We start from the raw sequence: 144,179 nt of genomic DNA, 5'->3' as shown, positions 1-144,179 counted from the left end.
CCTCTGCACTGTCTGACACATCACCCCAGCATGTCAAATGCATTTTCCTTTATCACTTGTGTAGGATCACAATGGAAGATGTCACTATAATGGACTCACAATCATGGACAATGTACATATAGCACTACAACACTTTTCAATAAATAGCACCTACACAACCACTTTGTCTCTGTGTAATGTGACACATCAACTGTGCAGTAGAAAACTGAAATGTGCCTCCTGTCAAATGACATAGCTTGTCAATACAACTGTCCTGAAATTATGTAGTCTGATAACTATGCACAGTGGCCTGGATTGCACCATACTCTGCCTTTCATGAGGGTAATATCAGATGAAAAGAGAAACCATACACCATCATGCTGTGTTGGACAGAATAATGCTTCCTCAAGGGATATCTAAGCCATCAAATAATGGCAGCAAAATGTTGCCACCATGCAATACTAACACATATAACAGTGTCCACAAATCTAAGCAAACAGTCAACAAACTGCATGAATGAAGGTGTCTGAGTTTACATACAAGTAAGTAATCATGCTGAACAGTGTCACAAATGATGTCTGTGAGTCATGAACACGACACTACAAGAGTGCTTACGACCACTCAGCTAATAAGGGTTTCCTTGAACATCACACTGCAGTCAGACATAAAACAGTGTCCCCAATACCAAATCTGGAAGCACTGTTTGTGACTTTGAAAACATACGTAATGAAAAAAAGACATTGAGATCCATAGTAACTGTGATTGGTGGTTGCAGTGAATGGTGGAATCTTTGCAAGGTAGCTCTGGGATAGCTGCCAATCTTACAACTCAGTTGGGATTTGTTCGTAGCATAGGACACAAATGTCATAGAACAAAATTCATGTACACTTATGCCAAGGCCCTGATCAACAAGCATTTTACACATACTGTAAAGGGTTCACTACATATTTATTAAATGTTAATAATAGAAGAGGAAACTCGGGGAAATGTCTTACCTACCCTAATCTACCCTAACTACTCATTATCCACAACTGTCCCTAACTAACCTAAGCTAAACTTACTTATCACATGTAACAAAACGTTCTAAACATCAACCCCCCTTATGAGACGGGACACAAGGAGGACAACAGATACCTACCTAAACACATACTATCCTATACTAAACACATATATATGTATATATTTTTCCTTTTTTTTTTCTAAACACACAAGAACCCCAACATAGCCCCCCACCCACCCACCTACACACTCAAAAAGAAAAAAATGAAATAATCAGGACCCCTTACCCACTAACACTAACTAAACTAACAGCCTATACTAACCTAACACAAAGCCTCCTAAGCCCATTAAGTATAAGAACAAGGAAAGAGGAGGGAGGGGAGGGAATCATGTCCATCAACAAAGTCTAGAGGTTGGCCCTCCGGAGGGTCCGCTTAATAGACTGCACACCCCTATTCATGTGGCGAACATCCCAGCTCAGGTGACTAATTTTCAGGAGGACACAGTCCATTTTGCACTGCATGTCCACAAAAGCAGCAGGGTTAATTGTTACAGCTGGGGCGGTCTGGGTACCAGGTGAGGACGTGTGTGGCCGTGTATTGTCAATGCCTGTGGGCTGCCCTGAAGGTGGTCCAATGCTAGGGCCTGGAGCACTTGCGGATGTTGTTGGGACAACAGTCCCAGCTGTGGGTGGTACCACCTGGGTGGATGTGGTAGTCGTGCTGGTGGTGGCTGTGGTGGGCAAATTAGGGCCACCCTGTGGGAAAGCCCTCTAGGCTCCGGAGGCATGTTCGGTCCTGTATCTACAGGCCATCTGTCTGTACCCCGACTCTACCAGCAGGGTATGCTGGTAAGGCATTGCCTGCCTCTGGAACTCACGGACCTGGATGGGTGTCATGTTAGCAGCTGTGAAGACAAAGGCAAAAAATTACATTAGGAACTGCATTGTGTGAAATGGCACAAGAAGTAAATCAGACAGTACATCTACAGTACTTGTAACAGCTCATATCATCATACAGATCATTGAATGTCCCTGAGGAAGTACATGGCAGGCCAGCCTACAAAGGTCATATCACACATAGCACATCCAAGCCCTACAAGATGGGTAAAAACTGGCATGATTTTAGCATCAGAGTTCTGCCAGTTGTCAGCTAACAATCATGCAGCACATCCTCCGCCAATGCCAGGGCTACAAATGTCAGTGTACAGGATGGAAATCTAGGGCCACATGATCTGCCAGTTGTAAATGGGCTTGCTAGTATAGTACTCATGTGCTATACTTGAGTGTGTATACTAAGTTCCGACCAAAGATTCACTGATTTACATGTCTGTGTAACATACTTGTATCATCAGTCCTAGGCACACTATTCACAAACCCATGCCTGTGTTTGAGGGTGGGGGGGGTGGAGAAACAACTAACAATTTCAAACAACATGGACACACAGGAAGCTTAGGAAAGCTGGACGTGTTTGGCTCTACACACACACCACAGGTAAGGTGTATCTACAAATAGGAGACAGCAAACCCTTGACCAATCCCAGCGCCAACCATGTCTGGCAATGCAGACCTTTGTCCACATCATATACTTCCAGTAAGGCATGACTTACAACAGACACAGAGTTGCAAGAACACCCCTTGCCATGATTTGCATGCACACCTAGGCCATTGCACTCAAGTGCCACATACTTGTAGCACTACATGCGGAGCTACATGCAGCTAGGAAGTTCAACCTACAGTTTCATAAGTACATTAGTGAATAGGGAAGCAGAAGTCTGTGGGTAAGCATTTTGCAGCCCCCTTCTGGGAGAATGTGGGTCTGTCAGGCAGACTAAATCTGAGATTAGGTCCAGTGCGACTCTTGTTGATACAAGTGTTATCCACATGACTCACCCCAATTCACATTGCGGGGCCTACAGGAATGACTTAGAATCCCTAGATAAAACAATAGGATAAGCATTCGCAAACTACAAAATGCTGAGATAATGAAATCCCACTCATGGAACAAGACAAATGATGGGCCAACGCATCACACCTTGCTATGTGTTCAACACACAGGAGTCCATCACACATCACCAGTAAACACAACAAATAACAGATGGGTAACAACTGGCATGATTTTGGCATCAGAGTTCTGCCAGTTGTCAGCTAACAATCATGCAGCACATCCTCCGCCAATGCCAGGGCTACAAATGTCAGTGTACAGGATGGAAATCTAGGGCCACATGATCTGCCAGTTGTAAATGGGCTTGCTAGTATAGTACTCATGTGCTATACCTGAGTGTGTATACTAAGTTCCGACCAAAGATTCACTGATTTACATGTCTGTGTAACATACTTGTATCATCAGTCCTAGGCACACTATTCACAAACCCATGCCTGTGTTTGAGGGTGGGGGGGTGGAGAAACAACTAACAATTTCAAACAACATGGACACCCAGGAAGCTTAGGAAAGCTGGACGTGTATTTGGCTCTACACACACACCACAGGTAAGGTGTATCTACAAATAGGAGACAGCAAACCCTTGACCAATCCCAGCGCCAACCATGTCTGGCAATGCAGACCTTTGTCCACATCATATACTTCCAGTAAGGCATGACTTACAACAGACACAGAGTTGCAAGAACACCCCTTGCCATGATTTGCATGCACACCTAGGCCATTGCACTCAAGTGCCACATACTTGTAGCACTACATGTGGAGCTACATGCAGCTAGGAAGTTCAACCTACAGTTTCATAAGTACATTAGTGAATAGGGAAGCAGAAGTCTGTGGGTAAGCATTTTGCAGCCCCCTTCTGGGAGAATGTGGGTCTGTCAGGCAGACTAAATCTGAGATTAGGTCCAGTGCGACTCTTGTTGATACAAGTGTTATCCACATGACTCACCCCAATTCACATTGCGGGGCCTACAGGAATGACCTAGAATCCCTAGATAAAACAATAGGATAAGCATTCGCAAACTACAAAATGCTGAGATAATGAAATCCCACTCATGGAACAAGACAAATGATGGGCCAGCGCATCACACCTTGCTATGTGTTCAACACACAGGAGTCCATCACACATCACCAGTAAACACAACAAATAACAGACATATCAACACTTACTTGAGTTGTCGGGGACCTCTAATGAAGCCACCTCACCCACAGTGTAGGGTATGGGTCCACCTGTAAGGCATGAAAGGAAGAAATGTGCTCAAAATCTGTGCACTGACCAACAATTCCAAAGACAAAAACTATGTGTAAGATTACATAAATAAGTAAAGCCACTCAGATATGATGATACTGCATCTGATATAGCAAGGCTAACATGTGCATAGCATGTGACAATTACACACATATCTGCATACATGCAGTGGCCCTAACTATCATGTGGTGGCAAACATGCTCCTTCATTATTGAGCAGACATAATAATGGAGTGTATTCGTCTCATCATGTGCATCCAAGAGAGACATCCAAAGCCTGTTTACTTGAGGAGTGCATTACTAGTCTAACAGCCATTGTGGCCATGACAAATGTATGACACATAGGTACAATGTACAGAGGGGCAGGGACATTTGTAAGCCCTCATGTTGTTACAGTTTCTTCATTTGATGTGGCCCAGCTATGATGATCTGCACCAAACATAGAGATATGAACCCATGTGCATACCTTTGGCCTGCCAACCCTAAACGAAAGGTGGAACACCACACACAAAATACCAGTGTAAGATGTTAGCTGAGGGCACCTTGCACTTTTTCCCTATGTTTCCAAATCCAGATCTGACATGTATCAAAAATGATCAAGGACCACAATAATCCCTAACATTCATAGAACTTCCGTGAACGCTTTCCTTACACACTCACCAGACACACATGAGACAAATGTCTGGGCCACATTGCTATCATCAATTGTTGTGAAGCCTGCACTCATTTTCTGCATCATGTAGTGTTTTTAAAGTCAGTATAGCTGTTGTGTCAACAAAGGTCAGTAATATTTTGGAAAATCTGCACTTCACTGGCAAATGTGACCTATATAGACATGATTGGCTCCTAATTTGTGTTGCTCTCTGACACAAAGGCGGCACCAACTCACATTAAGCAAAAGTATTCAGTAAGTTTGCAGAGCACTTGCTTCCTGACAGCTAGCAATTGTTGCCCTTAACATAGTACATAAATGACCCTGTATCTTTCTGAAGCATTTCACACACTCAACAACATAGCCGGCAGATATTGTACAAATCATCTGATGTCACTACAGAGCTTTTAATCGTGCACATTTACATGATTTGTACTCATCAACAGGGCCACCAATCACTATTCCCAGGTGGTCCAGCAGATCTGGCTCCCTGAAGATGAGGTCAGGCCAGCGGTGCTCCAGTTGGTGATCATTCCTCTGGCTCCGATATATGCGCTGCAAGTGATGCAGGACCTTTCCCCATCAGATTCAACATGCCTCGGTGTGATACCCCTGTATCACCCGCCCCCTGCCTCAATCATCAGTGGGAGGAAATGGCACACCAGCCATATAAACCCACCAAGCTCCTCTCACCCATCTTGCCAAGACATGGCCTACCCAACATCTTAGCGCCGAAAAAGGGGAATAGGGGATAAAGAAGAACAAAGGAGAAAAGGGGGAAAGTAGAATGACAAAAAAGTAAACTTAACAACTAAAAGAGCCCAACTATCCCCAAACTAGCACTACCCATAACAGACTCCCACAAACAACAAAGACAATACAATACTGGACAATAGTACACAATAAACACTCAGACAGTATACTACAACAATTTTAGATAAGAAACTAACAAGTAATGGAGCACACAGGAGACAAAAGCACAATTTCACTGGACAAAACTCAGAACACAGCCACACAGTCTAGAAGAATCACAGACTGCAAAGTGAAAGTGAAAGTACCACCACTGTACATAATCTGTAAACAGGATATCATATTACATCACTTCCTGGATAAAATGGCCGCCGTTTTTATCGGTATGCGTCATAATTTTTGACGCATACAGTATGCGCATCATTTTTTTCGGCGCACAGGAGTAAAAATTAGGCTGCATCCATATATTTAAAAATAGTCTCAACACTTAAACAATTTTCAGGGCATTATGTGTCGTTTTTCGGACATAAGTGTAATTTTTTGATACTTGTGCGTCATTTTTTGACGCGAATGTGTCAACACTTAAAGCAAGTAACTGGTTTTGGGTAATTTTGCCATTTTAATGCAATGTTACATTTGTGACACAACTGAGATAGGCTGATTGCACCCACTTTGGTGTTGACGGTGTATGGTCACAGTTGAGACATCATACTGCTGCGGACCATGATCCGCTACTTCCTTAACAGGATTCCCACGCTTGGCTGACGCACTAGATGGCCATATGTGTGGCCTACATATATGTATTGCACAAATTGGGCATGTGTGGCATCAGGAAAGGATAGCAAGGTGACGCACCTAAGTACAATACCTCAATGCATATGACTCAATGTGTGTGCATTGCCTACTAATTTAGTTGTCGGGCCAGTGTGTGTGCATCACAAGATGCATCATTGCAAATATGCTTGTATGAATGTGAAGTCAATGTGTCCAAACATTAGATGCAAGTCAGTGTGGAAATGCAAGAGGACATGTGCTAGTCATACATGTAGCAACATCTGTTGTGTGCACTTCCAAGATTTTGGGTAACGTAGACACCACAAATGACAAAGCATGCACCGGATAGATGGCAGATGCTTGTTCATGTCAATGGTCCAAACGTTGCCCATCCCATGTCCTAGAAATTTGGTAACTGCTTCCTAGGCACTTGTTGGTGAACCCACCGTGAGTCAGGCACATGTACAGACTAAGTGGGTACCATGTTATTGGCAGCCAAAGGTGAACCACAAATGTAATATGACGCCACAGTTGTGGTCATATGACTGAGCCACCATTCTCCAGTGGCAGTGGTGGACCAGCAGACGAGGCAGCACATGGCCACATATTTCCAGTGATCAATTGCACAGAGGTGTATGGTTCATGTGTGTGGTCCAATGTTGATCCTGTATATTTTTAGGGGTGTATGTTGACACAGTTACGTCCAGGTCTCATCATGAGTCAGTGGCAGCTATTCCTGTATCTACTGAGTAATCTTCGGAGATCAATGTGAGTAAAGTCTATGAGGACATGAGAACCTACATGGGGATGGTCCCACCCTGTCACTGTAGACGTGTTATGAGACTGTCAACAGGGCAACCTTGGTGTGCTGAGTGAGATCATATCTCAGGAGTCATGTTCCGGCAGGTGTCATTACAACATTTTTACACAGGTTGGCCTGTAAAGTTACCATTGCATCTGGGAACATCATAGCCTCTGTGTTGATTAATGTAGCAGCTATTCACCACACACAGGCCATCAAGATGTTGTGAGCAATGTGATTCAGCGTGTGAACTGTCAGGGTCCTAATATGTGTGGACTTTTCATGCACATTATCAGAGGTAACTGGTTCCGCTGGAGGCACCATACCCAATCCCTGCATACCGCCATGGTACACTGTCACACTTTGTCGTTCATGCATACATAAGACCCAGACAAGGGATGGGCCATGATTTTGGTATTCAAAGACAATTTCACTAATATGGTACAATTAAAAAGCAGATGATGCTCTACAATGTATTTGGGTATGCATTGAGGAAGCTCATGACAAAATACCCTCTGATAAATGTGAGGTTTGGTAACGCAAGTGTGGTACATATGTAGCCACAAGGAACCTTTAGGGTAACCACAGACAGGTGCCAGTCAGGCTGACAGGATGCAGGGTCAATCTGGATCCAGCAATTTCACAAGGTACATACTCAGTGGTCTGACTAAGACTGGTCGGAGGAAGAACAAGACAGTTGACATGGAAGGGCTGTGTTACACGGCTTAATTACTAGCAATGCATAACGGTGTATTTGACAAAATGGCAACTTCTATGCTGTTCCAATCATCAGCAGGGGCAGTGCATGTGCAAATGGGTGGTGTGCATGGAGGTGATCACAGGTGTGGGCTGCATCAGTTTCTCACAAGTTTTGTATGTGAGATTCGAATTCAAATGGCCAAAGGTACCTTTCACACAGGAAGCAATCTACAGGTGATACCAGGGCTTAGAAACTACAAGCCAGTGTATTAATTGACCTGACGTCCATGCAGTCAGATGTACTGTGACAGTGGCATAACATAGGAAAGGGTGTAGCACACAGGATAACTATTGTTAGTCTGTGTGTGTAGAGGGGGGAATATCGGGCTACACATATTACCATTCCAGGGACCTCTTCAGACAGGTGGGTTGAGACCTGGAGCATGAGTGTGTCAGGGGTTAGGAAATGGGCTGACATGTACATGGAATGTCATGTGCACAATGCTTGTCATAGGTGTGGCACGTGTGCTCTCTATGTTCTGCTTATATGGAACTCTAGTCACAGATAGTCCTTGCAAAGATCGGTGCAGTTGGACTTACTTCTGTCAAGGGTCTGGTCATACATTCCTGTTACCAATGCAATAGCACATCCACTGCCTCATGTATGAGGCATTTTTTTCCCTTATAGACTGATTTTGTCTTAGTTGTGTGCCATATGCTGCGATAAACCATTTTGCCAACATGTATGTGTGAAATAGGTGTGGTCCTCTGCTATTGCCCTTCAAAGGTGAAATGTACAGGATATATGTCATTTTTCAGTGTGTGTGTATGTGACTGTTGTATGATACTCATCACAACGGCTCAGGAAATTTCTGTGTCATGATCAGTATATCAGCAATGCTCATTGAGGCTACACTTTTATTCTGATAGTTAGAGATAAAGGTGAGCAAAAATGATTAGCCAGACCATGATATGGTGATTATTATCGGTGTTTATTTACATTAGTTAATACAGTGGTGATGGTGAGTTATTTTAAAAGAAAATGTTCACAATATGTTGGCACCTACGCAATCCAGCAGCTGTGTTTTGTTGTTCCCCCTCATGTTGCAGGCCAGCATCCTCCTCGTCCTCCTCTTCAGGCTTCTGTGGCTTTGGTTCTAAGAGTGGAATGTTCCTTCGTATGCAAATGTTGTGCAGGATGGCACATGTTAGAATGATTTTACAGATCATTTCTGGGGAATATAGGAGGCTGCCACCAGTGATGTCGAGGCACCTGAATCTCGACTTTAGGATGCCAAAGGTCCTCTCGACTATGCAGCGTTTCCTCCTATGTGTGTCATAGTAGGCACACTCTGCTGCAGTGCTTGGGTTGCCAAATGTTGTCATTATCCATGGCTGGATCCCATACCCCTGATCAGCTGAAAAAGAAATGAATGGGATCATGTTGATGTAGCTTGCCCCATTGAAATCACCTTGCATGGCAGTAGTTGTCTTGTGTTGTCTGTGATTCTTTTGTTTTATTGTGTTCCTTCCTAGGCTTGTAGGATGTACCATCTGCATTGGGTTGTTTCCTTGGCTGAACAAGTGTTTGGCTGCTGACTGGTTGTCAGCAGTATGTTTTGGGATTTGCAGTATAGTATGCACTCCCTAGCATTGTGACTTGTGATACAGGTGTCCCTGTGTCTTCACTGGGGGTGAGATGATAGTTCCATACACAGATTCATTTTGACAGTGGTGTTAACACGTTAGCACCTATGTACCCTGGGCATCCCATACCTTTAGACTTATGCAATGGATTAATTTAAACATCAGTGAGATGCTTACATTTTGCAAGGTGACAATTAGGCAAACCTCTCCAAACATTGTGATCATTGACGTCTTAACATTAGACTGGACACTAATTTCAGATGTGTGACAGGTTCAATGCAGACCTGTGAAACATGGCTAGCGATGTCACGACCTCAGTGTGTTCCTGTCCACATGTTGCTGTCGTGGTATATGTTTTGTGTGTCCTAGAGGGTTGCTGTGCAGTGTGTATATACGTAGGTTTTTGTACTTACCAACAAGTAGTCCATTGCTATATCGTCCATCCTGGAAGTGTTGATTGATGGTAGAGTGACGGAAGATGAATGAGTCATGGACACTCCCAGGATATTTGACCACGATGTTGGTGATCAATCCTTGGTGATTGACAATGGCCTGCACATTGATGGAATGTGTGTGGTTCCTGTTGCGGTAGAGGTGTTCAGTTGCAGCAGGTGGCAAAAGGCGTACATGTGTGCAGTCAATGGCACCATGGACGTGTGGGAAGCCACTAATGAGGTAAAAACCCTGTTTTGTCTCCTGCTGCTTCTGCAGTGTGTTTGGGAAGCAGATGTGGTGGGGTGTGAGTCCAATGATGGCATCCAGTACTTTGGGCAAGAAGGCAGAAAATGATGGCTGTGATATTCCGGCAACCAGGGCACCAGTTGTTTGGAAAGAGCCAGTTCCCAACATGTGAAGTACAGCTAGCAGCTTGGTTTCTGTTGGGATGGTGCGGGGTGTCAGCAAGGTGGGTGCCATCTGTGGCTCTATGTTGTGCAGCAGCTGCTGAATGGCCTGCCATTTCAACCTGTACCTCTGGATGATGTCATGTTCCCTGAGGCCATGAAGGGTTGTTCTGGTGCGGAATATTCTCTCCTGCCTTCTGCGCTGCCTTTGGGGTCCCTGCTGGTGTTGTGGTAGCTGCTGTTGTTGTTGCTGGGCTCTGCGTCTGCGTGCACGCTGGATGAGTAGCACCTCCATGTCTCCCTTTTTGCTGCTCAGCTGTTGCTTCTGTGTGTTCTGATTAAATACAGGTGTGTTTGCCCCATTTTAACGCCTGCCCTGACCCAGGCGTTAATTTTTTATGCAAATTGGGCTGTGCGTCATTTTTCTACTCCGCCTCCTGGCCGTGCGGCATTTTTGCCCGGAAGCATAAATACAATGCACGGGCGTTGAAGTAATTTTTTGGATGGAGCGCCTACCTTGCATATGATTAACGCAAGGCAGGTTCCCGCATCCAAAAAATGACGCACACGGTGGGAGTTTGACGTCCGCGAGCTCGGGTGTCAAAGTTTAAATGTGGGGCAAGTTTTGCGTTGAATGTGCGTCAACATTTTTCACGCTCATTCGGCTCAGGTGGAGTATAAATATGCCCCTAAGTTTGCACCGCTTTTGTGTCAAAAAAGTACGCAAATGCGGCGCAAAAAAACTATAAATATGAGCTTAAATTTATCTTATTTTGGTCCTATAAGCTCAGGCCAAATATCGGACCGTGAGGATCCGGTTAATATGTGGCAACTGTAGTTCTTAGAAGGATTACACTGTCAAGTATCGAACCTACTTCATTTCTTCTATTTTTGTTTTTTAGATTACATAGCCTAAACTAGGTTAAAATACACAAAGAATGGCATAGACAGGTCCTAAAGAAATACGTAACTCCTCTAAGGAGTGTAATTCTGGGGCTTATACATGTCCACCAGTAATGAAATATTCCCTTTTTTCCTTTTAGTCACACCAGACGAGGGCGCCAATAATGTCTGTCGTCCATCATTAGGTATGCTGAATATTCTGAATTTCTGTCCTGGGTGTGCCAGGATTAATTCCTCTATGTCAAAATCTACCCAGGTGGGTAAATCCCAGCAAACCAACATAAGATAAGACAAGAACCCCAAAAGGCATTTAGAAAGCTCCTCTGGGTAAGCCCACAATGACGGCAAATGATACCAGGATGAAGGGGTAACCTGTGATGAACCATGGCACAGTTTCGTCTGTCAAGTTTACCATACTGAAAAGAGAGACCTCTCTTCACAAATCCTCTAATAACCTCGAGGCCACCTCTGCTGTCTTTTCATTTTTTTTCCATTGGTACTTTTGGTTCTAACAAACCCTTCTCAGAACACTCTGGGCCAGTTAAGGAACAGAAGGACTGCACTTGATGCACCAGACCTGTAATGAGACTTGAATGCCTGGACCTGCTCCCACTTGTACTCAGGGCTTTGTGTTGTCCTTTTTGTCGTACATGTCAATGCAAAGACAATGTACAAGCTTCAGTAATATTTGGAAAGCCACGGAAGGGGGAATTTACTTCCCCCTTGCATGGATGTGTAAAGAAATATAACGCAACACACCTGCTTGGCCTGCATTACGGTATATTTGAAACAGGGACGGGTTCCAAGGGTGCCTGTCTGCTCTGGGCCATAGCTTCTAAGGGTTGAGCTCAGGTTAAAATGACTGAAACCTTTTAATGGACCTAACAGAATAGTGCATTTATTACTTGTGACGGACTCCAATCTGCCCCAACTAATAAACCGTAGTCTCAAAGGGAGTTAGAGCAATGTGCCAGGTAAAGAGGTGTATAATCTTTTGTCATGAAGTGCAAGTGTGGCTGGTTCATTTGTGGTATCAGTGTTCTGCAATGCCATTTATGGAAAAGTAGTGTCTCAAAGCCACTCGGTCTCTCTAATGAACATTGCTTATCTGTTCACATGTTTTAATCAGGAAACAATATTGAGGCTCAAATTTAAAAAGGGCCTAGCACCAAGTATAGCCACATTAGGGTATTTTTTTTACACTAATGTGGCAATAGTGCAGCAAAAATGCTGCACCCTATTTACAAACTGGTGCAATGTACGCACTGAGCTACTTAGTAAACCCTTGCGCCACATTATGCCTGTGCCAGGCATAAAGTATGCAAGGGGGGCGTTTCCCAGTTAGGATGTCTGCAAAAATGGTGCAGTGGAATCTATGAGATTCCATGGCACCATTTTTAGCGGCATGTTTAGCACCTGCACAAAGCAGGCGTTAAAAGGAGGCACGCCATTATTTTTAATTTCATAATGTGGTGCAAGGGTTTACAAAGTGGAGCAATGCATGCTTGCACCACTTTCTATATATGGCACAGCATTTTTGCAACACTATTGCCACATTAGCATAAATAATTATGCTAATGTGGCAATAGTTGGCACCAGGCCTTTCTTAAATTTGGGCCTATGTACTTTGCAGGATTAGCACCAAAATGTTTGACACTAACCCTGCAAATTGCAACCATAGCATTAAAAGTTATGACGCTATTGTCCCTAACCTGCGCCATGGTGCGACGCATGTTAAATACAACGCAATGGCCCACAAAAAAAGTGGAGCTTCATGACATGAAGGGCACTTTCTTAAATCTGGTCCAATGTGTGGTGTGAAGCCTAGGATTATGCTCTTTACTAACAAACATTGCTTACCTGTTCATGTTCTCATCAGGAAACTATGTAGCGACAATGTGTGGTATGAAACCTAAGATTATGCTTTTTACTAAGAGGAACATAACACATTTTCTTTGCTGATGTGCAAGATTTATAGATTTATTTGTCAGCAGTTTTTTTATTACAAATATGGGTGATAATGTGCTTTAGATTAGACTGCTTTCACTTATAAGAATGGTTTTCTGTCATTTTAATGAGAAGAGTTATATTTTAACACATTTACATAGACACACTTTTGTTTCATTTCATGCTTTGGTGCTTCAAGAAGGAGGGCACACTCCCAAGATGGCACCCGGGCTCCCCTGAGATTTCTTGCAACAGTACATACCATTTAAAGTTTCCTTCTGTTGTCTTTTCCTTGATCTGCTTCCCTATAAAAAATAGCTGCTTCCTATGGTGAGCTGTGGCCTGATTTATAGCATCAGACTTTTCACCCTACTTCTTTTTTCCTCTGAGGATATCCTGCAGGCCATTATGATGCTAGGGTAATGCTAAAATCGTATGTACTGTTTGCAGCTTTCGAGCAACGTATTGATATGTCATGGAGATTATCATCAAAATACAAGTTCAATGACAGCAGGCAAAACTAGTTAGGACTGGAAGTAACCAATTGTAGTTGACTGAGGCATCAGCTCCCAATGGCAATCCTGTTGTATTGAATAGCATGGAAGAGTAAGACTATTTATGGTCTGTCTGGAAGGAAGTTTAAACAGACTGGGTGCTAAACTTCATTAAGTCGTTGAGTGTCGACTGGCACAATTACATAAAAACAACTCTGTTCCTCTAGCTGATGAGCTCATTGATCAGTTGAGAAGTTCCAAGTCCCTGAGTGCATTTGATATGTCATCAGGGTACTAGCAGATTGCCTTAATCGAGGGAGACAAGGGAGGTGTTTTAGGAGGCTGGCCTGGTTTGTAGTGGGTACCTCAGGTGCTTACATCTTATACCAGGTCCAGTTATCCCTTATTAGTGAAATGTAGGCAGTGTTCTAGCAGCTTAGGCTGTCCAGAGGTAGCTGTAGCAGAGCAGCTTAGGCTGAACTAGGAGACATGCAAAGCTCCTGCAATACCACTATAGTTACAAAGTACTTATACACAATAAAAGACAATACTCAGTGTTACCAAAAATAATGGTACTTTATTTTAGTGACACAAGGCAAAACATATCTTAGAGGCAATACTCCTTCTGGAGGTAAGCATTATACACAATATATACACTAGTAACCAAAATCAGGTAAACAAATAGTCATAGAATTGTGCAAACAGTAGAAAATACAATAGATTGCAATGGGCCTAGGGGCAACACAAACCATATACTAAAATAGTGGAATGCAAATATTGAATTACCCACTAGGCAAGTGTAGTGTGTAGAGGGGCGCTGGGAGTGTAGGAAAACACCAAAGGTAAGTAAAGTACCCCACCTCAGAGCCCAGAAAAGCAGGAATAAAGTACAACAAGTTTCCTCAGGACACACTACAAGTCGTGATGAGAGATTTTGAAAGAACCAAGCAAGACTGCAAGCAACAAACAATGGATTCCTGTACCTGAAGACCTGTGGAGAGAGAATACCAAGTCCAGAAGTTGAAGAAGAGTCATTGAAGGACAGGAGCTCCTGCCAACCTAGAACAAGGTGCGAAAGTGGATTCTCCGGTCAGAAGAAAAGTAAAGAAGAGCACCAAAGAAGATGGCTGTGGGTTCCTGCTTGGTGCAGGTGATGTCCCACGTATAATTGTTGGATGCAGGCTATTTGCATCACTGGATTCTGCCAGCAAGTCTTGGTTCAAGCAAGTACGCAATTTGAGTCAGAAAGGAGCTGCCTGGACTCAGAAGGGACATAGAGGTCTCAACTTGGACTTAGGAGACAGAGGGGGCTCTCAGCACTTTAGAGAGCCCTCAGAAGACCAGGTACCACACACTGGAGTCCCAGAACACAGGGACAAAGAAGATGCAAAGTGTGGTCATCGCAGCAATACATTAGAAGGTCCCATGCCCCAGAGAACAACTTAGGGAGCTGTGCATTGCAGGAGGGAATGCTGGGGACCTGGGCTACGCTGTGCATGAAGGATACTTGGAAGAAGTGCACAGAAGCCCAAGGAGCTGCAGAAGATGCGGTGCACAGGGGTACTGTCACAGCACAGGGATTCAAGCTCATACCTCCACTAAATTTGGATAGCTGGACCTTTGGACAGTCTGGGTCACTTCGGTCTAGCACTTGTGTTCCAGGGAGCACACTCGCCATCAGGAGAGGAGTCCCAGAGTACCGGTTGTCATCGTAGAAGGGTGCCTGCAGAAGCAGGGAAGTGACTCCATCACTCACTGGGAGATTGCTATGATTCTTCTGGTGCAGGGTGAAGACAGGCAGTCCTCAGAGCGTGCACACCTTGGAAACTGATGCAAATGCTTGCTGGAGCTGAAATTTCAGGTCACAGGAGTTGTCCTGGATACTTTGTTGCAGTTACAGCAACTCCTGGAGCAGTCTGCAGTTGATCCGACGGACAGAAGCTGAAGCAGAAGAAGCAGAGGAGTCCTGGATGAATCTTGCAAACCAAATCTGAGGAAACGCCCAGAGGAGAGACCCTAAATAGCCCTGAGAGGGGGATTGGCTACCTACCCTGGTGTGTACCTATGAGGAGGGTTCTCTGACGTCACCTGCTGGCACTGGCCTTTCAGAGGTCTCCAGAGGGTTCCCACACCTTGGAATCCAAGATGGCTTACTTTTGAGGCGCTCTGGGCACTACCCCTGGGGTTGTGATGGACAAGGGAGTGGTCACTCCCCTTTCCCTTGTCCATTTTTGTGCCAGAGCAGGGACTGGGGGTCCCTGAACTGGTGTAGACTTGATTATGCAAGGAGGGCACCGTCTGTGCCCTTCTAAGCATTTCCAGAGGCTCTGGGAGGCTACCCCTCCCAAGCCTGTAACACCTATTTCCAAAATGAGAGGGTGTAACACCCTCCTCCCAAAGGAAATACATTATTCTGCCTTCCTGGGATTAAGCTGCTCAGTCCCCAGGAGGGCACAGACCCGTCTGTGAGGTGGCAGCAGCTTGGACTGCAGTGGAAACCTCAGAGAGCTGGTTTGGCAGTACTGATGGTCCATGGTGGAGCCCCCAGGGTGCATGGGATTAACCCCCCAATTCCAGATTGGGGGGACAATTCCATGATTTTAGACACCTTACATGGCCATATTCAGAGTTACCATTGTTGAGTTACAGATATGTATTGACATATATGTAGTACACGCTTATAATGGTGTCCCCGCACTCATGAAGTCCGGGGAATTGGCCCTGGACAATGTGGGGGCACCTTTGCTAGTGCGAGGGTGCCCTCACACATGGTGACTTTGCATCTAGCCTTCAGTAAATGAAGGTGAGACATGTAGGTGACTTATACGATACTTTAGTACAGTGTAAAGGCCAGTGAAATAGCGTGTGAACTATTTCACTCAGGCTGCAGTTGCAGTCTTGATGAAAGGTTTGTATAAGCTCCTTATGGGTGGCAAAAGAAATTCTGCAGCCTATAAGGATCTCCCGGAACCCCAATACCCTGGGTACCTAGGTACCATCCACTAGGGACTTATAAGGGGAGCTCCAGTGTGACAATCAGAATTGGAAAATGGAGTCACTAAAGTGCAGTGACAAATTTGGTAAGTAGAGAGAGCATAAACACTGGAGTTCTGGTTAGCAGAACTTCAGTGACACAGTTAAGCATGCTGACAACATGCCACAAACTATGAGCACTGGGGACCTGGCTAGCAGGATCCCAGTGAGACAGACAAAACACAGGCAGGCAGAATTTGGGGGTAACATGCGAAGAAAGATGGCACTTTTCTACAGGTCTGCATTGTCAACCCTAGAGGGCCACTTCTAATTTAAGGTGATTGTGGGGGTAATTGAAAACAAGGAGTCGAATTGCTCGAGCAACTATCTGAATCCGCTCTCCTACTGTGGAGCCAAAGAGGAGGAGAGGTTTACATCCTCTACTGATCCATCCTGCTCTTAAAAGAAGAGGCAATATGGGAGAGGTTCCCTTTCCTCCTCCTCACCTTCATCTGGCACCAAGAGCATGGTCACTTTGCAAAATGAGGCTTGAGGCAGTTGACTTGCAGGACCATATTTTGGGCTCCAGGGGTTCTGAAGGTCCACCAGGTAGGCATCCTCAACCTTCTGCTTTTTTACCTCTTTAGGCCCGGTCTACTGGTGCTGTAAGCCCTATAGTTCCACTAGATCCATTACACTCCCTTTTACAATAGGTTGAAACTCTATCAGAATGGCTTTCTGGTCATGCCAAAGCTTCATGAGTTTCTGGCTCTCCTCAAGGTTCTTTTAGCAAAAGTATAGGAGGCTGGCCTGGTTTGTAGTGGGTACCTTGGGTACTTACACCTTATACCAGGTCCAGTTATCCCTTATTAGTGAAGTAGTAGTGTTCTAGCAGCTTAGGTTGATAGAGGTAACAATAGGAGAGCAGCTTAGGCTGACCTAGGAGACATGCAAAGCTCCTGTAATACCACTTATAGTTACACAGTTCTTAGGCACAAGTAAAGACAATACTCAGTGTTACCAAAAATAAAGGTATTTATTTGGGTAACACAGTACTAAAAATATCTTAGAGGCAATACTCCTTCTTGAGGTAAGTATTATACACAATGTATACACTAGACACCAAAATAAGGTAAGTAAACAAGCATAGTACAGTGCAAACAAAAGGAAATGCTATAGAATGCAATGGGAGAAAATAGGTCTAGGGGCAACACAAACCATATACTAAGAAAGTGAAATGTGAATCATGTATCACCCCTAGACAAATGTAGTGTGTGCAGAATCACTGGGAGAGTAAGAATATACCAAAGGTAAGTAAAATACCCCACCCCAGAGCCCAGGAAAGTTGGAGTAAAGTACTGCAAGTTTCCTTAGGACACACTGCACATCGTTTTGGGGATTGTGCAGCAGCCAACCAAGTCTGCAAAGAACAACTGCTGGATTATTGGACCTGAAGATCTGCAAAGGAAGAGGACCAAGTCTAGAAGTGGAAAGAAGTTCCAGGAAGGACAGGAGCCCCTGCCAACCCAGAAGAGGGTGCAAAAGAAGAGTCCCTGGTTGGACGAATACTGCAGAAATGCACCTTCGGAAGATGCCAGCAGGTTCCTGCATAATGAAAAGGATGTCCCACAATGTGAAGATCGTTGCAGATGTGATTTCGTGTTGGAAGTCACCAACAAGCCTTGGCTACAACAAAAGTATGTTTTTCCTCAAAATGGTGCTGAATGGACCCAGGAAGGACCTGGGGGCCTCAACTCTGTGTGAGGAGGAAAAGGAGACTCTCAGCACTTTAGATAGCCCTCAGGATTCCAGCCAGCACCCCCAGGAGTTGCAGAATCCAGGGACAAAGGTGGTGAAAAACACAGCACAACAAAGGAAGGTCCCACGCAGCCGGAGAACAACTCAGTGAGTTCAGCCTCACAGGACAGCGTGCTGGGGACCTGGGCCAGGCTGTGCACAAAGGAATTTTGCAAACAATGCACAGAGGCCTCAGTAAGTGAAGAAGCTACAGAACACAGGGATACTGTCCTTCTCAGGAAAGGCAAGGTCTTACCTCCTCCAAATGGCATCAGCAGGACCTCAGGACAGTCTATGTCAATGATGTCTACCCTCTGTGTCCTTAGGAGTATTTTCGTCGCTGTGAGAGGAATTCCAGGGTACAGGTCATCATCTTGTAAGGTGCCTGCTTGGAGCAGGGGAGTGACTTCCTCCCTCCACAGGAGATTTCTTCAGTCCTTCTGGTGCAGGATGAAGACAGGTAGTCCCCAGAGCTTGCACACCATGGAAACTGTTGCAGTTGCTGACGTGGCACTGAGGTTGCTGAAGAAAAGTGTCTCTTGTAGACACTTTGTTGCAGTTACAGCGTTTCTTGGAGCAGGCTGCGGTTGATCCGAGGTCAGAATTGTCTAACGTTGTTGCAGAGGATTCCTAATGGAAACTTGAAAGCAGAATCTGGAGAGAACCCACAGGAGAGACCTTAAATAGCCCTAAGAGGGGGATTGGCTACTTTATTGGGTATGGACTTATAAGGAGGGGTCTCTGACGTCACCTGCTGGCACTGGCCACTCTGTGCTCTCCAGAGTGCCCCCAAGCCTTGCAAAGCAAGATGGCTGAAGTCTGGGACACACTGGAGGAGCTCTGGGCACCACCCCTGGGGTGGTGATGGACAGGGGAGTGGTCACTCCCTCTTCCTTTGTCCAGTTTCCCACCAGAACAGGGGAGAAGGGGTCACTGAACCGGTGTAAACTGGTTTATACAAGGAGGGCACCATCTGTGCCCTTCAAAGCATTTCCAGAGGCTGGGGGAGGCTACCTCTCCCCAGCCTGTAACACCTATTTCCAAAATGAGAGGGTGTAACACCCTCCTTCCAAAGGAAATACATTATTCTGCCTTCCTGGGATTAAGCTGCTCAGTCCCCAGGAGGGCACAGACCCGTCTGTGAGGTGGCAGCAGCTTGGACTGCAGTGGAAACCTCAGAGAGCTGGTTTGGCAGTACTGATGGTCCATGGTGGAGCCCCCAGGGTGCATGGGATTAACCCCCCAATTCCAGATTGGGGGGACAATTCCATGATTTTAGACACCTTACATGGCCATATTCAGAGTTACCATTGTTGAGTTACAGATATGTATTGACATATATGTAGTACACGCTTATAATGGTGTCCCCGCACTCATGAAGTCCGGGGAATTGGCCCTGGACAATGTGGGGGCACCTTTGCTAGTGCGAGGGTGCCCTCACACATGGTGACTTTGCATCTAGCCTTCAGTAAATGAAGGTGAGACATGTAGGTGACTTATACGATACTTTAGTACAGTGTAAAGGCCAGTGAAATAGCGTGTGAACTATTTCACTCAGGCTGCAGTTGCAGTCTTGATGAAAGGTTTGTATAAGCTCCTTATGGGTGGCAAAAGAAATTCTGCAGCCTATAAGGATCTCCCGGAACCCCAATACCCTGGGTACCTAGGTACCATCCACTAGGGACTTATAAGGGGAGCTCCAGTGTGACAATCAGAATTGGAAAATGGAGTCACTAAAGTGCAGTGACAAATTTGGTAAGTAGAGAGAGCATAAATACTGGAGTTCTGGTTAGCAGAACTTCAGTGACACAGTTAAGCATGCTGACAACATGCCACAAACTATGAGCACTGGGGACCTGGCTAGCAGGATCCCAGTGAGACAGACAAAACACAGACAGGCAGAATTTGGGGGTAACATGCGAAGAAAGATGGCACTTTTCTACAGGTCTGCATTGTCAACCCTAGAGGGCCACTTCTAATTTAAGGTGATTGTGGGGGTAATTGAAAACAAGGAGTCGAATTGCTCGAGCAACTATCTGAATCCGCTCTCCTACTGTGGAGCCAAAGAGGAGGAGAGGTTTACATCCTCTACTGATCCATCCTGCTCTTAAAAGAAGAGGCAATATGGGAGAGGTTCCCTTTCCTCCTCCTCACCTTCATCTGGCACCAAGAGCATGGTCACTTTGCAAAATGAGGCTTGAGGCAGTTGACTTGCAGGACCATATTTTGGGCTCCAGGGGTTCTGAAGGTCCACCAGGTAGGCATCCTCAACCTTCTGCTTTTTTACCTCTTTAGGCCCGGTCTACTGGTGCTGTAAGCCCTATAGTTCCACTAGATCCATTACACTCCCTTTTACAATAGGTTGAAACTCTATCAGAATGGCTTTCTGGTCATGCCAAAGCTTCATGAGTTTCTGGCTCTCCTCAAGGTTCTTTTAGCAAAAGTATAGGAGGCTGGCCTGGTTTGTAGTGGGTACCTTGGGTACTTACACCTTATACCAGGTCCAGTTATCCCTTATTAGTGAAGTAGTAGTGTTCTAGCAGCTTAGGTTGATAGAGGTAACAATAGGAGAGCAGCTTAGGCTGACCTAGGAGACATGCAAAGCTCCTGTAATACCACTTATAGTTACACAGTACTTAGGCACAAGTAAAGACAATACTCAGTGTTACCAAAAATAAAGGTATTTATTTGGGTAACACAGTACTAAAAATATCTTAGAGGCAATACTCCTTCTTGAGGTAAGTATTATACACAATGTATACACTAGACACCAAAATAAGGTAAGTAAACAAGCATAGTACAGTGCAAACAAAAGGAAATGCTATAGAATGCAATGGGAGAAAATAGGTCTAGGGGCAACACAAACCATATACTAAGAAAGTGAAATGTGAATCATGTATCACCCCTAGACAAATGTAGTGTGTGCAGAATCACTGGGAGAGTAAGAATATACCAAAGGTAAGTAAAATACCCCACCCCAGAGCCCAGGAAAGTTGGAGTAAAGTACTGCAAGTTTCCTTAGGACACACTGCACATCGTTTTGGGGATTGTGCAGCAGCCAACCAAGTCTGCAAATAACAACTGCTGGATTATTGGACCTGAAGATCTGCAAAGGAAGAGGACCAAGTCTAGAAGTGGAAAGAAGTTCCAGGAAGGACAGGAGCCCCTGCCAACCCAGAAGAGGGTGCAAAAGAAGAGTCCCTGGTTGGACGAATACTGCAGAAATGCACCTTCGGAAGATGCCAGCAGGTTCCTGCATAATGAAAAGGATGTCCCACAATGTGAAGATCGTTGCAGATGTGATTTCGTGTTGGAAGTCACCAACAAGCCTTGGCTACAACAAAAGTATGTTTTTCCTCAAAATGGTGCTGAATGGACCCAGGAAGGACCTGGGGGCCTCAACTCTGTGTGAGGAGGAAAAGGAGACTCTCAGCACTTTAGATAGCCCTCAGGATTCCAGCCAGCACCCCCAGGAGTTGCAGAATCCAGGGACAAAGGTGGTGAAAAACACAGCACAACAAAGGAAGGTCCCACGCAGCCGGAGAACAACTCAGTGAGTTCAGCCTCACAGGACAGCGTGCTGGGGACCTGGGCCAGGCTGTGCACAAAGGAATTTTGCAAACAATGCACAGAGGCCTCAGTAAGTGAAGAAGCTACAGAACACAGGGATACTGTCCTTCTCAGGAAAGGCAAGGTCTTACCTCCTCCAAATGGCATCAGCAGGACCTCAGGACAGTCTATGTCAATGATGTCTACCCTCTGTGTCCTTGGGAGTATTTTCGTCGCTGTGAGAGGAATTCCAGGGTACAGGTCATCATCTTGTAAGGTGCCTGCTTGGAGCAGGGGAGTGACTTCCTCCCTCCACAGGAGATTTCTTCAGTCCTTCTGGTGCAGGATGAAGACAGGTAGTCCCCAGAGCTTGCACACCATGGAAACTGTTGCAGTTGCTGACGTGGCACTGAGGTTGCTGAAGAAAAGTGTCTCTTGTAGACACTTTGTTGCAGTTACAGCGTTTCTTGGAGCAGGCTGCGGTTGATCCGAGGTCAGAATTGTCTAACGTTGTTGCAGAGGATTCCTAAAGGAAACTTGAAAGCAGAATCTGGAGAGAACCCACAGGAGAGACCTTAAATAGCCCTAAGAGGGGGATTGGCTACTTTATTGGGTATGGACTTATAAGGAGGGGTCTCTGACGTCACCTGCTGGCACTGGCCACTCTGTGCTCTCCAGAGTGCCCCCAAGCCTTGCAAAGCAAGATGGCTGAAGTCTGGGACACACTGGAGGAGCTCTGGGCACCACCCCTGGGGTGGTGATGGACAGGGGAGTGGTCACTCCCTCTTCCTTTGTCCAGTTTCCCACCAGAACAGGGGAGAAGGGGTCACTGAACCGGTGTAAACTGGTTTATACAAGGAGGGCACCATCTGTGCCCTTCAAAGCATTTCCAGAGGCTGGGGGAGGCTACCTCTCCCCAGCCTGTAACACCTATTTCCAAAGTGAGATGGTGTAATACACTGCTCTCAGAGGAAATGCTTTGTAATGCCTTCCAGGGACTGGGCTGCCCAGACGCCAGTAGGGCAGAACCCTGTCTGTGAGGTGGCAGCAGCTGTAGCTGCAGTGCAAGCCTCAGAGAGCTGGTTTGGCAGTACTGGGGCTCCATGGTGGAGCCTCCAGGATGCATGGAATTGTCTCCCCATTACCAAATTTGGAATGGGGGGATGATTCTATAATCTTAGACATGTTACATGGCCATATTCGGAGTTACCATTGTGAAGCTACATATAGGTATTTACCTATATGTAGTGCACGCGTGTAATGGTCTCCCCGCACTCACAAAGTCTGGGGAAATGGCCCTGAACTATGTAGGGGCACCTTTGCTAGTGCAAGTGAAGGTTAGTCATAGAGGTGACTTTAAAGTTACTTAATTGCAGCGAAAATGGCTGTGAAATAACATGTTTGTTATTTCCACGCAGGCTGCAATGGAAGTCCTGTGTAAGGGTTTATCTGAGCTCCCTATGGCTGGCAAAAGAAATGCTGCAGCCCATATGGATCTCCTGGAAGCCCAATGCCCTGGGTACCTAGGTACCATATACTAGGGACTTATAAGGGGGGTCCAGTATGCCAATTGAAATTGGTACATAAAGTCACTGGCATACAGTGACAAATTTAAAAGCAGAGAGAGCATGAGCACTGAGGTTCTGGTTAGCAGAGCCTCAGTGACACAGTTAGGCACTACACAGGCATACACATTAGGCCATAAATTATAAGCACTGGGGTCCTGACCAGCAGGATCCCAGTGAGACAGACAAAACACACTGATATATAGGTTTTTATCTATGAGAACTCGGGTCCTGGCTAGCAGGATCCCAGTGACACAATAAAAACACACTGACACACACTCACAAACAGGCCAAAAGTGGGGGTAACCATGCTAGAAAGAGGCTAATTCCTCACAAAAAGCACTACACTTTAGCCCAGAGAACCAACATTCAGCTTCTTACATCTTGGGGGGTTTCTTGGGATCATACTTCCATCGGTCTTTCAAAATACCGAGAGGCCCTCTGACTGAGTGCCAATACAGAAGTTTGAAGGGACTGAGTCCGACCCCCTTCTAAGGCTCTTACCTTTAAGCACACGACAGGCATGGCAAGAGGATGTCCCACTTGTGTTTCTAGGGCTAATAAAGGCCCACAGTCATGCCTTTGCCAGTCTTGTTGAGCCTGCCAACAGGCCCATTGGTCTGGGGATAGTAGGGTGTGGAGAATTTGTAGGTTACCCTTAAGCTCCCTATACAGAAGACCATTCTACCTAAAGATGAGGTGATCTCTATTTGCAAAGGCTGCTGCAGTAGGCCTTCAGGAGTGATACACTCCTTCTGCACCTGCACCTAGCAGAACTCTTCCTCCTTCAAGTTGCCTCTGGCTGGTTCAGGTAGGTCTCCCGTGGCTGCAATCTCCTCCTGTGTAGTTTCTGGGATGGTTCACTCAGAATCCACTTCCTCCTGAACTCTGGGAACATGTGGGGTGGGTATCTCATATTCTCTGCCCTTCTATGTTTTGACAGGTAACTGGGCCATTGTTGCAGTCTGCACATCCTTTGGACACTCCTCTTTGGGTTGTCATGGGCAGTGTGTTCAAGTACACCTTCTCAGGCAATCCTAACACCTCCAAGAGGGACTGGATGCCCACCACTTTCCTGATAATATGCTGTAGGTCATTATCTGGCAGACACTTCAAAGGACTTGCCAGGCTCACAGCTACTTTTAAGAAACCTGATACTCGCCTATTTACGGGAACCAGAGCACTGGATACTTGCTACACTGGTTACGTGCAGTTATAACTTGGTAGTCCACATTAGAGATTACCTGCTCTGAGGCCACCCGGTGACACTTAATAGTAATCAGCGTTGTCTGTAAGAGCCCCCAATCTCTGTTCATTGATGGTGGATCACTGGCTGTACTTGTTAGTATTGTGTGTCATGTGAGCCTTTGGCACCATCTCTCTGTTGCCCAGGGACAGGAGGTTCATTTGTAAGCTTCTGGAGCAAACTCTTTCCCAAGCAATACACTTGCTGTTCCTAATGTAGGCCCACCAGTGTGTGTGGGGGGGTGTTTCCTGTACTGGCCAATACTGGTAGCACACATTGCACTTGGATGTAAAGTGGTCTGGGGTTTATTCTCATAAAAAGTTTGTTTTGTTCAGAGTGGAGCTGGGAATTCTTCCTTCAAGAAGACCTTTGGTGGCTTTCAGAGAATTCTTTAGGTCGCCCCTTTATCCTTATGGGTACTGTGTCCTCTCTTTTGGTTCACCCCAGGTACTTTATTTGATATTGGCACTATTCCAGAGGTCAACCTCCTGTGCCAGGCTCCTTTGTTACCAATGAGCTTGATATCTCACAGGTTAAATCACACTTCTGTAAAGCAATTACTGGGAATGTGAACTCTTAGAATCAGGTTATACCACCTATAAACATGAGTCTCTTTGCTGCCCTTACCCAGACATTCAGGCCCTCATTATGGCATTGGCGGCAAGTCCGACTTACCGCCATGCTGACTGCCGCCAACATACCGCCGCGGCGGCAGTTTACCGCTATCCATATTATAACACACACTTAGCAAGCCGTCACTATAAAGCCACACAAATAAGTCCACTAGCCCAAAAGTCAGTGATAAAATGGCAGTACCAAAACCCACATCATTACGCCAACAGAACTATGCCCACAGAATTATGACCCATGAATCACCGCCGCGGACATTCAATGACGGTAAACCATTGGTGGCACACATCGCTGCGCTCAAAATACACACATTCAAACAAAACTACACCACCTTGGACAATTCAAACTACACACACCTGATACACATACACACACCACTATAAAACACACCCCCACAATACCCACAACCCTTTATGACTAACAAAAATTGCCATTAGAGAGCAACAGATCTCCATCACCCATACACAATCCATGCACCTCACAGCACACACGCCAACACATCACCCAACACACCCTCACACACACCACACACACTACACCCAAGGCACCACAAAGATACCCCAGGTTCTCGGACGAGGAGCTAAGGGTCATGGTGGAGGAAATCATCCTGGTAGAGCCACAGCTATTCGGATCACAGGTGCAGCAGACATCCACTGCTAGGAAGATGGAGCTATGGCGGAGGATCGTGGACAGGGTCAACACGGTAGGACAGCACCACAGAACAAGGGATGACATCAGGAAGAGGTGGAACGACCTACGTGGGAAGGTGTGTTCCGTGGTTGCAAGACACCAGATAGCAGTACAGAGGCCTGGAGGTGGACCCACACCTCCTCCCCCACAACTAACAACATGGGAGGAGAAAGTTTTGGCAATCATGCATCCTGATGGCCTGGCCGGAGTAGCAGGAAGACTGGACTCTGGTAAGTCAATGCTTTACTACTTTCACCCCCTACCTGCATGCCATCACATACCCCCACCCCTACCCTCACCCACCTCACAGACACCCCACCATCACAACCCACCCATCCCAACACCAAGCCCTGCCTGCAGCACCAATTCATAGACACCCATCAAAGACCTGCATAGACACCCATTACCACAGCATTCACACTTGAGACAATCACCTAGCCAACCAAATCACCACACACAGAATCCTAAGTTTCCAGGGCAAACACAATCTAACAGGGCAACACACCCATGCACAATATGTCACACGCAGAAACTATAACACTGCATTTATATCCCCACAGGTCCCCCACACGTCACCGGAGAGGAGGTGCCAGCAACATCCACAGCAGCTCTGCACGCCTGGATCAGGATGACCAACCTGTCCCATTAGGGACCTCCGGACAGTCGATACCCAGGCACAGTCCCATACCACCACAGAGCCTCCCCCTCAGGAAACACCAGCACAGTACCCACCCAGCGGGGCCATATCTCTGTCCCCAGGACACATCAATCAGGAATGTGTCCACCACTACAGGGACCCCAGGACACCCGACAAACACAGGACGATCAGGGACCTGGGGTCAGTGGCAGTGGGCACACAGTTCAGGGGACAGAGGCACCGGACAATAGGGAAGCTGGTAGGACTGCTGTGCGACAGGGGGAGGACAGAACCAGGGAACTGACTCTTCACGAGGCATTCACCAACATCCTGGGAGCATACCACCATTCCCAGGAGATGATGGGCCAGATACTGGCCAAGTTGCAGGACACCCAGCAGCTGCAGGAGGGACAGTACCTAGGGATCAGGGAGGACTTGAAGGACATCCACAGCACCCTGGTCACCATTGCAGGGGTGCTGGCAGACATGGCCAACAACATGAGGGAGGCAGTGGCACACTAACGGGCCCCCGACGCTAGCCACACCGATTAACAGTCCTTCACCTCCGCCGACGCAAGTGGACAGTATGCTCCTCCATAGGAACAACAGGCCAGTAGCACCCCACTGCCTGCAGTAGGAGAACCACCAAGCAAATGGACCCTGCGGTCCAGGGAGAAGCCAGATAACATTGCTAAGACCCCGCCCAGGAAATAAGACTCTCCTGAATGTCACCCTTGTGTCCCACTCTGTCACCCTGTCCACCTTGAACTGACATTGCTCCACTTCCCATGCCCCCTTGGACAATGCACCTGTGAGACAAATGGACTGGAACTCGTACTTGGAATCTCCTCCACCACCCCCCAGCCCATTGCAATACCCCATCCACTTATTAGCAGAAAAATAAACCTCCTTTTAAAGAACACAAGTATTGAGTCTGTCAAGTGATTAAACTATGTATTTGTTTACCAATCTGTAGACATTGCAATTCAACTATATAGTAATGTATACATATGTATGACCTGTAGTTTGCTGCAGTCAATACACAAGGAGCCAGAGTGGGGCACAGATATCTGTAAATAGACATGTCAAAGGGTACAGTAAGTGGCCATAGTAGTGGGAATATCAGCCTGCCAGTGAAAAATTAATAATACAAACTGCAATAGAAGGTGAAATTACAGTGTCTTACCTGTGTGTCACTGGAAGTACTGTCTAATGATTGATGTTCTATTGTCCACATCCTCATCTTCTGCTTCTTCTTCGTCACTGTCCACAGGCTCCACTGTTGCCACACGCCCATCTCCAGCCTCATCCTCCTGCAGAAAGGGCACCTGGCAACGTAAGGCAAGGTTGTGAAACATGCCCCGAGGATCTGGCACACCTCCTTGGGTGAGTAGCACAGGGAACCACCTGTTAGATGGAGGCATCGAAACCTGGCCTTCAGGAGGCCAAATGTTCGCTCTATAATTCTTCTTGTTCACCCATGTGCCTTATTGTAATGTTCATCTGCCCTTGTCCTGGGATTCCTCACTGGGGTCAGTAGCCATGAGAGGTTGGGGTAACCAGAGTCACCTGCAAATACCGAGGGATACCAGTTAGCCAGACACTAACCTTTATGGCCAAACCCATACCCATACACCAACATATACTGGTGGGGACCATGGATTCACCAATTAGCCACACCCTGTGCCTCTGGAGTTGAGCCATCACATATGAAATGCTGCTATTCCTCAGGATGAAGGCATCATGCACAGAACCAGGATACTTTGCATTGACAAGGGAGATGTACTGGTCCGCCAGGCACACTATCTGCACATTCATAGAGGGAAAGCTCTTTCGATTTCTGAACACCTGTTCATTTCTCCGGGGGGGTACAAATGCAATATGTGTTCCATCTATTGCCCCAATGATGTTGGGGATATGTCCCTTTGCATAGAAGTCAGCTTTCACTGTGGCCAAATCCTCCACCTGGGGGAAAACAATGTAGCTGTGCATGTTTTTCATCAGGGCAGACAACACTCTGGTCAGCACTATTGAGAACATTGGCTGAGATATTCCTGCTGCCAAGCCCACTGTCACTTGGAAGGATCCAGTTGCCAGGAAATGAAACACTGATAGGACTTGCACAAGAAGGGGGATCCCAGTGGGGTGAAGGATAGCAGAGATCAGGTCTGGCTCCAATTCGGCACACAGCTCCTGGATTGTGGCCCTGTCAGGTCTGTAGGTGAGGTTAATGTGCCTGTCCTCCATTGTTGCCAAGTCCAGGGGCCTGTACATGGGGGGATGTCTCCATCGCCTATTCATCAGCCGCAGTTGTAATCTAGGGGGCAAAACGATGAGCATCTGGTTGTAGTCAACATTTCCAAAATGTACAGTGCAATGCAAGTTGTGACATAAACAGTATGTTGTTCTATAGGGCAAAATGGTGCCTATGTGTGCTGTGATGCAGTTAGGTGCTATGGTCTGCCCCCCTGAAAGGGTGCCCGCCTGTCCTGTTGGGAGGGACATGTGGAAATGAGGTAATGCTGCTGACTTTGTGCGCCGTTGTAGGAGGGGGTCGAGTACCGCAGCGCAACTCCTCATTGGTTGTCATTGGGCCCTATGGGTTACAGTAGCCAATGGTGATGTATGCTGGCAGTGACGGTATGCACCGCCGCAGACGTGAACGCCATTTCCTATCTGTTCTCTCACTTGCTACCTGACCTCCAACAGGAAAAGACCCACACTGCAAGTGCTGCTGTGACCTGTGTCTGGAAGTGACCAGGGCTCGAGTCACTGGGGAAAGGGCCCCTGCCTTCACCGCTGAGGAGTTGGAGAGACTAGTGGATGGGGTCCTACCCCAGTACTGAATGCTGTTTGGGCCTCCAGACCAATAGGTAAGTACACTGTGAGCATGATGCATGGGGCATGAATGCATGGAGTGCTGCATGTGAGGGCCTAATGTAAGGGGTGGTAGTTGAGGGGTCCTGGGAAGCGTGCTGCATTTATGGTGGGCAATGTATGTGCGTAAGGGGATGGGAGGGATATGGTGGGCCATTAGTATAACAGGCCAGATGGTATGACTGATAGCCTTTTTCTATGTGCATTTCCTCTGCAGGTCAGTGCCCATCAGAAAAAGGGTGTATGGCGTGCCATCACCAAGCATGTGCGGACACTGGGGGTCTATGGCAGGCCGAGCACCCACTGTCGGAAACAGTGGGAGGACCTGAGACGGTGGGCACGGAAGACAGTGGAAGCCCAGCTGGGGATGGCCTCCCAACGAGGAAGGGGTGCCCTTCGAACCCTGACCCCCCTGATGTTCTGCATACTGGTGGTGACCTATCTGGAGCTGGATGGGCGCGTGAGGGCATCACAGCAGCCACAAGGGGGTGAGTACAGTTTCCCAATATACTACTAGCACGTGGTGGGGTGGTATTCAGGTGGGGGATGTGGGCCTGTTGGTGCCCCTAGGCCAGGCCAGATATTGCAGGGTAGGTTTCATGTGGGGCAGGGGCTTGAGGAACTCCACCTCCAACCAAGCTAATTGACATCCACTAAAAGGCATGGCTCTGTGGATCTCAGGTATGCTGCAATTGGGGTTAGGTATTCCTGTCCATGGGCTGGTGACTAGCATTGTGATTAGTAGTGCTTTGCCTAATGAGTAGGGCTGTTCCCTGTGTGTGAGTGTGTTGAGTACGCCAACGGTGGTGTTGTTGCTGCCATTGACCAAGTGTTTCCTTTGTCTCTTCCCCCCCTTTTTGTTGTGTCATCCTGCCCTTATGTGCATTAGCATCATCTGGCAGAGGAGCAGAGGCACCGGTGACAGAGGGAGTTACATCCCACAGGGCTCATGAGGCGAAATCCACCGACGGTGATGGCACCAGTGGGACGGAGGGCGATGGGAGCACTGCGGCGGAGATAGGAGAGGACAGTTCTGAAAGTGATACCTCCTCTGATGGAAGCTCCCTAGTGGTGGCTGACAGCTCTGTGCCCACCCCAACTACAGGTACAGGTGCCACCCCCTTACCAGCACTGCCCTCCCAGCGGCCCCTCAGCGAGTTTTCTGTGCCCGCTCACCCAGGAGGGTGGGTATCTCCTTCACCCCAGGCACCTCAAGCCCTGCCCCAGTGAGCCCTGCTGCCCTGAGTGAGGAGGCTATTGATCTCCTGCGATCCATCTCTGTTGGGCAGTCAACCATTGTGAATGCCATCCAGGGGCTGGCAGGGCATTTTCAAAAAACAAATGCATTCCTGGAGGGCATTCATTCTGGCATCCAGATTCCATTCTTTGGCCTCGTCCCTAGTGGCAGCCATTGTCCCTGTCTCTAGTCTCCCCCCTCCAACTTCCTCTGCCCAGTCCCATTCCCCTGAACCCCAACCTATCCCAAGCACACATTCGGACCAGCATACACCCAAGACAACACACAGGACTGGCTCAGGCAAACACAAGCACCACATATCATCCCACAGGCACTCACACAAACACCATCCAGATGCAGACACACCAACATCCACTGCCTCCACTGTGTCCCCCTCCTCCTCCTCGTCTACCTCCCTCCCAGTAGTGTCTACACTCACACATGCATGCACTACTTCCTCATCCACTACCACCATCACGCCTATCACTACACGCCCCTCACTGGCAGTCACCACCCCAACATCCATGCACACGTCCCCTGCCTCCCACTGTCTCTGTGACCCCTCCTCCCAAAGTACACAAACGCAAACACCCACCCACCCAACAGACATTCACCTCACAACAGCATCCAGCCCATTGCACCTGCACCCAAACTCAGCAGACAAACACCTCCTACAATCACTCCCTCTTCCTCCAGTCCCAAACGCTCTCCCTCTTCCCACCCCAGTGTCCCTAAGAAGCTTTTCCTGGCAAACACTGACCTCTTCCCTGCCCCTCCCCCGTCCTTCTCCTTGGGCCAGGGTGGTCATAACCAAGCCCAGCACCTCAGCCACCAAGTCAACGGTGGCTGTGGTTCCTGCAGCTATCAGAAGTTCAAAGGGGGCACCGGTCAGCCCAGCCAGTGTGCCACCAACCCCTGCCAAGGCCAGAACCATTCTGCCACCTGGCAAGGTGAAGAAGGGGACAGCATCCAGCAAGGGGAAGGAGCCACAACCACCCAGCAAGGCCACCTCAAAGACTCCAGATGCCAGACCCAAGATCACATCACCATATGTCAAGATGAGGAAGGGGCAGAAAACACCAGCAAAGACACTTCAGTGGTCCGAGGCTGCAGGTGAAGACATGGTGGCTACCAGCACAACCGCCAGCATCACGGCCAGCACCGACAGCAGCCCTGCCGCTAGCAGCGCCACAAGCCCCGCCACCTGCACTGCCACAAGCACCACTACTGTCAGCAGCAGCAGCCCCAGTGGGCAGCCGTTTGAGACTGCAGGAGAAGTGCTGGAGCCACCCTCCACCACTGGCAGCACCAGCAGCTGCACCACGGCCAGCACCGCCACCTGCACTGCCGCTAGCACCGCCGCAGGCCCCACCACAATCACCACCACCTGCACAGCTGACAGTAGTACCACTGGCAGCAGAAGCAGCCCCGGTGGGCAGCCGCCCGAGGCTACAGGAGAAGGGCTGGAGCCTCCCTCCACCACTGGCAGGACCCCCACCAGCCCCGGCACTACCACCAGTTTGCAGGCGTAGCAGTCGTCGGGTATAGTCTAGCCCTGCCTCCATGGACTATCATGCAACCTGGTCTCTGAAAATCTCGTGCCTCAGACACCCAGGTGAGGGACTGTGAGCTGCCACACCCCAAGTGTTGCATCACTGGGCAAAGAGCCTCCTCCAGAACCAGTGGAGAAATGCATCCACTCACCCTATCTTTGGCAGGATGAAGCACACTGGGCGCAAAGCCCCCTTCAGAACCAGTGGAGAAAGGCATCCACTCACCCTATCATTGGCAGGATGAAGCACACTGGGCACAAAGCTCCCTCCAGAACCAGTGGAGAAAGGTATCCACTCACCCTATCCTTGGCGGGATGAAGCACACTGGGCACAAAGCCTTCTCCAGACCCAGTGGACAAAGGCATCCACTCACCCTATCCTTGGCAGGATGAAGCACACTGGGCACAAACTCCCCTCCAGAACCAGTGGAGAAAGGCATCCACTCACCCTATCCTTGGCAGAATGAAGCACACTAGGTACAAAGCCCCCTCCAGAACCAGTGGAAGAAGGCATCCACTTGAGAGACTGTGGTTTTGCACTCCCCAGGAGCAAGCAGTGGGCAAAGCACCCACTTGAGAGACTGTGGCTTAGCACTCCCCAGGACCAAGCAGTGGGCAAAGCACTCACTTGAGAGACTGTGGCTTAGCACTCCCGAGGACCAAGCAGTGGGCAAACCACCCACTTGAGAGATTGTGGCTTTGCACTCCCCAGGAGCAAGCAGTGGGCAACCCACCCACATGAGAGACTGTAGCCTTGCACTCCCCAGGACATCGCTGTGGGCATGGAGCCCCGTCCAGGAGCAGTGGCGTTGTCCCATCTTTCGGCTGAGGTGCCCTCCACTTTCCCGTCCCCCTCAGGTGCCTGTGTGTTTTGGACCTGATGCCCCTGCAGTGTTCTCTCCATATTGAGCAGGAGTCAAGTCTGGGCTTGGCGTATGAGTTTTGGCCGAGTGGCTCACGGACATTTTGCGTAGACAATGTACCGCCTTATGTACATATTGTATATTTTTGTAAATACTGTTTTTAAAATTATCACGTATATCTGACTATTTCTAAAATATCACAGATTTGACTCTCTTCCTTTTGTCGTTGCGTTCTTCCAGGGGGTTACAGGATGTAAATGTAAAATTGCTGCATGTGTTTGTGTGTATGGTGTTGTGGGTGAGGGTGATGGTGTGGCATGTTGTGTGTGTGTGTCACTCTCTTTTTCCTCCCCCCTCCCCTGTCTCCAAGGTGCAGTGCTCACTATTGTTGTTGCCGCCGCCATTGGTACTGGTGGATGAGGAGGTAGACCAGCATGGGGAGGACCTGCAGCTTGGGCTCCATGGCGTCCTGGTTCTTCCTTGAGTGTCGAGGGGTGAGTGGTTTCCCTTCCACATACTGTTTCCACTGTGCTTTTGATGGCATTGGTACCGCCCCGGAAAAGATGGCGGATGGGCGGGATGGGATGGGCGGTACATTGTCTTTCCCCTGGCTGTTGTCGGTTACCGCTGCAGTGTTTTTTGCTACTGCCATGGCAGTCGATGTGTTAAATTGGTTGTATGTTTTGGCGGTTTCCGCCGTGGCCGTGATCCCATTTTTTTTACCACCGGCATGTTGGCGGTTTTACTGCCGCTTTAACACCGACCACCAGGGTTGTAATGAGGGCCTGTCGTAGTAGGGCAGTTTTTGTGCTGCCTTTTCATGGGACCACCATGCTTGCATGCAGTAACTCCACATAATGACGTATAGTAGGCCAGAGTCAAGGTGGTCCAGAAACGAGGAGGCAGAGGTTCATCAGCCTTTCCACATATGAGCCCAAAATTGACTGCTAGAATGAAGTGAACCCAGCTAAAGAAAAGTGGGTGAGGATGCAGCAGCAGCATGTAGGTAGGCGATGCTGACAGTGTGTCTCTGGGATAATGGGTAGAACCAAGTTTCCCTTGTAGGATTAATGGCTTTCCCTTTCGGTCTGAAACAGTCCACTGAAGGATCATACAGGGGTTTGACCAGCTGGCCAATCTCTCCAGTTGTTAGGCGCTGTATGAAAATGATAAGCCAAACCCTGGAACGAAAGATTTCTCCATTGGAGAGCGTATCTTGGGTAGTATGGCCCAGTGGTCATTCCACCAGGTTGAGGATAGCTCAGTGCAAAGGTGAATCCTGCAATACAGGGTCTAATTTTCAAGTGATTTGGCTATTTGTGGGCTGGGCTATTGATACCAACAGGTAGGCGATGCCCAACAGGATGTCTTGGGGATAATGGGTAGAACCAAGTTGCCCTCGTAGGATCAATGGGTTTCTCTTGAGGTCTCAAAGGTCCATTGAAGGACCTTACAGGAGTTTGACAACTGGAAGGTCTCCCCAGTGGAGAGGCACTCTATAAAAATTATAATCTAAAACCCAGAATGAAAGCATTCTCGGCTAGAAAGCATATCTTGGTTAGTATAACCCAGTGGTCATTCCACAAGGTGCAGGATCACTCAGTACAAAGGTGAATCCTGCGATACAGAGTCTAATTTTCAAACTATTTGACTATTTGTGGACTCAGCTTTTGATACTATCAGGCAAAAAATGTACTCTTGGTGCTAGAAGGCAAAGCAATCGGACAGTGGAGGGCTCCATCAGTGGGAAATGGGGTCCTAGATAAGCTAGGAGGTTGCTGAGGAGGCACAGAAGGGAACATTCATCCATGGGTGAATATGGCTTTGAGCTAAGGCACATTGCTTCCTAGTGAGTGAAAACTGGGATTTGGTGGAAATTTACACTGCTAGATCAAATCCATACATGGCTTCGAGGTAGGTCAGATGGTGCACACTAAGGTTGTGGTATGGTTTATCCTTTAAAGTCCTGGTGTAGACAACCAGTGAACATATACCCAATGGTAAATGTGGTGCAGAGGTATAACTGAAAGCACCCATGGAGTGGTGCCGCAGGGATAGAGAATTGACTCAGAGTGATGAGGGGGTGCATTTTCATCTGGGAGCCACAAGCTCTTTATTTGGCATTCATACAATCTTTGGGGCCTTCCCGAAAAGCTGCTGTGACAGCAAAGAGGAGGTCAAGATCGCCAGTGACCATTTTGCTCTGTGGTAGAATTTGTAGCAGCAGAAAAAGGGGGCTACCCACAAATTTGGACTGATTTATTGGGCTGACCCTGTGGACGGGTGTTGATTTGTTTGGGGACTGGGCGGTGACCTGCTGGTGGTCCTTGTCCTTTCTGCCCTACCCGGGATGCCTGGAGTTTTACACTTTGGGGGAATTTGCCTCGTGACAGGTACCATATGTGGTGCTCTGGTGTACGTGTTGGTATTTCCCATTCCTCTCTGAGACAGAGGGGAATTTGCCAATAAAGTATGCTTGCCAATAATCCCTTGTGTGCCCTTGTTTGAGGGCAGGGGGGGATGGAAAAGTAATAGGGGCCTTCTGGCACTATGCATTCTGGAGTGTTGCGCTTTGAGCTCTTTTGCTGATCTTATGCCCTTTATTCTCACAACTATAATGTCTGCTTAACTATTGTTCTCATTTCTCACTGATGTTATATGAATAAAGATAAAGGGCTATGCCTTGGCTAAACTATAATCGAAGTGTTCTCTCTTCTTGGAAGTCTTCTCTGTGGGGGGCAGCGATTTGCACATTGTGAACCCACTATGGCCAGGTGCCTTCTGCCAGTGTCCTGGGTCACATAACTGTGAATAGCACAGTGACACAAAGGTGACTAGAAGTGGGCAGTATGGGGCATCCTGCCAGTATGGCTGGTGGTGATGCTGCACCTAACCCCACTTGAACTTCAAAGAACTCTGCCTCACACACACACACAAAGAAATCCAACAGCAGCCCTACCCTGTCTTTACCTCAATCTTCACGGAGCCTTGGCAGGGGCATAGCAGATCTCTTCAGAATCATATGTGGGGATAGTATAGGGAATACACCTCTTCAAAGGCTGGCACGGGGTATAAATATTGGACCTCCAGAGACACTCATCATTATGTGTGGAGTTGTCCACCCGACTGCTGAGTCTTTGCAGTTGTAACTTACTATTAACTTGTAGTTTTATGAATACCAAAAAACATTAACTTACACAAAAGTGTAAGTTTACCTTTGTGAATCAGAACCACTGTCTCTGCAACAGGTTTGGGCTGATTGATGTCTTTGAGTAATTGAAGAGCATTGCAAGATTTTATTTTTTACTATCTTGGTTAAGGTTTCATGGTTGTTTGCCAGGGGAACTTCGAGGCAACGCACTGCTTTTGGCTGGAAATGCTGCAGGATTTTCTGACACATCTAAAGCAAGCAACTGTGCATAGCACATTAACATACACAAACAAACCTATAAAACATAACAGGGCACATAACAACGAAACAGAAAGTAACACAACTACTGCCTCACAATACAAAAAATCACATTGCAATAATGCCGCAGAAAAACAGAGCAGCATAAAAGCAACAGAACACATCATCACTACAACAAAGTACCACACAATAATTATACACAAAGGATTGTCACACAATACCAGCTCCATAATCCTGTTTTAATAATACCTTAATAAAAGTTTTTGGGAGTAAGCCCTGTCTTAACTTACGACAAACACATGAAATAATACAGGTCGAAATGTTCTGTGGTACATTCCATTGTCTTTTCTTTTGGAATATGACTTGAAACTCGAAATAGGTTCGTGTATGCTATAGTAACATTGTTTTCAAACAGAACTGTTAGGTGACGTGTCCTATATATGCTAACAAGGCAAGTCATATTTAATATTCTAAACTCTCAACACGTTTTGGTAATTAGGTCACAGGTTTCTAGCATTTATGTCTAATTCTTCACTGTTTCCAGTAGGTGGCTCTATGGTGAAAGCATTATTCGCATGCTACACGCAGCCCGTTTTCTGCAACAAAAGAAAACTGAAGCACACCGATAACATACTATGAGTTTTCATCAAAATAAATATCGTAAGTGCCAAGTGAACAAATGAAAAAATCACAAAACACTGCGAGTTGTTGAAAATTGTTTGCCTTTTTTTAATAGTCGTACTGTTAGAGAATACATTTTTCCCGGGAACTTGAACAAACATTAGTTTGATCCACTTATTTTAGATGCGTCGTAAGATGAATTATTTAAACTGTCATTTACATATCTAAATTATTTTAATTGCATTACCTAATGCACGGCATGTGCGTGCACCTCATGGTGCAAAATGGTAGCCTGTATTTTACTAGAAAAAACATTCTTATTTTTTTCGCGAATTTAAAGCTTTAATATTTTGCAAATGTTAAAAAGCTGCATTTCCCGAATGCCATGTTTATGCCGAAATTGACTTTCGGTTATTACAGTGGATTACATAGTCACGTAATGCAGTTATACACTGCCAATTCAACGCAAATGTGAGAGCACACCATACCCGCCACTGCCTGCAGTTTTATGAATTTTCCACGAGATGGCGAAACATTGTCTGTCAAAAGCAACGTGAGCTGTAATCTTCCAGCACATGGGTTTTCGAAAACGTACGATTCATCTATTTTCATGTGACCATTGACTTTAAATCTAATTGCTGACACTTTAAGAAATCATTTGAAGAAACATTGCAAACATGTTTTCAAAAAATTAGTACATAAAGCATGTATCTCTCAGAATAGTTTGGATGCTAATGGAAGTGAATACGCAATGAAAGATTGTAGCCTAGGATTAGAATGCGTGTTTTCGTCTACAGAAATGCTTTCATGAAGTGTTAATTATGAAAAGTAAAATACTATTGAGTATATGTAATGGTTTATCGGTTATTTGTACATTTTGAGAGTGGTAAGGTGTGAAAAATTGGAAACAAAAGATGAATATGTTCTCAATATGTTCGTTCTCAAAGGAAGTTAATCAGCGTATATTTTGTTAACTAATTATTCAATTTAAGTTCTATCTTACTCAGTGCTTAATTTGTGCTTGTTTTTTCCTGTGCTGAGCACCCGCACTATTTTTGAGGGCCGGCGCTCAGTTTTCAGCCTCAAGCATTTACTGGGAGCAAAAGGCAAATATGGGAAAGACGGAGGAAAAGAAAAACAAAAACGTGAAAGCTTCACAATGGGAGACAGCAGAAAGCTGCAAGAGTGAGATGAGGGGGCAGGGAGTGGCTTAAAAATGTTTTGAAGAGGGCGAAGTGGCCTCTGGATTACGCTGCCTAAGTATTCCGTGTTTTATTTACAAATTAAGCACTGATCTTACTGTCACGCTGAATTTAAATTCTTATTAAATACGAGGACTCCCTTTGGTGGCCTATTTGCAGAGCTAGACTGAGGAACCAAAAGCATCTCTGGCAAAAATGCTCAAACCAGCCAAGCTCCCTTCCTCTGCTCGCGCAGTCTCTTTCCCTCCTCTCCCTCTTCTCCCTTTTTGATCCCCTTTTCTCCACTTTTCTTCTCACTCCCAATCTCTCTCTGGAAACTTCCCCATGGCTGCTGCAATTAAAGAGTTGGGGAAAGTAACACAGGCACCAGCAGCAGACCTGGGCTTTCAAACCTGGCCTCCAAGAGCTCCAGCTACTGGGGAAATGCCTGGCGGAATAAGAGGACTGTCCGGCCCTGCCCAGTTTTGCTGTTAATTACCCCATCAGGCTCCATACACCTCTTTAACACTCCTTGAATTCTTCCACAGGATTATCCCTTTTCTGCTTTGTCTCTTATAGTACAGTTTTGTACCCATCCTATTCCACATACAGGTTTATACTCTCTGTTTTGGTCTTGTCCTAAAGCCTCCCACAATCTCCGACACATGTCTCTTTTTGTGTTATTTCCTTCACCATTCATTCCCTCTTCCCCTTCCTACTCACTGTATTTTTTTAAATTATTGACACAATCTCACTGTACCTTTTATTATACATGTCAACATTATGATGTGCCAGTCCCAGTATTAATTTTTTGGCACAGTTGATCGTGGATGCGCTAGAACCTGGCTCCCCCTTTTGAACCCACATTTGTACTTGCAACTGCTGTGTGCTCCCCAAAAGTGCAGTGTGATGACAAACCCACATATCACCCTTTATTGTAAATAAGGGGTGTGTGAAAAATTCCACCTTGCCGGCAGAGTTTGCAGAGTTTTGCCCACTCTGCGTTTCACTTAGAGCACAGCAAAACTCAATTTTCTCAGGCACGGCTTGCCAAAGTTAAGGTGGAGAGAAAGAATTTGCATCCCTTAGCGAGATAATTAGGCTCTAGAATACCTTCCGTTGAGATTTCTCAATGTGGACAGGCACGGCAGGTTGTGACCATTGTCATTAAGAAAGCTGTTTCTCAAATACAATATCTATTCAAATGGTAGAAAGAAGCAGCACCCTCTGGTGTACCACGTGGTGCAGTTCGCGCTGTTGTTACAGCTCGGAACAAGCTCCCAGTGCTAAAAATCATCACAAGCAGCATGGCGTGCCCAAATTTCACCAGCTGGCCGAACTCTGGAGAATCTCACTGAGTTTTTATGTAACTCCGTAGAATTTCGTAGAGTGAAAATCCGTGAGCTATTCCCAGGCCTAATTGTAAACGTCACAGTAGATTCAGTAACAGTTCTCTGGACCAATGATGAGCTGCCATTATCTGCACTGTAGCTATGAAGCATTGCAATTAGTGGTCGTCTTTGATACATCATTACATTATTTGCACCACTAGCACAAAGATATGAAATTATGTAGCACTATTCACTGTAAATGAGACAGCTTTACAGTGCTAAAATGCTGTTTGATTCAAAAAGTGCCTTTATTTTCACAGAAGCGTTACAAAGTGTGTCACAACTAATACACAAAAGTTCTTAACACCCTTTTTACATGCTGCTTTTCTATTATGACTCTCAGAAATATGAATTCACTCATATGCATTGCAAGAAGGCAACCAGAATGCCTCATAATGGCATCAAATGACAAAGCAGGCCAAGTATCCATTGAGTACACTTGTAAATTAAAATCACCTTGAAAACAACACATCTAACAAATTCAATTGTTAATTACCTCCAAACTTTCCAGTGTCTAATGGACACTGGCAGTACAAACCAAACTAGAGGCCACCCACAGCTAGCTAAAGACTGGGATGGAGCATGACCCTTGATTTGGACCATCTCAGGCCAGCTCTGGTCGATGTTTGCCTGTCACTGAACTCATCATTAAATTATACTGATTAACCATACAATAACATTTGTAGCGATCACCAAGAAGAAGCAGCCACGTGTTAATATGATTTGAGGTGATGAAGTTTAACCTCACATCCAGTTATCAAATGATGTACACATCTGAAAAACCAAAGAGGGAGAGACAATTCTAAGCCTTTGAGCTGTTGGATTGGAATCAAATCCTGTAAACACGAGTTTCGAAATATAGATCATATCCTGCAGACACTCTAATGCCTCATTTATTGTAGCTCAATGCCACCCACCATGCTAGTGAAAGCTATTCCTGTTAAAACAGAAACGTAGCAAGTAACTTACACTTCCTTGTCTACTCATAATTACGCCTTATAACTTTATTAAAGAATGGATAGCGTTGGGGTAGTTGATCACGTTTTCAAATGTAGCAGCCATAAAAAAACAATAAATACCATAATCCATGGAACAGCGGTCACAATAAACAGAGTACTGGAGGGTCTTCTTTTCTTCATTGTGGCATCATTGTTCTCCAGTCTCTCTTTTTGTAAGGGTAGGCACATAGGCAGGTTCCATTCATGTAACATTCACTTGGTTTTACAATAACTGAATACACTGCAATGATATAAAAAATAGTTTGTAGAGAAATTCCTCCCCCCCCCCACCCTTTTTAAGTTGGTTTCTCCCAATTCCAGGCTTGGAAAAGCGTTCTTTCATTTGTCAGGAGTAAATGCGTGTACATTCCCCAGGTGAGAATATAAAAGAAAATACAATTCTAAATATTCAAGGGGTTTTAGGGTGTGGAGGAATACACTAGATGTTACAAACTCTCACTATTCCTGGATTGCTGAAATGACAATAAAAGACCCTTAACCCCTTTGCTGCAAAGCTTGGTCCTCCCTCAGGCGCCAGGCCTTTTTTTGGCCATTTGGGGCAGTTCGCGCTTAGGCCCTCATAACTTTTTGTCCACATAAGCTACCCACTCCAAAGTTGTGCCCTTTTTCAACATCCTAAGAATTCCAGAGGTACCCAGAGTTTGTGGGTTCCCCAGGAGGAGACAAAGAAATTAACAAAAATACAGAAAACATTTTGTTTTGTTATTTCAAATAAAAAAATTGAAAAAAGGGATGTAGAATAAAGCTTCTGCAGAATAAAGCTGATGAAAATGACATAAACAAAGGGTTTGTGGTGCTAAAATCTCCACCTTCCCAGCCTTCAGGAACAGGCAGATTTGAATCAGAAAACCAACATTTTCAACACAATTTTGGCATTCTACAGGGACATACCCCTTCTTTACAATTGTTTTTGCTTTTAGCCTCCTTCCAGTTAGTGACAGTTGCAGCTAATTCTTTTTTTATCCATAACAGTTACTCTTACTTTTGTCCCTTTTGTCTTTAACATTTTTCCTTAAATGTTTTATGGGTATTAGTTAATATGTTTACATTATTCTTCATAAAGGCAATTAGGCATTGTTTGCATTATTCATTACTCTATTGTGGGGATCTAAGAAATTGGTTTATGTAGTGATACAAGAGGTCCTCAGTCAAATAACTGTCACAGTAGTTTATTGAATAGCGGAGATTCACAGCTTCCATGGTACACAAGGGCCTAGAACCTTTCCCCAACTGACACACAATCAAAATATATCACATAGAGAATCCAAAAGAGAATGAGAGCTGAATCAATGAAATGACAATAACCCAATACACATACAACAATAGAAATAGAAGACATGAGACAAGCTGCCACACACCCTTCCCTTTTCTTTTTTTTTAAAGAAAATAAGGATGAAAATAAGAAAAGAACAAATAAAAACAAAAAACAAAATCAAACATTTAAGTTATACAGCAAAGCAAACAATATAAACACCATTATATGATCAAAATGCTGTATTCTATGACTAATGTACACATACTTAGAATGTTCAGAAATTGTTCACTCAATCTAAATATTTTTTGAGTAATCTTCTCACCCTAGAGCATCTTCTTAATAGAGATTCTTGATTCAGATAACTGTCATTGGTAGACCTGCTGACTCTGTCTTTAGCAGACCTGCTATCACTTTCAGTTCTAGAACCTAACATCTTCACATCATGGTTGTCAATTTAGGTTACTCTTCCAATATTCCACCATTGACCATTAGAAATATGTACAGCATTTTTGTTAACGTCTATAATACTGACAGGATCTCAAAACTTTTCAGATCCTTTTTAGAACAGAACACAATCTTTGATGCAGACCAAATCCCAAACTTGACTTTCCAGTTGATTGACCTCTTAAGAATCTTGCTTCTGTGAAATCTAGCAATACTGAAATTGTCACTTATAGCCCAATATTTATACTTTTTTGGGCTGCATTTGTGTCATTGTTTGAGGCACAAGTGGCACAAACTTACAAATATACCTGTATTTTGTAAGTTTGCGCCACGTTAGCATAAAAAAATGATGCAAATGCGGCCCGGAAAAAGTATAAATATGGGCTATAGTTTTAGCTTTTTCACAAGCCTCATCCACATCACAGTTCTGACCTTTCATTCCCATCCTCCAAAATGGGCAGAATATTTTCAGAAGAGACCACCTTTCTTTCTCTCATGAGTTCAAACAGAACTTTTCCAGAAACAGAATTAGGAGTGAATCTGTCCACCCAAACCAAATCTCTGACTGCAGTTTGGCAATTCTTTCTAGATTTTATGGCACTTTGAACACACTCCAATAACACCTGGTTAAATCTTTCTACTTTGCCATTTGCCTAGGGGTGATAAAGTGGTGTAGGTAGATGTTTAATGCCATCGTTCTTCAAGATTTCTTTCATTGTGAAAGATGTTAACTGCATGCCATTGGCCATCAACATTTCTTGCAGCACAACTTCTCTAGTGAATACTTCATTAAAAAATAGAATGACAGATTTGGTGTTAGTTTCTTCCCCCCTTGTACTTTTATCTACCTGGAAAGATAATCAATCATCACCACAAAGTATTTAATGTTGAATTGTCCAAGAAAATCAAGAGCAATCCATTGCTATGCCTTTTCAGGCGACAAAACCGGATTTGTGTTAGGCTGAACAATGTTTGTCACTAAAGCAGCTTTGTACACATGTCTTCACCAAATTCTCTGCACCTCCATCAATGCCAGACCACCAGAAATAATTTCTTATTCTACATTTGGTAGCAGTTATCCATAAGTAAACAACTTTTTCCAACATTTCCAAAATTCTTTGGCAATATATTTCCAGAGGTATCAATCTATCTCCTTTAACCAACAATTCTCCTTCCAAAGACAATTAATTGTCCACTTTGCCATAATGTTGTAAGGAAACACCCAGCCCTTTCTCTCTTGGCTATCCCCTCATCAAAAATTGTATGACTTGACATTTCCCAACTGACTGCTCTATGGTTCCATATAGAACAAATTAGCACCTCCTCAGCCATAATATGATGCATTCTTCAATTTCTTCATAATCAAATAAATCAACAGAATCAACATTCACAGGATGGTGGGGCAAAAAAGCTACTCTGGCATTTTATACCCCCTGCGATATGAACAACAGAGAAGTTGAATTCCAACAGTTTGGTAGTCAACCTAGATAAACATTCTGTACCCTTCTTAATTTTTCTACTTGATAAATATCCACCAATGGCCTATGATCTGTTCTTGTGCAGAACCTACTGCCCCACAGGTAAGGATAGAGCTGAATTTCACCCCCCAAACATTTCTTTCTATTTCACAGAGTACCTTGTTTCCTCATCTTTCATTCTTTTGAAAGCAAAATCTACAGGTACATCCTTATTTCTATCAAACTGTAATAAGACACCACCTATGTAATAACCACTTGCATCTACAGTGACAAAAGTCTATTACCCCTCAACATATGGTTGTAAAAATGGAGCTGCTACAATGCTCCACTTAATATTTTTATAACCTTGCTGACATGCAGTGGACTACTCAAAATTCTATTTTGAAAAAGAAACCTAAAACATTCAGTCATCCCGGAAAAATCCTTAATTAATTTAAAGTAAAATTCACAAAGTCCTGAGAAAGATTTTAACTGTTCTCTGTCCTTAGGGTGTGGGGATTTGACAATACCATTGATGATACTTGGTTTAAGTTTGACACCCTCATAGGTTAACACATGTCCTAAATACTCCATTTTATTTACTCCAAAACTACATTTGTTTTTACGCATAGTGACTCCATTAAGTGCTAAAGTTGACAAATGTCTCTCCACACATTTATTGTGTCTCACTCCGGCCTCTGCAAAACATAATAAGTTGTCCTGGAAAACAACAACATTAGGGACAGTCACTAACATTCTGGTCATAACCTTCTGAAAAACCGAAACTGTTGAGGCCAGTCTAAGTGGCATGTAGCAACACTGGAAAGTACCATCAGGTGTAACAAACACCATTAGGTGATGACTCCGTTCATCCAACTCTACATGATGATACGCTGCTCAAGGATTCAGTTGTGAGAACCACTTGGATTGACCTACAGTGTTCATAAGATCATAAATGCATGGTAATGGAAACATTTCAATCCAAACAGCATCATTGACTGACCTCAAATCAATGCATAAACTTTACGCTCTAGATTTGTTTTTCATTAGAACAATATGAGAAAGCCATGAAGCAGAATCAACAGCCTCTTTTATTCCATCATCTTGCATTTTGTTAAGATAGTAGAGAGTTCACCCTCACACTATGAGGTACATTTCGTAACTTATGCTTTTCAGGAGTAACTTCGTCTTTGACTTTTACCCTGTGCACAAAATCTTTTATTTTGACCCCTTTATTCTGAAAAACATCCAATACAGAACTAACAAGGGTTACTGGATGTTTGTGTCCAGTTCTGATCAATAATTTAAAGTCTTTCTGATGCCAGCATCCCAACACATAAATTCCTTTTTAAGCAACATACACTTTATAGATAAACACACCAAGAGAGGGGTGAAAGGAAAAAAGTTCAGTTGTCCGTCCTCCCAATAAACTGTACCACTATCACAAAAATGACAAGAAAATAACAGTAGATGTTCCCAAACCAAATACAAGCTCTACCTGCATATAAAGCATGTTAGAAATGGAGTCTTGGGTTGGCAGTCAGGTTACCCCCTGCCCAAGCATGGACCCTCACTCTAGTCAGGGTAAGTCACACACAATCCAAATTATCCTGTGCCCACACTCTGGTAGCTTGGCACTGAGCAGTCAGGCTTAACTTAGAAGGCAATGTGTAAAGTATTTGTGCAATAAATCATACAATAACACCATATAGCACCACAAAAATACGCCACACAGTGTCGCGTAGGCTCTCATTATCCCAATGAGACTACTGGATTTTCGGGCAGCAAGATCATTCACAGTGTGAAGGACTAAGTCTAACCCACGATGAAGGACCCTTGTTACCCCAAATCCGGGTTATACTCCGGCTAACTAGCAGTGCATCATCTCTCCCAAAGGGAAGAAACAATTGGGCAGCCGAGTGCATCACATCTTAGTACTTCCCAGGGAAGTCGTGGTCACTCAGGTCACAACCAGCTCTCTCATACAAAGTGTGGTCTCATATATAAATGACAAAGGCAGTTTGAGTTTTAAAGATTAGTTTAATAAAACTACTGCATTTTAGATAACAAGGCGTGAGCCGCAATAACCAGAACCATACAACACAGTACGATGGAAATAGTAACGAGGAGAGTGAAACATAAAAATAAGACTATCATATTGTAACTAAAATATGTTCTCTCTAAGTTATATTTGGAGCACAGCATGTGAAGCTCTAAGCCTGCCTTTCTGGTTTCCCCAGGAGGACATCAACCCTCATACGTGAGCAAAGACCTGTGATCTGGATCAGCATTTGCAACAGGGCAGTCAGCATCTAGTTGTGGGTTCCTCGTCGAGATCTACCTCTTCCTTGTACCGGGACTAGAAAGTGTTTTTATATTATTGATGTGAACTAACACCCCGATGTTCCTACATAAGGATGAGTACTGTCTACGAACCATAAAGACTAAACTTCTACCACGTCTATCGGCAATGTACCAGACTATGGGGGTCATTCTGACCTCGGCGGTAAAAGGCGCTTACCGCCAGTCAGAAGACCGCCATAACACCGCCGCGGTCGCGGTAAACTGCCACGGTAATTCTGACCCGCAACTGGCAAACCACCAAAAACCCGACATCAACAAAAGTCCGCCACAGCAACGGCCAGCGCAAAACTGGTGATGACCAAACCTCCACCGTCACGCCAACAGAAATACACCCATGCCATTCCGACCCACAAATCCCTGCAGCGGTCTTTCAACCGCGGTATTCCATTGGCGGTACACACCGCCGCGGTCAAAATACACACACCTTTACAAAACACAACCACATTGGACAAATCAAAATGCACACACCTGAGACACATACACACTCCACTCCCACACACCCAATTAAATATAAAACACTCACCCACATCACCCACAAACCCTTATGACCACAATTGCGACTGAAGGACAGAGAGAGACAGCACAGCATAGAGTAGACCATCACACAGAGGCAAATCACAACATCACCCACACAATTTCCACGCACAAAACACCATACACCACCACACTCACCACACTCTACAACACATACACCACCCCTCACCTCATCCACACCACCCCATGGCACCCCAAAGACGCCCCAGGTTCTCTGACGCCGAACTCAGGGTCATGGTGGAGGAAATAGTTTGTGTAGAGCCCCAGCTATTCGGGGCACAGGTGCAGCACACCACCATTGCCAGGAAGATGGAGCTATGGCAAAGAATAGTGGACAGGGTCAACGCTGTGGGACAGCATCCACGCAATCGGGACGACATCAGGAAGCGGTGAAACGACCTACGGGGGAAGGTGCGTTCCATGGTATCAAGGCACAACATCGCGGTACAGCGGACTGGCGGCGGACCCCCACCTACTCCCCCAGAATTCACAGCATGGGAGGAGGAAGTCTTGCACATCCTGCATCCTGAGGGCCTCGCAGGAGTAGGCGGAGGAATGGACTCTGGTAATTCAAATCTCCACTACTTCATTCCCCCACCCCACCTGCATGCCAAATCATACCACCACCCTCACCCCCACCCCCATCACACCAACTCCTTGCAAATGGCTCACCATCACAACCCACCCATCCCAAAACCTAGTCCTGCATGCGTCCCCAAAGCATGGACACCCATCACCAAAGCATGCCCACTGCACACACCCATCACCCCCACAAGCCACCGTCACAAAAGCCCCCACAAGGGAATGCCATCACTGGGGTACACGGCCACCCACCCATTACACGAAATGCCACACACAGAAGCAATAACCATACTCTTATACCCCTGCAGGACCCGAACGCCACCACACCGCCACGGAGGGTCCAGAGATGTCCATCCCACCCCCAGAAGAGGCCCCCAGTGATGACAGCAGCTCTGTCTCCCTGGACCCAGATGACCAGCCCGGCCCATCGGGGACCTCGGGACTGTCAGTTCCCCACAGACAGCCACAGGCTACACCAGACCTAACCCCCTCTGGGAACACCAGCACAGCTCCCACCCAGCGGGCCCATGCCTCTGTCTCCAGGACACGTCTATCAGCGGTGTGTCCACCACTACAGGGCACCCAGGTTGACCCACCACCCCAACAACAACAGGGACCTGGGGGCAGTGGTAGTGGGCACACCGTCCAGGGGACAGAGGCCCAGGGAAACAGGGGAACTGGGAGGGCTGCTGTGCGACGTGGGGGACAGGCCCAGGGAACCGACTCTCCAAGAGGCCCTCTCCTCCATCATGGGAGCATACCACCGCTCCCAGGAGACGATGGCTACGGTACTGGCCAGGTTCCAGGAGATCCAGGTACTGCAGGAGGAACAGTACATGGGGTTCAGAGAGGAACTGAGAAACATTAGTTCCGCAATGGGGACCATCGTCGTGGCCCTTAACCAGATAGTCACCACATTGCGGGACCATGTGGCACCACAAAGGGCCCCTGTCACTAGCATGGACCAGGAACAGGCTACCACCTCCGCCGGCGCTAGTGGACAGGAGGCCCCCACACAACGACAGGCCACCAGAACCCCACCTCCTGCAGAAGATGAACCACCCCGCAAGCGGTCCCTGAGATCTCACAAGAAGACAGAGTAGAATGCTAAGACCCCCGCCAGCAAAGGATACCCCCTGATGTCATCCCACTGTCCCACATTGTCACCCTGTCCAACCTTGAACTGCCCCTGCTCCATCCTTCCACAGGCATATGGACAATGCACCTGTGAGACTGAAAACTGGACTCTGCCATGGACATTACTCCACCATCACCCATCACCATTTTACAATCATGTTCCTAAATTTAGCACTTTAATAAAATCACTTATTGCACTTAAAAAATCTGGAGTCTGCTTGTATTTTGAACAAATGTATTAGACATAACTGTGCAAAAATGTTCAGTTACATTGTGATGACAACATACCACTGTCACACAGCTGTAGTCCATGGGCAAACAAAGCAGAGGTTACGCAGTGGGGCCCACAGCTCTGAAAACGGAAGGGAAAGTCACAACTCAGTTAACAGGAACTGGGGGGAAACTCAGACAGTAGAGAGGCAGGAGACTTTAAGTAAATGTAAAATGGCGTAGTTGATTCGTACCTGTGTGCTACTGAAAATACTGTTGTATCACTGTGTCCCTGTTGTCTGTGTCGTCCCCGTCGTCTTCCTCCTCTTCACTCTCCACAGGCTCCTCAGCTGCTACAACACCACCATCTGGACCATCCTCCTGCAGGAAAGGCACCTGGCGTCGCAAAGCCAGGTTGTGAAGCATACAGCAGGCCACGATGATATGGCACACCTTCTTTGGTGAGTACATTAGGGATCCACCTGTCATATGCAGGCACCTAAACCTGGCCTTCAGGAGGCTGAAGGTTCTTTCTATAATCCTCCTAGTTCGCCCATGGGCCTCATTGTACCGTTCCTCTGCCCTTGTCCTGGGATTCCTCACTGGGGTAAGTAGCCACGACAGGTTGGGGTAACCAGAGTCACCTATTAGCCACACACGGTGTCTCTCTAGCTGTTTCATCACATAAGGGATGCTGCTATTTCGCATGATGTACGCGTCATGCACTGACCCAGGGAACTTGGCATTTACATGGGAGATGTACTGGTCAGCCAAACAGACCACCTGGACATTCATCGAATGATAACTTTTTCTGTTCCTGTACACCTGCTCACTTTCACTGGGGGGAACCAAAGCCACATGAGTCCCATCAATGGCACCAATGATGTTGGGGATATGTCCAAGGGCATAGAAATCACCCTTCACTGTAGCCAAATCGCCCACCTCAGGGAAAACAATGTAGCTCCGCATGTATTTCATCAGGGCAGACAACACTCTGGACAAAACCTTAGAAAACATTGGCTGAGACATCCCTGATGATATGGCCACTGTTGTTTGGAATGATACACTTGCCAAAAAATGGAGTACTGACAGAACCTGCACCAGAGGGGGAATCCCTGTGGGTTGGCGAATGGGGGACATCAGGTCTGGCTCCAGCTGGGCACACAGTTCCTGTATAGTGGCTCGGTCAAGTCTGTATGTCAGTATGACATGTCTTTCTTCCATTGTCGAGAGGTCCACCAGCGGTCTGTACACTGGAACATTCCTCCATCTCGTCGCAAGTCCCAGCGGACGGTGCCTAGGAAGGACAACATGGAGCACAGAGTCAAGCAACCCACAGGTACGTAACCACAGCTTGCACAGTACACGATTCGCTATGCATTGAATGGCTTGTATGATTGGCAATGCAAGGCCTAGGCCTGTGTGACGCTGTAGAAATTAAGCCATGTGGGCCCTTGAAATGGCGGCTGCCTGACCTGTGAAGTGTGACAATGGGATGTGAGGTCAATGCGCTGGCGTGGCACACCGTGGCGGTAGGCGGTCGAAGACCGTGGCGCAAAGCAGCATTGGTTAACATTGAACCCTATGGGTCTCATGAGCCAATGACGATGTGCGCCGGCGGTCGCGGTACGCACCGCCGCGGTACGCACCGCCGCGGGCGTCACCGCCATTTTCTATCTGCTTAATCACTCGAGACCTGATCATCCACAGGAGAGGACCTGTACTGCAAGTGCTGCTGTGACCTCGGTCTGGAAGAGACAATGGCTGCTGCGACTGGGGAAAGGGCCACTGCCTTCACATCGGAGGAATTGGAGAAACTTGTTGATGGGGTCCTTCCCCAGTATGAGCTACTCTACGGTCCTCCAGACCAACAGGTAAGTACACAGGGAGCACGTTGTATGGGCTATGCCTGTGTTGAGTGGGGTGGATGTAAGATGGGGAGGGGAGCAAATGAGGAATGCAACGCACGACAGATGAGAGCATGTGCCACATGGCAAGGTTGGGGAGGGGGGGCCACTCACATTGACCATGCTAAAAAGTGATGATATTTCTTTTCCCACCCTGTACATGTCACGTAGGTCAGCGCCCATCAGAAGATCGACATTTGGCGTGCCATCGCCAAGGACGTCCGGGCCCTGGGGGTCCACAGCAGACGGGGCACCCACTGCCGCAAGTGGTGGGAGGACATCCGCCGCGGGAGCAGAAAGACCGCCGAGGCTCTGCTGGAGATGGCCTCCCAACCTAGGAGGGGTGCCACACGGCAATTGACCCCCCTGATGTCCCGGATCCTGGCGGTGGCCCACCCCGATTTAGATGGGCGCGTGAGGACATCACAGCAGACACAAGGGGGTGAGTCTCAGCACATTCTGCTATAGTAGCGCACAGTGGAGGTGTCTGGGTGGGGGAGGAGGGCTGTGGCTATCTCTAGGCCAGGGCGGTTTCTGTAGGCTAGGCCCCTCCGTTAGGCATGGCCCTGTGCCCCCGCCCCCCACCTCTGTAGGGTGCTAAGTACAGCTATCCAAGGCCCGGGCTCACCTATGTGTGCAGTTGTCGTCCATAGACTTGTAGGCCAAGTCACAATAATTGAGTAGTGTACCCCGAGTGCGCGGCGTAGTGCAGGGGGCTTCTGTGTCTGTCCTCTCCGCCAACGGTGCCGCCAATGCATGCACCCAACATGTCTTTCTTTCTTCTCCCCTCCTTTTTTTTTGTTTTTCCTGTTCATGTGTGCATTAGCATCATCAGGCGGAGGAGAAGTGGCATCGGCGCACGAGGGAGCTGCATCTCACATGGCCCCGGAGGGCCCTGCAACCGACTCCGAGTTCACCAGTGAGACGGAGGGCGAGGGGAGCTCCACAATGGGGACCCGTGGAGACATCAGCGACACCGACACGTCCTCGGAAGGGAGCTCCCTTGTGGTGGCGGCAACATCCGTGCCCACCGCAACAACAGGTACAGCCGCCACCCAGCGCACCAGCTCCGCCTTCCCAGCAGCCCCTCAGCGTTCGCCCCGTGCCCGCTCGGCCTGGAAGCCGGGCATCTCCTTCGCCCCAGGCACCTCAGTCCCTTCCCCAGTTACCCCTGCTGCCCTCAGTGCGGAGATCAATGACCTCCTCCAGACGCTCATTGTTGGGCAGTCTACCCTTTTGAATGCCATCCAGGGGGTAGAAAGGGAGGTGCATCGGAGCAATGCATACCTGAAGGGCATTCATTCGGGTCAGGCTGCCCATCAGCGATCGTTCAACGCTCTGGCCTCAGCACTGACGGCAGCCATTGTCCCTGTCTCCAGCCTCCCTCCTCCAACTCCCTCCACCCAGTCCCACTCCCCTGTTCCTCTGTCTATCCCAGACACACCTACAGACCAGCCTGCACACACATCAACACCCAAGGGCAGCTCATCCAGACATAAGCACCACAGATCACACAAGCATTCACACAAGCAACATCCACATGCAGACATGCCAACAGCCACTGCCTCCTCTGTGTCCCCCTCCTCCTCGTCTCCCTCCTCCCTCCCTGTGACGTCTCCACTCACACCTGCATGCACACCACCATCAGCCAGTACGTCCATCACCAGCACACCCACCAGAACACTCCGCACACGTGCAGTCACCACCCCCACTGCCATTTACACGTCCCCTGTGTCCTCTCCCAGTGTGTCTGTCACCCCCTCTTCCAAACCACACAAACGCAGGCAGCCACCCACCCAACAGCCATCCACCTCACGACAGCCTCCGTCACAAGCACCTGCACCCAAAGACAGCACACTTGACTCTCCTACAACCACATCCTCTTCCTCCACTCCCATACCCACTGCACCTACCCTTCCCATTGCTCCTAAAAAGTTTTTCCTCTCCAAAATTAACCTCTTTGCATCACCTGACCCACTCCCTCCATCTCGTAAGAGTCCAAACAGCACCTCAGCCACCACAAGCCCTGCACCTACTAGGACCATAGTTCAGGGCTATTGGAGTCCACCAGCTCCTAGGGCCGGAACATCGGCCAGCAGCAAGGGGACAGCCAGCCCACCCCCTGGGAAAAGAACCAAAAAAGGGAAGGGCCGGCGCGACAGGCCTGAGACGGCTGCCCCCAAGGACACTACCCTTGCACCGTCACCTGGCACATCCACAAAGGGAGGCAAGGGCCCCAGAGATTCGGCGAAGGAGGGCAAGGGCAGCAGGGCGGACAAGTCCGGCATCAGGCGAGCTGCCCAGGAGGGCCCCACCAGCCCCATTTCGGGTGTGACGGAGGACACCCACGGGCCCAGGACTCCAGCACAGGAGGGCCCCGCTAGCGAAAGGTCAGATGGCGACTGAGCGGGAGTTATTGGCCAGATCTGGTTCCCTAGGAACACAAGACAAGCACCGCTGAACAGGGCCCCGCCAAGACAAGCATCGCTGAACAGGGCCCCGCCGTGACAAGCACCGCTGAACAGGGCCCCGCCGTGACAAGCACCACTGAACAGGGCCCCGCTGTGACAAGCACAGCTGAAGAGGGCCCCGCCGTGACAAGCACCGCTGAACAGGGCCCCGCCGTGACAAGCACCGCTGAACAGGGCCCCGCCAAGACAAGCACTGCTAAACAGGGCCCTTCATCTCAAGCACCGCTCCGCTGGGCACCGCCATCTCTGAACTGCTCCGCTGGGCCCTTCCTGTCAAGCACCGCTCCGCTGGGCCCTTCCTGTCAAGCACCGCTCCGCTGGGCCCTTCATCTCAAGCACCGCTCCGCTGGGCACCGCCGTCTCTGAACTGCTCCGCTGGGACCTTCCTGTCAAGCACCGCTCAGCTGGGCCCTTCATCTCAAGCACCGCTCCGCTGGGCCCTTCCTGTCAAGCACCGCTCCGCTGGGACCTTCATCTCAAGCACCGCTGGCCCATTGGCAGGGCCGGATCTGTGTCGGGCAGGGCTTCACGAAGCACTCTGGCCAACATGCCTCCTCCATAACCAGTGGAGTCTGTAATCCACCTGATGGACTGTGGCTTTGCACTCCCCAGGATGGTACAGTGGGCAATCCACCCACTGTAGAGACTTGAGAGACTGTGGCTTTGCACTCCCCAGGATGGTAAAATGGGCATGGAGGCCCCTCGTGGATCTGGCGTTGTGTACTCATGTGGCTGAGGTGCCCCCCTTCCCTTCCCCCTGAGGTGCCTGTAGTTTTATTATCTGATGCCCCAGCAGTGTTCTCTCCAATGGAATCGGGTCTCGTGTGTGGCTTTGCCCATGTGTTTATGCACATTGGCCCACGAACAATGGAAGGTAGCCAATATGGGCCAGACTTTTGGGCTATGTATATATTGTTCATGTTGTAATATATTTTATTTAGATATTTCATATTTCAGTTAACTTCAATTTTAATGATCAATTTATTTTGTCTTTGCATTATTCCGGGGGGTTTGGGGGGTGTCACTCTGACTTGTTGCTCTGCATTGGTGTGTAGGGATTTGGGGTGGGGGGGTGGGTGTGTCGCGTATGTGTGTGCCCGTAACCTTTTCTCCTCCCCCCTCCCCGTGTCGTAGGTGCAGTACTCACTGTTGTCGTCTGCGCCGGCGTTCGTGCTCCTGGTAGAGGAGCAGGTAGACAATAGCTGGTAGGATGTTTAATTCGGGTTCCATGCTGTCCAGATTCCTCGTGGAGTGTATAGAGGTGAGCGTTTTCCCGTTCGTAGTCTGTTTCCGCCGTGTTTTTATCGGCGGGGCTCCCGCCCCGGAAAATGTGGCCGATTGGTGGGTCGTGATAGTGTGGGCGGTACATTGTCTGCCGCCTGTCTGTTGGCGGTGACCGCCGCGCTGTTTGTTTGTCCCGCCGTGGCGGTCGGAGTGTTAAAGTGGCGGGCTGTGTTGGCGGTTCCTGCCAGGGTCAGAATTCCATTTATTTTACCGCCTGCCTGTTGGCGGGTTGGCCGCCGCTTTAACACCGACCGCCAGGTTTGGAATGACCCCCTATATCCTTGACTGAAGCACAGAGTGAGCAAGAATGTATTGTTTGAGAACACAGCACTGAAGTAAGCTAAACAGTATGATAGAAGGAAATAAAACAAGACCGTGAAACTGGGTATTGTAAAATAACAGTGCAAGGCTAAATAAAATGTATCTAGGGCAAAGTGAACAGAGGCCTAATACTTTAAGCAAACGTGCATAAAGCTACATTACAAATCGCTACATTACACCCTCTCCTTGTCGGTAGAAAGTGGTTTAATTCAAAGCTAAAAAATGCCCTAAGCTAAAACACAATTAAAAAACCTACAGAATTCCAACAAGTCAAGAGGACAACAAAGCACACTAATCCTCAATTTAAAAATAAGCATGTGGCTGAATGCCGAATTCATATAACAGTGTCAATTTAGACCATATTCAATTCAAACATTGGTCATGGAAAGCAGGAGATTCTCCACTTCAGCAGATGACAAAACCGGAATATCCATGCCAAAGACGATTAAGGAGCAGGTGTGTTCCAAAGCCCCAGTGTTAACCAAGGCGGCATACCGTTCAGAGCCTGTAAACGAGTTAATATCAATTTCCTCCAGGAAGGGTATCTCGTAATTAGCTTCTCGAAGCAAACGCAGCCGCAGCGCGCATGTCTGGTAATGAGCCCTCATCAGGAACATCAACAAATCAGCATCAACCACTGGGGGGCGTTGCTGTGAGAGACAGACTGCTAGTGCATGTTCCAAATCGCACCAACGGCACCGAAACACGGGCTGCACACAATCCAAACCCGGTCTGAATGACAGAGACCAGTCACACTCCAAATGACCCAGGAGTGTCGCTCCAAAGTGCTGCATCATGAGTTCACGACACAGCTGGGCTGATGGGAGCGCCCACATTCATCCTTGTTGCAGCGGGACAGCCATTGTGGAAAAACAACAGCAACAGCAAAATGCTGGCTAATAAGGCCAAAGTTATCAGAAATCCCCCCAAAATGCTTCAGAAAATGTAATGAATAGCCAAAGGTATCAAACCGAATGTGGAAGAGAAGGTGTGAATGAAACCAACACCAACAGCTTTAAAAAAATGTGCTAGTCCAGCCGTGCTGGATGCATTAAATATACGTCCCACGAGTTCACAGAAGTGGCTCGGAAAGTTGGTATTTAATAGGGACTGTATTTCCGTTGATGACCTTGCCACCTGAAGTGCGTAGGTCTCGCTTGCAGATGTAAGGGCAACATACTTCTGACACAATAAAGCCTTTAGTCTACTTAACTTGTCGAAATTCACCTTGGAAGTAGCAATGTGAGGCCAGATATCTGCTACCTCCCTCAATTAAGTGGGGGGAAACAACACACTCCCGCAGCAAGTAACGACCTTAGTGACCGAAACAATGTAAACTATTCCGGCCCGCATGCCACAACAGTCTTCACTATTGAGGAGGACGTAGCTGCTGTTTGAAAGCACCTGGAATGTGCGTTTAATCAAGGGGACCGGACCTCCCTTCAGATAGCAAGCCAAGTTTGCAACTGAGGCATTACATGCCCCATGCAAGGACAGCTGCTTACAAATCATCGAATGGCTGACTGAAGTCTCACATTCACTACCGCTAAGAAAGACCTCTTTCATGCCATTGAGGCATTTGTACAAGAAGGGAAGCTCCCACACCTCATGGATATAACTATCTCCCAACTTCTCAAATCTGCCTACCGGAACATGTTTCAAACAAGAAGTGAATTGTAACATAGAAATGGGCAGATTAATAACCCCGTGTTTCAACCACTCTGCAGAAGGGATCTCGGCCACGGTAAAAGGCAATCTTTCTAATTTTTCAATGTTGAGCATGACATAAGTCGCCTCCTTTTTAGCCATTAGTTGTTGTTGTCGCGTTAAATGAAAGGAAAAAAGATCTCCCTGGCACTGATGTGCTGCCACGGAACGCGACCCACCTTCAAAGTCTGAAGTGTCCAACCCAACTGCATAATGGACCTGGTCTGACTTTGTCCATGATATAAAGAAGACATATCAGATCGTATTATGTCTATCGCAGAAGAAACAATGTTGTTAATTGTATATATGCAGTCGGACAAGGTGTGAATTCCATTATCCACAACAGCTAATGCTTTTTCCATATTATCCTGATCTATCTGCCTTAACCGGGCTGCAGCCCCTGCTGGGAAAGTTTCCATATTTCATTGTATACTTCATACAAGAAACGCTTCCTACATGGTGTCTTTGGGCCTGGCAAAAAATCTTGTAAGTCAGTGTTATTAGACAGGAGAGTGAGATGTGGCTTAGTGGCATCTAGCGAGGAGGATTTCAACCATTGTTGGCACAATTTTTCCCACACTATATGTAGTTATTACTTCAGCACGTTCTGACGATAGATAGCGAGGGTCAGACCTACCCGCCCGTAACCCCCCGAGGAGGTGACAAAACGTTGATGACACCCGTTGGTGTCAATAGGCCACAATAACCACCCGCCCGGATGTGTCAATGAAGTGGTATATGTACCATTCTGGACCCAGTCTATAAGCTCACTAAGAGTGGCATTTATGTATTTCTGCCAGTTATCAATTTTTGCAAGGACAGGTATACTAGGCACATTCAATTCTCTGATTGTTGCTAAGCCTAAAAAGCTAGTCTGTTGTACTGTTTCATTTAAAAAAATCATTTGGACTGGAATGAGACATGCCCTAAACAATGTTTCTCTACCCCTTGTCTGCCAATGTTTTGTTCCCCAAACACTTTTCAAATCAACATTATTTGACCAATATTCATAACCTTCAATTGACAGCCGGGAAACAAAAGAATCTGAGTATATGAATTTCGTATTAGTCAACAGCATTTGTTTATCTTTAAACGGAGTTAACTTAAAATAATATGACTTAGCATTCATTTGATGATGCCCAGAAAAGTATGTAAATTTGTCAGAATAAGTTTTGGAACTCCCTTCCGGGGGAGTTGGGCAGTGCTCCCATTGCTTATAGTCAAATATTGTTTTTGGACTACTGGCTTTATGTATAAAATGGTGCCCATAATAATTATAACAAAATATGTCACCATAATTGTCCTTAAACTGGTAAACATCTTAATTTTCATGGACAGTATAACATTGTAATTCAGTCATCATGGAATCAACTGTCTTCACACCCCAATCATCAGATACAATGCCTGGTATTACTATATCATTCATAGATAATTTCAGCACATGCGGTATTTGAATTATCTCAGTGGGACCATATATATAAAACATTACTTTATCCCATATGATCCCTTCCAGAATCGGCACTGCAGAAATGTTCACAAAGGACAAGTCTCTTCGAACCCTATGTGATGAAAAATGTGGCTTCAACACCTCCTCCACCTGTTCAACCGCTGATCTCTCAGGAAGAAAATGACCATGTATCAAAACAAAAAAGGTAATGACAAACCCTAACCAAAGAAAAAATGCTAGCATAGTCAACAAGAGCCACAGACAGTTCCATGGAAAAACAAAATACGTATCCTTAAGCCAACACATCAGCTTACGTGGACCTGATAGGTCAGAAGTCTATGAGGCAAACGAGTCCGAAATACCATCATTGGTGTTGGCAAAGCAACCAGAGGCAGTTTGTGCAAAAGGTGTCGCCGTATTCAATGGAGGAGTTGGTGATTCTCACAGTGGTACACTGTAGATAGCACCATCCGTCACATCAGTAGTCATGGTGACCTGATCAAAAATTTCTAAGTTATGCGTTGTCAGTGGAACTAATGTGAGATCATCATCCACCCTCCCCAAGCTCAGAGAGGCGACAGTGTTGGTATAGATAACTTGAAGCGGAACATCTTCCCCAGTAGTGAGAGGGATTCGGGAACTACTGGATGTTCCCCCTGGTCTGCTGTGGAGAATTGGCCACATGGTGTAACTTGACATCGTGAATGGAAACAAAACAATTTTCTTTGGCACCCGGCAACGGTGGTAGAATAACAGTTCTCGATCCGTGTATCCCCAACACAGGGACTGGTGCTCGATAAGAAGGGCCAAATTCTTTCTTCATTGCGACCTTTTCACGTACAAGATCACCAACCCTGGGAATCCAGCCGGTAGGTGCTACTGGCACATCCTTAATTCCTGTGTAGGCAGCACTTTTAGACAAATTATCTTCACGGAACTGCTGTAATTCCTGCAAAACGGTGACACGATCATTTATGTCAAAAGGCGTTTCCACTGCCTCCACACCAGGACCATCAAGATCCGGAACAAACATACGTGTTAAGAACAGGCACTCATATGAAGTACAACCCCCCAGGGACCTTCTAGGCAGGTTATTTAGTGCTCTCTGAACTCCATACAGGTGGGTTAGCCAAATACGACCCGTACCTATGACTCTGGCTGTTAAGGATTGCTTTAAATCGCGTTTAATCGCTCCACAACAGAATTTCCCTCGGGATGAAATGGAGACGAGTACTGAAGCTGGAACCCCAACTAAGCCATGGTGTCCCTGAATGCCCTTGAGGCGAATGCAGGGCCTTGGTAGGAATGGAACACTGCAACTGCATATATACTGACAAAGACACGCAAATCTTTAATAACAGTCCGAGCGTCAGCCGAGCGCTGAGGCCACACCCACACAAATCTGGAGCAAGAATCATCAGCGACTAGTATATATCTATATGCACTATCCAATGTTAGTGGACCACAATGATCCAAGTACACATATTGTAATGGTCTGTTAGATATTAAGAGGGGTGTCTGCGGCGGGCGCTTAGCTGTTGAAACTTTAATTTGTTGACAGATGTCACAACAAAGGACATACTGCTTAGTCTCTTTATAGAGACCAGGCCACCAGTAACGGGCCTGTAATAGAGAAATTGTAGCTGCCACACCCGCATGTGCAGATGCCACTCCCTCACGCACTGCTTTAATCAATTGTGGTCTAACAGCTTAATTTGGGATGTCGTGTAAGCCCACGCTAGGAACTTTATCTTCAGCGTTCAGCATACTCCCCATGAAATATTGGTATTTGTTAGAAAATCCTTTAGGATAAGGCGTGCCATCAACCATAGATTTTATGGCAGCCGTAATGTCTGTGTCTGGTTTGGTACTCAAACGCGTCACTGCAGCTACAGTGACAACCGCCACTGCCGACTTAGCGGCTTCATCAGTCAAGGTATTCCCAGCAACGTGTATTCCAACGCGCTAGTGTCCAAGTGTATGTACAACATGGACCTTCGGTAGCGTCCCTTCCAGGGCTGCTACCTTCCCCCACAGTAGTCTGTGTTTTATGGTGTTGCCTTTTGAATCTCTGAACCCATTCAAGCGCCAGTAATGTAGGTATTCATTAAAAGACTGGACGCAATAATACAAATCACAAACAATCAGCTTAACTGCGTCGGATCCGTATGTTCTAGAGCCAGCAGGAGAGCCTTGAGCTCAGCTAATTGTGCTGTACAATCCCCTAAGGTCTGTGTATAAGTATGTTGGGGGCAGAACTTTTCCCCCTCAATATAGCCGCTCACTACTGTATATGCAGCCGAATATTGGTGTTTCGTCCCAATCACCGGTTGCGCAGAGCCATCAGTATACATGACTACTCGATATTGATCAATAGGCAATGTGTCAGCGGGGACTGGATATTCAACTTCATATTGCAGAAATTCCTGAGTTTGTAACTATGGGTCAAAAATTTAGTCTACATCAGTGGCTGTCAAAGACGTAGCCCATTGTATCCATCTTGGATGTAGTGCTTTCGTGTTCGGGACGCTAGCTTTTGTAACAGCCTCTAGGGCCGGAATAGGAGAAACAACAATAATGCGTTTTCCCTGGGCAAGAGGTCTTTCTTTAATAACAGCCATCTGTACAGCAGTTAGTATTTTCTCAGTGGGAGCAAATCGTTGTTAAGCAGTAGAATACAAGTGTGACTTGTATCCAATCGGGACTGCCTCACCTTCATTAAATGTGACATATGTAAACCCAACGGCCCCAGCTATCACCCTGATGACCAAATGTGCCTTATTGTCCCGTGTATGTAGATGTATTGCTGCCAGCATATCTGCTTGCAACTCCCGAAGAGTATGTGTATGTGCAATTGTCCAGGAGTTGCTTGAAAAATCAGGACGTATTAATTCATATAAAGGTTTTATGTGTGCAGCACAATCAGGAATGTATGTTCTGCCAAAATTGAGAAAGCCCAACGACGACTGGAGTTTCTTAATCATATTTGGAGGTTGTAGCTGTCCACATTTTTCTAAAAAATGTGGTGCTAGGCTCTTACCTTCATTCGACAGCTCATATCCCAGGAATATGGCGCTGAGAAAGGCAATTTTTGATTTTTTAAAGTTAAATTTGTAGCCGACTTCAGCAAACCCTACAGCAATGCAGGCTACCCTCATAAAATGTTGTAGTAACTCGTCATCCGTGAGATATATATCATCCACATATGACAATGCTTCAGGGTCCAACTCATATAGAATTTCAGTCACACGAGCATCAAACAGTCCCGGGCTGTTCTTATACCCCTGAGGCAAACGACTGAATTTTTCTGGGAGCCTAATGCGCTAAAGCTTGTTAAATCCCTGCTTTCTGGTGCAATATTTTGGCAGGAGAATCCATTCAAGATATCCAAAGTAGTTTTATATTTTTTCCGCACTATGTTGTCCATCAGTGCAGCGCTATGTGAATTCTGTATAGCATATGTACGTGTATGTCTGTTCAAATGTCTGTAGTCTAAGACTATTCTATATGAATGGTCCAGCTTAGCTACAGGGAACAAGGGATTATTCATCGGTGAGATACAGGGTTCAACTACTCCCTGGTATTCTAATTGTGTAAGTATTTCTCTCACCGGTGCCCTTGCTTCATGTTTTATGGGATACTGCGGTTGTGGCTGAGGTTCACCTTTAATCGGAATTACATGATATGGAGAATCCCTGTCCCACCCTACGTGATTTCTATATAAGGCAGGAGCTTGTGCCAGAGCCCATTTTATGCAACAGGACTCTGCGAGTTCCCCTGGAACGAGGGGTGAGAAGGAAGGTCTAATAACCCCCTTCCCTACTGGACAGGTGCGGACAAAGTCAGGCGGCCAATCCTGTTCATCCAGCAAAATGTCATATATCTTAACTACACGATCCCAAAATATTGCGTGTATAGTGCGTTCAATGTCTCCTTCCAATTGTAAAGTCACTGTATACACCCTATCGGGTTCGGAGACACGCATGTCTGCTGTTTCTACTTGTATGAAGTCATCAGTTGCTTTCACCTCCAGATGCTCTAGAAGATTCCGGCGAACTATTGTGACCTCTGCCGCGCTGTCTAGCAGTGCCAGTGCCCATGTCTTGTTCTTCAAGAGAACTCTCTTCCTGAGTGGCATGTCTAACTGAGACTGCCGCCACCTTTTTCTTTTTAAACTGTTGTTTTTGTTTTACCGGTTTCTCTTCCTTCTTGACAGAAACCTCAGAAGAGCTTTGTGGGTCCTGTCTTGGTTTCACGTACTCTGTTCTCCGCTCTGACCGCCCAACTCTCTCATTTCTCTTTTCTGTTGAGTCCTGAAAGGAACGAGAATGGCGTGTATCAGTATTTAGATATCTATCAGACGTTTTTATATAATCCCTATTTCTGAGACTATATCTATTCTGTGGGGTCTCCGTACGCAGAGATTCTCCCCTTTCTTTTTTAGGTGTTTGTTGTTTTTTCTCCCAGCGCTTCTTATTACCCTCAGGTTGTTGTTTAGTATTTTCTTTACTAGTTTTTCCCTGAAATTTAGTTTTTTGTGGTCTAGCCCCTAGGCTATCTCGACCAGTACAGGAATACGTTTCCGCTATTATTTTAGGCAGTTCCCGCTCCTGATCTTGTTGCAGTACGTCACGAAGACGCATGCGCACTGCAAGTGCAACTGTTTCTTCTTTAAGGTTACTTAGGGTTATAGAAGAGACTGTGGCAAAGCTGCCCATCAGTTGCATTCCCAAATCTAAAGCCGGGGCTGCCCCGTATTCATCCTGAATTTGTTTAAGCACCTCCGGTAGGTTAGCCAATGTCGATGTACCGTGTGCCGTGGTATAGAGTGCAGCAAACACCGTGCCCTATGCATTACGATGTTCCACCGTGGGAACCATCTCAAAGGGTAAACACATAGTCAATATTCTATGTTTATCCTGAAGTCCCATATGGGGAAATACCGCCTCCAGAGTATTATGTGTTCTGTGCCAGCCAAAATGGAGTCTCCTCCCGTTTCACTGGCGCTTTACCCATAATAGAGTGGACAGTCAGCGGGTTTATACCTGGCACTACTGCATGTGGTTGTGCTGGAGCAGCACACGCTGGGTTTGTATTTAGTGTCTGCATCAGAAATTATATTAAACGTCTATATGTAGCCGTTAGGTCTTTCACCAAGCGTCGAACCTCAGCCACTGCCATATTTGCTGCCGCAGGATGTGGTGTATATGTGGCCAGTAAAGGCCATGTAGGACCATCATTGCTAAGTAGACCTAAGCTTACTGGTAATATGGTGTGTGGTAGGGCGCCATCAAGCCAATTATTATGTTCTTGATAAGATAGAGGAATCTCCAAGTATGCATACGCCCTGTGCTGTGCAGGTGCGTTCGCAACTGTATATGTGTGGAATGTATTTGTGTTTCCATCAACTGCTGGAAATGTAACCCAAGAGTAAAAGATTTCTGTTCTATATGCTGCGTGGGCGGCCACCACAAACGTGACTTGACCACCCTGGACCATAAGGCCATTTACTAGCAAATGTGCTGTGAGCGGCTGTCTCATATTAAGAGCTATTTGTATTACCTGGGGATTTGCCATCTTTAGAACAGCGATATTGCAGAGGAGGCACATCAAGACGGGGTCTTTCCTTTTAAGGTTCAAGCTTGAACAACCATCCGCTGTAAATAGGATTACCTAAACTGTGGAGGTGGAAATCCTCAGTGACACGGATGTCTCCGCTAAAGGAACCGAGGGATCATTATATGATATGAGACCCAGAGAGACTGGTGAACCCGAAAATTAGAGCCAGACCAAACGCTGGCGGCGCCATGTCGCATAGCCTCTCATTATCCTAATGAGACTACTGGATTTTTGGGCAGCAAGATCATTCACAGTGTGGGGGACTAAGTCTAACCCACGATGAAGGACCCTTGTTACCCCAAATCCGGGTTATGCTCCGGCTAACTAGCAGTGCCTCATCTCTCCCAAAGGGAAGAAACAATTGGGCAGCCGAGTGCATCACATCTTAGTACTTCCCAGGGAAGTCGTGGTCACTCAGGTCACAACCAGCTCTCTCATACAAAGTGCTGTCTCATATATAAATGACAAAGGCAGTTTGAGTTTTAAAGATTAGTTTAATAAAACAACTGCATTTTAGATAACAAGGTGTGAGCCGGAATAACCAGAACCATACAACACAGTAAGATGGAAATAGTAACGAGGAGAGTGAAACATAAAAATAAGGCTATCCTATTGTAACTAAAATTTGTTCTCTCTAAGTTATATTTGGAGAACAGCATGTGAAGCTCTAAGCCTGCCTTTCTGGTTTCCCCGGGAGGACATCAACCCTCATACCTGAGAAAAGGCCTGTGATCTGGATCAGCATCTGCAACAGGGCAGTCAGCATCTAGTTGTGGGTTCCTGGTCGGAATCTCCCTCTTCCCTGTACCGGGACAAGAAAGTGTTTTTATACTATTGATGTGAACTAACACCCCGATGTTCCTACTTAAGGATGTGTACTGTCTACGAACCATAAAGACTAAACTTCTACCACGTCTATCGGCAATGTACCAGACTGTATCCTTGACTGAAGCACAGAGTGAGTAAAAATGTATTGTTTGAGAACACAGTGCTGAAGTAAGCTAAACAGTATGATAGAAGGAAATAAAACAAGACCGTGAAACTGGTTATTGTAAAATAACAGTGCGAGGCAAAATAAAATGCATCTAGGGCAAAGTGCACAGTGGCATAATACTTTAAGCAAACGCCCATAAAGCTACATTAAAAATAGCTACACGACAAGAGTGTTTAGAAAAATATGTAATATTTATCTGGATAAAAGTAGGTCAAAAATGATCAAAGATGCAATAAGTAAATGTAGAGATATCACTGAAAAGTGATATAAAGTGCCTTATGTCTTTTTAAAGCAAATAAAGTCTCTTTCAAGCACAAAGTACCTGGTTCGCGTGAAAAATCTCTGCAAAGGGCTGCAGAGGAGGAGAAGCATGGAAACAAAGGGGTCTGTGTTGATTTCTCGGGCTGCACACGGCGATGCGCTATTTAGTTTCCACGCAGGGATGGCTGTGCGTCGATTTCCGGCTCTCGGTCGTGGATCCTCTTCGGCTTGCATGGTTTTCAGGCACCCCGGAGGCTGTGCGTGGAATCCTGGGCTTGCTGAGCTAAGTCACAAGCGCTGCGTCGATCCGGTGGGCATTGTGTAGACTCTTGTCCAATTGCAAGAGTGAAGTCTTTTTGGTCCTGAGACTGTGCAGAGAAATGCTCACTTTCTAAAAGTGGCATTTCTATAATAGTAATATTAAATCCAACTTCATCAGTCAGCAGGATTTTACATCACCATTCTGGCCATACTAAATATGACCTTCCTACTCCTTTCAGATCAACAGCTACCACTCAAACAATGTATGAGGGCAGTCCCAATGTTAGCCTATCAAGGGAGCAGGCCTCACAGCAGTGTAAAAACAAATTTAGGAGTTGTACACTACCAGGACATGTAAACTACATAGGTACATGTCCTGCCTTTTGCCTACACAGTACCCTGCCCCAGGGTTACCTAGGGCATACCTTAGGGGTGTCTTATATGTAGAAAAAGGGGAGGTTTAGGTTTGGCAAGTACTTTTAAATGCCAAGCAGAATTGGCAGTGAAACTGCACACATAGGCCTTGCAGTGGCAGGCCGGAGACAAGGTTGAGGGCCTACTTAAGTGGGGGACACAATCAGTGCTGCAGGCCCACTAGTAGCATTTAATCTACAGGCCCTGGGGACAAATAGTGCACACCACTAGGGACTTATAAGTAAATTAAATAGTCCAATCGGGTATGAGCCAATGTCACCATGTTTTAAGGAGAGAGCATATGTACTTTAGCACTGGTTAGCAGTAGTAAAGTGTGCAGAGTCCTAAAGCTAGCATAAACTAGGTCAGAAAAAGAGAAGGAGGAAGGCAAAAAGTCTGGGGATGACCCTGCAGAAAGGCCATTTCCAACAAAGCACAAATGGGTTGTTAAACATTGCCCTCACCCGCTTGATCATAGCATGCTTCATCATCGGGTTTTGCTTCCACATCCTGTGATAGTCAACGTCAGGGATGAAGCAATAAGGAAGGGGAAACAATACAGCACAAACATATAGGGATCTATCATATAGAAAGCGACACACCTGTTAAAACTATCTCATGGGTATCCTGCCCTAATCTTTATTCAAGCATCCCCCGAATAGGATTAAAAAATAGGGACTTGTGGGGGAGATAACAGGCACAATCACCCATTCGCCCCAAGTTATCTGCTCTTAAGTGGACATGTTTTGGCCACATTCACTTCCTATAAAGTTCAGTTGGCCTTCATCAGCACCTTAGATCCCCTGTGCCATGCCCCATACCTGTTGTCATGTGATCTCAGCCAACAGGATAGCTTGGACTCACTCATCCCTTATCAGTAGACACACTTCGGATCAGCTACGATAAAGACAAAAAGACAAAGAAATAAATATGAGGAACATATGCTGTCACTCAACCCATTCTATATGTTCCATGTGTAACATACTGTATGTGCCCATATCCCATTAGCCTGAAATAATCAGCACACAACATGTCGCAGCTCGGGGTTCGCTGTAGAAACTATATATCATTATCATCATGATCCACACCATCACCCTTAGTGGTACACCCCAGGCAGTGAGGTATTTAAACGTCTAATATATGCATTCACTTACCGAGTTGTCTCTTGAACTGGAACTCGGTGGGAGCCCCTCCCTGTAATCACACACTAGTTAAGAAATCAATAGAAAAATATATAGCCATCCCAAAATGTGAGGATGTTGCACCATTGATATAGTGTACCCCTGTTAGGATTAGTACAATATCAATGCCCTGAATATCGCCACTCAGGAATTCTATGCACATCAGTGGATATTATGGTCCACTCATGCAATAGTTGCTTTATCCCCGAAATGGAAAACCCACTTGTGCAATTACCTTGGAATGCCCATACTCCATGCTATGTTCAATGTCATGCTATTAGTGTGCCCGACAATGCTGTGCTCAGTAACAGGCTGAGTGTGTTTCTCCCGGGAGTATGTTATCAATCACCACGTCCTAATATAGAGCCTCCCTTCACCCTAATAGCCACAATGTCCACCTTCATCCTAGACATGGAATAACACATCCCGTATCCCCCTGTACACCGGATCCTCAATAACACATCCCGTATCCCTGTATACTTTATCAAGGGACCAGCGTCTCCTCCTTCTGCGACATGTAGCTCTGTGAAGACATCAGAGTAACACTGTGGTCCGTCTTCTGTTTATAAGCCACTAGGGCACATGGTCAACACTGACGTCACGTGTTCCAAAACACGTTATCCCAACAAATCAGGAATTATTACACACAAATGAGGCAGCCATCTTAACTGTTTGAAAGGTCTCTATTTCCACTGTTTATAATTCCCTCAAGATCCATCAAGTACTCAAAATGGGACCGACCGATACTCCCATTTTCTGACAGATTTCACTCCTAATTTAGTACTAACACACCTCAGACACTTTATATTGTGGAGTTTCTGAAACAAGTACTAACTGGGAAAAAGAGGGGTTGTATGTCTCTTAATATGTAATCACCTTCAACCATTCACATGAGGTGGAAATAACTTTCTTTATGGGGCGGGGTTAGCTGGGGGAGAGAGGGGCAAGGAGGAAAAGGGGGGATTATGGTGCTCAATTTAGCTATATCAACTTTACTATGTCATAAATCAACCCCCTAATTGCAAATCTCCAACTCCACGAAGACGCAACGGATGAGGTCCTACACTAAATATGCTGGAATAGTCCTGTATCAACATAATTACCATGTATTATTGGCTATTTAATTGATGCCAAGGTATATCATCATTCAGTCCTCATTTGTGGCTCCGAATATGGTAGATCCACCGATGTTCATGTCTAAACAGATACCTCTTGACATCCTTGGTGAAAGGTGGGATAATAGGTTTATCCAAAACTGTCCATATCAAATCCCCTGCACTGTGTCCCATCTCAAGGAAATGGGTGGTGAATTTAGTTATTATCTTTCTACATTTGATGTTACTTCTATGTTGCATGGTCCTAGTTTTTACTTTCCGTGTGGTCATCCCAATATAGAGAAGGTTGCACGGGCACCAAATTAAATAGATTGCATTAACTGAATTGCAGTTAGCATGTTTCATCTGTACCCAAGGAGATGCCAACCCCACATCCATCATTTTGGAGTTGTTAGTAAGGAAGCGTATACTACATGTGCCACATTCTGTATGACCCCTCTCTGGTGGTAAGTCTCACACACTAGGTTAATTCATTGATTTTGTATGGACCAACAGGTTTTCGTATACTGGTGCGTTTCCTAAAGGAAAACATAGGTTTTTCCAACTTCAAGCCACTGGAATTCAGAATCCTCCAGTTTTAATATATGAATCCTTTAACTCCGTTACAGGCTGTACTAAAATTTGTCACACAGGTTGAAAGTTTTGTCCTTTCCTCCAGCAGCTCATCCCTGTTACAGTTCCTTGCTCATTTCTGTGTCCTTTGGATGATCCTAGATGGGTAGTCTCAATCTTTAAATTTACGTTCCAGTATTAAAGATTCATGTTTATAATCACTCAGTTCGGAACAATGCCTCCGAAGTCATAGGAGCTGTCTGTAATGTAGATTTTCTTTTAATGACTTGGGATGAAGACTCTTAAATGAGAGAAGGCTATTCCTATCTGTCGGTTTATAATACACTTTAGTAGATAATCTCTCCATTGTGGGTCTGCATTCTAAGTCCAAAAATGGTAGATAATCCCTCCTAATTCTAACTGTAAAATACAGAAGTAGTTTTCTTCCATTCAGCCACGTCATAAATTGGTCCAGGGACTGTTGATCCCCTCTCCAAATAAGGAGAATATCGTCTATGAACCAGCGCCACAGTCTAATGGATTTCTTCTAAGATTGTGCTTGACCAAAGATACATTTTCTCTCAAATTCTGCCACATATAGACAGGATAGAATCAGTGAGAAGGTACTGCTTGTCAACGTACCATTGGTTTGGAAGTAAATCTTCCCACTATATTCAAATAAATTCTTCCTTAAGGCAAAAAGCACTTGTAGGAAGTTGGCTCTGTATGTGCTATTTCAAAGTAAGGAATAGCATGCACAGAGTCCAAGGGTTCCCCTTAGAGGTAAAATAGTGGTAAAAAGAGATAATACTAATGCTCTATTTTGTGGTAGTGTGGTCGAGCAGTAGGCTTATCCAAGGAGTAGTATTAAGCATTTGTTGGACATACACATAGACAATAAATGAGGTACACACACTCAGAGACAAATCCAGCCAATAGGTTTTGTTATAGAAAAAAATCTTTTCTTAGTTTATTTTAAGAACCACAGGTTCAAATTTAACATGTAATATCTTGTTTGAAAGGTATTGCAGGTAAGTACATTAGGAACTTTGAATCATTTCAATTGCATGTATACTTTTCAAGTTATTGACAAATAGCTATTTCAAAAGTGGACACAGTGCAATTTTCACAGTTCCTGGGGGAGGTAAGTTTTTGTTAGTTTTACCAGGTAAGTAAGACACTTACAGGGTTTAGTTCTTGGTCCAAGGTAGCCCACCGTTGGGGGTTCAGAGCAACCCCAAAGTTACCACACCAGCAGCTCAGGGCCGGTCAGGTGCAGAGTTCAAAGTGGTGCCCAAAACGCATAGGCTAGAATTGAGAGAAGGGGGTGCCCCGGTTCCGGTCTGCTTGCAGGTAAGTACCCGCGTCTTCGGAGGGCAGACCAGGGGGGTTTTGTAGGGCACCGGGGGGGACACAAGCCCACACAGAAATTTCACCCTCAGCAGAGCGGGGGCGGCCGGGTGCAGTGTAGAAACAAGCGTTGGGTTTGCAATGTTAGTCTATGAGAGATCAACGGATCTCTTCAGCGCTGCAGGCAGGCAAGGGGGGGGCTTCCTCGGGGAAACCTCCACTTGGGCAAGGGAGAGGGACTCCTGGGGGTCACTTCTGCAGTGAAAGTCCGGTCCTTCAGGTCCTGGGGGCTGCGGGTGCAGGGTCTTTTCCAGGCGTCGGGACTTAGGTTTCAGAGAGTCGCGGTCAGGGGAAGCCTCGGGATTCCCTCTGCAGGCGGCGCTGTGGGGGCTCAGGGGGGACAGGTTTTGGTACTCACAGTCGTAGAGTAGTCCGGGGGTCCACCCTGAGGTGTTGGTTCTCCACCAGCCGAGTCGGGGTCGCCGGGTGCAGTGTTGCAAGTCTCACGCTTCTTGCGGGGAGTTGCAGGGTTCTTTAAAGCTGCTTCTTGAAACAAAGTTGCAGTCTTTTTGGAGCAGGTCCGCTGTCCTCGGGAGTTTCTTGTTGTCGTCGAAGCAGGGCAGTCCTCAGAGGATTCAGAGGTCGCTGGTCCCTTTGGAAGGCGTCGCTGGAGCAGAGTTCTTTGGAAGGCAGGAGACAGGCCGGTGAGTTTCTGGAGCCAAGGCAGTTGTTGTCTTCTGGTCTTCCTCTGCAGGGGTTTTCAGCTAGGCAGTCCTTCTTCTTGTTGTTGCAGGAATCTAATTTTCTAGGGTTCAGGGTAGCCCTTAAATACTAAATTTAAGGGCGTGTTTAGGTCTGGGGGGTTAGTAGCCAATGGCTACTAGCCCTGAGGGTGAGTACACCCTCTTTGTGCCTCCTCCCAAGGGGAGGGGGTCACATCCCTAATCCTATTGGGGGAATCCTCCATCTGCAAGATGGAGGATTTCTAAAAGTTAGAGTCACCTCAGCTCAGGACACCTTAGGGGCTGTCCTGACTGGCCAGTGACTCCTCCTTGTTGCTTTCTTTGTTCCCTCCAGCCTTGCCGCCAAAAGTGGGGGCCGTGGCCGGAGGGGGCGGGCAACTCCAGCAAGCTGGAGTGCCCTGCTGGGCTGTGACAAAGGGGTGAGCCTTTGAGGCTCACCGCCAGGTGTCACAGCTCCTGCCTGGGGGAGGTGTTAGCATCTCCACCCAGTGCAGGCTTTGTTACTGGCCTCAGAGTGACAAAGGCACTCTCCCCATGGGGCCAGCAACATGTCTCTAGTGTGGCAGGCTGCTGGAACTAGTCAGCCTACACAGACAGTCGGTTAAGTTTCAGGGGGCACCTCTAAGGTGCCCTCTGGGGTGGGTTTTGCAATAAAATGTACACTGGCATCAGTGTGCATTTATTGTGCTGAGAAGTTTGATACCAAACTTCCCAGTTTTCAGTGTAGCCATTATGGTGCTGTGGAGTTCGTGTTTGACAAACTCCCAGACCATATACTCTTATGGCTACCCTGCACTTACAATGTCTAAGGTTTTGTTTAGACACTGTAGGGGTACAATGCTCATGCACTGGTACCCTCACCTATGGTATAGTGCACCCTGCCTTAGGGCTGTAAGGCCTGCTAGAGGGGTGACTGACCTATACTTGCATAGGCAGTGAGAGGCTGGCATGGCACCCTGAGGGGAGTGCTATGTCGACTTACTCGTTTTGTTCTCACTAGCACACACAAGCTGGCAAGCAGTGTGTCTGTGCTGAGTGAGAGGTCTCCAGGGTGGCATAAGACATGCTGCAGCCCTTAGAGACCTTCCTTGGCATCAGGGCCCTTGGTACTAGAAGTACCAGTTACAAGGGACTTATCTGGATGCCAGGGTCTGCCAATTGTGGATACAAAAGTACAGGTTAGGGAAAGAACACTGGTGCTGGGGCCTGGTTAGCAGGCCTCAGCACACTTTCAATTGTAAACATAGCATCAGCAAAGGCAAAAAGTCAGGGGGCAACCATGCCAAGGAGGCATTTCCTTACACAACCCCCCCCAAACGAAAGAGGATGAGACTAACCTTTCCCAAGAGAGTCTTCATTTTCTAAGTGGAAGAACCTGGAAAGGCCATCTGCATTGGCATGGGCAGTCCCAGGTCTGTGTTCCACTATAAAGTCCATTCCCTGTAGGGAGATGGACCACCTCAACAGTTTAGGATTTTCACCTTTCATTTGCATCAGCCATTTGAGAGGTCTGTTGTCAGTTTGAACTAGGAAGTGAGTCCCAAAGAGGTATGGTCTCAGCTTCTTCAGGGACCAAACCACAGCAAAGGCCTCCCTCTCAATGGCACTCCAACGCTGCTCCCTGGGGAGTAACCTCCTGCTAATGAAAGCAACAGGCTGGTCAAGGCCATCATCATTTGTTTGGGACAAAACTGCCCCTATCCCATGTTCAGAGGCATCTGTCTGCACAATGAACTGCTTAGAATAATCTGGAGCTTTTAGAACTGGTGCTGAGCACATTGCTTGTTTCAGGGTGTCAAAGGCCTGTTGGCATTCCACAGTCCAGTTCACTTTCTTGGGCATTTTCTTGGAGGTGAGTTCAGTGAGGGCTGTCACAATGGATCCATATCCCTTCACAAACCTCCTGTAATACCCAGTCAAGCCAAGGAATGCCCTGACTTGAGTCTGGGTTTTTGGAGCTACCCAGTCCAGAATAGTCTGGATCTTGGGTTGGAGTGGCTGAACTTGGCCTCCACCTACAAGGTGTCCCAAGTAAACCACAGTTCCCTGCCCTATCTGGCATTTGGATGCCTTGATAGAGAGGCCTGCAGATTGCAGAGCCTTCAAAACCTTCTTCAGGAGGACCAGGTGATCCTGCCAGGTGGAGCTAAAGACAGCAATATCATCAAGATAAGCTGTGCTAAAGGACTCCAAGCCAGCAAGGACTTGATTCACCAACCTTTGGAAGGTGGCAGGGGCATTCTTTAAACCAAAGGGCATAACAGTAAACTGATAATGCCCATCAGGTGTGGAGAATGCTGTTTTCTCTTTTGCTCCAGGTGCCATTTTTATTTGCCAGTACCCTGCTGTCAAGTCAAAGGTACTTAAGAATTTGGCAGCACCTAATTTATCTATGAGCTCATCAGCTCTGGGAATTGGATGAGCATCTGTCTTGGTGACAGAATTGAGCCCTCTGTAATCCACACAAAACCTCATCTCTTTCTTTCCATCTTTGGTGTGAGGTTTGGGGACTAAGACCACTGGGCTAGCCCAGGGGCTGTCAGAGCGCTCAATTACTCCCAATTCTAGCATCTTGTGGACTTCCACCTTGATGCTTTCTTTAACATGGTCAGACTGTCTAAAGATTTTGTTTTTGACAGGCATGCTGTCTCCTGTGTCCACATCATGGGTACACAGGTGTGTCTGACCAGGGGTTAAGGAGAAGAGTTCAGGAAACTGTTGTAGGACTCTCCTACAATCAGCTTGCTGTTGGCCAGAGAGGGTGTCTGAGTAGATCACTCCATCTACTGAGCCATCTTTTGGGTCTGATGACAGAAGATCAGGGAGAGGTTCACTCTCTGCCTCCTGATCCTCATCTGTTACCATCAACAGATTCACATCAGCCCTGTCATGGAAGAGCTTAAGGCGGTTCACATGGATCACCCTCTTGGGGCTCCTGCTTGTGCCCAGGTCCACCAGGTAGGTGACCTGACTCTTCCTTTCTAGCACTGGGTAAGGGCCACTCCATTTGTCCTGGAGTGCCCTGGGAGCCACAGGCTCCAGAACCCAGACTTTCTGCCCTGGTTGGAACTCAACCAGTGCAGCCTTTTGGTCATACCAAAACTTCTGGAGCTGTTGGCTGGCCTCAAGGTTTTTGGTTGCCTTTTCCATGTACTCTGCCATTCTAGAGCGAAGGCCAAGTACATAGTTCACTATGTCTTGTTTAGGCTCATGAAGAGGTCTCTCCCAGCCTTCTTTAACAAGAGCAAGTGGTCCCCTTACAGGGTGGCCAAACAGAAGTTCAAAGGGTGAGAATCCTACTCCCATCTGTGGCACCTCTCTGTAAGCAAAAAGCAGACATGGCAAGAGGACATCCCATCTCCTTTTGAGTTTTTCTGGGAGCCCCATGATCATGCCTTTTAATGTCTTGTTGAATCTCTCAACTAAGCCATTAGTTTGTGGATGGTATGGTGTAGTGAATTTGTAAGTCACTCCACACTCATTCCACATGTGTTTTAGGTATGCTGACATGAAGTTGGTACCTCTGTCAGACACCACCTCCTTAGGGAAACCCACTCTGGTAAAGATACCAATGAGGGCCTTGGCTACTGCAGGGGCAGTAGTCGACCTAAGGGGAATAGCTTCAGGATACCTAGTAGCATGATCCACTACTACTAGGATGTACATATTTCCTGAGGCTGTGGGAGGTTCCAGTGGACCAACTATGTCCACACCCACTCTTTCAAAGGGGACCCCCACCACTGGAAGTGGAATGAGGGGGGCCTTTGGGTGCCCACCTGTCTTACCACTGGATTGACAGGTGGGGCAGGAGAGGCAAAACTCCTTAACCTTCTGGGACATATTGGGCCAGTAGAAGTGGTTGACTAACCTCTCCCACGTCTTGGTTTGTCCCAAATGCCCAGCAAGGGGAATATCATGGGCTAAGGTCAGAATAAACTCTCTGAACGACTGAGGCACTACCACTCTCCTAGTGGCACCAGGTTTGGGGTCTCTGGCCTCAGTGTACAGGAGTCCATCTTCCCAATAGACCCTATGTGTTCCATTTTTCTTGCCCTTGGACTCTTCAGCAGCTTGCTGCCTAAGGCCTTCAAGAGAGGGACAGGTTTCTTGTCCCTTACACAGCTCCTCCCTTGAGGGTCCCCCTGGGCCTAAGAGCTCAACCTGATAAGGTTCAAGCTCCAAAGGCTCAGTTCCCTCAGAGGGCAGAACTTCTTCCTGAGAAGAGAGGTTCCCTTTTTCTGACTGTGTTGCAGTTGGTTTCCCAACTGACTTTCCTTTTCTCTTGGTAGGCTGGGCCATTTTTCCAGACTCCAGCTCTACTTTTTCACCCTGTGCCTTGCATTGTGCTCTTGTTTTTACACACACCAGTTCAGGGATACCCAGCATGGCTGCATGGGTTTTTAGTTCTACTTCAGCCCATGCTGAGGACTCCAGGTCATTTCCAAGCAGACAGTCTACTGGGATGTTTGAGGAGACCACCACCTGTTTCAGGCCATTGACCCCTCCCCATTCTAAAGTTACCATTGCCATGGGATGTGCTTTAGTTTGATTGTCAGCATTGGTGACTGTATAAGTTTTTCCAGTCAGGTATTGGCCAGGGGAAACCAGTTTCTCTGTCACCATGGTGACACTGGCACCTGTATCCCTCAGGCCCTCTACACTTGTCCCATTAATAAAGAGCTGCTGCCTGTATTTTTGCATGTTAGGCGGCCAGGCAGCTAGTGTGGCTAAATCCACCCCACCCTCAGAGACTAGAGTAGCTTCAGTGTGGACCCTGATTTGCTCTGGGCACACTGTTGATCCCACTTGGAGACTAGCCATTCCAGTGTTACCTGGATTGGAGTTTGGAGTGGTACTTTTCTTGGGACAGGCCTTGTCTCCAGTTTGGTGTCCAGACTGACTACAGTTTCGACACCAGGCCTTTTTGGGATCAAAGTTTTTACCCTTGTACCCAGGATTGTTTTGTGAAGAGGCTCTGGGCCCACCCTCCTGTGCAGGTTTTTGGGGGCCTTTAGAAGACTCTTGACTATTTCTATTTTTGGCTGTCTCACCACCTTTCCCCTGGGAGGTTTTGTGACCCCTTTCTTTTGGTCACCCCCTGTGGAAGTTTTGGACACCCTAGTCTTGACCCAATGGTCCGCCTTCTTTCCCAATTCTTGGGGAGAAATTGGTCCTAGGTCTACCAGATGCTGATGCAGTTTATCATTGAAACAATTACTTAACAGGTGTTCTTTCACAAATAAATTGTACAGCCCATCATAATTACTTACACCACTGCCTTGAATCCAACCATCTAGTGTTTTTACTGAGTAGTCTACAAAGTCAACCCAGGTCTGGCTCGAGGATTTTTGAGCCCCCCTGAATCTAATCCTATACTCCTCAGTGGAGAATCCAAAGCCCTCAATCAGGGTACCCTTCATGAGGTCATAAGATTCTGCATCTTTTCCAGAGAGTGTGAGGAGTCTATCCCTACACTTTCCTGTGAACATTTCCCAAAGGAGAGCACCCCAGTGAGATCTGTTCACTTTTCTGGTTACACAAGCCCTCTCAAAAGCTGTGAACCATTTGGTGATGTCATCACCATCTTCATATTTAGTTACAATCCCTTTAGGGATTTTCAACATGTCAGGAGAATCTCTGACCCTATTTATGTTGCTGCCACCATTGATGGGTCCTAGGCCCATCTCTTGTCTTTCCCTCTCTATGGCTAGGATCTGTCTTTCCAAAGCCAATCTTTTGGCCATCCTGGCTAACTGGATGTCCTCTTCACTGGAGTTATCCTCAGTGATTTCAGAGGTGCTGGTCCCTCCTGTGAGGGAGCCAGCATCTCTGACTAGTATTTTTGGAGTCAGGGCTTGAGAGGCCCTGTCCTCCCTAGATAGGACTGGTAGGGGGGAATCTTCCTCCAATTCACTATCCTCTTCCTCTGAGTTGCCACCCTTAGAGGGGTTGGCCTTTTCAAACTCTGCCAAAAGCTCCTGGAGCTGTATTTTGGTAGGTTTGGGGCCTATGGTTATTTTCTTTAGTTTGCAGAGTGACCTTAGCTCTCTCATCTGTAGATGGAGGTAAGGTGTGGTGTCGAGTTCCACCACAGTCACATCTGTGCTAGACATTTTGCTTCTAAAAGTTGGAATACTTTTTAAGAATCTAAAACTGGTTCTAGAATCTAATTTCAAACTTTTACAAACTTTTAAACTCTAAAAGAAATGCTAAACAGGATCTAACACAAGGCCCTAGCAGGTCTTTTAAGAATTTAGAAAACTTTTCAAATTGCAAAAATCAATTTCTAATGACAATTTTGGAATTTGTCGTGTGATCAGGTATTGGCTGCGTAGTCCAGCAAATGCAAAGTCTTGTACCCCACCGCTGATCCACCAATGTTGGAAGTTGGCTCTGTATGTGCTATTTCAAAGTAAGGAATAGCATGCACAGAGTCCAAGGGTTCCCCTTAGAGGTAAAATAGTGGTAAAAAGAGATAATACTAATGCTCTATTTTGTGGTAGTGTGGTCGAGCAGTAGGCTTATCCAAGGAGTAGTGTTAAGCATTTGTTGGACATACACATAGACAATAAATGAGGTACACACACTCAGAGACAAATCCAGCCAATAGGTTTTGTTATAGAAAAATATCATTTCTTAGTTTATTTTAAGAACCACAGGTTCAAATTTAACATGTAATATCTTGTTTGAAAGGTATTGCAGGTAAGTACATTAGGAACTTTGAATCATTTCAATTGCATGTATACTTTTCAAGTTATTGACAAATAGCTATTTCAAAAGTGGACACAGTGCAATTTTCACAGTTCCTGGGGGAGGTAAGTTTTTGTTAGTTTTACCAGGTAAGTAAGACACTTACAGGGTTCAGTTCTTGGTCCAAGATAGCCCACCGTTGGGGGTTCAGAGCAACCCCAAAGTTACCACACCAGCAGCTCAGGGCCGGTCAGGTGCAGAGTTCAAAGTGGTGTCCAAAACGCATAGGCTAGAATGGAGAGAAGGGGGTGCCCCGGTTCCGGTCTGCTTGCAGGTAAGTACCCGCGTCTTCGGAGGGCAGACCAGGGGGGTTTTGTAGGGCACCGGGGGGGACACAAGCCCACACAGAAATTTCACCCTCAGCAGCGCGGGGGCGGCCGGGTGCAGTGTAGAAACAAGCGTCGGGTTTGCAATGTTAGTCTATGAGAGATCAACGGATCTCTTCAGCGCTGCAGGCAGGCAAGGGGGGGGCTTCCTCGGGGAAACCTCCACTTGGGCAAGGGAGAGGGACTCCTGGGGGTCACTTCTGCAGTGAAATTCCGGTCCTTCAGGTCCTGGGGGCTGCGGGTGCAGGGTCTTTTCCAGGCGTCGGGACTTAGGTTTCAGAGAGTCGCGGTCAGGGGAAGCCTCGGGATTCCCTCTGCAGGCGGCGCTGTGGGGGCTCAGGGGGGACAGGTTTTGGTACTCACAGTCGTAGAGTAGTCCGGGGGTCCTCCCTGAGGTGTTGGTTCTCTACCAGCCGAGTCGGGGTCGCCGGGTGCAGTGTTGCAAGTCTCACGCTTCTTGCGGGGAGTTGCAGGGTTCTTTAAAGCTGCTTCTTGAAACAAAGTTGCAGTCTTTTTGGAGCAGGTCCGCTGTCCTCGGGAGTTTCTTGTCGTCGTCGAAGCAGGGCAGTCCTCAGAGGATTCAGAGGTCGCTGGTCCCTTTGGAAGGCGTCGCTGGAACAGAGTTCTTTGGAAGGCAGGAGACAGGCCGGTGAGTTTCTGGAGCCAAGGCAGTTGTTGTCTTCTGGTCTTCCTCTGCAGGGGTTTTCAGCTAGGCAGTCCTTCTTCTTGTTGTTGCAGGAATCTAATTTTCTAGGGTTCAGGGTAGCCCTTAAATACTAAATTTAAGGGCGTGTTTAGGTCTGGGGGGTTAGTAGCCAATGGCTACTAGCCCTGAGGGTGAGTACACCCTCTTTGTGCCTCCTCCCAAGGGGAGGGGGTCACATCCCTAATCCTATTGGGGGAATCCTCCATCTGCAAGATGGAGGATTTCTAAAAGTTAGAGTCACCTCAGCTCAGGACACCTTAGGGGCTGTCCTGACTGGCCAGTGACTCCTCCTTGTTGCTTTCTTTGTTCCCTCCAGCCTTGCCGCCAAAAGTGGGGGCCGTGGCCGGAGGGGGCGGGCAACTCCAGCAAGCTGGAGTGCCCTGCTGGGCTGTGACAAAGGGGTGAGCCTTTGAGGCTCACCGCCAGGTGTCACAGCTCCTGCCTGGGGGAGGTGTTAGCATCTCCACCCAGTGCAGGCTTTGTTACTGGCCTCAGAGTGACAAAGGCACTCTCCCCATGGGGCCAGCAACATGTCTCTAGTGTGGCAGGCTGCTGGAACTAGTCAGCCTACACAGACAGTCGGTTAAGTTTCAGGGGGCACCTCTAAGGTGCCCTCTGGGGTGGGTTTTGCAATAAAATGTACACTGGCATCAGTGTGCATTTATTGTGCTGAGAAGTTTGATACCAAACATCCCAGTTTTCAGTGTAGCCATTATGGTGCTGTGGAGTTCGTGTTTGACAAACTCCCAGACCATATACTCTTATGGCTACCCTGCACTTACAATGTCTAAGGTTTTGTTTAGACACTGTAGGGGTACCATGCTCATGCACTGGTACCCTCACCTATGGTAAGTGCACCCTGCCTTAGGGCTGTAAGGCCTGCTAGAGGGGTGACTGACCTATACTTGCATAGGCAGTGAGAGGCTGGCATGGCACCCTGAGGGGAGTGCCATGTCGACTTACTCGTTTTGTTCTCACTAGCACACACAAGCTGGCAAGCAGTGTGTCTGTGCTGAGTGAGAGGTCTCCAGGGTGGCATAAGACATGCTGCAGCCCTTAGAGACCTTCCTTGGCATCAAGGCCCTTGGTACTAGAAGTACCAGTTACAAGGGACTTATCTGGATGCCAGGGTCTGCCAATTGTGGATACAAAAGTACAGGTTAGGGAAAGAACACTGGTGCTGGGGCCTGGTTAGCAGGCCTCAGCACACTTTCAATTGTAAACATAGCATCAGCAAAGGCAAAAAGTCAGGGGGCAACCATGCCAAGGATGCATTTCCTTACAGCACTAAATCAAGAATAAAGGTTCTTGGTGTTATGTAGTTCTAGTCCTGTTGATATAAAATACCCTCAATCTCTCTCAGGGTTTCATCTAGGGGGAATGTTTGTGTATAGGGACTCGATGTCTAGTCCCACCAAGAAGTCAGTGTCAGGATCAAAATCCGTATCCATAATAAGATTGAGAACATCCCTTGTGTCTTTAATATAGGACTCACTCTCCTGAACCAAAGGATTAAGGAAGAAATCACAAAATTGTGATAAAGTCTCAAACAATGATCCTATCCCCAACACAATCGGGTGCCCTGGAGCGGGGGGATCTAGTGGGTTTGAGAACTTCCAGGAGTGTATAAAAGTTGGAGGTCACTGGTTTCTCTTTACAAGAAAAGTCTCTTCTTTTTCTGTGATCCACCCAAGATTAACTACCTCATCCATTAAGGTACAAATTTCCACCTGGATCTCCTTGGTGGGATTCTTTGATAACATTTTGTAATTGCAATCATCCAGCAAAAGACATGTACACTCCTGATCATAGGCCACCTTATTCGGAATGACAATTGCCCCTCCTTTATCAGCAGGCTTAATGATAATATTTGGGTTTTATTTTAACTCCCGTATAGCCTACTATTTGCGTCTAGATAGATTCATAAAGAGTCTTTCCATCCAGTCCCTTACGCTCTCGATTTCATGGATTATTGCCTGTTCAAACGTTGCCACCCATATGGTAATTGGGACACAAATGGTGTAAAAGTAGCTCTGAGGTGGAAGTTTGTAACACCTTGGGTTGCTAGTGTTTCCTCATTGTTGTTAAAGTAAACCCTCAAGTGTATTCTTCTACAAAATTCTACAAGTTCCTGTCTAAGTTTGAAGGAATCCACTCTGTTTGTGGGTGCAAACACCAGGCTACTTGCCAGAACTTTTTCCTGGGGAGTCGTGAGGGTGAAATTTGACAAGTTCATAATCAAATTTACTCCTTGCTTGTCCCGGGTAGAAACTCTCAGGACATACACTTTACCCTTGATTGTTTTGGTTTTAAAAGATAAATTTCCCCAAAAATAGCTAATCAAATCATTTCAGCCATTCTCAAATATTGCTGTGAGAATATCAAGGGGCAGAAAACCTATGAACACTTTCTTAAAATGTCCAATCTTCTTACATTTCCAGCATTCTTGTGTTAAGGTTGGACAGTTCCTTAAATTTGACAAATGTGATGGTGAACTACAAAGGCAACAAGAAGGTTTACTCATCTCCAGAGAAGACCTTTTGTCTCAATTAGCCCCAGAACTAAACTGTTGTGAACAAGCTTGTTTATTAAAGGGTGTCAGGCGTAAAATTCAAACCATCAATGGCTTCTAAATATGAAATGAAAGATCTAAACAAAATGTGCCACACTAAAGGTGGGTCACCAGAGTCTTGTAAAATTGAGGTGGAGAAGTAACCGCTTGCATTGTGATAACTGTAAAAAAACTTACAATTAATATTCCTTGCAATTAAAATCAATATGCAGTGCAGAAGTGTATAAACCTGGAAAGAAGAAAGAAAACAATATATATATATATATATATATATATATATATAGTTAGAAATAAGACTTGTAATGAAGTAGTGTGCTGATCATTGTGAACACTGAAAATGTTTTTACACGCATTGCAATCAGCATATAGTAGTGTGCTAATCACTGTACACGAAGAAGTGAGCTAATTACTGTGAAAGATCAGTTGATTTCTCAATAATGTGCTGATCGTTGAAAAGTATCAGTTAATGGCTAGTAGATGGCAGTGTTAGTTCCCTTTAAAAACAATCATAGACAACTATGTAGGTTGTCTCCATGATTGGAAAAGGAAATGCTTGTTGCAGAGGTAGAACACAGCTCACAAGATCAAAAGAAGAAATCCACAGGGTCACAAGAGGCGATCCAAAGGTAAAACAACACCTTTCATTGATGACGGTTCTTGAGAGGGCAAGTTAGTAATGCTGGAAAGAGCACTGCACATGCACCACAGACATTTTCAGAGCTTCTAATGAAAATGAGAAAATACAAAATAAACCAAAACACCGGCAATGACAGGACCACAAGTCGCAATTAGTTAAAATTTAGTGAGGGGGGGTTAATGTAAATGTAGGATAAATTGTGTAGCTTGGATATGCTTACTCAGCGTCGGTCGGCAAAACAGCTGAGCATTTGTGCTGCATTCACTGTACAAAGAATGTGGAGATGCGTTTGATCAGCTTTACAAAGACGGGACATGCTAGAGCTGCTGAAGCACAACATAAATGCTGTTGAAGATGCTTTGCCCTAAAACTGGTAGAAAAAGGATCAAAAAATTCCCAATGATAGCTCACAAACACAGATCAAACACAATCCATAAGTATGTGCCCTCCACAGTTCCTCCTGAACGTTTACCAGGGAAAAATGGAGTGCTGGGCCCTTAACAAATCAGTACAGAAAATCTCCAGAAAGCATTTGGGGGAAACCCAGCTTGTTGCCAAATTTGTAGTGGTGCAGGAGGTCTTTACTTAAATAGATTTCACAGTAGTTTGTGAATAGCTGAGATACACAGCTTCCAAAGTACACAAGGGTCCAGAGCCTTCCCCCAACTGACATGCAATCAAAACATAGCACATAAAGATTCCAATAGAGACTGAGGTGATCATTACAACCCTGGCGGTCGGTGTTAAAGCGGCGGTAAGACCGCCAACAGGCTGGCGGTAAATAAATTACAATTACGACCGTGGTGGAAACCGCCAACAAAGACAGACACTTTAACACTCCGACCGCCACGGTGGTACAAACAAACAGCGCAGCGGTCACCGCCAACAGACAGGCAGGAGACAATGTACCGCCCACACTATTATGACAGGCCAATCCCCACCTTTTCCGGCGAGGGTTCAACGCGGATAAAAACACGGCGGAAACAGGAATCCCGAACGAAAAACTCTCACCTCTACACACCCTACGAGGAACGAGGACGCCATGGATCCGGAACTCCAAATTCTCCCTGCAATAGTCTTCCTGCTCCTCTACCAGGAGCACGAACGCCGGCGGCGAAGACCACGGTGAGTACTGCACCTATGACACATGGGAGGGGGGAGGCAAAAAACAGGGACATACACACGCAACACCCCCACCCTCACCCACTACAACACACACACTAATGCAAATCAATACATCGCAGTTACACCCCCAGAAGAATGCAAAGACAATAGAAAATGAGTGTAACCATTTGAATATATTAAAAGCAAGTAGGCAGAAATATATATATACACCATGTACAAAATATATACCAAGCATAGTAGTCCAGGTAGTGCTCTAAGAAAGTCCGTGGAACACTGGGACCAAACGGTATGGGCGAAGCCCACACAAGATCACCAACCATGATGGAGAGAACACTGCAGGGGCATCAGACAGCAACTAAACAGGCACCTCAGGGGGGGGGAAGGGGGGCACCTCAGCCGCTTGAGTGCACAACGCCAAATCCACGAGGGGGCCACATGCCCTGTGTTCCATCCTGGGGAGTGCAAAAGCACAGTCTCTCAAGTCCCTACAGTGGGTGGGTTGCCCACTGCCATTTCCTGGGGAGTGCAAAGCCACAGTCTCTCAAGTCTCTACAGTGGGTGGGTTGCCCACTGTTCCATCCTGGGGAGTGCAAAGCCACAGTCTCTCAAGTCTATACAGTGGGTGGCTTGCCTACTGTTTCATCATGTGGAGTGCAAAGCCACAGTCTCTCAAGTCTCTACAGTGGGTGGTTTGCCCACTGTTCCATCCTGGGGAGTGCAAAGCCACAGTCTCTCAAGTCTATACTGTGGGTGGCTTGCCCACTGTTCCATCCTGGGGAGTGCAAAGCTACAGTCTCTCAAGTCTCTACAGTGGGTGGGTTGCCCACTGCCATATCGTGGGGAGTGCAAAGCCACAGTCTCTCAAGTGGATAACAGTCTCCACTGGTTCTGGAGGGGGCATGGTGCCCAGAGTGCTTCATCCTGCTAAGGACAGAGGTAGTGGATGACAGTCTCCACTGGTTCTAGAGGGGGCATGGTGCCCAGAGTGCTTCATCCTGCTAAGGACAGAGGTAGTGGATAAACGTCTCCACTGGTTCTGGAGGGGGCATGGTGCCCAGAGTGCTTCATTCTGCCCGTGACGGACTCAGTAGCATCAGTGCCCTTGGCGCTCATGGGCCAGCATTGCTTGAGACAGTGGTGCCCTGTTCAGCGGTGTTTGAGATGGCTGTGCCCTGTTCAGCGGTGCTTGAGACGGTGGTGCCCTGTGCAGCGGTGCTTGAGATGGTGGTACCCTGTTCATCGGTGCTTGAGATGGCGGTGCCCTGTGTAGCGGTGCTTGAGATGGCGGTGCCCTGTTCAGCGGTGCTTGAGATGGCGGTGCCCTGTGCAGAGGTGCGTGAGATGGCGGTGCCCTGTGCAGCGGTGCTTGAGATTGTGGTGCCCTGTTCAGCGGTGCTTGAGGCGGCAGTCTCCATTGCAGGGACTCAGCTGCTGGCAATCCTTCATGGCCCAGCGGGGCTTTTGCCGGCGGTCCTTCATGGCCCAGCGGGGCATGTGCTGGCAGTCCTTCATGGCCCAGCTGGGCTTTTGCTGGCGGTCCTTCATGGCCCAGCATGGCTTGTGCTGGCGGTCCTTCATGGCCCAGCGGGCTTGTGCTGGCGGTGGCCTCCTGGGCAGGTAGGCTGGTGCTGGCGGGCCCCTCCTGGGCAGCTGGGCTTGTGCTGGCGGTCCTGTCCTGGGCAGCTGGGCTTGTGCTGACGGTCCTGTCCTCGGCAGCTGGGCTTGTGCTGGCGCGCCTTTCCTGGGCAGCTGGGCTTGTGCTGGTGGGCCTGTCCTGGGCAGCTGGGCTTGTGCTGGCGGTCCTGTCCTCGGCAGCTGGGCTTGTGCTGGCGGGCCTGTCCTGGGCAGCTGGGCTTGTGCTGGCAGTCCTGTCCTCGGCAGCTGGGCTTGTGCTGGGGGTCCTGTCCTCTGCAGCTGGGCTTGTGCTGGCAGGCCTGTACTCGGCAGCTGGGCTTTTGCTGGAGGTGGCCTCTTGGGCAGCGGGGATGATGTCGGTCTTCTCCGCCGTGCTGCTCTTCCCAGACTTACCGGGTTTCTTGTGGCCCTTCCCCACCTTGGAAGGTGTCACAGCTGACTCCACACTCCCACCGGGACCCCTGGGAGCGGCTTTGGTGGCTGGAGTCTTACCCTTGTCCCGGGCACTGGCCAACTTCTGATGCTTCACAGGTGGGGGACTGTCTGTGCTGTGGCTCCATGCCACACTGGCTGCCCTGGTGGCCGATGCACTCCAGATTCTGGTGACTACAGGCACCACTGGTCCTGGAGATGTTGTGGCTGAGGTGCTAGTTCGGGACCTTTGAGACGGACGGGGTGGGGGAGGTGTGGGAAAGAGGTCAAGGTTGGACAGGAAAAGTTTTTTTGGACACACTGGGATGGGTAACTGGAGCGGGTTTGGGTGTGGAGGAAGAGGTGGTGGTTGTAGGAGGTGTACGTTTGGTGACTTTGGGAGAAGGTGCATGCGCTGGAGGCTGTCGTGAGGTGGATGGCTGTTGGGTGGGTGTGTGCCTGCATTTGTATATCTTGGGAGGGGGCATCACAGACACACTGGGAGAGGACACAGGGGACGTGTGAATGGTAGTGGGGGTGGTGACTGCACGTCAGCGGGGTGTGGTGGTGGGTGTGCTGGAGAGGGACGTAGTGGCTGTAGAGGTAGTGCATGCAGGTGTGAGTGTAGACGAGACTGGGAGGGAGGAGGGAGACAAGGAGGAGAGGGACACAGTGGAGGCAGTGGATGTTGGTGTGTCTGCATGTGTGTGATGCTTGCGTGAGTGCCTGTGGGATGTGTGGTCCTTATGTTTGCCTGAGCTTCCCTTGTTTATTGACGTGTGTGCATGCTGGTCTGTAGGTGTGCTTGGGATAGGCTGAGGTACAGGGGATTGGGTCGAGGTGGAGGAAGATGGATCGGGGAGGCTAGACACAGGGACAATGGCTGCCATCAGTGCTAAAGCTAGAGTCTGAAAAGCTCATCGAAGGGCCACCTGACCAGAATGAATGCCCTCCCGGAATGCATTTGTTTGTTGCAACTGCCTTTCTACACCCTGGATGGCATTCAAAATGGTAGGCTGCCCAACAGTGAGGGACCTGAGGAGGTCAATGGCCTCCTCACTGAGGGCAGCAGGGGTGACTGGGGCAGGGCCTGAGGTGCCTGGGGCGAAGGTGATGCCCACCCTCCCGGGTGAGCGGCCACGGGGCGAAGGCTGAGGGGCAGCTGGGAGGGCGGTGCTGGACGGGGGGTGGCGGCTGAACCTGTAGATGGGGGTGGCACAGATGTTGCCGCCACCACAAGGGAGATCCCATCAGAGGACGAGTCCATGTCACTGGTATCAGCTCCTGCCCCCGCCGTGGAGCTCCCCTCGCCCTCCGTCCCACTGGTGAAGTCTGATTCCGTAGTGTGGCCCTCCATGGCCATGTGGGATGCAGAACCCTGGTGCTCCGGTGCCACTGCTCCTCCGTCTGATGATGCTAAAGCACACAAGAACAGGGAGACCACAAAAAGGGGGGGACGACAGACGAAAGACATGTTGAGTGCATGCATTACCACTACCATTGGCGGACACGACAGACACAGAAGCCCCCTGCACTACGGCGTGCTCTTGGGCTCCACTGTTCAATTCCTGGGAAATGGCCTACAAGGCTAAGGACGACATCTGCACACATAGATGGAACAGGGGCATGAGTAGGTGTAGTTGTCACTCTACAGAGGTGGGGTGGGGTGCCACATGGCCTGCCTTACGGAGGGGCCTTGCCTATGGAACTCGCCCTGGCCTAGGGAAACCCACAGCCCACCTCCCCCACCCAGACACCTCCACTGCGCACAAAGTCAGCAGAATGAGAGTGTACTCACCCACTTGTGGCTGCTGTGATGCCCTCAAGCGCCCATCCAACTCCGGGTAGGCCACAGCCAGGATCCTGAACATCAGGGGGGTCATGGTGCGATGGGCACCCTTCCCACATTGGCAGGCCATCCCCAGCTGAGCCTCCGCCGTCTTCTTGCTCCAGCGGCGAATGTCCTCCCATCTTTTCCGGCAGTGGGTGCTCCGTCTGTGGTTGACCCCCAGGGTCCGGACGTCCTTGGCGATGGCACGCCAAATATCTTTTCTCTGGTGGGCGCTGACCTACATGAAATGTACAGGGGAAAAAGAGAAGTTATTACCAACTGCACCGCCAAACTGATTGGCCCCCATCCCTACCCTTGCCATGTGGCACATGCATTCACACTCTTTCATGCACGCAGCACTCTCCCCCCTTCCTTCTTGTATCCAGCCCTCTCCACACAGGCATAGCCCATAAAACATGCTCCCTGTGTACTTACCTGTTTGTCTGGAGGACTGTAGAGTAGCGTGTACTGGGGGAGGCCCCCATGCACGAGTTTCTCCAACTCCTCCAATGTGAAGGCAGGGGCCCTTTCCCCAGACACTCGAGCCACTGTCTCTTCCAGACCGAGGTCACAGCAGCACTTGCAGTGTAGGTCCTCTCCTGTCGAAGATCAGGTATCGAGTGATTCAACAGATATAAAATGGCGGTCACGTCTGTGGTGGTGCGTACCGTCACCGCCGGCGTACATCGTCATTGGCTCCTGGGACCCATAGGGTCCAATGTTAACCAATGCAGCATTGCGCCGCGGTCTTCGACCGCCTACCGCGACGGTGTACAACGCCAGCGCAGTTACCTCACATCCCATTGTCCCACTTTAGAGGTCAGGCAGCTGCCATTTCAGGGGCCCACATGGCTTCATTTTCAACTGTGTCACACATACCTAGGCTTAGACTCAACACACATACAAGCCACCTTTTGTGTATGAATGGTGTTCTGTGTAAACTGTGGGTACGTACCTCTGAGTTGTTTGACTCTGTACTCGCTTTTGTCCTTCATAGGCACCATCCGGTGGGACATGTGAGGAGATGGCAGCATCCTCCAGTGTACCGACCATTGGTGGACCTGTCGACAATGGAGGAGTGACATGTGATTATCACATAGAGGCTTGACCGTGCCACAATCCAGGAACTCTGTACCCAGTTGGAGCCAGACCTGATGTCAGCAATCCGCTATCCCACAGGAATCCCCCCTCAAGTGCAGGTGCTGTCAGTGCTCCATTTCCTTGCAAGTGGGTCTTTTCAAACAACAGTGGCCATAGCATCAGGGATGTCCCAGCCTATGTTTTCCAACGTATTCTCCAGAGTGTTGTCTGCCCTTCTGAAACACATGCGGTGCTACATAGTTTTTCCTCAGGTGGAGGATTTGCCTACAGTGAAAGGTGATTTCTATGTCCTGGGACACATCGCCAACATCATAGGTGCCATTGATGGGACACATGTGGCTTTGGTCCCCCCCACAGGAGTGAACAGATATACAGAAACTGGAAGAGTTATCATTCGATGAATGTACAGATGGTATGTTTGGCAGACCAGTACTTCTCACATGTGAATGCCATGTTCCCTGGCTCAGTGCATGACGCCTACATCCTGTGGAATAGCAGAATCCCTTATGTGATGGGTCAACTCCAGAGGCACTGTGTGTGGCTATTAGGTGAGCACCTGGAAGCAAGACAGTGGGAATGGTTGTCTGGGTCTGGGGATATCCCTTCAGGTTAGTGCGTGTCTAATAGTTGTCCCTCGCCATTTGTAGGTGACTCTGGTTACCCCAACCTGTCATGGCTACTGACCCCAGTGAGGAATCCCAGGACAAGGGCAGAGGAACGCTACAATGAGGCCCCTGGGCGAACTAGGAGGGTGATCGAGCAGACCTTCGGCCTCCTGAAGGCCAGGTTACGGTGCCTCCATATGACAGGTGGATCCCTATCCTACTCACCAAAGAAGGTGTGCCAGATCATTGTGGCCTGCTGTATGCTTCACAACTTGGCTTTGTGATGACAGGTGCCTTTTCTGCAGGAGGATGGTCCAGATGGCGGTGTTGTGGCAGCTGTGGAGCCTGTGGACAGTGAAGACCAGGAAGCAGAGGAAGAAGACATGAACAACAGGGACTCAGTGATTCAGCAATATTTCCATTGAGACACAGGTAAGAGTACAGACCTGCCTACTACATGTACTTTCACACTACTACCTCTCTACTGTCTGTCGTTTTCACCCAGTGTATGGTCACTGATTTGTCACTTTCCCTTACGATTTCACAGATGTGGGTCCCACTGTGTGACATCTGCTTAGATTCTTCATGGACTAGAGCTGTGTGACATAGGTATGTTGACATTACAATTGAAAGAACATTTTGTCATTGAAATTGCTAATACACTATTTCGAAAGCACAGACTCCAGATTGTTTTGTGCTTTAAGTGTGTTTATTTAAGTGCTCAATATTGGAGGGGGTAGTAAAATGGTGAGGGGTGATGGCGGAGGAATGTCCATGGCAGAGTCCAGTCTATTAGTCTCACAGGTGCATTGCCCATATGGGCATAGGAAGTGGAGCTGGGGCAGTTTAAGTATGGACAGGGTGACAAAGTGGGACAGTAGGATGACAATCAGGGTGGTCTCATTTCTTGGCAGGGGTCTTGGCATCGAGTTCTGTCTTGTTCCTGTATCTCAGGGTCCATTTGCGGGGTGGTTCTCCCTCTGCAGGGGGTGGGGTGCTGGTGTGGTGGTCCTGTTGTGGGGCGTCCTGTCCACTAGCGCCGGCGGAGGTGGTGGGCAGTTCATCATCCATGCTAGTGTCAGGGTCCCCTTGTAGTGCCACAGTGTCCCTCCTGGTGTTGACGAGTTCCTTCAGCACCCCTACGATGGTGCCCAGGGTGGAGCTGATGGTTCTGAGTTCCTCCCTGTAGCCCATCTACTGTTCCTCCTGCAGGCGCTGGGTCTCCTGAAACGTGACCAGTACAGTTGCCATCGTCTCCTAGGAGTGGAGGAGAAGGCCTCGTGGAGAGTGGGTTCCCTTGGCCTATCCACCCCCTGTCGCACAGCAGCCCTCCCAGTTCCCCTGTGTTCCTGTGCCTCCGTCCCTTGGACCGTGTGCCCACTACTACTGCCCCCAGGTTCCTGCTGTTGTTGGGATGGTGGGTTAGCCTGGGTTTCCTGTAGTTGTGGACACACAGCTGAGTGACGTGTCCTGGGGACGGAGGTATGGGCCCGCTGGTTGGGTACTATGCTGGTGTTTCCAGAGGAGGGAAGGTCTGTGGTGGCCTGTAACTGGGTGAGGGGAACCGACTGTCCAAAGGTCCCCGATGGGCCGGGCTGATCATCTAGATCCAGTTGGACCGAGCTGCTGTCATCACTGTGGGCCTCTTCTGTTGGTGGTGTGGACATGTGTGGACCCTCCTGTCCGGTGACGTTGGGTAGGGGTCCTGCAGGGGTATAAAAGGACGGTTATTACATCTGTGTGTGTCATGGTGTGCAATGGGTGGGTGACCGTGTATCCCAGTGCTTGCATTCCTGTGTGGGACCTTGTGTGATGGTTTAGGGGGTTGTATGGGTATGTGCAGTGGGTATGCTTTAGTGATGGGTGTCCATGCTTTGTTGTTGCATGCAGGGCTTGGTGTTGGGATGGGTGGTTTGTAATGTTGGGACATATGTGAGGAGTTGGAGTGCTGGGGGTGAGGGTGGGGGTATGTGTTGGCATGCAGGTAGGGTGGGGGATATAATAGTTAAGATTTGTCTTACCAGAGTCCATTCCTCCACCTACTCCTGTGAGGCCCTCAGGATGCAGAATCACCAGTTAGTTGTGGGGGAGGAGGTGGGGGTCCGCTGCCAGTCCGCTGAACCGCCAGGTGGTGTCTTGAGACCACGGAACGCACCTTCCCCCATAGGTTGTTCCACCTCTTCCTGATGTCCTCCCAATTCCTTGGGTGCTGTCCCACTGCGTTGACCCTGTCCACTATTCTTCGCCATAACTCCATCTTCCTTGAAATTGAGGTGTGCTGCACCTGTGATCCGAATAGCTGTGGCTCTACCCGTATGATTTCCTCCACCATGACCTTGATCTCTTCCTCCGAGAATCTGGGGTGTCTTTGCCGTGCCATGGAGTGGTGTAGGTGATGTGTGGGGTGGAGTGTGTGGTGATAAGTGTGCTGATATGTAGTGGTGTGTTGTGTGAGGTGCGTGGAAGTTCTGTGGTTGATGGTGTTGTATGCCTGTGGATGCTGTTGTTCTTGCTGGTGCTGTCTTTCTCTGGCCTTCTTTCAGGATTTTTGTTAGTAGGGGTTTGTGGGTGATGTAGGTGTGTGTTTTATATTGTAATGGGTGTGTGGGAGTGGTATGTGTATGTGTATCAGGTGTGTATTTCGAATTGTCCAATGTGGTAGTGTTTTGTAAGAGTGTGTGTATTTGGAGCACGGCGGTGTGTACCGCCAATGGAATACCGCGGTTGAAAGACTGCCACGTGGATTTGTGTGTCGTGATAGTCGTGATTGTGTGGGCGTATTTCTGTTGGCGTGACGGTGGAGGTTTTGTTTTCACCAGTTTATCACTGACTTTTGGTGTGGCGGATTGTGTGGGTGTCTGAATTTTGGGGGATTCTGAAATGTGGGTCATAATAGCTGTGGAGGAATTCTGCGGCTGCGGTGGTGTGTTGGCGGTCTTCTGCACGGCGGTAAGCGGCTTTTACCGCCAATGTTGTAATGAGGGCCTGAGAGTTTAACCAGTGAAATGACAATAACCCAATACATCATACAACAGTATAAATAGAAGACATGAGACAAGATGCCTGGGTTATTATTAGCAAATAATATAAGTTCTTCACAAATAATAAGTCTGCTTATGTGATTTTTCATTGTAGCAATTGACTCTTCTAGGGTAGCAGATCACATCAGTCCAAGACCTTCTCCAGAGGGCTGTTGTGAGCTAGTAATCTCAATCTACTGGTACCCGAAATTACATTTAAATTATTGTCCAGTCAGTACTTTTGCTTTTAAAAAGGGAAAAGTTATTTTATTACACACACACTTCGAAATGCTAGGCATTACATTTTAAAGATATACATCAGGTAGATGGAAATACCTTTGATGATGCCCTCATACAGGGTACTGTACCCTAAATTCAGAATCCACTCAACTTATTCCAGAGTTCTCACATAGGTAGAAGACAAATGCCTAAGTTTATAGTAAAGGTCTGATTAATGAATCAACCCCAAAAAGTGGCTTGTGGTATGTGTGGCTGCTGGCATGTGGAATGTGCATATTAATTTACAAGAGGTGTGCTTGTATATAAGTTGACTGATGTCTGCTTGAGTGGCAGTGTGTTTGGCATTTCTGTTCTGTGTGCATATGCAAGTGATGAGTCCTTGAACGGCAACGGTTTGTTGAGTACATCGGGCCTATGGCAGGTGGTGTCAATGGCCTTGTGTGGTATGCATGAAAGGTGCATAAGTGGACCATAAATTGGGTGGTGCCTTGAGGCGGCTTTACAGTTCACTAGCACTAAGTGATGGGTTGAATATTCTGATACTCTTATTAGTATTTTCTATTTGAACATATTACTACTGGTGGTACCAAAAGCAACTTGGATCAGTCTGTGTTTCAGTAGTAGATGTACTCTGAAGGGATAGTAGCAGCCCCTCATGTTTTGAAAAGCTGATCTCCCGGAGGAGTGCATAGTGGTATAGTTTGTATAAATCCCAATTGTTTACCCACAATGCCCTGAAAACTTCAAACTTTACTTAAAATTTCACATTTTCCTCACATTTCTTATGCAGAAACATCCAGAATCTGTGGGGAACCACAACTTTACTACTATAAAGGATTTAAGGTTTTTCACACTATTCCTGACAAACATTTTACCGCACTTGTGTGACTAGGCCTAGTGCCACTGGCACAAAAGGCAACAAAGAGATGTGAGCAATGGGCGTAGCTTTGAATTTTTGGCCTAGACTCGGCCTGCATCCAGGAAACTCTACCTAAACTAGAAAAGACGGGAAGTCAAGGGTGATATGGCTTGTGTGGATCTCATATGCTTTTCTTACACAGACTCTCTTACAAACCTCAAACTTTGTCTGAAAACATACACTTTCCTCACATTTTTGTGTAAGAAAGTTCTGAATTCCATGGAGATCTACAAACCTCTTACCGCCCAGCGTTCCCTCACTTCTCCCGATAAAAATGCTACCTGATTTGTGTGGCTCAACCTAGAACCAGTGACATAAAAGGCTTCAAATCAATACTTGGAGTAAACAGCAATCAGAACATGTAAAATATAGGAGCATTAGTTGAGGGGTAGCTACCAATGTCAAATACTAATCACAGTCTTCATCAGGGTTTCCCAGTAAAGTCACTAATTTGAGCTCAACCCCTGGTAGCTATGACACATAGGAGACATGCTAAACTTAAAGGCAATGCCAAGGTAATAAAAAAAAGCCTAAACAAAACCAAATAAAATTTTCAAACAAACTCATAAATATAAAGTATATTTTAATAAATAAAATGATACCTAAATGATGAAAATGTAATAGAGGGAACTGGTGATATGAAGTTGTTTTTATCAAACATAGTGCTAACAATCATTAGGCACCAATTGCAGTCAACTGGTTATAGTAGACTGGGACCTAAGCATAATTTGAGACTAACCATGATGGAAGCTGGCCCAGATGCAGGGACAATGTTCAACCCAGTCAGAGGTTTAATCTTGGGAATGTAAGTTCAAAATCTTCCGTGGGGCAAGGTAGCAGGCTGTAACCATGGAGGGCTCTGCAAGGTTGAGTAGCCATCAGACAAAGTCTTGGTGAAGATGCTGGTGTTTGGCAGGAAAGCTCAGATGGGGAGAAATGAAATTCAAATATAATGTCCAGGAAAGCTGACATCTTCAAACAGCCAAGATTTCTTAGGTCACATTTAATCATGTGTTGGAACTCAGATTATTCCAGTGGGACAAGCTGGCAGGCTGCAGTTGAGGAAGGATTCAAGAGGCCAGATAGCTTCTCTATGAGGTCCAGCTTAATCAGATTTGCTGCTGCCAAAAAGCTACAAGTGGGAGAAGCCTGAATCTTCAGCCCAGCAGCAGTGCAACTTGATCTGGATCAGATTGTGAGGTGTGTCTTGGTGCTCTGGAAGTCTTTGGAGTCAAAAACATTTCTAAGTCCCAGGTGCCTTGGTGTGTGAATTTCCTGGTCCTCAGGAATAGCACTTGGGGTTTGGGCTCACTCCAGAAGAGGCCAACAGCAGGGTCCTGGGCAGGTCCAATTGGAACTGGTCTTGGTCAGCTGGGCAGCAGCAGGAAAAGGCCTCTTGAATCTTGCTTTGTCCTGTAGTTTGAACAGGAGTGCAACCTTATGACCCTTGGAGTCCACTTCATTGTCCTAGGTACATGAAAAATAATGTCCAGTCCTTTAGGGCTCTTCTAAGGTCTCAAACAACAGGTTCAGTCTTCTTCTGTTCTTCCTCAAGTTCAGTAGTGTTCTGAAGAGACTAGTGGAGATACCACCTTTATGCTTTGCATAAACTTATGAGTAATGCCTCCTGGCTTCTCCATAACCGATGGGGTAAATGTTCCCAGTGGTGAACCAACCCACTTTTGTAATATTTCTTGTGCACCCTACTGCACACAATCCTACAGTCCCATTGCCTAAATTCATGATGGTGACATCCTTTCTCCTTGTGCAACAATTGAGTGCCTATCCAAGAAGTATGGCCATGGAAATGACCAACTCCTTCCCTGTGGTCACTAAAAACCAGATCCGAGGGAAGCTCCTCTTCTACTGGGCATGATTGGTGCCTGTCTGAAGGGAGGAATAAAAGAAGAGGCCTGGCCAGATGCCATTCGACACCTGCATGTCATAGGGCAGGCTGCTTTGAAGGTAATTAAGTTGATTTGCATTGCCCAATTAATCATCCTGCCAGAGAAACAGAAAATACCTCCTGACACCCAGACCTACAGGCTCTGCTCTCGGAGCAGATTTCACACTTCATTCAGGCTTTGAGTATTCAGATGGTCGCAGGTGGAAGCTACTGCAAATTAGCATCCAGAGGTTTGAGGTAGAGAAATGGTAAATTTCAAATAGTACCTTTTCAGAAATAATTATTATAAATGTGACTTTACCAGTACATTTGATTTTTAATAATTATTAAAAAAGGGTCCTTAAATTCATTATTTTAGCTTTTTCGTAGCCGATGATAGTACTGTTAAATATAGTAAGGGATCCTAGTGTTTTGCTATTGAACAGCCAACCTAGCTACAGTGAAAATAGCTTTTGGGGGCTAGTCACTGTATAGGCGTGTGACAATAAGGTCCAGATTTATGAGTAAATGACGGAGCACAATGCTGTGCAAAATTTGGCATCGCCTGGATCTGTTATTTTTAAAATGCAGGGATGCGCTGTATTTACTAGAATACTGCCACCCCTGTGTTGCCACCTGCGCTGACGCTAAATTTGCTGCCAAGTGCCAATGCACTCGGGCTGGACTCTTCCCATGGGGAACAGGGTCAAGATGGATTTGCATATGGCTGGGTCCAAACTGGAATGGCATGGCAAGCAAACAAACTGATGGAATAAACCCAGATCTGTGACTGGGTGTGAATGTTTGATTTGTTCTGCATTCCATCCATCATCTGTTGTTTTTGCTGAGTGCCAATGCAGCTACCCTTGCACCATGATACAAGGATGGCTGCTCTGTAGGGGAAATTGTTCTTCCTTCCTTCCTTCCTGCACAAAAGCAATCTACAATTACCTTTTGCTCTTTCTATGTGTGCTGCAGAATGCAAAAAATGAGGAGAAATTTCTCCTCGTTGCACCATGCTAACGTCATCCCGGGGTAGCGTTAGATTTTGGCGAAGCCCCAGGTTTATGAAAACTCATAAAACTGGGGCAGCGTCAAAATGCATTGGGTTTTGCTGTGGCACGCCCACAGCAACACTAATTGCACGCCCATTCCATGCAAAGTGCTGACTGTGAAGGGGCCATATTTCCAAGGTAGCGTTAAGCCACAAAAAGAGGCTTAACGCCACCTTGTAAATACGGTGCATCTAAAAGTGACGCTCCAGTGGTGATAGGGCCTTGTAAATCTGCCCTAAATGTCTAAGGCCCTCATTACGACCCTGGCAAAAAAATTGAATTATGACCGCGGCGCGCCACTTCACCATTCCGACCGCCATGGCGGTGAAGACCGCTGAGCTGGAGATTGCGGTCTCCAGCCCGGCGGTCTTCACTAGACCGCTGACGGTATCAGGACCCTGCATACCGCCATGGATCTCTGGTGGTTGAGAATCGCCATGAGATCCATGGCGGTAGGCACTATCAGTGCCAGGAAATTCCTTCCGTGGCACTGATAGGGGTCCCCCACATCCCCCACCCCCTGCCACCCACCAAAGGTGGCACAACCACCCCCACCCCAAGCACGAACATGCACATATACATACCCCTACACGCACACACCCCCAACATGCACATTTACACACCCCTACACGCACACATACACCCAACAACACATATCCACACACATACACACAGACATGCACACCGTCCAACCCGCACACATTTCCCATACACACAACACCCCCGCATGCATACACTCACTCACTCACCCCCTCTACACTCCCACACGCACACCCCCATGCACGCACACAACACCCCCTCACCCCCTTCCCTAACGGATGATCAACTTACCTTGTCCGTTGATCCTCCAGGATGGGACGGGATCCATGGGGGCAGCTCCGCCACCAGAACACCATCACCAGAACACAGCCACACCGAATCATGGGATGTGATTCAGTGGGCGGTGTTCTGTTGACGTGGCGGTGGAGGTTGAGCAACCTCCACTTTCCCACCATCAGCCAGTATGGCTGCTGGCGGCTTTCCATACAAAAAAGGACAGTGGGCTGCCAGCGGTCATAATACGCGGCGCGGAAGACCGCCACCACTGGTGGACTTCAGCACGGCCGTACCTCGGCGGTCTTGCGAAAAGACCACCGAGGTTGTAATGACCCCCTAAATATCCTACCTTAAACACTGTGTACCCTGCCTTAAGAGCTGCATGGTCTATTTGGGGGTTACTAATTATTATTTAAAAGGAAGTTTTTTTTACCTGAAAAAGGGTTATCAGGGGTGCGTGGAATTTTGAATTTCTCTTGTGGAATTGGCAGAGTTTTGTTGACTCAGCATTACGCTTATAACGCAATGTTCTGGCAATACTCTGCCAATTGCCACATTGCTGAATTTCTTCCTGGCACGTGGCTCCAAAACGGTACGTTGGTGAGCGCAAGTGAGATTTTGCTTCCCATAGTGCGAAGTTCAGTTGTTAGGAGGGCATCCGGGGAGATTTTTCCAATGCAGTCGGTCATAAGCGTTCACGGTCAGAAGGCTGCTACTCAAGGAGAAAATCTACTCGAGCTGCAGCAAAATCAATTCAAATAGGTGCGCCCTCTGGCATGCCACGTGGTGCTGTTATCACTGATTTGTCAGCACAGAACATGCTCTCGACACTAAGTCACATTACGAGCAGCACAAGATGGCTATTTCCGTCTGTTGCCGGAACTCCATGGAATCTCACAACTCTACAGAATTACACAGAGTGAAATTCTGCATGTTCCATTCACCCCCAGTTATTATTATATATCAAATTACAGTTTAAAACATTTTCAGTCAAGCTAGAACTGGAGACCTTAAGCCATGTTTGCCTTGCTACTACAGTGAATGGCACAATAGGTGGGTAGCAGGCATAATGTGCAGAGTTCCATAGGCAGCAAAAAAGGGGGTACACCATGCAAAAGTTGGCCATTTCCTACATGGTAGATGTGGTATTTGGGTTTGGGCTCTGCCACCAACCAGGGACATCTACCAAACCCAGACATTTTTTTTAACTAGACACCCGGGTGAGTACAGGGTGGTGTGCTTTATGCGAATTCCACAACATTTTATTGCCCACTATGCCATGAAAACTTCAAACTTCATTTAAAATTACACATTTTCCCAAACTTTCTGTGACAGAAACTTCAGCAATCTTTAGTGATCCACAAAACCCCTGCCACCCAGAATTTCCACACTTGTACTTATAAAAACATTAACTCACTTGTGTGACTGGGCCTGGAATGAATCAAACCATGGACAATGCAAATTCTTCACAAGGCTTTCTGCAGCTTTGAATGGCACAAAGCCCACAATCAGAGGGAATCATTGTTAATTTAAAAAATAAGGTGGGAGTGGCCCATTCTGGCATTGTGCCACCCCCATCCTTAATGACAGATATTTGTCCCCTTGGGCACAGAGCATTTCCATACTCTTGAGTTTAAGAAAATTTGGATTCCTTTGGGTGTAATATTGATATCTGGACCAGCTTATTCAAATTTTCTCTTTCCATCGTGAATGGCTGTACTATTCGGGTCCTGAGTGAGCTGACAGCCAAGGAACTCAACCAACCTAGGGCATTTCTGAATCCAAGATATCCAGAGAAATCAAGGGTGTGTGGCTTCCAGCACATTTTCTGAGAATGCCCTGAGTACGGGTCAAAAAGGCTATTTTTCTCAAATGTATGTAACAAAACACTCTATAAAGTCCAGTCCATGGCCACAGTCTTACAATCCTGCACTTCCCCCAGTTGAAATAATGCTCTAAGTATGGAATGACCTAAAGCATGGTATAGAAACAGACCAAAACTCTACAATGTGAATTCCTTCATTAATACCACATTGACTTGACACTGATCATGTTTTGACCAATTGCTCAAGCTGGCAATAGAAATAGCCTCACAAGTGGAGTACCATGTTTATTAGGAGAAGAGTGACAACACTGTATCGTAGGTGTATTGTGAATCCACGTGGATTCTAGAACTTACTCTCACTGAAATGTGAAGAAAATTATTGATTTTATCCAAAGTTTGTTGTTTGTAGGGCATTCTGGATAAGAAAATGTAATGGGATTGACACATCTCACATAGCTAAAATAGATCAAGGTGAAATCTTGATCTCTCAATGCTGTATTTTGGGGCATTTCTTGTTAATGATGATAGCCCCTGAAACACAAAAGTGGGACAGTTTTTTAATAAGGAGAATTAGGGAAATGCATAACACAACATTTGTTTATATCAATTGAATTTGTTTCAATTTTTGGCTGCCAAGTGTTAGCCAGTATGTAAGAAAGAAAGTATTCCTCAAAATTCCCTCTGAATCACATGATAAGATGAGTAACCCCAAATTTGGAGTTAAAGCAATAAATACTACCATAATCTGAAAGTTTTTAGCATATTAAAAAAAAAATACATAGGTTATCTGCATACTCCTTCTACATTCATTAAATTTTACCAAATGGTCTGATGCATGATTGTTTTACAATACAAAATCATTATAGGCTATAACTAAGTTGTTTGCTCCAATTAATATGTAATTTTAGAAGAACAAATGCTTTGATTCTCCCAACTAGGTCTTTTATTTTAGAAGTGCTAAAGGGAATCCACTTTAAAAATCCTTTCTTCAACACTCCCTCCCCTTAACGTGCCCAACCACAGTGGAGACTCTTGTCATGTTACCATTCCATGGGATGACAGAGGAGTCTGACCGAGGTAATGGTATCAGGGCAAAAAATTACCAATGAAACTGTTGCAACCTTTTTCTAGTTATCCTTCATTATTTTTTATTTCAACCATTAGTTTCTTTGGGAAAACCATTAAAGAAGTTCCAAATGTTTTCTACTTGTCCAACATGTATAGCTTACTAGGACCACCCCTTGGCTTCATAACTATTTCCACTACAAACTTGAAGTAGGTAGAAATCACTAAAAATAGGAACATGAGTTATTGCTTAAGATTATTTTTACAACTCTGCTATTTTTCTGAAAGCTGAGAAGTGAGTGATTTTTACACAGCAAACCTTTAGTTGATTTTTTAAAGTTTTTTGTATAAATGTATAAACAAATCCCACTCTTTAAAGATTACTGTAAAATCACTTTCATTCACTCAAAAAGTGAGCACCCCTTGTTGATAAAGTACATGGGCACTATTAGCACAGGGTAATCAAAGTGCTAAGATCTCTCGTAAGGGCAATTAGCTCTGCCACTTGTGCGGAATACACTCTCTTGAGCCAGGAAGCTTCAATGATACCAGCTATGGTACATACAGCGTAACCTGCTCTCAGCATTCCGACTGAGTCTCTCAAACAGGATCCATCAACAAACATAATGCAGTCATTTTCTTTTAACTGCGTATCTTGAATATCAGGTCGGGGCTTGGTACATAGTTTTGTTACCTCAAGACAATCATGTTCCACCTCCTCTTTGTTATTAATCTTGGTATTCTCAACAGGAAGTAGAGTTGCCGGGTTCAATACAGTACATCGCTTCAGTGAAACATTAGGTGACCCCAATATAATTGTCTCATATCTGGTAAGACGGGCATTTGTCATGTGCTGGGTTTTGGGTTTTGGGTTTTGGTTCGAGTCAACAAAATCTCAACTGAATGAGGAACCATTACTGTCAAGGGATGTCCCATTACTATGCCTTCACACTGCGTGAGGCTTTGACCAACTGCTGCAACTGCTCGCAAACAACCCGGTAAGGCTGGTGCGAAGGGGTCCAAGGTAGCTGAAAAATATGCTACAGGGCGGTTTGCACCTCCATGGACCTGTGTTAACCTCTTACGTGCGGGCGTCGGCCACTGGCCGACGCCCACACACCCTCCCTGGTGCGGGTCACGACCAGTGGCCAACACCAGGAAGGGCATTAATAAATCCTCGGGTGCGTCGCACCCGAGGATTTATTATTTTTTTTTTTTACTCCCCACAGGAGACACGGAAGCTACTGTGTCTCCCCCCACCCCCCACCCGCCCCTTTGTGACGTCAGCGCGCCGCGAGGCGCGCTGACGTTGCAAAGGTGTTTTCCCCATGAAAGCAGGAAGCAGCCTTGCGGCCGCTTCCTGCTTTCATGGGGAAAACGGCCTTTTACACGTTCCGGAAGGCCTCGTAAGAAAGGGGAGAGTCTCCCCTTTCTTACGAGGCCTTCCTGAAAGTGTTTCCTGGCCCCCGATCGCAGCACAGCGGGCTCCCCAGACACTCCCCTTTCTTACGAGGCCTTCCTGAAAGTGTTTCCTGGCCCCCGGTCGCAGCTGTGCTGCGATCGGGGGCCAGGAAACACTTTCAGGTTTCCTGGCTCCCCCGATCGCAGCACAGCTGCGATCGGGGGGGGGTCAGGAAACATTTTGAAAAGGCCTCGTAAGAAAGGGGAGACTCTCCCCTTTCTTACGAGGCCTTCTGAAACTGTTTCTGCTGTGCTGCGATCGGGGGCCAGAAACAGTTTCAGAAGGCCTCGTAAGAAAGGGGAGAGTCTCCCCTTTCTTACGAGGCCTTCTGAAACGGTTTCCTGGACCCCAATCGCAGCACAGCTGCGATCGGGGGCCAGGAAACCCCACTAGACACCAGGGATTTCACTTTTGGGGGGCCGCCCCCCCGGAAAACGGGCCGCGCCCCCCCCGGCATAATTTTTTTTTATAAAAAAAAAGGTAGGTGCCCCCAGGGGCTTTTTTTTTTTTCAAAAAAAAAAAAAATGAAATGACAGGGGGTCGCCCGTGGGCAGGGTGACCCCCTGTGGGGGCAATTTTTTTTTTAGATGTTGTAGGGTTTCCCTGTGGGCCATTTTGGCCCCCAAGGAAACCATACAACAACAAAAAAATATATATGTATATATCTATATATATATATCTATGTAGATAGATATATCTAGGTACATGGATATATCTATAGATATATCTATGTAGATATATATATTTATATATATATATATATTGGTAGATCTGTATCAAAGAGATTTATAAAGCGCGCTACTCACCTGTGAGGGTCTCAAGGCGCTGGGGGGGGATGGGGGGAGGGAAAGGGGCTAGGAGGTTCACTGTTCAAAAAGCCAGGTTTTGAGGCCCTTCCTGAAAAGAAGTAGGTTTTGGGTCTTGCGAATGTGGGTTGTGAGTGCGTTCCATGTTTTGGGTGCAATGTAGGAGAAGGATCTGCCCCCGGTGGTGGTGTGTTTGATGCGGGGGACAGAGGCGAGAGAGAGGTCAGCTGAGCGGACGTTTCGTGTGGGGGTGTGGAAGGTGACTCTCGTTGCGGTAGGCAGGGCCTGTGTTGTGGAGTGATTTGTGTGCGAGGATGAGGATCTTGAAGGTGATCCTTTTGTCAATGGGGAGCCAGTGGAGGGATTTGAGGTGTGGAGAGATGTGTTCGTGTCGGCGGAGGTCGAGGATGAGTCGTGCTGCTGAGTTCTGGATGCGTGTAGTTTGCACTTGAGTTTTAGAGTGGTGCCGGCGTAGAGGGCGTTTCTGTAATCAAGCCTGCTGCTGATGAGTGCGTGAGTGACAGTTTTTCTGGTCTCTGTGGGGATCCATTTGAATGTTTTTCAGTATACGGAGTTTGTTGAAGCATGAGGAGGTAAGAGCGTTGATTTGTTGGGTCATAGAGAGGGAGGAGTCTAGGATGATGCTGAGGTTGCGTGCGTAGTTGGCGGGGTGGGTGCAGGGCCTAGCGTGGTGGGCCACCATGGGGGGTCCCAGTTTTTTTTGGTGAGGGCCAAAGAGGATTATTTCGGTTTTGCTTGAGTTGAGTTTCAGGTGGTTGGCTGTCATATATACATCACTTTTGTCAATATGTGTGTGGTTTCCCTGGGGAGAAAAGGGTCCGACTTGTCTAGTGGCAGTTTTAGTGCTATAAAGAAGCGCAGAAGGTTTATATGCCTACTGCAAAGAGCACATCTGTATTTTATGTAAATAGCTGAGTACATTAGTAAAGTCTATGGAGAGATGAAGGGCACTTTTGCTGGGTGGTAATGAGGGAATCCGAGGAGGAGGGAGTGGGAGCACCAATAATGATTGTTGGACTGGGCGCAGGAGGTGCTAAAGACTGTGACAAATGGTATGTGACAAGGTGTTTTTTGAGTGTCTTGAAAGTACGTGCTGATTGAGGGAAGAAGCGCAGGTAAGGTGTCCTCTACTGTTGCACGTATCTCACACACACCATCGATTTTGTGACTGTCTACGTAGGCTAGTGTTTTAGAGCAACAGTTTAGCCAATAGCAGAGATGGCATCTTGATGGATGACTGCTGCCTGCACTCGGGTTATAGAGGACCGCTCTGACATAGGATCAGAGACTGAGACATCAGATACTGAGACAGCATCTGAGGGATAGGACAATGGCGCAGACTCTGGGAGTGATTTTTCAGTCAGAGGAGTCCCATTCGAAAACTCCTCTTCCAGTACATTATGAGGGAGGTGATGAGGACAGTCCTGCTGTCCCTTCGCAAGCTGTTCGTGCAACTGGGTAATAGTAGGTTAGGCCAACCCAGAGAGCAGGTGAATGCGGCGGCAAGCAGAGAGAGAGTGCTCTCTTGGGAGCTCACCAATTTAGTTCAGCCCCAAATTCCACCACCAAATCATATTGTGGAGACATCAAAATTGTCTATGGCAAAACAAACTGGTTTTGTAAGGCAGGCACCTGTGTTTTTGGTCCTGGATTCGGCGGCCATATAGAGAAACACACTAAACCCAAACATTTCTGGAAACTAGACATTCGGGGGAGTCCACAGAGGTGTGACTTGTGTGGATTCCCCAAAGTTTTCTTACCCAGAATACCCTGCAAAGCTGAAATGTTGAAAAAAAACTCTATTTTTCTCGCATTTCTGTCACACAAACTACAGGAATATGCTGGGATACACAACATTCCTACCACCCAGTGACTCCTCACCTGTCCTGATAAAAACACTACCCCACTTGAGTGCCTACACCTAGTGCCTGTGTCAGGAATGGATCACCCCAGGGTCAACAGCTGCCTCACGTAAGGACCAACATTGACCGTTGTGTGATCTATTCCTGTCGCAGGCACCAGGCCTAACCACACAAGTGAGGTATCATATTTATCGGGAGACTTGGGGGAACGCTGGGTGGAAGGAAATTTGTGGCTCCTCTCAGATTCCAGAACTTTCTGTCACCGAAATGTGAGGAAAACGTGGTATTTTAGCCACATTTTGAGGTTTGCAAAGGATTCTGGGTAACAGAACCCGGTCCGAGCCCCACAAGTCACCTCATCTTGGATTCCCCTGGGTTTCTAGTTTTCAAAAATGTGCTGGTTTGCTAGGTTTCCCCAGGTGCCGGCTGAGCTAGAGACCAAAATCCACAGGTAGGCACTGTTTTCTATGAAAAAATGTGATGTGTCCACGTTCTGTTTTGGGGCATTTCCTGTCGCGGGCGCTAGGCCTACCCACACAAGTGAGGTATCATTTTTATCGGGAGACTTAGGGGAACGCCGGGTGGAAGGAAATTTGTGGCTACTCTCAGATTCCAGAACTTTCTGTCACCGAAATGTGAGGAAAACTTGTTTTTTTAGCCACTTTTTGAGGTTTGCAAAGGATTCTGGGTAACAGAACCTGGTCCGAGCCCCGCAAGGCACCCCTCCTTGGATTCCCCTAGGTCTCTAGTTTTCAGAAATACACAGGTTTGGTAGGTTTCCCTATGTGCCGGCTGAGCTAGAGGCCAAAATCTACAGGTAGGCACTTCTCAAAAAACACCTTTGTTTTCTTCCAAAAATGTGGAGGTGTCCACGTTGCGCTTTGGGGCGTTTCCTGTCGCGGGCGCTAGGCCTACCCACACAAGTGAGGTATCATTTTTATCGGGAGACTTGGGGGAACGCCGGGTGGAAGAAAATTTGTGGCTCCTCTCAGATTCCAGAACTTTCTGCCACCGAAATTTGAGGAAAACTTGTTTTTTTAGCCACTTTTTGAGGTTTGCAAAGGATTCTGGGTAACAGAACCTGGTCCGAGCCCCGCGAGTCACCCCTCCTTGGATTGCCCTAGGTCTCTAGTTTTCAGAAATGCACAGGTTTGGTAGGTTTCCCTAGGTGCCGGCTGAGCTAGAGGCCAAAATCTACAGGTAGGCACTTCTCAAAAAACACCTCTGTTTTCTTCCAAAAATGTGGATGTGTCCACGTTGTGCTTTGGGGCGTTTCCTGTCGCGGGCGCTAGGCCTACCCACACAAGTGAGGTATCATTTTTATCGGGAGACTTCGGGGAACGCCGGGTGGAAGAAAATTTGTGGCTCTCTCAGATTCCAGAACTTTCTGTCACCGAAATGTGAGGAAAACTTGTTTTTCTAGCCACTTTTTGAGGTTTGCAAAGGATTCTGGGTAACAGAACCTGGTCCGAGCCCCGCGAGTCACCCCTCCTTGGATTCCCCTAGGTCTCTAGTTTTTCGAAATGCACAGGTTTGGTAGGTTTCCCTAGGTGCCGGCTGAGCTAGAGGCCAAAATCTACAGGTAGGCACTTCTCAAAAAACACCTCTGTTTTCTTCCAAAAATTTGGATGTGTCCACGTTGCGCTTTGGGGCGTTTCCTGTCGCGGGCGCTAGGCCTACCCACACAAGTGAGGTATCATTTTTATCGGGAGACTTGGGGGAACGCCGGGTGGAAGGAAATTTGTGGCTCCTCTCAGATTCCAGAACTTTCTGACACCGAAATGTGAGGAAAACTTGTTTTGTTAGCCACTTTTTGAGGTTTGCAAAGGATTCTGGGTAACAGAACCTGGTCCGAGCCCCGCAAGTCACCCCTCCTTTTATTCCCCTAGGTCTCTAGTTTTCAGAAATGCACAGGTTTGGTAGGTTTCCCTATGTGCCAGCTGAGCTAGAGGCCAAAATCTACAGGTAGGCACTTTGGAAAAAACAGCTGTGTTTTCTATAAAAAAAATAGGATGTGTCCATGTTGTGTTTTGGGGCATTTCCTGTCGCGGGCACTAGGCCTACCCACACAAGTGAGGTATCATTTTTATCGGGAGACTTGGGGGAACACAGAATAGCAAAACAAGTGTTATTGCCCCTTATCTTTCTCTACATTTTTTCCTTCCAAATATAAGAGAGTGTGTAAAAAAGACGTCTATTTGAGAAATGCCCTGCAATTCACATGATAGTATGGGCACCTCGGAATTCAGCGATGTGCAAATAACCACTGCTCCTCAAAACCTTATCTTGATCCCATTTTGGAAATGCAAAGGTTTTCTTGATACCTCTTTTTCACTCTTCATATTTCAGCAAATGAATTGCTGTATACCCAGTATAGAATGAAAACCAACTGCAGGGTGCAGCTCATTTATTGGCTCTGGGTACCTAGGGTTCTTGATGAACCTACAAGCCCTTTATATCCCCGCAACCAGTTTGTCCAGCAGACAAAATGGTATATTGCTTTCAGAAATCTGACATCGCAGGAAAAAGTTACAGAGTAAAACATAAAGAAAAATGGCTGTTGTTTTCAGCTCAATTTCAATATTTTTTTATTTCAGCTGTTATTTTCTGTAGGAAAACCTTGTAGGATCTACACAAATGACCCCTTGCTGAATTCAGAATTTTGTCTAGTTTTCAGAAATGTTTAGCATTCCGGGATCCAGCATTGGTTTCACACCCATTCCTGTCACTAACTGGAAGGAGGCTGAAAGCACCAAATATAGTAGAAATGGGGAATGTCCCAGTAAAATGCCAAATTTGTGTTGAAAAATTTGGTTTTCTGATTCAAGTCTACCCGTTCCTGAAAGGTGGGAAGATAGTGATTTCAGCACCAGAAACCCTTTGTTAATGGCATTTTCAGGGAAAAAACCACAAGCCTTCTTCGGCAGCCCTTTTTTCCCATTTTTTTGGAAAAAACTAAATTTTCACTGTATTTTGGCTATTTTCTTGGTCTCCTCCAGGGGAAACCACCAACTCTGGGTACCATTAGAATCCCTAGGATGTTGGAAAAAAAGGACGCAAATTTGGCGTGGTTAGCTTATGTGGACAAAAAGTTATGAAGCCCTAAGCGCGAACTACCCCAAATAGCCAAAAAAGGGCTCAGCACTGGGGGGGGAAAGGCCCAGCAGCTAAGGGGTTAAGACAGACAAAGAACAAGCATCACGTTCATGACAAAACAGTAGACACAGCTCCATATAATCAGGCATACCCAAAGCTGGTGCTCTACACATGCACTCTCTCAATTCCAGGAATGACTCAAGCTCTTCCTTGGATAAAGCTATAGTATACGGCTCATCCTTAATCTCTTTGCCTGTCAGCTTTATCAATGGAATTGAGATAATCGAGAAGTTGGGTATCCACTGGCGACAGTAGCCCACCATTCTCAAAAACATCCTGACATCTCTCTTGGTTGTCGGAGGGTTCATTTGCAAAATAGCAGTCACCCTTTCCTTCGATATTCTCCTGGACCCTTTCTCAATCAAGTGTCCTAAGTATTTTACCTCTTTCTGACAGTACTGCAGCTTCTTTCGTGACACTTTACGTCCGTTCTTTCCCAAATGATTCAGTAGGGTGATTGTATCATATTTACAGTCATCTTTTGTCCTGGACGCAATCAGCAAATCGTCAATGTACTGTACTAGAGTTGAATTGAAAGGCAGTAATAGGGACTGTAAGTCCTTTTTCAATATCTGATTGAAGATGGACGGTGATTCAGAAAACAATTGAGGAATTCTGCACCAACTGTACACTTTGTCTAGGAATTTGAAACTGAAAAAAAAACTGTCTGTCTTCATGAAGAGGTATTGAAAAGAAAGCTTGTGACAGGTCTACAAAGGTGAACCATTCGGCATCACACGGGACCTGAAACATAATTACTGCTGGATTGGGCACAATGGGGCAACACTTTACCACAATCTCTTTTATTTTTCTCAAGTCCTGCACAATTCGAACCTTCCCACAAGGCTTTTTCAGACCCATTATCGGTAAATTACAAGGGCTGCTCAACACTTCCTTCAGGACTCCTTGCTTTACAAAATCCGCTATTATTTGCGCCACCTGGATAAGAACATCTTGTGCCATATGATACTGCGGCACCTGGGGAAACACTGCGTTTGACTTTACCTGTACCTTAACTGGTTCCACTCCTTTTATCAGTCCTACTTCTTTTCCTGTCAAATCCCACACTTTCTCTGTCACAGTTCCCTGTAACTCGGCAGGCAAGTCAATCACTGTAAGCATCGGGAACAATGTAATCAAAGGGTAATCTTCATTTGTGGTTCCTGTTTCTAACTCTGAGAACTGACCATCATCCCCTTCATCATCACTGTTTGTCTGCACCTCGATTCCATCATTGGAACATGTAATCGAACATTTTGTCTTGCACAGTAAGTCTCTTCCCAGTAGGGATACTGGACTTGAATTGCAGACTACAAACGTATGCAGTCCCTGGAAGTTGCCGATCTCAACTTGTACTGGATCGGTAATCAGATTTGTCAGGTACTGGTTTGCTACTCCGACCACCCTTATGGTACGCCCTGAAAGTGGTAATTTCGGAACCTCTGCACTTCTGACTGTAGAGCGTGTAGCTCCGGTATCAACCAGGAATGAAACCTTGTGACCCATTACCTTTCCTTCTACATAGGGTCCCCACTGATCTACTTCTAAGGACGCTGCAAGCCTGCAATCTTCGCTGTCTGAGCTGTCATCCAATCATTCTTCATTCATTCCATCTTCCCCCACAATGGGAACTGTTGTACTGTATTATTTTGACTTATCACCTGACCTGTGACCTGCTGAGGAAGCATCACCTGTTGCTGTCCCATTGGAGCCATTGGTATTTGCATTTGCTGTCTAGGTACCATGGGAACCTGCTGTTGTACTTTCTGCATTTGTGCTGGCTGAACACGCGGCATTTGCATTTGCTGCATGGGCTGTAACCCTTGCATCTGAACCATATTATTCTGGAAGTTCGGGTTTTGATTTCTCAATTTTGGACCTCTCATATTTTGCATTGTACTGGCATTAGTGCTTTGTTGAACGACACCATCCTGCACCACATTTGGACATTCCCGCTTCCAATGCCCCACGCCCCCGCACGCGTGACATGGTGACATCTTTTTCATCCCTTGGACATCATTTTGAACCACAACAGTATTCAAGTCTGGACCGCGATTCACAAAACCTCAACCTCAACCTCTTGGTTTGTGCCTGGAAGACGCCATTCCCTTGCGGTTGCTGCTGTATCATTTGTTTAATTCAATTTCCCTGCATTCCTGCCTGCGCTGCCCTTATCTACATCATCATCACCTTCTCCTTCAACTTTTTCTGCTTCAGTTCAATCTCATCACTACAGTATTTCGCATACTGCAATACCTCATCAATAGGCTTCACTTGCCAACAGATCAAATGATTCTTAATCATCTGGCTAATCTCTGGTCTCAACCCTTCAACAAATCTGAACACAAGATGATTCATGTCTATCGGCTCAATGGTCTCAGTACCACTGTAATGTTTGAATGCCTTTAACAATTTCTCATAGTAAGCATGTATTGATTCCTTAACCTCCTGTGAGGTCCGGTTGATTTTCTGGCAATCAGTCACTTTCGGGGATACTTTCTGCTTCAAAAACTCAATCACTTTATGATAGTACTTCATCACCTCCTCAGAGGGTGCTCCGGTCACCTTATCCCTTGCCGGCTCCTTCGTCGGCCAGTCTACCCCTCTCTTGCACTCGAGCCATAAGTCGGGCGGAACAATAATCTCAAACAAGGTATTCAAGTCTTCCCAGAGACATTTTGCAAGCTTCACAAACCTATCTGTTTATTGGTACCACTCAATCGGTTTCTCCCTCAACCTGGGATAATCATTAGTAAAAGATAGGAAGTCTCCTCGGACCATGGTACATGAATTAAGACCCCACCAGTTGTTTCTCTCATTGGTAGTATCTTTACTGATTCTGTGTCTGGTGTGGTTTTGGCTTTACTAGCTCCTGGGCTGTCATCCTTCTCCTTATTTCTTTTCTTAGCCCATCTGCCTTCCCACTTTTCTAATGCTCCCCAGATTTGTGCACTTTGCAGTATTTCTTTTAAAGGCGCTTTTATTCCAGCAGATCTCATATGTTCGAAGTCTTTTGAATCAAAGTCTAACCTGTAACTTCTTTTCAAATGTTTAGTGTTTTCAATATCAATGTTGTACTTGTCTGTCAGGTTCGCTAATTTCTGATGCACTTTGCCTACTTCCTTAGTAATCTTAGGGCACAGGTATCTCAACTCTGCTTCTGTGTATGACTCTAGCCTGTTCACCCCCATTGTTCCTTCCACTAATTCAGCAGCTTCCACGCCCAGTCTCACAAAGTTCAGATAATCATTTTTTTCTGACCTTTCCGATCCTACTGTTGTTACTGTAGTCTTTTGCGTAGTATAAGTCCTTTCTAACCACTCATTCAACTGTTGTACCGTAAAACCTTGCAGTGAAATGTTCCCTGCATGCATCATCGGCGACTGTGAAGTGTTCGTACTTATTGTCTGTGGGGTTAACACCCCTAGCCCTGCCTGTCTCATTGCTTCCAATGGTGCTTCAACTGGGCTAAGGTCTTTCAAAGACCTTGGTTTTTCAACCTCTTGTTCTCCTGGGGCCATTAACTGATGGATTCCTATGGACCCTCCTCTTAGCACATCTTGAGCCATTACTCCCTGATCACATACACCAGGCTTACCTTGTGCATACAATGGCACTGGTGGACCAACATTAATTGGCAGTGATATTGCAGCTGGTGTCTGACCTGGTCCCAAACCTCGTGGAGCAGCGACTCCAAAGGTCTGATCTAGTGAAGCCGGGGCAGGTATTAATGGAGGTCCAGCTGCTGGGTTATATCCAGGTATCAGTTGTGGCTGCAGCTGGGGCAGCAATTGCGGAGTTGACTCAACATGCACTAACCTCGATTTTGTATATATCGGGTCAGATTTCTAGTAGTCTCTAGTACCGGGACGACTGGATAGATTCTCTGTATCTGCGGTGGAGGTTGCAACTGTATCTGCGTGTCTGGCGCAGTGGGTACACTGACACCATTCTGTATCAAAGCCGTATCACTAGTCTGTGCTGTATCAGTAACTCCCTTCTCCTGCGTCTGGTTCCCGGGACCCGAACTAGTGCTCAGGACATTATTGCTTACCACATAAGGTGGCGGGCGATCATGTAATATCCGATCCATAAATTCTTCATCGTCTGAATCATCTTCTTCTTCACAAGATCTCTTAGTTTATTTAAGCTTACTAGAGTCTTTGTCTGTTTTACAGGTGGCTTTCTTTTCCTGTGTCTCATCTCCCTGTGTAATAGTTGGGAATAATTTGAACCCATCAACTATTCCCGGTCTCCACATTTTGCTTTCATTATCCCATCTAGCTTCCGCATAAGTCTTTTCTGCCCTTTTTATTCTTCTTTGGAATTTCTCTTGTCTCTGTTTAAGGGCCATTAAATCCCAAATCGCTAAAGCCTCATACTGAGCTGGCCTCAGAGGTGGTTTCTGTACACTTAACATCCACCTCAGATTCTCTAGCACTCTCGTATTGAACATCCCGTGTTCTGGGAACGCCAAACATCCTTCTTTTTCTGTCAATTTGCGCCACTGTTTCATCCATAAACAATGCGCAACACCCTTTTCCTCCATAACTATGTAAACCGAAGTTCCCTCAGGCGGTGTAGGCTCCCCTTTACTCGCCATAATGTATGGATCTCCTTTCAGAGCACTCTTAAAAGCCTTAATAAAATTCATCTTTGCGTCTTTTCTTTTTGTTGTACTTAATCAAAAAAAGTGACTTTAATTCCCAGGACACTCTTCATCCACCTTTCTCAACCTATTGCCTCTCACTGACGGCAGCCAATCCGTGCGTGACCCCTCTCGACAACTGACCTATCTCAGTGCGGCACCACTGACATCACACTCACACACTGCAGCTGACAAAGTCTTGCGGCTCGTCCGCCCCTCACTGAATTCACACTAAACTAATGCAAAAATTACTGCAAGCACCCTCAACAACAATACAAATTTGCCGGTTTACTTCAGGAAGGGTAACACATTCGCTTCAGAACTTTACAGATATTTCACTTGAACCCTTGGCCGCTACTCTCTCCTTCTCAGTTCCCGCACCCTCAAGCAGAATTCGACCTGCAAATCCTACTCTCGACTTGTCAATGGTTCGTCCTAGTGCACATTAGAACTTGCCAAATCTCCATCAAAGGTTTCATACATACAATTTGACTTAAACTTGACTTATCAACCATGCCCGATTGACCTATTAAACCGCACAAATTACAACATAAATCCAAGTGTCTCTCACACTTGTCAATATACTCCGGAGTCTTAGACCACGACGGGTCTGTACATGAACAACCAACCATGTGGATAATTTTGAGCACAAAGCGCCACACTCATATGAAGTACGCCGACTTCCCTACTCTCATACTGCGGAGTACGCCCACTCCTACTAAAACAACATTACCTGGCCTAAAAACACACAAACTTCACAATTCACCTGCAAAATGCATAAGCTGAGCAAGCGCAAATCCTATACCACACATGCTATGACGCCGAAAACATTCCCAACTCACTTAAGCAGGCTCAGAGATCCCGGGAAAGTCATGGTGAATTTAGAAACACATCATACCTCCAATTTGCATTATCTCAGAAAAACAATTCAAACAATGATTCTCCATCCTAGGGCCCCAAAGGGCCAAACCATCGCTCTGCTACCAGAACTGATAACGTGTCCCTTTATGATATTTTATTACACATCAGGACTCGTTTTAGGCCAATTAATCTTTTGACCCAGTTGAGAGACACCTTAGGACGAGATAGCTAATCAATATATCAATCAATACATCAATAATGTCAACAATATTTATCACGACAATGCATTTCACTTTAGTCAGAGTCATTAATCAGTTCAAAGACACTACCATGACCTTTCGGCCATGAATAACCACACCTTGATTAGTAGAATTCTACAAGTTTTATTCCCTATTAATTACAGTCTAATAGCAAATGCGTTAATCTCAGCACCATGAAACATAATAGTATAGTCACGATATGGCAACTTTGGTAAGCTTTCATTAAAGCGAGAATCATAAACATCAGAACATAACACGGCGTGAACATAGATCAATTTAGCAGAGTGTCAATAATGCGCCAGTTCAACAAAACATAATCTCGGTCGTTTGTCTATTGGCGTCAATTTGATGAACACCTGTCCTAACGACTGATTAGCATTCACATGTTGGGCTTCATGCAAAACAAATTTAGAACACCAATTTGGAAAACATCTAGCTAAGGTTTCTGTCAAAAGCAAGCAGTTGGTACCTAGAAAAGAAAAGCAAACAGACAAATTACAATTGCATTGTCATAATTACCCTCCAAAGTTTAGGTCAGTGCACAGGTTCAGTCTTTGTCCTCAGGATTTCATTCAAAATGCCATCAGTCAAAACTCAGCTCTGGGGCAAAAGGGCACTTTCCTCATAAGGAGGTAAAGCGTAAAATGGACAATCTAAGGGCGAGGATGGTTTAAGTAACCCACCAAGTCACAAAACTCATTGACAGAGTTTCTGGATAAAATCAATAGCATTCCCTAACCCGTCTAAATGACTCCCGTGACATGGGTTTTTATCCCTTTTCCGATGTACATTCCCCTAAAATTCTATTGGACATTTGCTATACCCCACTATCTTTAACCTATCATAAAGCACATTTGGTAATCTAACTCTTCACCCCATATTATTGTACAAGTTTTTGATTGGTCTTCGTAATTGACGTCTTCAGAGGTGGTACGTCCGGTGTGATTTCATCCTTCTGTAATTCTTTGCCCATCTTTTGGTCAGCAGTTCCATTGTCTTCACCGGTTTAAATGACCTGGTACATTACATTAACCTACATTGTTTCAATTTACTTTTAACATTTAGGGGGTCATTCCAACCCTGGCGGTCGGTGTTAAAGCGGCGGCTAACCCGCCAACAGGCTGGCGGTTAAAAAAATGGAATTCTGACCCTGGCGGAAACCACCAACAGAGACCGCCACTTTAACACTCCGACCGCCACGGCGGGACAAACAAACAGCGCGGCGGTCACCGCCAACAGACAGGCAGAAGACAATGTACCGCCCACCCTATCACAACCCACCAATCTGCCACCTTTTCCGGGGCGGTAGCCCCGCCGATAAAAACACGGCGGAAACAGACATTTCAAACCGAAAACGCTCACCTCCATACACCCCACGAGGAATCTGGACAGCATGGAACCCGAATTACACATCCTACCAGCTATTGTATTCCTGCTCCTCTACCAGGAGCACGAACGCCGGCGCAGAAGACAACGGTGAGTACTGCACCTACGACACAGGGGAGGGGGGAGGAGAAAATATTACGCAGACACACATACGCGACACCCCCACCCCCACCCACTACAACACACACATCAATGCATAGCAATCCATCACTTTTAGAACCCCCAAACCCTCCCCCGAAAGAATGCAAAGACAAAAGGAATAGATCATAAACAGTCGAATATATTGTATTATTGCCTTATAAAAATATCACACATTTAAAACTAATATATACATAAATATTAAATGTCCGATAATTCTAGCTGTCATTGTCCGTGGACCACTGGGCCAAAATCACATGGGCAAGGCCACACAAGATACCTGACACCAACGGAGAGAACACTGCAGGGGCATCAGATAGAAAAACTACAGGCACCTCAGGGGGAAGGGAAGGGGGGGCACCTCAGCCACATGAGTACACGACGCCAGATCCATGAGGGGCCTCCATGGCCACTGTCCCATCCTGGGGAGTGCAAAGCCACAGTCTCTCAAGTCTCCCAAGTGGGTGAGTTGCCCACTGTTACATCCTGGGGAGTGCAAAGCCACAGTCTCTTAAGTCTCCCAAGTGGGTGAGTTGCCACTGTTACATCCTGGGGAGTGCAAAGCCACAGTCTCTCAAGTCTCCCAAGTGGGTGAGTTGCCCACTGTTACATCCTGGGGAGTGCAAAGCCACAGTCTCTCAAGTGGATGACAGTGTCCACTGGTTCTGGAGGGGGACTGGTGCCCAGAGTGCTTCGTGCAGCCCTGCCCGACACAGATGCGGCACTGCCCCTTCCGCCAATGGGCCAGCGGTGCTTGAGATGGCGGTGCCCAGTTCAGCGGTGCTTGATTGAAAGGGCCCTGTTCAGCGGTGCTTGAGGCGGCGGTGCCCTGTTCAGCGGTGCTTGATTGAAAGGGCCCTGTTCAGCGGTGCTTGAGACGGCGGTGCCCTGTTCAGCGGTGCTTGATTGAAAGGGCCCTGTTCAGCGGTGCTTGAGATGGCGGTGCCCTGTTCAGCGGTGCTTGAGACGGCGGTGCCCTGTTCAGCGGTGCTTGAGACGGCGGTGCCCAGTTCAGCGGTGCTTGTTTGAAAGGGCCCTGTTCAGCGGTGCTTGAGACGGTGGTGCCCAGTTCAGCGGTGCTTGAGACGGCGGTGCCCAGTTCAGCGGTGCTTGATTGAAAGGGCCCTGTTCAGCAGTGCTTGAGACGGCGGTGCCCTGTTCAGCGGTGCTTGATTGAAAGGGCCCTGTTCAGCGGTGCTTGAGACGGCGGTGCCTTGTTCAGCGGTGCTTGAGACGGCGGTGCCCAGTTCAGCGGTGCTTGTTTGAAAGGGCCCTGTTCAGCGGTGCTTGAGACGGCGGTGCCCTGTTCAGCGGTGCTTGAGACGGCGGTGCCCAGTTCAGCGGTGCTTGTTTGAGAGGGCCCTGTTCAGTGGTGTTTGACACGGCGGTGCCCAGTTCAGCGTTGCTTGATTGAAAGGACCCTGTTCAGCGGTGCTTGAGACGGCGGTGCCCTGTTCAGCGGTGCTTGAGACGGCGGTGCCCAGTTCAGCGGTGCTTGTTTGAAAGGGCCCTGTTCAGCGGTGCTTGAGACGGCGGTGCCCAGTTCAGCGGTGCTTGATTGAAAGGGCCCTGTTCAGCGGTGCTTGAGACGGCGGTGCCCTGTTCAGCGGTGCTTGAGACGGCGGTGCCCAGTTCAGCGGTGCTTGAGACGGCGGCGCCCAGTTCAGCAGTGCTTGTTTGAAAGGGCCCTGTTCAGCGGTGCTTGAGACGGCGGTGCCCTGTTCAGTGGTGCTTGAGACGGCGGTGCCCTGTTCAGCGGTGCTTGAGACGGCGGTGCCCAGTTCAGCGGTGCTTGTTTGAAAGGGCCCTGTTCAGCGGTGCTTGAGATGGCGGTGCCCTGTTCAGAGGTGTTTGAGACGGCGGTGCCCTGTTCAGCGGTGCTTGAGATGGCGGTGCCCAGTTCAGCGGTGCTTGATTGAAAGTGCCCAGTTCAGCGGTGCTTGTTTGAAAGGGCCCAGTTCAGCAGTTCCGGCCCAGCCATGGGTGTAACTCGCCACCTGACATGTGGATGGCAGGGCCTTCCTGCCCATCTGTCCGTTGGCTTGCGGGGCCCTCCTGGGCTGCCGTACCGGGCCTCTGGGTGTCCTCCTGCACACCTGGGAGGGGGCTGGTGGGGCACTCCTGGGCAGCTGGCCTGCTGCCGGACTTGTTGGGCGTGCTGCCCTTCCCACCCTTCCCTGGTCGTCTGTGGCCCTTTGACACCTTTGGCGGTGTGCCAGGTGGCACCCCACTTCCAGACGGAGCCAGGGTAGGGATTTTGGTCCCTGGTGTCTGTGGCCTCTCGCGCCGGGCACTGCTAACGTTTGGGTGCTTTTCCGGGGGTGGGCTGGCCGTGCCTTGGCTCCTAGCCGGAGTTGTTGCCCTTTGATGGTGGGGGACTCCACAGTCCTTGGACAACAGTCCTGATAGGTCCTGATTTGGTGGTGGCTGAGGTGCTGATTGCAGTCTTATGAGATGGACGGGGTGGGGGAGTTGTAGGAAAGAGGTCAAGTTTGGAAAAAAAAAGCAATTTGGAAAGAGAGGGACGGGTAGGTGTAGTGGGTATGGGAGTGGAGGAAGAGGATGTGGTTGTAGGAGTGTGAAGTCTGGTGTCTTTGGGTGCAGGTGCTTGGGCTGGAGGCTGTCGAGAGGTGGATGGCTATTGGGTGGGTGGCTGCTTGCGTTTGTGTGGTTTGTAAGAGGGCGTGACAGACACACTGGGAGAGGACACAGGGGACGTGTAAATGGTAGTGGGGGTGGTGACTGCACATGTGTGGAGTGTTCTGGTGGGTGTGCTGGTGATGGACGTAGTGGCTGAAGATGTTGTGCATGCAAGTGTGAGTGGAGACGTCACAGGGAGGGAGGAGGGAGACGAGGAGAAGGGGGACACAGTGGAGGCAGTGGCTGTTGGTATGTCTGCATGTGGATGTTGCTTGTGTGATGTGTGGTGCTTATAACATAACATGTGTATTTGTAAAGCGCACGTTCACCCGCAGGCATCTTGGCGCTGAATAACAGATGTTTATTGTTACCCAACTCAATGGTACTCATTTTATCGACCTCAGAATTTTGGATGAAAAGCTGAGTGAACCTGCCGGGATTTGAACCTGTGACCATGAGATCAAACACAGGCCCCTATAGTGGACGCATTAGTCCACTAAGCCACCAGACCCGGCGGTCTGCTTATGTCTGGATGAGGTTCCCTTGGGTGTTGAGGTGTGTGCAGGCTGGTCTGATGGTGTGTCTGGGATAGGCAGAGGTACTGGGGATTGGGTCTGGGTGGAGGAAGTTGGAGGGGGGAGGCTAGAGACAGGGACAATTGCTGCCGTCAGTCTTGAGGCCACAGCGTTGAACGATCGCTGATGGGCAGCCTGACCCGAATGAATGCCCTCCAGGTATGCATTACTCCGGTGCACCTCCCTTTCTACACCCTGGATGGCATTCAAAAGGGTAGACTGCCCAACAATGATGGTCCTCAGGAGGTCAATGACCTCCTCACTTAGGGCAGCAGGGGTGACTGGGGCAGGGCCTGAGGTGCCTGGGCCGAAGGAGATGCCCACCTTCCTGGGTGAGCGGGCACGGGGCGAAGGCTGAGGGGCTGCTGGGAGGGCGGTGCTGGTCCGCTGGGTGGCGGCTGTACCTGTTGTTGCGGGGGGCACGGATGTTGCCGCCACCACAAGGGAGCTCCCTTCAGAGGACGAGTCGCTGCCACTGACATCAGCACGAGTCCCCGCTGTGGAGCTCCCCTCGCCCTCCGTCTCACTGGTGAAATCTAAATCAGTTGCCTGGCCCGCCATGGCCATGTGAGATGCAGCTCCCTCGTGCTCCGATGCCACTTCTCCTCCGCCTGATGATGCTGATGCACACATGAACAGGAAGACCACAAAAAAGGGGGGGGGAGAAATAAAGACATGTTGAGTGCATGGATTACCGCTACCGTTGGCGGACAAGACAGACACAGAAGCCCCCTGCACTACGCCGCGCACTTGGGGTCCACTACGCAATCCGTGGGACATGGCCTACAAGCCTATCGACGACAACTGCACACATAGATGACACAGGGCCATGGATACCTGAGCTTGGCACCCTACAGAGATGGGGGGCGGGGGCACAGGGCCATGCCTTACGGAGGGGCCTAGCCTACAGAATTCGCCCTGGCCTAGGGAGACCCACAGCCCTCCTCCCCCACCCAGACACCGCCACTGCGCGCAAAGTCACCAGAATGAGACTGTACTCACCCCCTTGTGTCTGCTGTGATGTCCTCACGCGCCCATCCAAATCAGGGTAGGCCACCGCCAGGATCCGGGACATCAGGGGGGTCAATTGACGACTGGCACCCCTCCTACGTTGGGAGGCCATCCCCAGCAGAGCCTCCGCCATCTTCCTGCTCCTGCGGCGGATGTCCTCCCACCTCTTCCGGCAGTGGGTGCCCCGTCTGTTGTGGACCCCCAGGGTCCGGATGTCCTTGGCGATGGCACGCCAAATCGCGATTTTCTGGTGGGCTCTGACCTATGTGACATGTACAGGGAGAGAAAAATTGTCATCACCTTCTGCATGCTCGATGTGAGTGGCCCCCCATCCCCACCCTTGACATGTGGCACATGCTCTCATCTGTCGTCTGATGCATGACTCAATCGCTCCCCTCCCCACCATCTTTCATCCACCCGACTCAACCCAGGCATTGCCCACAAAGCATGGTCCCAGTGTACTTACCTGTTGGTCTGGAGGACCGTAGAGTAGCGCATACTGGGGGAGGACCCCATCCACGAGTTTCTCCAATTCTTCAGAAGTGAAGGCAGGGGCCCTTTCCCCAGTCGCAGCAGTCATTGTCTCTTCCAGACCGAGGTCACAGCAGCACTTGCAGTGTAGGTCCTCTCCTGTGGAAGATCAGGTATCGAGTGATTAAGCTGATAGAAAATGGCGGTCACGCCCGCGGCGGTGCGTACCGCGGCGGTGCGTACCGCGACCGCCGGCGCACTTCGTCATTGGCTCCTGAAACCCATAGGTTTCAATGTAAACCAATGCGGCTTTGCGCCACGGTCTTCGACCGCCACGGTGTGCCACGCCAGCGCATTGATCTCACATCCCATTGTCACACTTCACAGGTCAGGCAGCTGCCATTTCAAGGGCCCACATGGCTTAATTTCTACTGCGTCACACATACCTAGGCCTTTCCGCAACACTCATACACACCATTCAATGCATAGTGAATCGTGTTGTGTGCAAGCTGTGGGAACGTACCTGTGGGTTGATTGACTCTGTGCTCGCTGTTGTCCTTCCTAGGCACCGTCCGCTTGGCAATGCGAGGAGATGGAGGAATCTTCCCGTTTACAGACCGCTGGTGGACCTGTCGACAATGGAGGAACGACATGTCATTCTGACATACAGACTTGACCGAGCCACTATCCATGAACTGTGTGCCCAGCTGGAAGCAGACCTGATGTCACCCATCCGCCAACCCACAGGGATCCCCCCTCTAGTGCAGGTGCTGTCAGTACTCCATTTCTTAGCAAGTGGGTCATTTCAAACAACAGTGGCCATATCATCAGGGATGTCTCAACCTATGTTTTCCAAGGTGTTGTCCAGAGTGTTGTCTGCCCTGCTCAAACACATGCGGAGCTACATCGTTTTCCCTGAGGTGGGGGATTTGCCTACAGTGAAGGGTGACTTCTATGCCCTTGGACATATCCCCAACATCATAGGTGCCATTGATGGGACCCATGTGGCTTTGGTACCCCCCAGAGAAAGTGAACAGGTGTACAGGAACAGGAAAAGTTATCATTCGATAAATGTACAGATGGTCTGTTTGGCAGACCAGGACATCTCACATGTTAATGCCAAGTTCCCTGGCTCTGTGCATGACGCCTACATCCTGCGCAATAGCAGCATCCCGTATGTGATGGGTCAACTCCAGAGGCACTGTGTGTGGCTATTAGGGGACTCTGGTTACCCCAACCTTTCCTGGCTATTGACCCCAGTGAGGAATCCCAGGACCAGGGCAGAGGAACGCTACAATGAGGCCCATGGGCAGACTAGGAGGGTGATCGAACGCACCTTTGGCCTCCTGAAGGCCAGGTTCAGGTGCCTCCATATGACAGGTGGATCCCTAATGTACTCACCAAAGAAGGTGTGCCAGATCATCGTGGCCTGCTGTATGCTTCGCAACCTGGCTTTGCGCCACCAGGTGCCTTTTCTGCAGGAGGATGGTCCAGATGGTGGTGTTGTAGCAGCTGTGGAGCCTGTGGAGAGTGAAGAAGAGGAAGCCGAAGAGGACGACATAGACAACAGGAACACAGTAATAGAGCAATACTTTCAGTGACACACAGGTAAGAGTAGACACCGGCATATTACATTTACTTAAAGACTCCTACCTCTCTACTGTCTGACTTTTTCCCCCAGTGTATGGTAACTGTGTTGTGACTTTCCCTTCCGTTTTCAGAGCTGTGGGCCCCACTGCGTGACATCTGCTTAGTTTCCCCATGGACTACAGCTGTGTGACAGTGTTTTTTTGGCATCACAATGTGAATAACAATTTTGGCACTGTCATGTCTAATACATTTGTTAAAATCACAGACAGACTCCAGATTGTTTATGTGCAATAAGTGTGTTTATTCAAGTGCTCTAATTTGGATGGGTGGTTGCAAATCGGTGAGGGGTGATGGTGGAGGATTGTCCATGGCAGAGTCCAGACTATCAGGTTCACAGGTGTATTGTCCAAATGCCTGTGGGAAGTGGAGCAGGGGCAGTTTAAGGTTGGACAGGGTGACAATGTGGGACAGTGGGATGACAATCAGGGCGGTATCCTTTGCTGGCGGGGGTCTTGACATGTTACTCTGTCTTCTTCCTGGATCTCAGGGCCCGCTTGCGGGGTGGTTCTCCTTCTGCAGGGGGTGGGGTTCTGGTGGCCTGTTGGTCTTCTGTCGGGGCCTCCTGTCCACTAGCGCCGGCGGAGGTGGTAGCCAGTTCTTGGTCCATGCTAGTGTCAGGGGCCCTTTGAGGTGCCACAGTGGTCCGCAATGTGGAGATTAACTCATTCAGGGCCACTACGATGGTACCCATGGCAGTACTGATGTTTCTCAGTTCCTCCCTGAACCCCATATACTGTTGTTCCTGCAGAAGCTGGATTTCCTGAAACCTGGCCTGGACCGTCGCCATCGTCTCCTGGGAGTGGTGGTATGCTCCCATGATGGAGGAGAGGGCCTCGTGGAGAGTGGGTTCCCTTGCCCTGTCCCCCCCTGTCGCACAGCTGCCCTCCAGGTCCCATGTTTCCTTGGGCCTCCGTCCCCTGGACCGTGTGCCCACTACCACTGCCCCCAGGTCCCTGTTGTTGTTGGGGTGGTGGGTTAGCCTGCGTTCCCTGTAGTGGTGGACACACCGCTAATTGGCGTGTCCTGGGGACAGAGGTATGGGCCCGCTGGGTGGGTGCTGTGCTGGTGTTCCCAGAGGGGGGAAGGTCTGCTGTGGCCTGTGCCTGTCTGAGGGTAACCGACTGTCCCGAGGTCCCCGATGGACCGGGCTGGTCATCTAGATCTAGGGAGACAGAGCTGCTGTCATCACTGTGGGCTTTTTCTGGGGGTGGAGGGAACATTTGTGGACCCTCCTGCGCGGTGACCTGGCATTCGGGTCCTGCAGGGGTATAAAAGTATGGTTATTGCTTCTGTGTGTGCCAATGGCGTGCAATGGGTGGGTGCCCGTGTACCCCAGTGCTAGCATTCCTTTGTGGGGGCTGTTGTGATGGTGTTTTGGGGGGGTGATGGGTATGTGCATTGGGCATGATTTGGTGATGGGTGTCCATGCTTTGGGGCCGCATGCAGGGCTACGTTTTGGGATGGGTGGGTTGTGATGGTGAGACATTTGCAAGGGGTAGTTGTAAAGGGGGTGAGGGTGGGGGTATGAGTTGGCATGCAGGTGGGGTGGGGGGGATGAAGTAGTGAAGATGAGACTTACCAGAGTCCATTCCTCCAGATACTCCAGCGAGGCCCTCAGGATGCAGGATGTTCAAGACTTGCTCCTCCCATGTTGTAAATTCGGGGGGAGGAGGTGGGGGTCCGCCGCCAGTCCGCTGTACCGCGATGTTGTGCCTTGATACCATGGAACGCACCTTCCCCCGTAGGTCGTTCCACCTCTTTCTGATGTCATCCCGATTTCTTGGGTGCTGTCCCACAGCGTTGACCCTGTCCACTATTCTGCTCCATAGCTCCATCTTCCTGGCTATGGTGGTGTGCTGCACCTGTGTCCCGAACAGCTGGGGCTCTACTCGTAGGATTTCCTCCACCATGACCCTGAGTTCAGCATCTGAGAACCTGGGGTGTCTTTGAGGTGCCATGGGGTGGTGTGGATGATGTGTGGGGTGGAGTGTGTAGTGATAGGTGGGGTGCTATTTAGTGGTGTGTTGTGCGTGGAAGTTCTGTGGGTATTGGTATTGTGTGCCTGTGGATGCTTGGTAGTTGACTGTGGTGTCTCTCTCTGGTCTTCGTTCGAAATTTTTGGCCGTAGGGGTTTGTGGGTGATGTGGGTGTGTGTTTTATATTGTATTGGGTGTGTGGGAGTGGTGTGTGTATGTGTATCAGGTGTGTGTATTTCGAATTGTCAAATGTGGTAGTGTTTTGTAGGTGTATGTGTATTTCGACCGCAGCGGTGTATACCGCCAATAGAATACCGCGGTTGAAAGACCGCCGCGTGGATTCGTGGGTCGGAATGGCATGGGCGTATTTCTGTTGGCGTGACGGTGGAGGTTTGGTCATCGCCAGTTTATCGCTGACCTTTGGTGTGGCGGACTTTTGTGATGGCGGTATTTTGGCAGTTTGCCTAGTGTGTGTCAGAATGACCGTGGCGGTTTACCTCGACCGCGGCGGTGTTATGGCGGTCTTCTTTCTGGCGGTAAGCGCCTTTTACTACCGAGGTTGGAATGACCCCCTTAGTCTGTGGACGAGGGAAGATGGTTAGAACGGATCTAACATGGTTACATTCAGCTTCCAAATCGAAGAAAAAGAATAAACAGGGTCATGGCCCCTTATGAGTCAGCACACTGGAAAATAGAAAAATGCATTTAATATGAGAGCCAAGCAGCTAAGCTCCGGCTCATGCTAACTTAAGGCCTATGAGGTTTTCAGTACAGATTTAATAACGCAATTGTTAGTGTAAACTTATTTAAACATAATGGGGGTCATTCTGACCTCGGCGGTCTTAGACCGCCGGGGCCAGGGTCGGCGGGAGCACCGCCGACAGGCCGGCGGTGCCCCGCAGGGCATTCTGACCGCGGCGGTAAAGCCGCGGTCAGACCGGCAACACTGGCGGTCTCCCGCCAGTGTACCGCTGCCCTGTTGAATCCTCCAAGGCGGCGCAGCTAGCTGCGCCGCCGAGGGGATTCCGACCCCCCCTACCGCCATCCAGTTCCCGGCGGTCCGCCCGCCGGGAACCGGATGGCGGTAGGGGGCGTCGCGGGGCCCCTGGGGGCCCCTGCAGTGCCCATGCCACTGGCATGGGCACTGCAGGGGCCCCCGTAAGAGGGCCCCTACAAGTATTTCACTGTCTGCTTGGCAGACAGTGAAATACGCGACGGGTGCAAATGCACCCGTCGCACCTTCCCACTCCACCGGCTCGATTACGAGCCGGCATCCTCGTGGGAAGTTCGTTTTCCCCTGGGCTGGCGGGCGGCCTTTTGGCGGCCGCCCGCCAGCCCAGGGGAAAACTTGAAATACCCGCCGCGGTCTTTTGACCGCGGCGCAGTATTTTGGAGGGCGGAATTCTGGCGGGCGGCCTCCGCCGCCCGCCAGAATCAGAATCACCCCCAATATAAACACTTTGGTCATTATTATTAGTCTATGTATACATTGGTGGCCACTCATCGTGGTCACAATTCAAGCGCACCTCTAAGCATAATTATAGTTTCTATGTGGCAGCATCACACCTTAATTCATAAACATTTCATGTTAATATAGATTATATAAGCTACGCTCTCTCAACAGTTCCCACTAAGCCCCTCAGTAGCTGGCAACCCAGTTTCAAAATATATTATAGCACAAGGGTTGCAGACGCAATGGTCAGATTCATCCCCACATTGCCCCTATGGGAGGGCCACATTGCTGCTGAAAGAAAGTAACAGCAGAATGACAATAGCATGCAGGTTGTATGGTTGAATGGGAGTTTTGTGGCTCTCTATGGGAAGGTCCACAAACGGTGCTAGCAGTAAGTCCTGTCAGGATTATGGACTTGAATCCAGTCTGGCAGTGCATTTAGCATAATAAGTGGTGGTGGGGGCTTAAATAGGAAAAAGAAAAAATAAACATCAAGAAGGGGCGAAGGCCCTTACTCACTTTTTGCTTCTTAAGTCCACAGCAGAGAACCTATCCAGTGGCTGAAACCCAGAAGTGATCAGGTGGCATACCGTTCTTTCATACGGGGAGCCCACAGATGATTGGTTGGTTGGGTGAACTGAGCACTACAACACTGACTCCTCAGTTCAGTATAATCAATGGAAAAAATAAAAATACTAGTGTGGATACTGTGCTTCTTCAGTCATAGGAGTAAGGGTGGTGGGGGATTTGGCTGGTATCCTGACTAATATAATGCCCAGTGCCAGAAAATCATTGACAAGGGTTGTTAAGTTGCTTATAAAAAGCCAGACTTGAAAATAAAAATGCTCAATAAAAATAGTCTTCCCTAATGGTTCTCCAATAGTTAAGAAAAGACTTAGGCCCTCATTCTGACCTTGGCGGTCGGCGGAGAGACGGCGGTCGGACCGCGAACAGACCGGCGGTATTAAAAATGGCATTCTGACCGCGGCGGTCCCCGCCGCGACCGACCGCCACTTCCCCACTCCGACAGCCACGGCGGTCATGACCGACGGGCTGGAGTCTGCTCACTCCGGCGGTCGACCCAAGACCGCCAACGGTATCATGACCCTGCTTACCGCCGCGGTTTCTGGCAGTCGGGAACCGCCATGCGAACCATGGCGGTAGGCACTATCGGGGCCAGGGAATTCCTTCCCTGGCACTGATAGGGGTCTCCCCCACCCCCCACTGCCCCCCCGAGTCCTCCCCCCACACCCTCCACCCCCCTGCCACCCCCCAGAGGTGGTACGAACCCCCTCCCCACCCCCACCCCGACATGCACATACACGCACCCCGACATGCACACACCCCCTACATGCACATATACACACCCCCTACACACACACATACACAACGGGGACACATACCCGCACACATACATGCCGTCATGCGCACCCGCCGAACTACACACATTGCCCATAGGCACAGCAGCACTCCCCGCCCGCATGCACGCACTCACACACCCCCTCTACACACTCCCACGCACACCCCCATGCACGCACACATCACACATCACACAACACCCCCCCACCCCCTCCCCTCACGGACGATCAACTTACCTTGTGCGTTGGTCCTCCGGGAGGTGACAGGAGCCATGGGGAGCTGACCGCCAACAGAAGACCGCCAACAGAAGACCGCCACACAGAAATGTGGGTCGTAATTCTGTGGGCGGTGTTCTGCTGGCGTGGCGGTGGAGGTTGACCAGTCTCCACTTTCCCGCCGACCGCCAGTGTGGCTGCTGGCGGTTTTCCGGCGGTACGCTCCCAGCGGTCAGAATGCGCACAGCGGCATACCGCCGCGGTCGGCGGTCTTCACTGCGGCGGTAACTCGGCGGTCTTGCGAAAAGACCGCCAAGGTCAGAATGAGGGCCTTAGTGCCAGATGTAGCAAAATTTTGCGAGTCGCAAATGGCCCGATTCGCTATTTGCGACCCCGCAAAATCAGAAATGGGATGCAAAAATCCCATTTCGGACTCGCAAAATGCGATGCGAGCCGGTATCGACTCGCAAAATTTGCGACCCCATTTTGCGACCCGCAAATAGGAAGTCGCAATTTGCGAGTCGCAAACCATATGCAATAGCAACTCGCAAATTGCGACTAGTCGCAAAATGCCCATTTTGCACTTCCAATTTACCACTAACTCAGAGCAGGTGGTAACCATTACCAAACTATAAAAGGAGACCCAGAAGGCATCTGGGTTACACAAGATGGTGGAGATATACCTGATAGCAGTGAGGAGGAGAGCCCACGCCACCCAGCAGAGGAGAAGGAGGAGCCAGAGACAGGAGAAGATTTACAGAACAAGGTAGACACTCTTCCAGCAAACTGAGGAGGAAATATATGACAAATATAGACTTAGCAGCACAGGTATACTAGATTTAATAGATTTACTCAAACCACAGCTAGAACGCCAGACTGTGCGCGGCTGCGCCATCCCTATGCATGTGCAAGTGCTATGCTCACTGCACCTCTTGGCCTCGGGTAGCTATCAGGGGGTCATTGCTGCGGCAGGTGGGGTATCCCAAAGTGCACTATCAAGGTTCTTCAGGGCATTCCTAGATGCCATACTCACACACATGTCCCAATACATATACCTACCCAGAAATGAGGCAGAAATCAACAGTACCAAGTTGGACTTTTACCGGATTGCCAACTTCCCCCATGTCATACGGTGTGTAGACGGGACACATAGTCAAATATGCCCTCCTGCAAACCTGGAATATCTGTTCCCCAATACGAAGTGTACCCACTCACTCAATATTCAGGTGGTATGTGACGCCCATTATGTCATCACTGACATGGTTGCTAAGTTTCCAGGCAGTACTCATGACTCCTACATTTTTAGGCACAGTGGGATACACCAACGCCTGGAACGTGGGGAGTTTGGAGACAGATACCTCCTAGGTAGAGCTGACTACACCTTGAAGACATGCACACAGGTCAATGTGCAAACCACCCAAGCCTTGATAACAGTGTACGTTTTGTGCCCAACAGGTGACAGTGCATATGCACTACGTCCATGGATACTGACTCCGTACTTAACACCCAGCAATGAATGCTAGAGGCGATACAACAGTGCACATAGGAGGACCAGGAACATCATAGAAAGAACCTTCGGACTGCTGAAAGCAATGTTCAGATGCCTCCACCGAAGTGGAGGTGCCCTCCAGTATACCCCAATAACGGCATTCAAAATAGTTGTCGCATGCGCTATCCTGCACAACATTGCCACCCGATGTGGGCTACCTCTCACCCCTGAAGACCCAGATTCGGAGGATGAAGAGCAAGAGCAACCACATCGCCATCATGGGGATAGGAGCATCGCAAACAAGGCAGACTGAGACGGGAACACATTGCAAACCAATACTTTGGAAGGTACGTGCCAACTTCTACCATACTCACCAATAGAACAAACAGTCCATGTGTTAAGTGGAAAGAACAAATGATTTAATAAGTGCAAATAACCAAACTATATACATGAAAAAACAGTTCAGGGCCTTCAGTAGTCCATCTGGCATGGGACACATTGACATCATGTGCCCCAACCCCAGGGACAGTGTGGAGGTTACACCCTACGGCGGGCTCGGCCAGCCTGGCTGGTACTAGGTGGGTCAGCAGTGCTCTGCCTTGTGCTTCCAATACGTAGCACCCTGGTGTCACCGGCAGAGACACTGCTGACAGTGGAGCCCTCCTCACTGTCTTGTGGGGTGTCGCCTGTGCCCCTGGCCACCTGCCGTGCCTTGGGGTCTATTGCATGGTTGATCTGGCCCAGTCCCCGTGCCACATCACCCGCAAAGTGGCCCATGTCAACCTGGAGGCTGACTGTTCGCCTAGACAGCCCAGTTGTGTTAACTGCCAGCCTAACGATAGAGGAGGCCATCCTGTCCAGGAGTTGCAGCAGCTGGCGGTCCCTGCGCCGTGCACTGTAACTCTGCGTTAGCAGTCCAGCCACCAGTTCGCGCATAGACAGTGCAAGGTCACCTGTGTTGTTCCCAATGACCTGCAGTTCTGAATGAACCTGCTGCATGCTGATGGCATGGGTTCTCTCAAAGCGCTGGAATACCCCACTAATCCTCCTTAACTGTTGGTTTTGCAGGCGCTGACCCCGTAGCAGTTGGGCCTCCGTTGGTGTTGTGGAGGCAAGCCCTGACTCTGCCTGCTGCTCTGCTGTTGTCATCCTGCGTCGCCTGCGCAACGGTGGAGGCCCTGTAATGTCTGACGTGGCACTCTGGCTTGTACCTGGTGCAGGCTCCAACACCACTGTTGCCACAGGTGTTTCCAGAGAGGGCATGGTGTTGGTGGTGCAGGTGGGAGTGGTGGCAGGTCCTGTTGTCTCCTCTCTGTGCTGGCTGACCATTGGCACCTGGCTGCTTGGGCTGGTAGGGGTGTCTTGTGGGAGACCTGTGGGACATGGGGAACACACTGTCAGTGTCTACTATCAGTTAAAATCTTCCTAATAAACAATTGCCTATGAACTGCCTACTTGACTACATTGCCCATAATGCATCATTCTGAAATGGAGCTATCTTGGTTGTGCATGCCCCTGTGTACATGGTGGGTGAGGGTATGACATTGATGGGGGTACAAGCATATCACATGGTACTCACCGGTTGATGGTCCTTGCTTAGATGTGTCCAGTTCTCCAATTCCACTGACAGCCTCAGGCTCAAGGGTCTCCTCAACCCTTTCCTCCAGGGGTGTGGGTGGTGGTATGGTAGATGGTCCCCCTCCTGTGCCTCTCATCTCCCGGAGCCGCTCTGCCACCCTCTCCTTGGTCCGGGAGCGCAGGTCATACCACCTCTTCTTAAGTTCTTCCACACTCCGGTGGCTGACCCCCAGGGAGTTTGCCTTGTCCTGGATATCCTGCCAAATTCGTTTTTTTTCTGTGTCTGGCACAGTGAGGGCTGCCAGCCAAACAGCTCGTCATGGTGCTGACAGTACTCATCTGTTAGCACCTCCAACTCCTTCTCAGCAAACATGAGCTTCCTTTTCCTGGGAGTGTCAGCCATGGTTGCTGGAGCTCTGTTAGCTGTGCTGCAGTTAAAAAGGGTGTGGTCCTCCCTCCTCCCAGGTGTATTTGTAAACTTCCTGGCTGTGATGTCATCATCATGTGCCAGGAAGTGTTTTCCTGAGTGTTCTGAAGTGATTTCTAGAGTGTTCTGCAGCACCTGCTTTCAATTTTCAGCACAGTTGCAATTTGCGACACCCACTCGCAAATTGCGAGTCCGTTTTTTAAGCGGTCCCAAAAAGCGACCTCGCAAATAGCGGACTCGCTATCTGCGGTGTGACTCCGGGCGCGAGTCGCAAATTGTCCGCGCACTTTCTACCTGAATTGCAGTTAGCGACTCGCAAATTGCGACTCGCAAATGCTCGCAATTTGCGAGTCGCTATTTTTTTCCTACCTACATCTGGCCCTTACTGTGGTACCATGACATATATATTAATCAATGTCAGCAGGCCGTTTTCTAATGGTCCAGGACAGACATTTAGGCCCTCATTATGAGTTTGGTGGACCTGGGACCGCCAGACTCACGGTGGTGGGTGGACCGCTGCACTCGTGGCGGTCCACCCACCATATTATGGCCATGGCAGAGCCGACACGGTCGAAATGCCACCACCGCCAGGCTGCCGCCAGCCAGCAGCCTGGCAGTATCAGCGTTTGTAATCCTCCACGGTGGTGCTGCATGCAGCGCCATCCTGGGGATTATGAGTCCCCTTCTGCTAGACTTTTCATGCCGGTTTACACCGCCAGGGATGGCTAGCGGAATGGATGACTTGGGGCCCCCCGGGGACCCCCTTGGGGCCCCTGTGCTGCCCATGCACTTGGCATGGGCAGTGCCGGGACCGCCATGCACAGTCCCGTCGCGCATTCTACTGCCCGAATTACAGGCAGTGGAATGTACGGCGGGTGCATCCGCCGCACCGCCACATTGCCACTGGCTCCATTGGGAGCCGGCGTCAATGTAAAGGCCCTGTTCAACGCAGGGCCGGCAGGCAGAAATGCTGTTTCTGCCCTCCGGCCCTGCATTGAACACATAATAGGACCGGCGGGGTCATGACCGCGCTGGTGGTCTTCCGGAGGAATGAGTTCGGCGGACAGAAATGACTGCTGTAAACATTCATCTGGGCCTTTCTCATTGACAGAATTGATGAGGTTTAAGAAATCTTTAGTGTCTTTCAAAAAGGTCAGGGTGGGCATCCTGACTGGTTGGAGAAAGAATTTACAGAACTTTGACAAAAGTTCCAATACGGAGCCTCTCCCAGAAACAATAAGATGACCTCTTGGTGGTTGTACTCCTTTGTGGATCTTAGGAAGGCAGTAGACATGGTGGATCTATGGCTGTCAGGTTTCCAGGAATTCAGCCTCTTTGTGGGTTCCTGGTACAGAAAGGCTGCTGGCTGATTGATTCAAGGCCCTGGTCCTGCTACTTGACATAGCAATACTGGCCCCTTAGCTTGAGCTGAGTGAGAGAAAGATGACATTCCTGGATGACCCATAAGCTGTTCAAATATACTTTTGTAATATACTACTTTATTCTTTTCATGCAGGTTACAGTGTACATTGGTGTGACTCTGGAGTCTGTGGACCCTAGGGAACTGGAGTTGAACATTAGGCCATTTTTTCCCACTGAGATTTAATGGAGTTTCACTACAATGAAAAGACAGTAAGCACACTGACTATCTGTCCTTCACATGGGTACACCTATCTCATAAGGGTCACTATCCACTCTGCATTGTCCCTTCTGCACCAGGCTATCTAAATGCAGTTCCTGGGCTGTGCATGCCGGGAATCTTCCCCATGCAGCCCTCATACAGGTGCACATGTGTGTGCACACTTGACCACGTGCCACCAGCCCTGGGCCTCCTACCCTTGCTCTGTCACAGTAGCCTTTGCTTAATAAGACGGCACCAGCAGTAAACATGTGCAGTCCATTTTGCTAGTTTAATGTGGGTAAGTCCAAAACTATGAGGCTCCCTCACAGTAAAAAGTGAAAAATCAGGTGATTCAAAAGTGAAAAATCAGGGCAGACCAGACAGTCAGAACCGTCCTCACATGTACAAGTTACAGAAAACAAAGTAGAAAAATCTGGACTGGTGCAGATCATCATGCATGGACCTGGGAAACTTGACAAATATACCAGCGCCAATGCATGCCTCCTTGTTCATTAAAATATTTGTGCCTGTGTTTGGGCCAGGTATCCCAAAGTTTAATGTAATGCAAAAGTAGTCATTTTGTCTTTGTAGAGGGTCAATGTTTCTCCAAAGAAGGTCTCCAGGTCCTTAGGAGGTAGATGCACTGCAAGCAGTATCACTCAAAAACCTCCATGTACAGTTACTAATATAAATCCAATGTGCAGGGGGAGGTGGTCCCTGTTGTATGCTGTCATATATGAAAGCACCCAACCTCCTGGCAGGAGCATATGGATATTTTGTGTGTGGGTGATTAGAAATGACACAAAGTGGACAGTCATGATTGCTTAGTTGAAGTGTCAATTGTGTCTAAGCTAGGTGGGTCACTGAGAGTGTAATGTCTTGTAGATGTGTGGCTGAGCATCTTGAACTGACAGTGTTTCTGAATGCTGAGACAATGTAATATTTTGAGGGGATGTGTGATGTTTGTGCCACAAAGTAGGCTGATTAATAGTCTAGCAGTGGTGCATTGGATATGTTGCCTTATGTGTCACAGGTGTGCAGAGATGATTTATTTGAGGTCATTAGTGTATTACAGTCAACATGTGAGGATGGGCTTGGTGATGATTATACAGCTGTCAGGAGGAACTCATATGTGGAAATGTCTGACAATGCAAATAAAGTGAAAGCAATGGGAGGTGTTTGTGCCAATTTAAAGTTTTATGGTAAGGTAGGTGTCCAGAATGATGGACAGGTGCCTGTGGTGGTTGGAGGGTGAGTCTTATGGGCCTAGTTATGTGTGCAACCATGCTGAGTACATGTTGCAGAATGTCACCACTTCTGTCTTATCATATTGAGATAAGCAACCAATCTTACATACATGTAACCTTGTTGATCAATAGCATATATTAACTGTGTTTAGAGGTGTTGTTGTCTCATGAGTGTTAGTGTCTGATCTGGGTGTCATCAGTGTAAGAAATGCAGCACAATCTGTGGAACTAGAAGAGTCATCTGCATGTCCAACAGAGTGGGGCAGAGGGAAATGATTTAGGGGACTCTGAAGATGAAACCCTTGGGTTTTGAGCATGAGCTGCTGAATACCACCCAAGTGTATCCAGTTCAGAGATGTTCCTTAGTTCTTAGCATTGCAGTTGATTGTTGGTGTTGTAAAATTACACAATTCTCCAGTCAAATTTAGATTAAGGAACTGTACTGGATCTTCCCCTTACATGTGGTGCAGCATGGAGGCTTGGTCGTTTTGTGTGGCTGTTTCTGAAACATGAACCCTTGGGTCCAATACCACCTGGTCAGACCACCATATGATAACTTTCCGACATACAACTCCACAAATCAACACACCCCACAACTACTTACATACATACACCTATCGACCATGGAGCAAACTCAATTTGGATCACTTAGAAACACAACTAACAGCAAACACAGATCTAGATACAATTAATTCTGTACCAAAACTTTATGAGTGGCTACAGGAAGCTTTTGATGTCCTAATACCACTCAGAAAAACTAAACACGACAAAAGAAAACCAACACCTTGGAGAAACACAGAACTTAAAAAGATAAAGCAACAAATCAGAAAGTTGCAGCGGACCTGGCTCAAAACAAACAACAGTCAAGACAAACTGCAGCTACACAAACTTAACAGGATATACAAATCATCAATCAAAAAAGCTAAAAAAAGATACTACTCAGACAGAATTCAAAATGCTCAATCTACAACCAAGGAATTTTATAAAATTCTCAATGAATTTCGAAAACCTACATGCATGGAAGGAAGTCATCCCACCCCTCAAGATTTCACAAACAAATTGGCAACTCACTACACAACCAAGGCAGACACACTGGACTCCTATTTAAAACAGAAGAAAACCATCAGCACCAACCCCTTTACTAAAATAGCCTCTAAGAATAAACCATCCCAACCTCTACAGTCCTTCAAACAAATATCCCAGGATGAATTTATGGATTTGGTCAAAGCAAGCAGACCTTCTGGTTGCCCTTCTGACCCTTGCCCACCACAAATCTTCAAGAACATCCTGCTATCTACTTCGGCTGCCACACCTGTAAGAAGTATCATCAACAACTCTTTAACTTCAGGAACTTTTCCTGCAGACCTGAAAAAGGCATACATACGACCATTATTAAAGAAAACAAACCTAGACCCGCAAAACCCCAACAACTACAGACCAATCACAAATGGACCTTTCCTGGGCAAATTGATAGAAAGAGCAGCATTCGCCCAGATGACACAATTCATTGAAGACAATTCTATACTTTCAGACTTCCAAACTGGATTCCGCCCAGGAAGAAGCACTGAATCAGAACTCATGGCCATCTGGGATGATCTTAAAAACACAGTCGACCGAAATGGAGTTGCTGCACTACTTCTCTTGGTCCTCTCAGCTTCCTTTGATACAGTTGACCATGACACCCTAACTCAAAGACTCCACGAAGCCGGCATACAAGGGATTGCTCTCGACTGGATTACTTCCTATCTCCAAAAAAGAGCGAATATCATCCACTCGCCCCCCTTCTTGTCCGAACCCTACCTCACAAAAGCAGGCGTCCCCCAAGGGTCAATCATCTCACCTTTGCTTTTCAACATCTACATGATATCTTTACCAGAACTGATCAATGATTTCCATCTCACATGCTACAACTATGCAGATGACACACAAATACTACTTAAATTAGAAGACCCCAAAAACATTGAAAACTCACAAATCTTTAGTTGCCGCAGAGCCGTTGATCAGTGGATGACCTGGAGCCATCTCAAACTAAATACCTCCAAAACAGAAATACTCATATGTGGTGACTGGAAAAATTATGACCCTCTCTGCGTCTGGCCTGACGATCTCGGACCACCTCCTCAATTATCCAAGGAAGTGAAAAACCTAGGAATCACCATGGATTCCAAGCTAACTATGAATGCCCAAGTAGACAAATTAGCACGCACAAGCTTCATCACCTTAAAGACTTTACAACACATCTTCCCCCACCTCGGATTTCCACATAAGGTGCAAGCTACTATCTCGCTTGTACTATCCAAACTGGATTATGCCAATAGCCTCTACCATGGATCATCTCTATCTGTTATGAAAAAACTACAATGTATCCAGAATTCCGCAGCCAGGCTACTACTACATATAAAACTGCAAGCCCACATCTCCCCTGCCTTGAGAGCACTACACTGGTTACCCATTGCCAGACGATGCACTTTCAAGCTGCTTTGTATCACCCACAAAGCTATACATGGAACAGGACCGCTTTTTATCAGAAAGAAAATTACCAAATACTTCCAACAAAGAACCCTCCGCTCAAGACTGGCACCCCGCCTTAGAACACCACCATACAAGAAAAAGACTATAGGCGGTACATCCTTCTCCGTCCAAGCAGCCAAACTATGGAATTCATTACCCCCAACTATAAGAGCCACAGATAACTTTCTTGTCTTCAGAAAACTACTCAAGAGTTGTCTCGTTCCTTCATAACCACCTTTTTCAAACAACTATGAACTGCATATGTCTATGTGGAAATTAGTTTTGAGATTATGGGGGTCATTCCAACCCTGGCGGTCATCGACCGCCAGGGTGGATGACCACGGAAGCACCGCCAACAGGCTGGCGGTGCTTCCCTGTCCATTCTGACCGCGGCGGTAAAGCCGCGGTCAGAAAAGGGGATCCGGCGGTTTCCCGCCGGATTTCCCCTGTCTGGGCTGAATCTCCTTGGCGGCGCTGCAAGCAGCGCCGCCATGGAGATTCCGACCCCCTTCCCGCCACCCTGTTTCTGGCGGTTTTTACCGCCAGGAACAGGATGGCAGGAACGGGTGTCATGGGGCCCCTGGGGGCCCCTGCACTGCCCATGCCACTGGCATGGGCAGTGCAGGGGCCCCCTAACAGGGCCCCAGCATGATTTTCACTGTCTGCTTAGCAGACAGAGAAAATCGCGACGGGTGCAACTGCACCCGTCGCACCCCTGCAACACCGCCGGCTCCATTCGGAGCCGGCTTCTGGGTTGCAGGGCCTTTCCCGCTGGGCCGGCGGGTGCTCCTTTGGCGGGCGCCCGCCGGCCCAGCGGGAAAACCAGAATGGCCTCTGCGGTCTTTTGACCGCGGAGCGGCCAATTGGCGGTTTCCGCTTGGCGGGCGGCGCCCGCCGCCCGCCAATATTGGAATGACCCCCTATATGTATATTTCGATTTATTTATAGTTTCTTTGGAAAATATGTATTGCTACTGTCATAACAATAAAATACACACACACTCTTTAAACCTTTCTGACTAAGTATTTTTTTACCCATGATTCTAATTATGTATTGTATGTGCATATGTGTGTGTATTCATGTGTGTGTGTGTGTATACATATATATATATATATATATATATATATATATATATATATATATATATATATATATATATGTGTATGTATGTGTATATGTTGTTTCTGTGCTTGGCATGTTCGTGGATCATTGCATGGCTCCTGGTTTTGGGTTGTTATACTAGATATCTATGAATTCCAGCTCTCATCTTATCACACTTATCTACTCATCATTCTTATATCATGTCTCTATCAAACTATCCTCCATTCTCACTCTGACTCATCCCTTCTACCGCTTTCTTCTCCTAAATATCTCTGCCTAAGCTCTTCCCTCCACCTCCACATCTAACTCACCAAACCTCACTCTACCTCTGTGACCTCCCACACAACCCTACTAAATTCTCCTGCATTCATCTCACCCTGCTACTATGCTCTCCCTAACCCTTCCACATACTCTTCCCCCTCCGCCCCCCTTTATTCATCCCAGGCCTTTGGGCTGAGTAAATGAAGGATATACTCCCAATTAACACTTCTGGATTTCTTTCCTCCTCCACCCCTCCATTACTCCAGTCAATCTAACTAACAAACTCTCATATCCGCGGCTCAAGTTAACTCATAATAATACTAAAACTGTACTCATTATTAAACTATACTAATCCATCACTAATTCTTGTTGGGTTCCGGAGTAGCGTGCTACTCATCGAAAAGCGCTTCGATGCCTCGTCAGGGGTAGTAAGCGCTATATAAATACGATTACAATACAATACAATACTGCACAACTTGCATGCAAGACAGTAAAGCAAGATATCTTGGAGTGTAGTGCTGTGTGAATGTTATAGTGCAGGATAGTGTGAGTTGAAATTTCAATTTACATATTTTGGTCAGTGATCCCCTGCAAAAGAGATGGCTAGAGCAAATGCAGACACCCTTGCTTCATGGTAGAAACGTCTCTGCAGTAGTGCTAAGAATCCAATTTAGCAACAGTGCAGGCAGACAGAACAAACATGGAAAATGTGCCCAATACTTGCACTCACTCATTCAGGCAGGGCAGCAAGCTGGTGAGCTATGTTGGGTTGTATAAAATGTATACATATAGGTCCCTTACTGAATACTGAGGTTGTATGAAGAATGTACATGTCTAGTCATGGGAAAGCAACTATAGCATACCATTGCCATATAAACTTGCAGAAACATATGTTCCACATATCCCTGTGTACTTTAGAGTACCTGAATGTTACAGATATCATTTACATCATAATCATTTATGGAATCCTCTAAAAATATTAATATATCTTTCTAGAGGGCCTTCCAACACCTCCTGGAGATCAACCTGTCTATGATGCCCAACCTGTTGAGGACACCACTTTGCCCCCCATGGATGATGATACCTTCCTGAATTCTTTTGACAATGGCAAGGGTAGAGGATGTTGTTGGGTCTCTGTACAAACCACCACACACACAAGATGGACCATCAAACATGGGCCATCAACCAATTATATTACTCCCAAATTACTTTTCAATTGTGAGTGGTAGGAATCTAGCAGCAGATGGTTGATGAGGTCTGGGCAGAGGTAAAGACCATGGAAGGCACTCTTGAGGGAGTCCATAAGTATCTTAGCCCTAATAAGGATTTGTTAAAGGGTATTAAAGACATCTACACTTGGCTTGATGGCATTGATGAGTCCTTAGCTGACATCGCTGGTGTCATGATACAGAAAGGAACAAAAAAAACAGCGTTCTACATCTGACACCAGTGAAGTTGTTAAGCAGCTGGGGGGTGTTAATACCTCCATCCAGTCCCTGGAGGCTCAGTTAGACTACTTCACAACAACAATGAGTGTTTTCAACAGAAACAGCATTGGTTTGTTGACAAACAAGCAAACCCTTGGCATGGACTACCATGCTACCTTGCTGGCACTCACAAATGTTGTTTGGGAACCTGGGAGTGACTTATTTTGCTTCTCATGTGTGTGTGCATGTGTGTGCCTACCATTCAAACCCTTCAACATCCAGGAGAGTCTTAACATTCATCAGAGGAGAAAGATGCCGATTTCTACAGTTTTCTAAGGAGAATATCCCAGTGAACATTTGTGACTGCCCCCCTGGCCAGTTTTCAAATCTGTCCTGTAGCCGACATCATGCCACCCTCTTGTGAACCCAGGACAGTACTCTGTTTGTTCATCAGTATTTTTGTCCACTTGGGCCCCTAAACACAAAACAAAACCCCCTAATGGCAATGTTCTCCTCCTCATTGAAGTCATGACAAATGTAATTATTTTATTCCATGGTTAAAATAAATTGTAACTTGACCCTATAATTGTCTTTTTTTAACTATGAGAATATGCTTTTCTGTGAGGACTCTACAAGATAATAAATATGTTGCCATGTCAGGATGTATCAACAAGATGGAGTTTCTTGCTAGACACAATGAAAACCTACTGACAAAGTACACATAATATTTCCACATACACATGGGATGTATGAGGCATGTGAGGTAAAAACAGTGTAACTAATTTCACAATAATGTTGAAATGTCAAGAATACTAAATTTTTTCAAATTTTGTCAACATCACTTGTCTGCTAAATCATACTAAACAACAACAAAGTATTGACTGTTGTACTTATACTAGCCAGGTAACTATGCCCATAGTTGACATGGCTAGCATTGTACTTGTGCCAATGAAGGACGTGCAAGTGCACGCCAAAACTGTAAATGACTGAGCCCAAGACATGCATGCAAACTGTGCCTCACCTGTGTATACTGAAAACTGTAGAATAAATCAACACAAACTTGAATAAATGTATGCTGATACTCTGCCACAAATCGGGCCTTGTATGTGTTGAGAATGAGTACAGCCACATATCAAACCATTGCATAAGAATTTGTATATGGGTGGGACACCAGTGAACCTGTATAAATGTTACATCTCCCCAAGGGAGGGGTAAATGGTAAACATATGGCAATAAAGGAAGTTGCTTTTCCAAACTTTTACTTCAAAAGAGCTGCATGATGTGGCACACAAAGCGAGCAGAACTTTTAACTTATGATGAATGTTGTCCAGGCATGTGTTACTTCCTGAACATTAAAAGTCTAGCTAACAAAGCAGAGCTCCTTGCAGAATGGTGCAAGGGTGTTATAGTATGTGCTATGGGACAGTTTATGCTACAGTGCAGACAGGGAGTAGCATTGTGTATAAAATATACAAATTAAACATTTACTTACCCACACACTTTCAAAAAGGATGCTTCAGTAGGTGACTATTCGTGTTGTGCTGTGCTTCAGATTTCTGAGCCACACTTGCTGTGTCTTAAGTATAGAAAGGGTTTCCTAAAGATTTCAAATCTGAGGAAGAATTGCAGTTGAACATAGTCCTCTGACAAAGCTACATATACCTACAAAACCCTCAGATCAATTGGTACATCATGTACTCAGCTCACCTAACACAATGTTACCAACTCTTATCAATTAAATGATAACCAACTAGATAATCAAGTAATTGTATTAAATGTATAAAAAACTAGTAAGTATTAAAACTACCTATACCTACCTAGCCTACACTAACTGATCTTAACACTAACCTATGCTATCTTAACGTATCTTAATCTATCTTAAGCAATATAAACATGAGAAGTGAAACATCAACCCCCACCCACCTTAATAAATATAGCCCGGGTACAATACAAACATCAACTACATCCTAAACACATACTAACTACACATATCATCCTGAACAAAATATACATTTTTCTGTTTGTTTTTTTAATATATTTTTAAACACACAAAACATTACCCTCCACCCACTTAAAAGATTTCGATAATAAAACACTGCAAATTATTAATTAGCTAATACGTACCTACACTAATGTTACAACTATGCCTACTAACTAATCAAAATTATCCAAAAAAATAACAGGGAAAGGGAAAGTTCTTAGGGAGAAAGTCAGACTTAGCTAGCAATCCTTTCCAAGGCTTCCTAGTAGGTCAATAATATCTCCCTTATGCCTATTTGTGCTCTATATCAGTTTTACTCCTGTGTAGCTCCTGAATCTGTCAGACAAAACTATAATGAAATATGGAGTCAGCTGCATGACTGGGCTTTCTTTTCTGTGTGGGTTTTTGGTGAGATCCACTTGATTGTCCCACTGTGGCCTGTGTACTGACCTGCTGCTGCTGTCTGTCACCATCTGCTTGTGTTAGCGCCGTTTTTTTTTAGATCTGACCTGATTCCACTCTGCCATAGTCCACTCACCTTTGCCCTTTCATATATGCAAGCCATTGTCCTATAGATGTTGTCTATTTTACTCATGTGCCAATAGCAGTCCCGTCTGATCTCAAAGGTTTTTATCATGTCTAGGGTCATGTTATCTAGGGAACACATATTGGCCCTCATTATGACCTTGGCGGTAAATACCGAATACCGATGTGCTGACTGCCATCAGCATACCGCCGCGGAGGCGGACATCCATCCGCCACATTATTACACATACATACAAAATCAACAGAAAACAAACACAACCAAAAATCCGCCAGACCCTCTGAACGTGATAAACTGTTGGTACTACCAGCTATATCGTTACGCCACCAATACTACGCTCTCCAAATAATGACCCACAATCACCACAGCAGACATTCAATGATGGTAAACCATTGGTGGTGAACACCGCCGCGGGGGATAAGGGTACCCAGATACAAAACAAGACAACATTGGCCAGAATAAAAAACCCACAACTGACACAAAAAAAAAAAACCACTATACACACCCACCAACAGCATTTTATTTCACAGACCCACATCACCCACAATCCTTTGCAAACATGAAAAGACCGCATTAGCTAGCCACGCAAATTACAGAGACAACTTCACACATGTACCACAACCACCCATTAATCCGTCACGCACCCCACACCACACCACATTACTCAACACCCTCTGCACAACACACACAACACCAATGTCCCTACAAAGACTCCCCCGTTTCACTGATGAGGATTTGCAGGTCATGGTTGAGGAAATAATTAGGATAGAGCCACAGCTGTTTGGGGATCAGATACAGCAGATATCAGAGCCTCAGCTGTTGGAGCATAGATCCAGCAGATATCCATTGCCAGGAATAAGGAGCTATGGGAGAGGATTGTGGACAGGGTGAATGCTGTGGGACAGTATCACGAACAAGGGACGACAGCAGGAAGAGGTGGAACAACCTACAGGGAAAGGTGCGCTCCATAGCAGCAAGGTACCAGCTTGCTACCCAGAGGACTGGCAGTTGACCCCCACCCACTCCCCCACAGCTGACAGCAAGGGAGGAGCAAGTGTTGCCAATAATGCATTCTGATGGACTCACTGGAGTTGCAGGAGGACTGGACACTGGTGAGTCAGTATTTACTACCTATCACCCCCATACCTGCATGTCACCACCACCCCTCACCCTGACACCCATCACCCCACTCCATCCCACACAAAGCACCACCATAATTAACAAACCTAAATGCCAAGGCCTGCATGCCTCACCCACTGCATGCACATCCCTTCCAGCCCTGCATGTACACCCACCACCAATGCATGCACAGCGTGGAGAACTAACAATCCCACAATACATCACAATACACAAACAAAGGTGGCAGGGCAACAGCAACAAAATAGGGGAAGCTATAGATGCAGAATAGGTCACAGACATGTAGCATAATACACCACTTACATCCCTACAGGTGCTCCAGCCAATCTCAGCGGCGAGGAGGTGCCACGGCTACCCAGTCCCCCACCAGAAGATGCCATCAGTTCTTGATCTGGATCAACTCCCTGGGCCATCACGGACATTGGTCAGTCGGCTACCCCAGCCCACACCCAGTCCACCACAGAGCCTCCCAACTCAGTATCCAACACCACAGCAGCCACCCAACAACCCCACACCTCTGTCTCCAGGACATGTCAGTCAGCAGTGTGCCCACCTGTACAGGGACCCCAGTCCATACCTCACAGGCAAGACAATGAGGGTCCTGGAGTCAGTGGCACTGGGCACACCATTCAGGGGACACAGGCACAGGGAGCCAGGGACAGTCAGAGGACAGCTGTGCGCCAGGGGGAGGACAGGCCCAGGGAACCGACTGTCCAGGAGGCACTCACTAGTGTCCTGGGGGCTTAACCACAATCCCAGGACAAAATGGGTCAGGTGATAGATATCATGCAGGAGAACCAGTGGCTGCAGGAGGAACGCCACCAGGAGATCAAGAAAGAATTGCAGGCCCTGAACACCACCATGGTCTACATTGAAGGGGTGCTGGGTGATATTGCCAACATCATGAGGGAGTACACATCATACCAGCAGGCAGCTAGTGGACAGGAGGTTCTGCCACAGGACCCACAAGCCAGTAGCACCCCTCCACCTGCAGAAGGTGAACCACCCCACAAACGTTCCCTGCAACCCAGACAGACACCACAGACACTTGCCAAAACCAAGAACACTGCCAGGAAATGAGCCCCTCCTGAATGTCCCCCTTGTGTTCCACTGTGTCACCTTGTCCATTTTGAACTGCCATTGCTCCCCTTCCTATGGTCCCTTGGACACTGGACCTGTGCTACAAACAGACTAGCCCACAACACTGGACTATTCCCAACCATCACTCCACTCTATTGCAGTTCCCATTGTAGAACAACACCCATGGACACAACTTGAGAAATAGTGCTTTATCTACTGGTAATGCAGAATGTAATGAACTGTAATGAATTGCATGATCCTGTGTAAATGTCCAGTAACATTTTGATCCATCCAACAAATGTGTCTCAGCAGTCTGTACACATCACAGCAGTACACTTTTGGAATAACACCAACGTATGCAATAAGGGAAGGCATAGGTGGCAGCCAGGTGGGATGCAAAGGAAATGAGTTGCATTGTGCTGGAGTCACACAGTACAACACTAAAATGTAGAAATGTTTAGTTCAACATTCTTTCTGAGTGTCATTGGAAGTACTGCTAGATCAAATGTGACCTGTTGACCACATCCTCCTCCTCACTGTCCTCAGTGTCCACTGCTGCCACATCTGCATTGTCAACCCCCTCCTCCTGCAGATAGGGTACATGCCATCTGAGGGCCAGCAATGATTCTGCATACCTTCTCAGAGGGAGTAGCATAGGGATCCACCTTTCAGATGGAGGCACCTGAACCTAGCCTTCAGGAGCCCAAAGGTTCTTTCTAAAATCCTCCTGGTATGCCCATGAGCATCATTGTACCTATTCTGAGCCCCTGTTGTCGGATTCCTAACAGGGATCATAAGCCATGACAGGTTTGGGTAGCCAGAATCACCTATAAGAAGTAAGGGACACATTCGCCTTGCACAATGGCATGGGCTATGACTCCTGAAGACATACACTCACATACATTGAATGGGGATTCAGGCTCACCTGTAAGCCACACTCTGTGCCTTTGTAGTTGTGCAATCAGCTGTGGGACATTGCTATTCCTCAGGACAACAGCATCATGCACCAACCCTGGCTACTTGGCAGTGACGTGGGAGATGTACTGGTCAGCCAGGCACACCATCTGGACATTGAGTGAGTGAAAACTCTTCCGATTCCTGTACACTTGTTCATTGGCCCGGGGGGGGACTAAGGCAATAGGGGTGCCGTTGATGGCCCCAATAAAATGAGGTATATGCCCCATTGCATAGAATCCAGCCTTCACAGTGGGTAAATCTTCTACCATGGGGAATGCGATGTAGCTGCACAAGTGTTTGAGCAAGGCAGACAAAACCCTTGCATGCACAATAGAGAACATTGGCTGTGACATCCCTGCAGCCAAGCCCACTGTCACCTGGAAAGATCCAGTTGGCAAGAAATGGAGCACTGAGTGTACCTGCACACAAGGGGTAATTGCTGTGATGCTACGGATAGCAGGTAGCAGATCAGGCTCCAATTGTTCACACAGCTCTGTGATTGTGGCCCCGTCCAGACAAAAGGTGATTATGATGTGCCAGTCCTCTGGTGTAGTCAAGTCCACAAGGGGTCTGTAAACTGGTGTGTGCCTCCTGCTATTCCTCCACAGTGGTTGGTACCTAAAGGACCCAAATGTAAGAAAGGCATGACAACAGGAACCATGAACACATTACAGCAGTGACACTGGAATTGTGTAGGTGAGTACATTCAACTACAATGATGCACTAATTAATCTGAACATGTGTACCAGCATTAGAAAATGGCACCCGCCTTCCCTGTATTCATAGACAGGTGGAAGTGACCTCACTCTGCTGGCATTCACGTCATGGCGGAAGGTGGTCTGCACCGCAGTGCAATTCCTCATTGGCTAACATAACCCTCTATGGAGAATGGGAACCAATGATGATCAACGATGATGGTGACGGTGTTCATTGCCGTGAAGGTGACCTTCATTTCCTTTCTACCACTTCACTTAATTCCTGACTTTCCACAGGACGACATTTCCACTGTGTGTGCTGTTGTGACCTGTGTCTGGAACCTGCATGGCTTGTGCAACAGGGAAAGGTCCCGAGCCATCACGTCAGAGGAGTTGGAGTGCCTCGTGGACGGGGTCCTACACCAGTATGGGTAGTTGTATGGGCATCCAGACTAACAGGTAAGTACACCATGGGTATGTTGCATGCAACATAGCTGCATGGAGACGTATGTGTGTGCTGTCAGTGTGTTAGGTAGCGGGTTACGGCTGGTGGCAGCATTAATGCAGGGGTACAGGTCATGGGTGTGCCTGATGAGGGGCTATTGCTTTTTGTGGGCCATATGTGTGACAGGCTGGATTGTCAGGTTCGTGGTGTCCGGCCTTCTGTGTTTACTCTGCAGGTCAGTACGCATCAGAAGAAGGGGTGTGGCACGCCATCACCAAGGATGTGTGGACCCTGGAGGTCTATAGTAGGTGGAGCACCCACTGCAGGAAACAGTGGGAGGACCTGAGACACTGGTCCTGGAAGACCGCAGAGGCCCAACTGGGGATGGCCTCCCAACGAGGGAGGGGTGGCCATACGAACCTGCCCCCCGATGGCCTGCATACTGGCGGTGGCCTACCCAGAGCTGGATGGGAAATTGAGGTCATCACAGCAGCCACAAGGGGGTGAGTACAATGTGTTTGTCAACCATCTCTATTGCCTGGCATGGGATTTGGGTGCAGGGTACCAGTCACTGGATGCCCCAATATGCCAGTTCAGACATTGCTGCGTGGTACAGCTTAGGTTAATAGGGTGGAAAGCATGTATTAGTTAGCTAGGTAGATGGCTTTCCATCTCAGACAGGGCT

Source organism: Pleurodeles waltl, chromosome 12 (assembly GCF_031143425.1).
Source record: "Pleurodeles waltl isolate 20211129_DDA chromosome 12, aPleWal1.hap1.20221129, whole genome shotgun sequence".
NCBI lineage: Eukaryota > Metazoa > Chordata > Amphibia > Caudata > Salamandridae > Pleurodeles > Pleurodeles waltl.
Note: the sequence above shows the minus strand (reverse complement) of the source record.